The 123,769-nt window shown below is 42.4% G+C and overlaps 2 protein-coding genes across 2 annotated transcripts; both read left to right on the forward strand.

Annotated features, from left to right (window-relative positions):
* Nucleotides 1-3,621: 3,621 nt before the first annotated feature.
* On the forward strand, nt 3,622-94,199 carry CAP2 (cyclase associated actin cytoskeleton regulatory protein 2). Its single transcript, XM_054018990.1, has 13 exons — nt 3,622-3,914; nt 15,910-16,034; nt 19,898-19,998; nt 43,199-43,276; nt 62,964-63,107; nt 63,619-63,704; nt 65,676-65,781; nt 84,422-84,611; nt 85,849-86,024; nt 87,394-87,517; nt 87,746-87,828; nt 90,440-90,580; nt 92,341-94,199. The coding sequence occupies exons 2-13, from the start codon at nt 15,911-15,913 to the stop codon at nt 92,422-92,424; spliced, it is 1,437 nt and encodes a 478-aa protein (XP_053874965.1). The 5' UTR covers nt 3,622-3,914; nt 15,910; the 3' UTR covers nt 92,425-94,199.
* Nucleotides 94,200-103,874: 9,675 nt separating this feature from the next.
* On the forward strand, nt 103,875-118,277 carry FAM8A1 (family with sequence similarity 8 member A1). Its single transcript, XM_054017539.1, has 5 exons — nt 103,875-104,286; nt 107,151-107,271; nt 115,129-115,252; nt 116,304-116,443; nt 116,987-118,277. The coding sequence occupies exons 1-5, from the start codon at nt 103,890-103,892 to the stop codon at nt 117,129-117,131; spliced, it is 927 nt and encodes a 308-aa protein (XP_053873514.1). The 5' UTR covers nt 103,875-103,889; the 3' UTR covers nt 117,132-118,277.
* Nucleotides 118,278-123,769: the final 5,492 nt, after the last annotated feature.

Raw genomic sequence — 123,769 nt, forward strand, 5'->3', positions numbered from 1 at the left:
AATCAACCACAATCACTCTCCCGTCGACTCCTGTACTCCACCTGAATGAGAAGAGTAAGGGGAGTTGATGGGAGAGCATCTCCAGTCGACATCACATAGTGTAGACCCTGCATTAAGTAGATCCAACTACATTGACTTCAGCTACGTTATTCATGTAGCTGAAGTTGCGTAACTTAGATCAATCTCTCCCCGTAGCATAGACAAGGCCTCTCTTAAAGGAAGTGATGGATGCCTATTCTCATTTATTTTGTTTTATTGATAGCTGTAGCTCCTGTTTAAGATGTTCGAAACCAGAATGAACAAAGCACTAGAAAATATATTGTAGGGAACTATATTTATAGAGCACCTATGATCTTGGTACCCAAGTGAACAGTCCCACTCTGCCAGGGGGATTGACCTATTTGGTCTTTTCCATCTCTAATTTCTATGAGTCTATAATACAAATGGGTGATGTTTATAACCATAGTGCTTGGCTAGATGTATTGTATTTTTGCTTATAGAATCATAGAAATGTAGGGCTCGGAGGGACCTCAAGAAGTTATCAAGTCCAGCCTCTAGCACTTGTGGCAGGATCAAGTAAACCTAGACCATCCCTGACAAGTGTTTTTCCAGCTTGTTTTTAAAAGCTTCCAGTGATGGGGACTCCACAATTCCCCGAGGAAGCCTATTCCATAGCTTAACTACCCTTATTGTTAGAAAGTTTCTCCTAATATCTAACCTAAATCTCCCCTGCTGCTGATTAAGCCCATTATTTCTTATCCGATCTTCAGTGAACGTGGAGAACAATTGATCTTCAGCCTCTTTATAACAGCCCTTAACATATTGGAAGACTGTTATCAGGTCGCCCTTCAGTCTTCTTTTCTCAAGACTAAATATGGCCAGTTTTTTCAACCTTTCCTCAAAGGTCAGGTTTTCTAAATATTTTATCATTTTTGTTGCTCTCCTCTGAGCTCTTTCCAATTTATCCACATCCTTCCTAAATTGTGATGCCAAGAATTGGGCACAATACTCCAGCTGGGGCCTCACCAGTGCTGAGTAAAATGGGACAATTACCTCCTTTGTCTTATATACAACACTCCTTTTAATACACCCCAGAATCATGTTAGCTTTTTTTGCAGCTGCATCACATTGATGACTCATATTCAGTTTGTGGTCCACTATAACCCCCAGATCCTTTCCAGCAGTACTGCTACCTCAATAGTTATTCCCCATTTTGTAACTGTGCATTTGATGTTTCCTCCCTAAGTGAAATACTTTGTACTTGTCTTTATTGAATTTCATCTTGTTGAATTCAGACCAATTTGTCAAGGTCATTTTGAATTCTAATGTTCTTCTCCAAAGTGCTAGCAACCCCACCCAGCTTGGTGTCATCTACAGATTTTATAAGCATATTCTTCACTCTATTATCCAAGTCATTAATGAAAATACTGAAGAGTATCGGACCCAGGACTGACCCCTGCAGGGCCCCCCTAGATATGACCTCCCAATTTGACAGCAAACCATTAATAACTACTCTTTGAGTACAGTCTTTCAGCTGGTTGTGCACCCATCTTATAGTAACTTCATCTAGACCACATTTCCCTAGTTTACATCTGAGAATGTCACGCAGAATTGTGTCAAAAGCCTTAGTAAAAGCAAGGTATATCACATCTACTGCTTCCCCCCATCCACTAGGTCAGTAACCCTGTCAAAGGAGGAAATTAAGGTGGTTTAGCATGATTTGTTTTTGACAAATCCATTATGACTATTCCTTATAATCCTATTTTCCTCCAGGTGCTTACAAATGATTGTTTAATAATTTGCTTGTAAATCTCTTTTGATCTTGACAGTATTCCATTGTCTCAAATGAACTTTCCATTATTTGGAAGGAAGAAATCCGTTCACGTTTTATCATCTTGAACCTTCTGTTTATCACATTAACCTATTATCTCCCCAGACTACAAAGGAACATTCAAATGGATCTTTCAGAATGTAATATATTCAGTAAACTTTTGATCTTTCCATTTCTCTCTGTTTCTCCATACTTTCTTTTCTCTGGTCTCCCTCTTTTCATTTAAGTCTTGTTTCTATGTTCTATCTGTGAGTATTTTCAATACCTCAGTTCATATAAATCTGTTTCCCTCCTAAAACCTGTATAGTAAATGGGATTCATTCTACTGATTCAGTAGGAGTTTGATCAAAGCCTATGAGCCAAATAGATATATTTTCATAATTGTGTATATGGTGATGCAGCACCAGTTCCTGTCACTAATGAACTAATTCACTATCCGGCAAGATGACAGTTTGGCTTGCAAGAATTTTTTGTTGATCTTTGCCATCAGCTTTTCTCTATCATATTTTCTTATATCTCACCATATACAAATATATAGCTCTGCTGAATTGGTTGGACAGTACTTCATTAATGTATAGTTTCCTCAATCCCAATTAATACTTATGTAAATCAAAACAAACATTTTATTTTCCATATTTTATAGTGTTAAATTAAATTATAGAAAATCATCTACATTGTTACAGAAGGACTTTTTAAATATATATGTACCTACAACAGGGGAAACTGCCACACATCCCAACTGTGTGGTTGACTATAAAAATAAATATTTTTTATGTCAGGCAATTATTTTCCTTTTAGAGGCAAACTGCCTTTTCTAGACCTCCTGAATTTAAAAACATTCCGCTTTTCCCCCCTCTACATTTAACTGCAGATGTTTAACTTACTGAGACCTAGAGATAGAGCAGATCACAGGATGATGGACATGTGTAATATGAGATCCTCTGAGGACAAATGCTATCTAAGTGCAGAGTAATAGCATTTTGCATTTAGCCTAAAGCACACAACTTCATCCCTAGCACAAGGGCTTATCTACACTAGAAAATGTTGATGCTTTAATTATACCAGTATAGTTAAAGCAGTAACCCCCATCCCAGTGTGGATGCAGTTATCATTATAAAAGTGCTGTTACAGCTTATTCCATTTCAGGAATCAAAATAAGCTATACTGATACAACTGCATCCACACTATGGCTTTTACAGTAAAACAAAACAAAAAACCCCATGGCACTAACCAATATATTTATACCCTTATAACTCTTCTAGCATAGACCACGCCTCATTCCATTGACTTCAGCAGAATTCCACCTGGACTGAATCTGCCCTTATGTTTGAGAGACAATGAAGGGCACTGTCTGGCTGTGTATCTCAGTAAACGTGCAGTGTTGTTACAGACACCCATGCTGATCCCAGGATATGAGAGAGACAAGGTAAGTGAGGTGACAACTTCAGTTGGACAGAGAGAGAGAGAGAAACTCTGGCAATCCAGAGAGCTCTTTTCCTGCCTTGAAGAAGAGCTCCAAAGCTTGCTTCTTGTCTCACCAACAGAAGTTGGTCCAATAAAAGGTGTTATTACCTCACACCCACCTTGTCTCCCTATTAGAGAGGGAAGACCAAGCAGGACTGCCCTGGGTAGCCAGGCAGAGTAGATTTCCTTTTCTCTTGCCCAGGTATTACCCCAGATCCTTGCTTCCCACGCCTGCTCCATTACTCCCCCCACCCCACCTGCTGTCTTTCCCCTTGGCCTCGGTGAGCCCACTTTTCCCAGCCTCCTCCCAGGCTGCCTGCTCCCAAGTGATGTGCTAAGATTTCCATTTCCTCTCCGCCTGTTACACAGGGCGGTTGGTGGAGCTGCTGAGAGGCAGTTCTCGCTCTCTCTCCATTTTCACACAGCCCCTCACCCCCTTTGCTGTCTTTCTCCATCTCTCTCTTGCTGGACTTGGCTTTATTTGGCGCTCCCGGAAGCTGCGGTGCGTGTCTCTCTGCCGGCTTGACTGACACCAGCTCCCACGGAGAGGAGGAGGCGGCGGCAGCGGCCAGGGATTTTCCCCGCAGCAAGGGCGCGAGCAGGGGGCTCCTCCAGCCAGGTAAGTCCAGAGCAGCCCGCGGCGGGCCGGGCGGAGCCCGCTGTGGAGGTGCCGCAGGAGGGCTGGGGTGGGGGCAGCCTTGCGGGGCGATCCGGAGCGGGGCGGTATGTGTGTGTACGCGCGCGAGGCGGAGCGGCGGCTGCAGGGGGCCGTGCAGAGGGGCCTTGCGTTGCCAAGCGGCTGCTGCCTGCAGAGGACATCTTGGGGGAGGGGGGGATGCTGAGGGGTGCGGTAGGGGGTTTATTGTACCATGATCCCCAAGCAGTGCTGCCCTTGCGGGCTTCGGGGGCGGGGCTGCATAGCGACAGAGCTGCCTTTGCCTCCTCTATCTGGGTCAGCTCTGCACACTGGTGCTGCCTCCCCCACATGCTCTGGGCGGTGGCCTGCTGCTGGCCAGGGCCCCGGCCCGCTCTTCAACTTTCGGCTCAGCCCCTGAAAAGCCCCAACATCACCTCTCCCTTCCCCCCAGCCCCCGTCCCCTCTGAAGCCAGGCTGACAGCTGCACGCAGCACCAGAGAAGCGCTTCCAGAGAACCGGGCTTTTATTATTACAGCTGTACCTGCATATTCTGCTTTTCAACCTCGTATTCAACTGATGAGGAGAAGGGAAGGTGTGTGACAGCCCCTGAGAGCAGCACTGCAGGATTTGACTTGTTGAGGGTAGATAGAGCCATAAGATTTGCTGGATTAGACACCCCACACCCGCATCACCCTGTTTTTCTAAGAGATTGTCGGAAACCGTCTGGTTGTTCGTTTAGATCTGAAGGTGTCAAGTGATGCCCTGCTGATTCGGACAGTGCAAGACTAAGATTAGCTAATTTTGTTCAGGAGCCAGGGCTGTTTGACGATGGCTAGGCTTAAATTGTGCCAGGAAACACCTAGAGCCTCAGAAGCAAAATTTTAGGTGACAAGAGATTTAGGTTAGTGATTAGCCTACAGGTATAGCTTCGTGGAAAGCAAAGGGTTAAAGAGCAATTTAGGATATACTCCCTTGCGATAGAACATGTAACAGAGAGACACTACTTATAGGGATGCTACAAAACCAAAGGAGGAAGGTTGGGGGCGGGGGGGGGGTCAAGAGAGAAGAATGAAGAAACTCAAAGCCTACACCTTGCATTTTGAAATAAATTAACATTTTAAAGGAATACTCTCGACAGATTCATTTTGCACAATAGCAGAGTAGAATTAATCATGAGCCCACCTGAAAAACTATAAAATAAATGTATTTTTTTTAAATGACTGGGAATTTAGAGCTATATGTTTGCAATAGACAAACACAGCTGATGGCTTATATCAAATCAAACCAAATTTAATCAAAATCAGTAAAAAAATTTAAATAAAGGACTTTTGAAAAAAATGACTAATGACTAATACAATGATAGAATATATTTAAAGAAAAAAACATTGATCTAGAGGCAGCTATATTAACAGTTGTTTAAAAAAGGGGACTACTGTGTTTTTAAAAAATGCTGCAGGATAAAGACAAAAGTGTTTGGTTCAGTGGGTACCATGCTTCATTGTTCTATGAAATCATTATCTGCAAACCATTCATATTTCAGGGAGTGAGTGGTATTTTTAAATTGCAAGCTGTTAAATACTTTCTCAAATATGTCCTTATTGCATAAGGTATTAATACATTAGCAAAGTGAATATTTTCACATCCTAATTTTTATGCCTCAGACATATTGAAGCAGGTTTTTCTTTTGTTTACAGCTCACAGAATGGTAAAGTTTCCTTTAGCTTTTGTTTAACACTATAAACTTTAAAACAAGAATTTCACAACAAAATTGAAGGTTGGGGGGGAGAAAAGGGGAAGCTTTTAAACAATGTAGTACTATGAACAGTGCTTTTTCTATAGGGAAGCAAGGTGTGTAGAATAATATGACATTTTAGATCTTTGTTGTAATAAAGTGTTACAGGGTCCTTAGAATATTTCTGTGATTCATCAACCTCTTCTCCCTCAAGAAAGTGAGCACTGCTCAGATCTAGACGGTGCATAGGCAGAACTCCAAGTGTAATGAATAAAATATGTTTTCTCTATTAAATAAAAATGAAAAAGGTGTGCATTATTTACTACAGTAGGTCTAACACATTACATGGCTTAGTCATCCATTGTAGACAATAGCAAATACTTCAGTGAAAAAAATGCTTAGTATCCTCAGTCCTATAGCTAATGGTAAGTGATCTTGGTATACTAAGATCCTATATTAACTAAAGTATAAACAGGTAAACCAATATTTCTTTATGTTCATATCAGACTTCCACATTCCAAACCATAACTCGCCTAAATCTCTCTTGCAAGAGCAATACTGACAATCCTGATAGTGGCTCCAAAAGAACACTAAAATTACCATCTATACAGGACTACATTTGATGGGAATCTGGGATTTTACCCTAAATTATCATAGACTGGAGAAAGAATGTGGCCCAGTGGAGTGGGCAGGAGGACTGGAAGTCGGGAGACCCATATTTTGTTCCTGGCTTTACCACTGACTTTTAGTGTGACTTGATGCAAGTTATTTAATTTTGCTGTACTTCAGTTTACAGTCTTTAAGGAATAAGGACATTTACCCACCTTAGTAAAATGCTTTGAGATCCAGAGAGGAAGAATGCTGGCATGCCAAGTACCTTTAATGGAATGTTCATTGTGGTTTTGCGCAGACTTCATTGCCCTAAAAAAAATCACATGCACAAAAAAAAAAAAAAAAAAGAATTTTAGTAGGTGTGTCTTAGTAAGACACTTTTATAGTAAAAATTGGGAAAATTCCTTTACTTCTCACATTTATTAGGCAAACAAAACAGTAAGTTAACCCTGACTTGCACTAAGTTTTCAGGCACGTAGATCTTATAACAAACTAAGGAAGAGACTTTGGCTGCATTCAATTTTTGAAAATTCTTTCTTCTTAATTCTAGATGTTTCTCTTGTATTTGGAATGCAAAAGGAAAGTTATTTTGTATAGCTAACTTAACAGTTATAAATTCCCATGAATGGTAACCAAAGCTGTCTAGTCTATGCCAAGAGTTCCCAAATCGTTTGGAAAACGGATAATAGTTTATCAGACTAAGGGGCCAGTCAGACTCCTATCGATATCAGTGAGAGCTTGTTCAGGCGCTAAGTCTTTGCACGTACCTCTAGTTCATCTATACATATTAATTTAGGCCTGGTCTACACTGGGGAGGGAGGTCAATCTAAGTTACGCAACTTCAGCTAAATGAATAACGTAGCTGAAGTCGACGTACTTAGACCTAGTCACTGCGGTGTCTTCACTGCGGTGAGTCGACTGCTGCCGCTCCCCAATTGACTCACTTGCACCTCTTGCGGCGGTGGAGTTCAGGAGTTGACGGGAGAGCGCTTGTGGATTGATTTATCGCGTCTAGACTCTAGATTCAGCGGGTAGTGTAGACATACCCTTACAGTGGCACTTGGGCTGCTGAAGACTTCAGTCTCATGGTTGCAAGAGGACGTTTCATCGAGTGTTAACACACATACAAGAGAGTGACCCACTCTTATGAAGTGTTGAGACAGTAGTGGCCGGTGGTCTTCAGCATCTCAAGACTTATGCTGGCTGGAACAGTCAAGAGTACTAATTATAAAAGCCTGATGTGCAGGTACTACTGTGCATTGGGAATCACTGGCCCAATGAATAACGTTTGTGGCCTAGTTAAAAGGTAGATAAGTGGCCAACTACATAATTGGCTAAAGTATCTGATTTAGTTCCAAGGCAGTGAGTTCAAATCCTATTACAGCATAGGATTTGTAATATTTCAGTCCAGTTTTTCCATCAATGTAACTACACATTAATGTGCTACTTTTCTGAAGCAACCACTGATTCAACACATTCTGCACCTAACCACCAGTGGTTTAGGGAAAAGAATAATTCAGCCATATGAAGATTTCATGTCAATCAGAGCAGCCATGTTAGAAAAGGTTAACTGTAGAAATGGTCAAGTTAAACAAGACCTAATCAGGATTAACTTGGTCATTCTGGAGTTCATAATTCCAGACACTGAAACTCTGATGTGGGATAAGTTGCGTACAACTCTGTCACCCTGGGATATATGCCGGTTAGTTCTCATAAACGGAATAAGGTTGAGCTTGGTCACTACTAAGAGAGAAGATCTTCGGATAGAAACCAAGGTGCTAGAAGAAATTTTGTTGGTAATTCAGTAGGTGGCACTCTTCATTCTGTGTCAGAAGCGAACACATGCCCCAGCATAGTTCTGGAGACACTGGGGTATTAGAGCCTTTGTCTTTGGAACGAGACATGAAAAAAGGGCCTGATTACTTGTGATCAGTAAAGACCACAGTGCTTTTTGTAAGGGTAATAATGGTATCCACCTTGTCCTAGCCCTATTCCAGACATTCTTCCAACTGCCATTTCTTTTGTAGTTTAAACAGGATATGGCAGTATTCTTCACTTGTTCTAAACTCCTGTGAGTTGTTAGACCAATGTTATACGTCACACCCAAAGTGGCTGCATTCCCATATTGAACGAAGTGCTTCCTCTGCTTATAAAGTTCAGACCTAATGTGGTCCATGAGTGATGGATTTTATAATTATGATTGGCTGAACTGTCCTCATTTTCTGATTGTGAAATTTATTGGATCATGTAGTATATACATGGTAACTGTTTTCCATACTCCTTTCTTAATCCACTAGTACCCGTTAAAAAGTCTACCCTAGTTCTCTTACAGAAATGGACCAATTCTCATTAATTTGTCAGATTTAAATGATGTTATTCTACCTCCTTTTGAAGAAAGGCTCCTTCCCCATCCTTAAGTACTAGGATAGCAGGGGCAGGACAGAGGAGTGCTACATGAATCCATGGTATGTTTCTCTGTGATAGCATGAAAGAGGATTTGGGTGTGGTGGGAAGTGGGCTAAGAGAGTGTGGTCAGTTAATATGCCACAGGCCTCACTTAGAACTCGATATAAATCTCTTAGAAGAGAATTGGAGTCTTTCCACTGACTTTAGTGGGAGTTGAATCAGGCTTTGTGAAGCCACAGCTGATACAGCCCACGGAGTGCAGTATTAATAGCAGCAGAGTAGCTACTTACCCCTCTCTACCTACCTCCTGAACTTGCAGGAGGATTCCTGCCTGGTTTCTCTTAAATCTTGAGTAATACTCACATACTCAGCTTTGAATGGGAGAATGTGATGTGCATTCCTTTATTTAGAAAAGATTACCCATTGACAGCACATTTTGTCTGAATAAAACAAAATTGAATGAGGAATGCAGGATTTGGCAGAGTATGGACATTCTCGAGAGCTAGGGTATACTACAGAGCAGGGGTCGGCAACCTTTCAGAAGTGGTGTGCCGAGTCTTCATTTATTCACTCTAATTTAAGGTTTTGCATGCCAGTAATACATGTTAACGTTTTTAGGTCTGATTCTATCAGTCTATAATATATAACTATTGTTGTATGTAAAGTAAATAAGGTTTTTAAAATGTTTAAGAAGTTTCATTTAAAATTAAATTAAAATGCAGAGCCCCCCGGACTGGTGGCCAGGACCCGGGCAGTGTGAGTGCCATTGAAAATCAGCTCGCATGCCGCCTTCAGCACACGTGCCGCCTTCAACACACGTGCCATAGGTTGCCTACCCCTGCTATAGAGAAACAATCAAGTTTGCCCTAAGTGGTAGTAACAGCAACTTAACGGTTGCCAGTTCTGGAAGTTTTGCCTAGAGACTATTGTCTTCTTTCCTACCATGATTTTTTGTTGGTGGTGGTTACCATAATTCTGGCTGGTCAAAGAAGTGAAACCCGGACAGCTTCTTTGCATTGAGGAGCATACCCTTTTAAATACAGTAACTCCTCTCTTAAAGTCATCCCAGTTAACATTGTTTCATTGCTGATCAATTAGGAAACATGCTTGTTTAAAGTTGTGCAATGCTCCCTTCGAACGTCTTTGGCAGCCGCCTGCTTTGTCCACTCCTTTCAGGAACAGCAGCCCGTTTCAGCTAGTTGATGGGGGCTTGTAACCAGGGTGGACCGGCAGCCCCCCTATCAGCTCCCCCTAAGTTCCCTGTGCTGCAGCCACCCAGCAGGCTATCAATTGCTGGACAGTTCAGCTGTCCCTCCCCCCGCTGCTATGTGCTGCTCCTGCCCTCTGCCTTGGAGCTGCTCCCCGAGACTCCTGCTTGCTGTGCAGGAGGGAAGGGGGGTGCTAATGTCAGAGTGCCCCCTCCCCCCCACTTACCCCTTCTCCATATAGAGTAGGGAGGGGACATGGACGGAGAGAGACAGAGAGCCTGGAGCAGCAGCTGCTGCTGCAACTTCCTGATCCACTTAAAAAGACAATGCACTTAAGAGTGAGTCAGCTTACTTAAAGGGGCAGTGTGCATCTCTCTCTCTCCTGCATGCAAGGTGTGTCTGTCTCTGTCTGCTATGCTGTCTCCCCTCCCTCGTGTTTGTGCTGCCTTGTGTGAGAGGCTACATTAACAACAATGTGTTAACCCTTGAGGGCTCAGCCAAGTGCTAGTTCATCATTTAGCAGCAAGGCATTTCCTGGGAAATATCCCTCCCTCTTCCACCCTCTAACTTCACCACCTCAACCAAGCTTCAAAATCATCATAGCTGTGAACAGTGTTAAATTGTTTGTTTAAAATGTATACTGTGTGTATATCTATAGAATATATAGTTTGTCTGGTGAAAAAAGTGTCCCCTGGAACCTAACCCCCCTATTTACATTAATTCTTATGGGGAAATTGGATTTGCTTAACATAGTTTCACTTAAAGTTGCATTTTTCAGAAACATAACTACAACGTTAAGCGAGGAGTTACTGTAGAACAAAGGCATATTAAAAGCACAAGTTAGATAGAATTCTAATTTAGTTAAGGATTTTACCATTCAATCTTATTGGATGAGGTTGCCATGCTTCACTAGCTCCAACATCTGTGGCCGTATGCAGTATATTCTCCACAGTATATTCTCCAAGTTCAGCAGCGCAGTTTGCCTGCATACAGTAATCGGACTCGTGGCATGTAATTAAGTGGCTTGCAAGCCCTATAGATTTGATTACTTGAAAAGTATTATGCTAATACATGGCAAAGGGGTGCCTAAGAACACAGTATATCTATTGATGGGAAAAAAACTTAAAATCTTACACTTCATTGTCACGAAGATTCATAGATTCTAGGACTAGAAGGGACCTCAAGAGATCATCGAGTCCAGGCCCCTGCCCGCATGGCAGGACCAAATACTGTCTAGACCATCCCTGATAGACATTTATCTAACCTACTCTTAAATATCTCCAGAGATGGAGATTCCATAACCTCCCTAGGCAATTTATTCCAGTGTTTAACCACCCTGACAGTTAGGAACTTTTTCCTAAAGTCCAACCTAGACCTCCTTTGCTGCAGTTTAAACCCATTGCTTCTTGTTCTATCCTTAGAACAGAATGAAGAGAAGCAAGTAAAGCCAGACAAAAAGATAAGGAGAGAACTGGGAACACAGTGACATAAAAGGAAGCATAAGTGATTAGGAGGGTGTACTAAGAAATGGGTTGCCTTGGTTATTTTAACTCCATCAAATTAGCAATCCTTGATTGCTACAGTAGATCATTAAATAATGAACTTTTCTTTGTCACCACCATTGATAAAGCATTAAGAATTATTCAGCTGTGGATGGGAGGTTTTTTTCCCCTCTTTTAAAAAAAAAAAAAAAAAAACACAAACCTAGATGTTCATGTGTAATTAGAGAATAAACTGCTATTTCAAGGCATACTAAATATATATGCACATACTGTATTAAAAAATGTGAATCAGTAAAATATTTCAAAGACCTCAGCACATTCAGTGTGTGCATAGACAGACTCTTGAATAATTATCCTGGCATGTGCTATTGCTTACCTATAGTTATATGAGACTAAATTGGGATGTGATAAGAAACTTAAAATGTGTTTCTAATCTTAGTCTGTTTTGCTGGATGGGATTTTTTTTTTTTTAAATGAAAGCTCTCCTAATATTTTATATATTGTCAAAATATAAAAATGTCACACTGTCCTCTTGGATTTTTTTTTTTTTTTTTTAAACTTTAGTCTGTTGGACAAAACACAGGAAAGAGGAAGAGTGACAGAAAAACCAAACACACAGTAGGTAGGCTCTGCAGTAGTAGGCAATTTGCATACCAACTCTGATGTCAGACAAAGGAAAAAAGCTTGGGGATAAGTAGGAGAAAACAAGGAAAGGTCAGGATTTTCCCTTCTCCAGAGAGGTCTTGTCTGATAAAAAGGCTTTTAAGACTCAACACTGTACCTGAAGAGTGTAACTCACAGAAAAAACCCTTTTGGATGCCATCCTGTATGCCTAGAATATATTATACTAAAAAGACCCAAACAACCTGCAACAGGGCCAAGGACAAAATGAGAAGAAAGCTCACCAAAGGCTCAGGTTTGAGTACAAAGTCAGCCTCTCTCTAGGTAGGGTTTTATTGCAGGGATTCTTGTTTAATCTAAATTGACATTAATTTGGCATGTCTCTAGCTACATTCTTTCCATGGAGTTAACATAAAAACAAAGTACTAACCATACAAGGTAGCACTTCTGTTTCTCTAACATGCCATATGTGAGCTTCTGGCAAACACACTGTTCTTATCACACTGTCTTCTGTGAGAGAAATCCCCATTTTGTCTCCTCCTTCCACTTATGCTTTATAATGATGCAAACTCACCGCTCATACTCTTTTCCTTTTCTTCCTCCTACTCTTCTTCCCTCCCACCCCTTTTAAGGTGATGGAACTAAATAGGTTCTGCTGCACTTAATTAGTCCCATTCTTCCTCTCCCCTCCCCCCTTAGTGTCTCTCTGACTGGGAATTAATCCCTAAAACCATAAGCCATTGGCTGGCACAGTGGGGTCTCATTTTATGAACAACCTGAGTGTGGGGAGCAGCAAAGATTTGGGTTCCTCACCAGGCAATACCAACACACCTGTAACAATGTAAAGGAGGTTACATGTCAATTACAGGGGAAAGTAGCTATTCTTTGCATTTCAGCTTATATTGGCTGTGTTCTATGATTGGATGCTCCTCCAGTTTGAGAAGAATACCAGGAACATGTTGGGATGTTTCTCCTAACTTTATATGCTATACTGCTTTCTTAGCTAGCAGATGAAACAAGCCTTCCTGATATAGATTGCTACATACTACTCTAAACCTGTAATACCTTTGTGGTTGACTTTAAGATGCTCCCTTTTTAGAATACTGGAGGCTTGGTTTTTGTATAGTTTGTAGTGCAGTTCCATCTTATCAGAGAGCAAATGCACGGGCCACTATAATTTGGAGACTATGATAGTGATTTCTCCAAGCAGTGCAAGGGATTTAGTTGCACAACTTCTAAAATGCATCTCATGAGGTTGCACTGGAACAACCGAGAGCAGAATTTGCCCTGCACTATCTGTAGTGTGGTGGAAATATGTGAGAAAGAAAGGACCCAGCTTGACTTTCAGATCCCAGGCTCATTTTGAAGGGGCTGGCAGCTAGGGAAAAAAAAAACATCTTTGTAATTTTAAACTGAGTGAATATGGTAAGGAATCAAAAAGACCCACTAAACAAGGAACCCTATGATACTATTTTTACAGTTACTTTTCAGAGTAAAACTACACTTAAGAAAGGACCACCTTTCTTCTGTTCAAAACTGGAATCTTTGCTCTTCTGATTGTCATCATATTTTTTCACTTTTTTATTTTCTTATGTCACTGTGCTACTTACCCTCATGGACTCATTATAGCTTGTTTCTACTTGAGACAAAGCAATATGGTTTTCTCCCGTCAGCCATAAATAATGATAGCTGGAGCAGGCCCATTTGTGCTGCTCTTTCTTTGTCTGCTAGGTTGGCAAATATTTGAGATGAAGAGTGTCAAGAGAAGTTATTCTGCAGTTTTGTTCTTTCCTAGGTTACAGACATAAGTATATTTGTAGGTAGAGGTCAGATGGGGGTAGTGGAAGGAATGGTGATTCTATTTTAAGGTTTGCCTATAAAATATGCTCTGCCCATGTCTACATAGGCTGTGCTAGGCTCCTTGGGCTTGGAGAAAAAATAAATGGTGACCCCTTGCCAACACCACCCACTCGTGACACCAAAATGAAATATCACAGTAAATTGTGCAGGTCTATGATCCCCCTCTCCTTTCTTACATGCATGAAATAGTTAACGTGTTGGTATTTAATTATCATCATTGGGCATCTGAGTTAATACCCTAGTGAGCACCTTTCAGAGATACTGTTCCAGGCTTTTTCCAGGCTCAGGTAGGCTATGTCTTTACTGGGAAGAAAAAGAAAGCTGTGTTTTTTACATCAGATAGTTGTCTTGACTTAGACTGTAGATGGTCCTTATTTCAAGATAATGAATCAGCCCAACCTCACTTTAGAGTATTTTACAACTTCACTTTTAGACCTTAGCACATGAGATTTATGTAGAATGTGGAAGGAAGAGAGTCTGTAGGTTTTTTTAGGGGTAAACAATACTCATTTTAAGAAAAGGTTCTTATATTTTCACAAAATCTTGCACATTGTGGAATCTCTCCTGGTACCATCTATCTTATTTCATTCAGACAAAATATCCGGTATGTTAAAAAACAAACAATTTTTGGAATGTTTATGTCCAACTCACTCACTGGATATGCAGATTAAATTTTGCAAAAAGAACAATGCACACATCTATTGTAAGCAGGTTGAGTTCCCACCCTGCACCTAGCACAGTACACACGCACAGTGGATCTAGTCCAAGCTTACCCATGTCCAAGGATTTGCCTTTATTGCTAACATAAATAGGAACAAAATATAAACCTCAACCAACACTTTTTTTCTGAAAATGTCTGTTCCTAGGGTTTTCCCCTGTAGAATCCTTGTTCCCCAGTCACTCACAAACCTTATTAAACTACTAGGGTTGAGTTAAAAGGACCCATTAGCCTGACAGCCAAGGTGAATCAGCAGAAGAGCTCTGTATCTCTATGTAGGATCCTAATATCCTGTTACATCTTTTTAAAAAATTAAAAAGATGTAGTAATAATAATGGTAAAAACCCTCGTTGCATATTTGGCTATCTAATAATAGTACTTTAGACACTCTTCCCACAGTATGGGGACTGGTAAGTAGCACAATGGTGTTTGTTCTGGTTGCTAGTGTAGCTTAATAAAATGTAGTTTGTTGGAATCTAGTATTACACATGTGGTATCTCTGAGGGATTAACACTTTTAGCAATTATGTTTATTAGGAAATAACATACGCATACCCTAGATGTCACTTACTTGGATAAAATGTTCACAACCTTAAATGGAACATGTGTGCATGAAACCTGTTAAGTAAATGATGAAGGGGGAGGGGTTCCATGCTTTCTGAAACCTAGCTGTTTATTTGATTTGTTCACATCATGTACTTTTAGAAGGGAAAGAAGACAACATTAACTGATGAGAGGTCAGATCTTAAAGAAGCAAATACAAGACCATCTTGGTTTCTTGAATTGAAGCTGTATAGTCAGTAAAAACAACCAATACAGAATCTTACCACCGTATATACAATGATTGGAAAGATCTAGGAAATCCAAAGAGAGAATGTACATTCACAACCTTTTAGTCCAGACTTAACTGCGTTCCATATTGTATCTGTAAATAGCAGGTACAAATGATTGCAGGCACAACCTTATGCCAACAATTATTTACAACTGTATTTCAGTCACTTGGATATCCAAGTACCTAATTTACAGGTGCTGTCAGGCTGTGCAAGTAACCAAAATTGCACTGACCGTCATTTGTATCTGTCAGTTGGAGATGTAAAAATAGAGACCACTCCCTTAAAATGTAACAGATTTACTGGGGAGGAGATTGTTTTTCTAATGTTGTGATGATGCAAGCTAAGTAGTTTTTATAAGGGACATCAGTAAACCTGTCCTTAGCCTAGAAATTGATGAAAGTTAAAATCACCAAAAACTACAGAAGAATGATAGTGCTGTAAAACCGTGCTCATATGCAAATGTCTAACATTGTTTTTGTCTTTCAGAATGGCGGAGACACAGGTGTTGATGGAGAGGCTGGAAAAAGCTGTAATTCGACTTGAATCATTGTTTTCAGATTCACACAGATCCATTGGAATGGAGTGTGGAGCTGTAAACGGAGTTAATGGAGGTATGAGTGGCTCTTTCAAGAACTGCATGCCTTTTTTTGGAATGCCAGATATATAGCCTGTAAGTGGAGCATGTTTTTTGTTCCAAGAGAGAAAGAACAATCCCAGCCCCTTGAGAGCTGCACATTAGCAGAAAGCAATTTTTTTTCTTTTTTTGTAGACTCAGTTGGAAAATGTCAGGAGGCAACCTTAATCTTAATCTTAATCATACATTAGCATGCCCTAGAAAATTCAAGATTTGAACTAGTCTTAAATATATAGTCCATATTTCAAGCTTTATTGCTCTTTCTGTTTTACTGTTTATATTGTTACAGAGCACTCACCAGTTGAAAATGTCTGCTGGGGCTAATTAGCAGAAGACATGAGTGTTCCTGAAAAGTCAGAACATACATTTTACTGAAGAAATCAGCAATCAGGATTTATTTTCCAGCTCCTGAATTGAATTTCACTGTGCGGAAACACTGCATTGAATAGCTTGATCCCCTTAATCACAGCTGAACTTGTTCATAAGCATTTGCTCACTAATTGCTGCCACCAGCGCAGCATTGGCCTTATTTGACACTCTCTTTCATCCTCTGCCCCCAGAAGTGCATCTCCAAAGCCCTCCAAAGAGAGGAAGGAAGGCTAGGATCCCAATCTACCCACGCTTGTCTGTACCATGTTGCCAAGCCATACTTACTCACACTGTGCAGATCTTAAGTTAGACATTTGGTTGTCTTTGACATTTCCAGGTTAAGCAAAACTGCATGAGCGAATAGTCAAACAAGAACATATGACCCACACAGAAGCTGGGAAAATAAGTAACTATTAAGAACTATGTATTTTCAAAACATAGGCTCCAATCCTGCAATGAGCTCCATGTGGGGAAGACCCCTGCATCCACAGAAAGGTCACTGCAGGATTGGCGCCATTGTTACTAAGGTCCCTGTTCTAATTATTTTAATTGCAAAGCCACATCTACCCATTACATTTGCACAACCCTGTGCCTATGGGGCCAGCTACATCAGATGGAGGATTCACCATTGGGGAAAGTGCTGCTTTTAAATCCTGGCTGGGCTGCGCAGGAACTCAACCAGCAAAGCCTGTCTGTGAGAGGTTGTAAATCAACACATCTCCCAGCTGGTCTGGCCCTGCCTGTTCTGGAGGCTGCATCTGTCAGTCCCAAGTTTCCTGGAGGAGCAGGGACTACAGGATGTTCCCTGTATGGCACTCCTGCCACAGGCAATTACCATAGATGTGAGCCCAGAACCTAGGCTGTGCTGGCAGAGTGCATAGAGCCCACATCATGTGCAGTGTCACACTCAAGCAATCCATGAGTTTGGAGAGATGTATCAGTTCTAGCAATAGTGTTCATTTTAGGCCATTGTTATGTGTGTGGTGCCATGAGCACAGCTATAAGTTATATGCCTGTGGTGGTATGTTTGAGGACAGGTTCTCACATTCCAAATAGTCTCTATGGTTAAACATGATGGCCCAAGTTCCTCATCGGGGATGAATGTGGCTCAGTAACATGACACATAGAGTTCTCCATCTGTATTTATTCACGCCACTTTCCTTAACGGTGTCCCTCAAAGATGGAGGCTCTGGGCATACCATGTTTTAAGCCACGTTATCGCTTAATAGTCAGATCTTTACAGCTGCACCTGTTTTATAGGCTAATTAGCAGAAGACATGAGTGTTCCTGAAAAGTCTTTATTTCCTTTAAAACAGGAACTCAGGTAAAAGAGTATGTGTTCTTTCATAGCAATGACCCAAATAATTTACCATTGCTTACTTCGGAGTATATGTGTGATCAGTTAGGCTTGAATGTATATTGTATTCCATCTTAGTTGGTTAATATTTTTATCATACATGGCACGGGGGAGGAGAGTACATGTTTTGGTCCTGAAGATCATGGTGGCAGGCTTGCAGGAAAAACATGCAGTTTCTGAATTACAGAGAGGTCCACAGCAAACTCTAGGATATGGTCTCAGAAATCAGCAGCTTTGCTTCCTAAAAATAGGTATAGCTGTGTTCTGACTTTCTACAAAAAGAAGAACAGGAGTACTTGTGGCACCTTGGCCTCTCAGAGTTAGTAAGACAACTCCCACCTGTTTATGCTCTCTGTATGTGTGTATATATATCTCCTCATTATATGTTCCATTCTATATGCATCCGAAGAAGTGGGCTGTAGTCCACGAAAGCTTATGCTCTAATAAATTTGTTAGTCTCTAAGGTGCCACAAGTACTCCTGTTCTTCTTTTTGCGGATACAGACTAACACGGCTGTTACTCTGAAACTTGACTTTCTACAGTGTTAGTGCACTTGATGGGCTGCTCTTTGAGTCTCTGTGCTCCAAAATAAAAGCTTAAAATGAGCGTCGTGGAGACTGGCATGGATTTTTACGAAGAATATAAATGGGCTTTGGAAAACATTTTCTTCTCCACCATAAAAAACTTTGTGTGGTAGGTCCCACAAGAAACTTACACATAAACATTTCAAATGGATGAAAGCCCAGAAATTCCTTAGAATTAAAGGTGAGAGGAAAAGTAAGTGACATAAGGAGAACAGGACAGCCTAGGCATTCCATCAAGCAGCTTAAGAACAGAACGCTAAACACAGGCAATTCCAAGTCCTCATTGTCAAAGCTAGTGTTTTCTGTCAAAGGGCCAAAATGCTGTTACTGCAAAAAGAGCTTTCAGGGTTATTAATCAGGGTTCTGCAGTAGTGCAGTGCCAACTGGTTAAGACAGCATTGGGCAAAGCCCGGTGTCCCTTCAGAACAGGCTTTACTTTTTACCAAGTAGAGGGGAAGCTCAGGGAGAGAGGAAGGGGAGAATTTTGACCCTGATTCTGCAAAGCACTTGAGTGGCTTATATTTACACATGTGCTGGATGAGGGCCATGGAGAGGATATATCTCCATAGAGAGGATATATAGACGGCATATCAGGGAGCGAAAAAGGGACTGGAAAATATCCAAGAAAAGATTACTTTCTCTGGCTTAAATGATATAGAAGGCTATTCAGAAAGCCAGTTTGGTGTAAGAAACTGATTCTTACCTGGGTTTCCCAATAGTCAAGACAATCCATGTCCAGTTTAAATAGAATCCATTGTATCAGGATACAGTAGTATACTCTATATGAAAAATCATGCTTGTACTCATCATCTTGGTATGTTAAAAGTCACATAGTCATTGAGATTAATGATTTAGTAAAGTTAGCTTTTTTCCAGTCACTGGAGGAGGTTTTATCATTAATGGAATTTGCAGTTTTGCAAACTCAGACTATGAAACAAGGAGATTCCAATGCTGTGCTGATACTGATCGCTTAGGAACTGGTTTCCCTATATCGTAGAATTGCACTATTGCCATATTGAAGCCCCATCTTCCTAGAAATTGACATTGTTTTTTAATGTCTGCCAAACAATTTATAAAGCTTCAGGAATGGGTGTGTGGAATAAACATACCGGTAGCAGTGGTTCAGTACAGATTTCTTTAGGAGGATGACACTTGTTTTATGTATATTAATAGCACTGTGTCAATAAAAAGGTCTAAATCATGCTTACCTGGCCATTCTGACTTTGCAATATTGAAGAATATTTATTTTAGCACCTGTTATTTTAGCACAAAGGCAGCTAGCCACATACAGTATACAGATTACATTATTTTCACCCGGCTAGCCAGGTTCCGCTGGGAGCAAAATTGTTTGGTTGTTGCTGGAAATAATGGTTATGCATTAATTTTTACTGATTTTACAAGTCAGTGAATATGGCAAAATATTACAATTTTTTCCCATTTCTACAGTATTTTTCTCTCCAGCAGCAAAGGACAGTATCACAAATTACTGACTTTATGAACCGGTTGTAATGAAATGCCTTTCTCCCAAAGGTATAGCACCGTACGTAGAAGCCTTTGACAGACTGTTAAATGGGAGCGTGGCTGAGTTTCTCAGGAATAGCAAGGTCCTTGAAGGTGATGTGAAGATACATGTGAGTATTTTCCCATTTCCCCCCAATATAACTATGGTTGTCTCTAAATACACAAAACCTCCTCTACCAGTCTTGACTGTGGATAGGGCGATGGAATTCTCATTGCTGTTGCTTTAATTATTATTAGTAGTAGTTCCCAGAGATCTCAATCAGATAGAACCACATTGTGCTAGTGGTTGTATGAACACAAAATATGATACAGTCCCTGTCCCAAAGAGTTTACAATCCAAGGCAGTAATGTAGGAAAAAAAAACCCTTACACATATGCCTTAGTATACACAATATGAGTAGTCCCATTGCATACAGTTCAGCAAGAGCATGAATGTTTGCAGGATTGGGGCCTAATTAAAGACAAAGTGCAACAAATGAGTAAAAAACAATATGAAGTAAGGAGGATCCAGCACCACTAAGATCACATGAGTACAGAGGGTATTAATGTGCACAATTCGGTTCCAGATCTTAAGTTTTGGTTTTTTTTTATTTTATTCCTCATCTACTTTCTTTATTTTCAGGACTTTTGCCTATTTTGTTTTAAATTATTAAATTGTTTTTAATCTGCCCAATTTTTTATATCTATGTCTGTTTCTTTTTTCTTTTGCCATAAATTTTGTAACAAGGAATTTTTATAAAGACAAAGTTAGTTCACATTGAATGTGGTCATGTTATGTGCTGAAACCTCCCTTTTGTGATCTGGGTTTTAATTTTTTTTAAACTGTCTTTTCTAAAATTCAGTGACAATATACTCCCATTTATCTGAACCTCCACATTATCTTAATCCCTCCTGGTCCCCCAGCATGAGATACATAACTCTCTGTAGCATATATCTCATGCTGGGGGACAAGGAAGGGATTCAGATAATGAGGAGGTTCTGATAACAGCACAGAGACCCCTGGCCACGACTTCGAGGAGGAGCAGGAGGAGGAGCCCCCCGGTATGCTGCTCACGGGAGTGAGGGGAGCCCTCTGCAGCCCTGCTGTCATGGGAGTGAGTGAGCAGCACTGCAGAGGGCTCCCTGGGCAGCTGCAGGGCCAGTTACACCCGTGCCCTGTAGGCGCAAGGTACAGGGAAGGCTGGGGTCCTGGCAGGGCAGAGCAGAGTCCTGTATGGGGATCTCTGCTGTGCCCCACCAAGACCGCAGCCTCCCTCCCTCACCTTGAACCTGCAGGGATCAAGAGTCACCCCGTCCGTGGCAGTGCAGGGAGCTCCCAGCCCTGGGGGAGACCACCCTGCTGCCGAATGACTGAATGGCTCCTGCCCTCGATTATCTGAACTCCCAATTACTGAGATAAAATCTGTGTCCCCCACACTGTTTGGATAATCAGGAGTATACTGTATTTTCTGTGGCAGAGGGACAAAGGATGGATTCATCTGATCACAGCTTGCAACATCCCGTCTATCCTGGTAATGTCATAAAGCTACATGCAAATGGGGGGCTCATCACTCAAAGTCAGTTAGCTGATCTGAGTTGGGGGTGAAAGTGTGTCAGGGATTTTCCCTCATCTCAATAGAGCTGTGCGTCCATGTCTTTCCCCATATGAATTAATCCTTGCCTAATTCATTGCTGCTGCTACTCTACCCCACAAACCCTGCAGCAAGGAAAACATGCAGCTTCCACTGAGTTTGCAAAGCAAGGGTATCTACTTTACTCTCACCTTACCGGCTGAGAGCATCACCTTCAAAAGACCCTTACACCCAGTCTGCTCGAGGAACAAGAGTTCTGAGGTTGCTCTCTGAACTGGGTCTCTTGTATGGTTGTATACATTATTGTCCAATAGGGTTAGAGTGCCTCGGTCAGGAAGCTCTAGCATATTGGAATGGATCAGGAGATCAGGTGGATCCGGAGTCTGACTGTCTTTAGAAATTGCTGCAAAACTTTGCTCTTCGAAAAAGTCTTCCTACCATAAGAATGACACTCCCAACACTTCTAGTCTGAAACCCCTACCAGCAAAAAATAAAACAAAACAAGAAAAAAAGGGAGGGGACTCCTATGTGCTGTGGGAATACAAATTATAAAATAATAATAAAATATTTTTAAAAACAAAAACCAGGCCCTAAGCAGAGATTTGACCTCAAAAATAGAGAAGTGCCAGAGCCACCATGAACTTCACTATGAACTTCACTATTGCAATTGATGGGCAGCAGTATAAAACCCCATGATAAATAGGAAGACTTAGTATTGCATCCTAACAAACAAACAAAACAATGACATGGGCTAATTTACATATGGAATCCCAAATCTCCTTTATGCTAATGGGTACACTGCAAAGCCAGCCACAGAACTCTGCTAATTGAGTAAATCCACTCTAATCTGGCCACCATTTGACATACACAATTTAGTCCACTTAAAAGAATACTTAAATGAAAAGATTTAATCTTCCTGAATGTGTGGGCAGTTCTGGAATATTGTGGGTGCTACTGGAATACAAATACAATAATAATAAAGAGTGTTTGTTCAGAGCTACGGAAACTATTAGCAAGTTTCCATCATATAAAGAAAATGGGATTCTGTTTGTAACCTATTAAATATTCTGAAATTTTAGTCTCTGAATTTACAACATGAAATGCAAACCATAGTTGCCTTATGTTTCTACTTGCTGCTGCAACAACATCTGTGCTTTACCTTAACAAGCAGAACAAGGAGTGTTTTTCTTCTGGGTGTCTTATAGACCATGTGTCCTAAGCATTATGCTTGCAGCTGCTGTCTCTTTCACATAATGAGCTGAAGGGAAGGTTGTATTTTGTTTCAAAAAACACCTGTTGCCTAGAAAACCTCACATACCTGATTGATCAGGATGGTAATATGAGAGAGCGCTCACAGGGGATGTTATATTATGCTAAAGAAATAAGGGATTTAACGTGATGCATTTCATGTTGATTGCTGTAAGAACGGTGTGGTTTGCCTTTCTGATGAAAGGAAGAGTACAGCTACATCTAATGTCCGCTGCAGTGCCCCACTCCTATGTTTTTCTGAGCATACTGTATGCTAGTCTTTGGAAAGAGAACAAAATAAAAAAGAGGACTGATAACTAGCTTTTGTAAGCCATGCTGAACATAACAGTGCAGTGGATTTCAGAAAGATTAGTTCACTAAAGAAGAGTTTGGCGTAGACCCAAGCCAATTAGTAGTAGAATGGTTTTGAATTCAAACTATAGCATGTCTAGTGATGATTATTTTGGGAGGTCAACTGCATTAAAATAGCTAACCACATTAAAAACCAAAAGCTAGGATTTTTGTATAGCCTATTGAAAACAAGCTATATTAAACGTTTATGGCCAGATCTTTGGCCTTGCTCTGCTCCTGTGGTGATGCATATTGGCCACAAAACTAGTGTAACTGTCTATCTGGGTATTTAATCCATGCCTCTCAGAGCCCCTGACATAGTGAGGCTGCTCTAACTTGAGTCCAAGGATGAAAAGATCCAAGGAATCAGGGGAGTGCAAAGGTGGCCTCCTGGTTTAAATTGCACCTGTGGAGATATTCCAGCAGCCACAGATAGCCGGAGCAGAGTTGCATCAGCTCTATCCCCTTTTGCTTGGCCATATCCCCTCCTCCCAGGACTGTGATGAGGGTGACAAAGAGCCAGCTGTGCCAGATCTATTCTACCTAGTGATTCTGTTACATTGAAGAGACTGGTCAGGCAGTACAAAGGGGCCGAGGACCTGGCTTTGTCAGGTGTTCAGTAGGAGTCAGTTTGTGTTGGTTATGTGGGAGTCTGATATGCCAGGCTACGGGATGCTTTGGCTCAAGCAAGTTAGAATAATGATGTTCAAGATAAGATGTACAATGTAATGATAAGAATAGAACATACAAGTAGAGAAGTCTTCTGAGATAAGGTGTGCATACCATAAGATTGGCATATGACAATATTTCGTAGGACACATGATGGAAAAGAATTACAGTCTCCTTGTCAAACACATTGTATGATACGTGTTACTGTATTCAAAGAATTGGTTATCAGGTTAACTCTAATCATAGTTCCCTTTCCCCACATTCCAACTTATTTAGTCCATAGAGGAAAAGGTTACTGGTCTCTCTTCACTTCCAGGTTCTACTGTTTCTGCCAGAGAAACAGTCTGCAGTCCCTAGTGGCACAAAGTGTATCTGAAAAGTGGTTGCAGTGTCTCAAGACACTTCCTCGTCCCTCCCTCTCTCCCCTCCAGCAGGGGTCCTGGAGCCAACCAGGAAGAGGCATGGAGTATGCCCACAGGCTGTGCTGATTTAGCCAATCCTTTGAGCAGCCTCTGCTTGTAGGGCTCCTATGGAGCCCTGGCTGTCCTTCAAAGCTGCCTTCCCTTGGCAGTACCCCTGGGATGAAGCTGTCCCTGCTGGCTTGCAGGGGAGGGGATGGGGTGATTTTTATACATACATACACGAGCAGAAATTAATCAACCCCCCTGTATATTGTGTGTGACATTTAAATTGGGTTTCTCTGTAGTTTCTTGAGAAGAAAGATCTTGAAGTCATTATGGATAGTCCTCTGAAAACATCCACTTCATGTGCAGTGGCAGCCAAAAAAGCTATCAATGTTAGGAATTGTTAGGAAAGGGATAAATAACAAGACAGAAAATATCATAATGCCTCTATATAAATCCCTGGTACTCCCACATCTTGAATATTGCATGCAGTTCTGGTTGCCTCATCTCAAAAAAGATCTATTAGAATTGGAAAAGGTACAGAGAAGGGCAACAAAAATGATTATGGATATGGAACAGTTTCCGTATGAGGAGAGATTACAAAGACTGGAACTGTTCGGCTTGGAAAAGAGATGATGAAGGGGATACATATCCAAGGTCTATAAAATCATGAATGGCATGGAGAAGATGAATCAGGAAGTGTTATTTACTCCACATCACACAAGAACTAGGGGTCATCCAATGAAATTAATAGACAGAAGGTTTAAAACAAACAAAAGGAAGTACTTCTTCACACAACACAGAGTCAGCCTGTGAAACTTGTTGCCAGGGGGTGTTGTGAAGGCCAAAAGTATAATGGTATTCAAAAAAGAATTAGATAAGTTCATGGAGGATAGGTCCATCAATGGCAGTTAGCCAAGATAGTCAGTGATGCAACCCCATGCCCTAGGTGTCCCTAGCCTTTGACTTCCAGAAGCTAGGAGTGAACGATGGGATGGACCACTTGATGACGGTCTGTTCTGTTCATTCCCTCTGAAGCACCTGGCATTGGCCACCGTCGGAAGACAGGATACTGGGCTAGATTGAACATTGGTCTGATCCCGTATAGCCGTTCTTATGTTCTAGGAAGGTCTTGTAGTTAAGACACTGGCCTGGGACTTAGAAGATCTGGGTGCAGTTCCTAGCTCTTCCACAGATTTTTTGTGTGACCTTGGGTAAGTCACTTAGGCCCAGATTCTCAAAGGTATTTAGGTGCCTAACTCCCAATAAAAATAAATGGGAGTTAGGTGCCTACATACCTTTGAGGATCTGGGCCTTAATCTCTGTTCCTCATCTGTAAAATGGGGATAATAATCCTTCTCCCCCACATACTTTCTCTATTTAGATTTTAGATAGTTCAGGCAGGGACTCTCTCTTGCTGTGCATATACACAGCACTTAGCACAATGGGTCCCCAATCTCAATAGAGGCCGCTAAGCACTACTCCAGGGCTGGAGCACCCATGGAAAAAATCAGTGGGTGCCCAGCACCCACTAGCAGCCAGCTCTCCCTTTACCCCCAGGACCTCCTGTCCGCCGGCAGCCCTGCCAATCAACTCCTCCCCCTCTCTCCCAGCGACTAATGCGAGAAACATAGTTATGTGGGAGACAGACAAGATTGTCCATGATCTTTGCAGGTTGTTGTATCCTTGCTTTGTGCTGTTCGCATTTTTCACAGAAGGTATTAATGCGCCTTGCTTCAAAACAGTTAATGGTGACATGACATATCTGCAGCCATCTTGCTCTGTCGTGGGCTGTGGCTTCCCAGTTGTTGGAATCAACCTGATATACTTTCACGTTTGACTTCAGTGTGTCTTTATATCATTTCTATTGGCCACCACGAGAACAGGTACCTTGCATTAGATGACCATAAAATATGGCCCTAAGTATTCTCAAGTTGACAATAGAACGAGATGCCCAGACTAATGCAGCTGAGCGTTTATGAGCATGCTTTGAATGCCAGACATCTGACAACGATTCAGGATTTTGATATTGGGAATCTTGCCCCACCATTTGCAAATGGACCAAACACAGCACATGTGGAACTGATCAAGTTTCCAAATCATTAATAATAATTAGACTAAGATAAGGTAACTTTATTTTTCTTCATGTTGGTAACTACTATAAACAAAATAAGTAATAATCTACATCTGTTCATGACAAGCATTTTACTGAAAGATATGACACTCCCTGTACTCAAATCATCTATCCTTTACAGGGAGATGTGTAGAAATAGACAATGGACTTTCATGGTCATGATTTTTCAACAGGATCTCCTCTCTATGATGGGCAGAAAACACTGTTACAATTTATATTGCCTAATTTAACCATGCACTATCAAACCTATTATTTGGCTGATTCCTCATTAACAAGGCAATGTGCTTACAGGGCAGCAGAATGCACATGTGTACTCTCATGTTGATCTTGCTGTGCCCACAGGCTGTGTGGTTTCAGGCATTGTGCTAAAAGTTGAGTCAGGACTCAAAGTAGAGAATGATGTCAGTCTGCCCAATGAGAAGCATGCAGCGGGGCTGTCTCTCAGCTGTTGAAAGCAAACACTAGATAGAACCGTTTTTAGGGTAGGGAAACAACAGAGCAAAAGAAAAAATAATGAAGCAAAAATATTTTTAAAATATCCAAAATACACTTTCATAAAATAAAGAGAAAATTAAATAAAAAATAGTCTTAATGTAATGTTGATTGAAAAAAATTAAATATTAAAAAAATCCAGAAATTCTCAAAGTTCCCAATGCAATACCAACATTAACATTTGGAATTTCCTTACTTTTGATTGCTTGGAAACAGCTCCCATGGAAGTCAAACAGAATCTTTCTGTTGATTTTAATAGCAAATTGGATTGGGTTCTTTGTTGGAAGGGTTACCTTAATGTTGCAGTAATGCCAGTTTTAGCTTAAAAAGGAGGAGAAAAAAGTCCAACAGACACTGCTTAAAATCTTGGGAAATGGTGCCCAGCATGCCTAGCTGTGCATTGCTGGCACCAGAAGCATGCACCTGTAAGTTTTAAGGCGGGGGGGGGAATTCTACTGGGAGTGCTCCAGATGGCATTTAAGTCAAGTCAGAACATTAAGAACCCACAAACAAAAATAGTCAATCTATCAACAATTCTATACAACAACCTGCTTCCTTAGGCTTGGATTCTGCATAAATTTACACACATGCTTAAGCATTTACATTGTCCCACTGAAACCACTGGGACTGCTTGAGGGAGGCAGTAAGGTTAAACACATGCGTAAGCGTTTGTAGGATCATGACCTTAGACTGTAAGCCTCTCAGGGCAGGGACAGTGTCTTCTTCTGTGTTTGTACAGCACTGGATATTGTGGGATCCTTATCTCAAAATGGATATTGACAAAATAGGGAAGGTTCAGACAGAGGCAGATTAAGGTTTTGTGGGGCCCTGGCCAGAGCAAGTGGGGGGGGGGGCCCTCCCAATGGTCCCGTCCCCGTTCCGCTTCTTCTGCTTGTGGCCCCGCCCCTGGCCCCACACCATTCTGCCCTGCCCACTGCGGCCCCTGTTTGTTCCTTTCTGCCACCCCCCACTGTGGCCCCAAGACTGGAGAACTCTGTTCCCTTGCCACAGCCCTGGGGCCGCAGTGGGGAGTGAGAACTCCCCCAGCCCTGAGGCTGTGGCAGGGAGTCAGAGCTCCTCCATCCCGGGGCTGCAGCCAGGGTCTGGGTGCTGGGCACTTCTTCTGTCGGGGATTAGGGTCAGGGTGTTGGGGCTTCCCCTGCCCCGTCCGCCCTATGGTATCTGCTGGAGTCTGGGTGCTGGGGCTTCCCCAACCGCCTTGTGCTTCTGCCAGAGAGTGGGATTGGGGCATGGGGGCTTCCCCCACCTTGCCAGGGCTCCGGGCTTCTGCCGCCCCACAGCAGATGTCTGCTGGGGCGGGGTGACCATTTTCCAGGGACCCCCAATTGGCTGGGGCCCCTGGACACGGGCCCTGTCGGCCTGTTGGCTAATCCACCACTGGGTTCAGAAAAGAGTTACAAGAATGATTTGAGATCTGGAAAATCTGCTTTACAATAAGAGATTAAAGAAGCTTCATCTGTGTAGTTTATCCAAGAGAAGGTTAAGAGGTGACTGGAAACTGAAGTAGACAAATTCAGATTAGAAAGAAGGTGCAGGTAACAGTGAGGGTAATTAACCCTGGAAAAATTTAGGAGGGATGTGGTGGATTTTCAGTCACTTGAAGTCTCTAAATCAACATTTGAACTTTCAAATTTCAGCAATTTTTGAGGTATCTCTTATGATAAAAATGAGAATAGAAAATAATGTTGTCAAGTTTTTTTGTAAGTCCCAAAACAGCTGAACATAATCAGCTTCAGTTTAAAACAAACATCTTCTGTGCAGAAACCAAGCATGTAAAATATTAGCCCATAAGAAGAATTTTGGGGGAAGTCACAAGTGAGTAAAAATAGGGGTTGGGTGGGATTATGATGTTCTAACTTGAGCCTTTTCTGCATTCTTAATTCTAGAGGTGGCACCCTCAACCCTGCTCTGTCTCCTTTTTGCTTGGTTAAAGGGCCTGAGTTTCATAAAGGGGTCCTAAAAGCCCCGGTTGCAGCTGGGGGAAGGTTCCTTTGGCACACGCACTGCAGAAGACAGCTGTAGGGTTGCCTTCCAAGGAGTCCATTCTAAGCCCCAGGATAGGGGGCTTGGCAGGGGTGGCACTGCAGCAGGCAGACTTTGGAGGTTCACAGCCATTAGGACAACGGTTCCCAAACCTTTTCCCTGCATGACTCCATTTTCAGATGTATTGTTTCCTATGACCCCAGACAGTCTGAAGGATGCCATTTTAAAACCGTGTCCTTGAACAGCATCACCTTGTAGGTGCAAGATCAGGCTGCATTTTTGTTCTACGCACCAATGGTGTCCACCCTGGAGTGTGATCTCGCATACACCATACATACGAGGTCATGCTGTACGGAGGATTCCATTTTACAATCCTGCGCACTCAGGATTGCTAACGGAGCGACCCCACTAGAGGTCACGGTTCATAGTTTGGGAGCCACTGCAGTAGGGCAGTCCTCCTTAAAGCTCTTCTTTGCTGTGATGCCTGTAAAAAAAAATTGACAATGGTGAGGCTGCTTCATGTTCTGAGACCACTGCATATCATGCTGACCAATACTGTCTCATTGTTTCCTTGCACTCCCCTATCTGTCTGCATGTACCTATTGCTTGTTTCTTGTCTTATACTTAGATTATAAATTCCTTGGGGCACCTTTTTTTCCCTGTGTTCGTAGAGCGCCTAGCGTAGTGGGGTCCTTGTCCATGACTGGGGCTCCTAGGAGCTATGGTAAAATAAATAATAATAAGTCCTGAGAGGCCATACCTTAGACAGCCCCAAGGCTAACTTATGCTGGGGACCTCTTCAGCCCCAGACAGCCTAAGATTGGGAGAGTGCAAAGGTGGGTTAAAGCTGCCATAGCCATCCATCCTTCTAGGATGGGAGTTCTGTGCCTGTCACAGTGCTAGCAGACTCCTATGGAGTCCTCACCAAAATAGAAGCTGCCCTGATCCAGCAGAAAATCTGAGGGAGAATGGCAGAATCAGTATTACCTGCCCTCCCCATCAGGGCGAGCTCCCCGCATCAAGCTATAGTTGACAGCTTCTTGCATTGAATCTGTCCCATGGTTTTAATTTCTCTCACAATGAAGGAGAATGTATTATTATTTTTTCATCTCAGAGCTGTAGTGCTACAGTACTGAGCCCAGTTTTTCAAGTTGAGAATAATATACCCCTCAGTGTCCATTTTTACAGCTTTTCCTCTGATGCTAAACAGTGGTTCCCCTCTCTTATGTTTGATTGAAGTTATTTGTTTACAGGCTGTGAACAAGCTTTTTCATTAATTTTCAATCTCATTTTCTCCAGGAACCACGTGCCCTCACTGCCCTGCATAACTCCTTTCTCCCCTTCCCCCTTCCCCCCCCCCTTTTTTTTTTTTTTTTTTTTTGTAGTTGGTGGCTGCAACTGTTTGAGTCGCATAGAAATGCTGGGTTTGGAAACTGGGGGTTATTCATTGCAGTCAGCAGATATGCAAACAATGAGTTCAGAATCTGGCTCTTCAGTTAGTTTCTAGAAAAAAGGAGTTCAATGAATAATGAGCATTAACAAGGCACAAGAGAAACTGATGTGCAGTTTGAATGTTGTTTTAAATAATCTGGGAGTGATGTTGCAGGAGGGGGGAGCGACTGGTGTTGTAAATGTGCATTTGCCTCTCTTTGTTCAGATTGAAGCATATTATCAGTATGTCCAGTTTCATGAATGCTGGAGAGTTAATTTGGGTGGAACAATCCTGTTGTTGCTAACTTCTGTTATCATATGACATCATAAACTAAACTATGTCACTTCATAATCAATCTGAACTATGCACACATACACACAAAAACACCATTGGGTAATGCCAGAATTTATGTAGTTATTTACAAATTTAATTTCACATTTCTCCCCAACTCCTGGAGGTGCAGTAAAATAGATTGGTGCAGGGTCTTGAAGTCAGTAGTTAAGTCTGAAATCTTTTTATAGCCTCCTATTTAAAGAATGACCTTAGGCCAAATTCTACTCTCAGTTATAGCACTGTGAACCTGGAATAAATCAATTTAATTCAATGGAGTTACTTTGAATTTACACCTGGTATAACTGAGGACAGAATTTAGTCTCATGAGCTTATTCTTATAAAATACCTGTTTAACAGAGACCAAGGGTGGTTGCAAAACTGCATATTTAATACCTTTCTTTGCAATCGATACTAAAAATTAAATCAGAGCCCAAAATATTCAAACATGGTGCCTAAAAGTAGACCCCTACATTCATATTTAATGAATAGGGGCTGGTCTACACTACAAACTTGCATTGGCACAGCTGCATTGATGCAGCTGCACTGCTGTAGCACTTCTGGTGAAGACACTCTACGTCAGGGGTAGGCAACATATGGCACGCATGCCAAAGGCGGCACGCGAGCTCATTTTCAGTGGCACTCACGCTGCTTGGTCCTGGCTAACGGGGCTCTGCATTTTAATTTAATTTTAAATTAAGCTTCTTAAACATTTTAAAAACCTTATTTACTTTACATACAACAATAGTTTAGTTATATATTATAGACTTATAGAAAGATACCTTCTAAAAACGTTAAAATGTATTACTGGCACACGAAACCTTAAATCAGAGTGAATAAATGAAGACTCGGCACACCACTTCTGAAAGGTTGCCGACCCCTGCTCTAAGCTGATGGGAGAGAGCTCTCCCATAGACTTAAAAACTCCACTTCTGTGAGAGGTGGTAGCTATGTCGGGAGAAGCTCTCCCACCAACATAGTGCTATCTACACAGAGGTGTTAAGGTCAATATAACTATGTTGCTCAGGGGTGTAGATTTTTCACACCCCGAGCGATGTAGTTATACCTAAGTAAGTTTGTAGTGTCGACCTGGCCCTAGATAACTGGCCTACTTTAGTGCTTTTCAGAGATCCTGAGCACCCGCAACTCCAAGTCAATGAGAACCCTGGGTACACAGCACCTCTGAAAGTCAGGCCACTCTTTAGCAGAAGGTACCTAAATATAGTTTTAAATGCCTTAACTTTAAACACCTACGTTTGTAAATTTTGGCCTGGGAGTCTTCCAAAACCATATAAATGGAAATCAAATACAAAGGAGCCAGGATTCTGACACCATTACTCACTTTGAATGGTATCACTGATTTCAATAGGACAACTCACAGAGAAAGTTGGGTAAGGGTGTCAGAATCTAGACCTAGGTATATAGAAAATATAACATACACATGACTGAACAACGTAAGAATTCATTTGTCATGGATTTCTTTCTGAAGATAATACAAACGAGAAAAAATGAGCAATTATCTATTCTTTGTACTGAGGCATTTTGACAGATTTGTGATTAAATAGAGAAAACCTCCTCCCCTGTGTGTTGTCTTTCAGTTGGGCCTTTGGAGATCAGGAAGCCCAGTGAAGGTAGCAAAAAGAATATTTATGAAGAGAAACCTCAAAGAATGCCGTAACCTTTCAACTTTACACACATAATAGCTGAAGTTCACAGAACTTCTTTTGACTAAGTCTTCTCACAAAGACATGTTAAACTACAAATACAAGTGTCTGCAAATCATCTAATATTGCATTTCAGAGAAACCAATTGATCTGGGAAGCAGAGAAGGAAGTGCCACTGCTATTGCATATCATTCCCCACCTGCCTCCAAAACTCATTGAAGCCCCTCCACGGGAGTGTTGACTGTTGACCTCATCTTGGAGGGTCTATAGGTTTGGGTGAAATATCTGTTTGCTAAGGATGCTTCTGGAAATAATAATGGAGGTTACTGAAGCTGTAACAGCAAGTAGAAGAACTAAAATATATGTACTAAAAATAGACTTGGCTATAGATTTTAAGCATTTAGTGTTAGAGAATTAGAGTGAAGCCTTGTAGAAGTCGGTATTATGTGCTTTCCAGAAGGTCATGAAATTTAGCAATATGTATTTTGTGATAGGTAGCAATGTATTGTATAGCAAACAGGTAAACTACAAAAGAATATATGATAGCATTTTAGGGGCTTTTTGCAATAAGAGCTAATGGCATTGCTATATCAAAACTATTGGAAAAGGGACTGACACAAATGGTTGGGTTAACTGTCTGAAATGTAATTAAGGTCAACTGGAATACCAAATATGCACAGGGGTCTGAGTCTTAATGAGATATGGTCCTGGATATATGGGGGGGGGCGGAATTGAAAAAGGTGTAGGAAAGGTTGTCAAACTTATCCATAGCTGGGACACCAGGATGATCACATGCGGTAACAGGGTAGGAAGCCTGGCCCAGCACCATCCTCTTGTGGAGAGCTCCAATGATGGTTTCTTCCATCTTTGTTTCTAATGGTCTCCTCCATAAGGTTGTAAGTGTGCACAATGTAAGATTGTAAATATGAACTATGTAGGAAACCACTTTACTGTATTTATTCTTATGTGCATTGATTTTTCTGTTATTTCAATTATATTTGTATATAATAACTAAAGTTCAAAGTTTCCATGTGCACTTCACCAATTTCAGCTTCTTAATTAACTCTAAGTAGCCACCTTAATAAAGAACTTGTTGTTTGTGATAGTTGCACATTGTACCCTAGATTAATCGCAGGCTACAGGGAGTTGGCCAGGGCCTGAATGTGTTGGAAGGGAGCAGGCTGGAAGTGGGAGCACATAGAACAGAGGAATGGCTGCTCTTCACATCAGCATGACCTCTCCTGAGTTTCTCCTCTACGGGTTGGAATCTTCTCTTAGAAAGGTTTCTGTGGCAGTGGCTGGTGAGGGATTACATAGCAACACAGTTCTTGTGGAAGCTAACCTGTCAGGAAATGATGAGAGCCATAGAATCGTAGAACTGGATGGGATCTCAAGAGGCCATCTAGTCCAGTCCCCTGTGCTCATGGCAGAACTAAGTATTATCTAGACCATTCCTGACAGGTGTTTGTCTAACCTGCTCTTAAAAATCTCCAATGATGGAGATTTCACAACCACCATAGGCAATTTATTCCAGTGCTTAACCACCAACAGTTAGGAAGTTTTCCTAATGTCCAACCTAAACCTCCCTTGCTGCAATTTAAGCCCATTGCTTCTTATCCTATCCTCAGAGGTTAAGGAGAATATTTTTTTCTCCCTCCTCCTTGTAACACCTTTTATGTACTTGAAAACTGTTATCATGTCCCCTCTCAGTTTTCTCTTCTCCAGACTAAACAAACCCAATTTTTTCAGTCTTCCCTCCTCACAGGTCATGTTTTCTAGACCTTTAATCATTTTTGTTGCTCTTCTCTGGACTTTCTCCAATTTGTCCACATCTTTCCTGAAATGTGGTGCCCAGAACTAACACAATACTCCAGTTGAGGCCTAATCAGCATGGAGTAGACCGGAAAAATGAACCAGTGCAGAGCACAGGGTCTCTGTGCGAATGACTCTAGACCCTTTGGTTTCTCTGAGATCTCTGTGGATCTCAGGTGATCTGCTAATTTTGGGGTCCATGCCCCTGTTCATTCTGCGGAGGTAAGCCCAGTCCCTGGGAAAGATACCAAATAAACATTATGAGGAAAAGCTCATTGGGTTTTCAGTCCCCTACATGAGTAATTCCCTAATACAGGACAATCAGGCCCTCAAAAGAAAAAATAGAAGTCTGCTCTCAGGTTTCCATGGGGAAGTGAACCTGAGTTAATGATGCTTATTCCTTCTGCTTAAAGTCTTTGAGCTGCTTGGAACTGGGGCTAAATGTTTTTTTTTTTTTTTTAATGACTTGCTTTTAATCTGTCCCCTGCATGCACATGATTTTCATTCACTTCAGCGGGAACTGCATGCTTGCATGTGGGGATGGAATTTGGGTCCCTGTAATGCAAATGACTCTAGACTAAACTATTTGAATATTTGTGGGAAATAAGAAGGCATTGGGTACAGCAGTTTCCATTCCATATTAACCTGTTGGGGTAGTGGTAGTTTTTTTCCTCTCTTTATTCCCCTTTCACTGAACTGGCTGCCATTCTAGCCCACAACATCCAGTCAGAAAGAAGAGAGACATAACCTTTCCAAGATGCTGTCTATGCTGCTCTGTTGATGTATTTGCAGGCTGTGATGCATCTGTCCATCCATCCTTTTCTACCTGCTATCCTCAGGAATGATTCCAAACAAATCACACTGGTGTCATGTTTACTCCCTATAACCTTTGACATGGGGTTCGGAGGTTATTCCTTCAAATTTTGTTAAATGATTTCTGCTTGGAAAATCACATGCTAGTCTTGGTGGTCACTATTTTATAGCATTAGCATTTCACCTCAGGAATCGTGGTCTCAAATCATAGGTGGGTCACGAATGAAATAGCTATTTGCCCTTATCCATATCACAGAACTCATATTATTTGCCATGATAGACAGATTTTCTTTAGTTAAGAAAAACTGAGGACTAGAATGGCAGGATAGTGTATATTAGTAGTGAAGCAATCTCTTGTATTGTGTGGGGAAGCACTGTAAGTGACTCTAGCTGTTGCCATCAGGTTCAGTTTTATGATCATCAGAAATTATACATTGTATAATGTGACTTTCAGAGCACAAACTTCTGCAAGGTTGAGAATTAATTTTGAATATATCAACCAAAATATTACCTCAGTAAATAAGCCTCATGGGTCAGATCCTGAGCTGGTGTAAATTGTCCTACCTTCATTGGCTTAAACTGAACTACAACAGTTTACACGAGGTGAGGATCTGCGCCCTTGTACTCTGCAGCGAGATGAATCTAAATCCTGTAACCAGGCTCCTGCAGCATGCATGGTGCTGAACTTAAAGAGCAAACTTAAATTCTGCAGCATTTTCAAACAAATTGAAAAATAGAGGGTATTTTTTTTAAAACGTACTTAAAAAGTGAACATGAATCTTAATTACGTAAGGATCCCCCGGGCCATTTATTTTCATAATTAAATTTTATTTATTTTGTTTGCTGCTCTAGAGTTGTCATTTATCGATGTATTGCAGATTTTTGTATGGACAACTTAAAATTTCATTGTAGAGGTTGAGGAGACTGGAGGTGGAGAGATCGGCAGATTGCTATTGTGCCAGGGACATTTTGCAGTCAAGAACTGTAAGAGAGGACCTGGGTGTTAGGGGCCCAGGAAAGAGTTGAGATTTTTGGCTCTGGTTTTTTCATTCTCCCTAGTGAACCAAGGCACAGGCCATTTGAATTGTTTTGGGAGGGTTTGGACTCCTTGTTTCTCACCACCACAAGACTTGACAGCAATCAATTGCCCCACTGTTCCCCCAGCCAAATGTTTGCCACTTGTCATTCCTTCCCTATTTGAATGGGCCTTTTAGACAGCCAAAATTTCCTCTCTCTTTTAAACATATATACACACTGCTCCTTTGCTCCCTGTATTTGTATACAGACCTTCCCTTCTAGGGGGCCCCCACGAGTCCCTCTCTTCCTCCCCCTGCAGGGAGCTGCTCCCGCCCCAAGTCCCCTTTTGGCAAAGCTGGGCATTTATCCCATTTGCTCTTGCCAACCGATGATGGACAAATGCCCAGTTTTGCCAAAAAAGTCAGGACGTCCAGGGCAGGGCTTAAAAAGGGGACTGTCCTGGCCAAAATAAGACATATGGTCACCCTAGACTGTAATAAAAGCTGCCCAAGGAGCCTGGGCAGCTGTGGGGAACCTGCCCTGGGCGAGGAGCTGGGGTGCCTGAAAGCAGCCCCCAGCCCATGTCCCAGCCTCCCAGGGTGCGCTGTCCAGGACAGATGGAGGGTCCAGGGCTCCCCACAGCAGACCAGGCTCCCTGGGCAGCTCTTACCACAGCCCGGCTTCTGGCCAGGCCAGGAGGCAGGGCCATGGGGGGAAGGGGAGGAGCAGGGGACAGGGCTCCATGGTGTGGTGTGTGGGCGGGGGGCAATGTTATTTGTGCCCAGGGCCCCAATAAATCTTAATCCACCTCTGTCAAGGCCCCAAATGATGAAGCTGAATAAATAGCGTCCAGACATCCTGGGCCTCAACAAAACTCACATGCAATCAGTGTCTGCCCTCCCTCGCCTGGGCTTAAACTCCTAGTCCTTCCCCAGGACTCTGTCCCTTGTACAGGAGAGCAGGCTCCAGGGTAATTCCCTGATCCTTTTCCCCAGTAGCTCTCTACTGCTTCCCTCACCAGGGGACTCTGGGAAGCTCCATGTAGCTCTCCCAGAGAGCTTCCACCAGTACACATGTACAGCCACACATTCACTGTCCTAACTACTGCAAGGCTCTTTATAGAGGCCAGGTATTCTCTCTGAGGCCCCATTGAAAGGCAGCTAATTAATCACAGGTGAACTGTACCCATTCCCTCTTAACGGGGTCAGTCATCCTATGACAGGATCCTTGCTATCCCTGGCCGGACAGGATATATAAGGAAGAAAAAACTGGGTCATAGGGGAAGAAGACTGTGGCCTCTTTCTCCTTGCCTGGTTGAGGCAGAAAAAGCCTAGGGATGGTGAGCAGCATTTTTCAGCTGAGTTGTTATTTTGTGTTGTTTATCTCCTTTGTTATAAACTATCTACCATGCAGGGACTGGGGCATGGAGTTTGCTTCCCTTTCTTGGCTGCTGGAACAGCCCACCAGCCTACAGCACTCATATTCCCAAACTCAAGGTGCAGGTATGAAATGTATACAAATACAGAATTTATAGTTTGCAAAGATAATAAAGAACAAACATTGCCCCAAAACAAAGTGAATTACCACCACCACCCCTAAAGCCTGAGAGAAGGGATGGACTTACCATTCCCTAGGGCCATGTCTGCACTACAGAACTGAACTGTTCATAACTGAATTGGTTCGAGCACAAATGGCTCAGCGTGACCCTATCAGTTCACATTCTGAACCAATGAAGTTTTGCCCAGTGTCCAAACTAGCACTATTCTAACCAGTTCAATTGCAGTATACTCCCTAGGCATCACTCCCAGAGTTCCTGGCACCACTACTAGAGCAGTGCATTCAGGGAGATGTCCAGTGGTGGACAAACGTAAGAAAGGCCATGCCGGATCAGACCATTGGTCCAGTATTCTGTCTTCTGACAGTGACTGGTGCCAGATTCTTCAGAGTGAATGAACAGAATAGGGCAATTATTGAGTGATCCATCCCCTGTCATCTAGTCCCAGCATCTGGCAGTCAGAGGATTAGGGGCAATGAGTTTCACAGGTTGTCTTTGCATTATGTGAAGAAGTACTTCCTTTTGTTTGTTTTCAACCTGCTGCCTATTAATTTCATCGGGTGACCCTTGGTTCTTGTGTTATGTGAAGGGGTAAATAATACTTCCTTATTCACTTTTTCCACGCCATTCATGATTGTGTAGACTTCTGTCACATCTCCCCTTAGCCATCTCTTTTCAGACAGTCCCAGTCTTCTTAATCTCTCCTCATAGGGAATCTGTTCCAAACCCCTAATAATTTTTGTTGCCTCTCTCTGTACTTTTTCCAATTCTAATACACCGCTACCTCGATATAACGCAACCCGATATAACACGAATTCAGATATAATGCAGTAAAGCAGCGCTCCGGGGGGGGGGGAGCTGCGCACTCCGGTGGATCAAAGCAAGTTCAATATAACACGGTTTCACCTATAACGCGGTAAGATATTTTGGCTCCCGAGGACAGCGTTATATCGAGGTAGAGGTGTATATATATTTTTGAGATGGAGTAACTGCACGCAGAACTGCATGCAGTATTCAAAGTGTGGGTGTACCAGGGATTTATATAGTGGTATTGTGATATTTACTGTCTTATTATCTATCACTTTCCTAATGGTTCCTAACGTTGTTAGTTTTTTTGACTGCTGGTTCACATTGAGTGGATGCTTTCAGATAGGGTGACCAGATAGCAACTGAGAAAAAATGGGACATGGAGTGGGGGATAATAGGCGCCTATATAAGAAAAAGTCCCAAAAATGGGACTGTCCCTATAAAAACGGGACATCTGGTCAACCTACTTTCAGAGAACTATCTATGATGACTCCAAGATCTCTTTCTTGAGTGGTAACAGCTAATTTAGACCCCATCATGAGGGTGCTTTGTGGGAGAGTGGTTTGAACCACTATGATTAGGGCAGTGGTCTCCATCTACACTGGCACTAAAACAATGCAGTAGTTTAGACTGGCTAACAGGAAATTTAATCCAAAATGGAAGTTTAACCATTCGGAACACTTTTGTATGTGGACATGAGATATTTTACAAGTCTGCTAGGGGAACTAAACGTTCTTTGAACAGTAAAATTTTCTAGAGTAGACAAGGCCTTACTTGGCTGGATAAGGGAGAGAAGTGAATTCCTTAATCAAGGACCCTCTGCTGAGAACATGCTGCCACCAGCCATTGTGAAAATACATGTATTCTCCAGATGTTGCAAACATATGTACTGATGACAGCCTTCACTAAAGCCTGAATTTTAGCTAGCATCAGCCCAAATATATACCTATTTGAAATTGTAGAGGTAGCTTCAAAACCGTTTCTCTCTCTCTGTGTGTGTGTGTCACACACACACACACACACACACACACACAATATAGTTTATTTAATCTCTTTAGTCAGCTGACATGCACAGAGCTAAGTGTATGCTGTGGCAGGTAGGATGATACAGATGTGCTGTTTTTCCATCATGCTTTCTCCAGATTAGGGGAAGTTCTGGCCAGAACTAGGCCACAGTGCTTTTTAGATGCATAGTTTACCCTATAGTACTTGTACATTATGGAGCAGATTTTCGAAACTGCTAAGAGCTCAGCAGCTCCCATTGACAGCCGTTAGGACCTGAGTTCTTTTTAAAATCCAGCCTCTTATTTAGGATTTTAAATGAGAGCTATTGGGTGCTGAGCTTTTTTGAACATCTGGTTCTATGTATAATGTTCCTGTACAGCAATCTAACCAGAATTCTGCAGTGACCTTTTGTAGGACAAATGCAGTGTCACTGTCTGTAATATGCCATTGCTCTTCCTTTTTAAACACCTCACAGCCTTTGGGACTGTTTCACACATTTCATTGTTATCTATGTGTTATCTACCTAAACAGACAGCATTCTTTTTACAGGGAGCTGGTCCATGAATAGGATTCTTTATTCAATATGCAGCCAGCAGAGTGAGTGGAGCATAGGGAGGAGGTGTTCACAGTGATCTATGCGTCACTATTGCAAGACCTGGGTATTGATAAATGTTACTGAGAATGTACAGAAGGACTCACTCCTTATCTGATTTATAGTCAATGGAAGCACTATAGACTTCCATAGGAAAGGAATTGGCTTCATTGTTTGTTTGTTTTTAATGCTACTTGTCATTGTAGCAATTTTCATCTTCAGAGCACTGTATAGTCATCAACTAATTAGTCCATACAACACACCCTGAGGTTGGTATGTAATAATATACTGTGTCATCATCCCCATTTTATTCTTGGGGAAACTGAGGCAGAAAAGTTAAGTGCCTTGCCTAAGGACTCACATCAAAGCCAGGATTAGAATATAGGCAGGCTTTGGCATCCTGGCCCATAATCTGTTAATCATGTTGCCTCACCTCTTGCTATGAAGTGTTTTTGAACACCTGTAGGGCAGATTGCTAGGAAGAGAAGTGCTTTGATGAACCTGCTTCCTCTGTAATATACACCTCAACTGAAGGCACCTGCCCACTAATTGTGAAATCTGTGCACCAGCCTTGAACAGACTAAAAGGACTCCCAAAGATTTTGCATGCCCAGAGAGCCATGGCTGCAAAATATGTGCATTGGCACCCGCAGATAGCCAGACATTGTGCCTTGTCCTGTAGGACACAAATCTAGCCATGTTTACCCATGCATTTATGACCTCCAGATTGCATTTCATATCTGGGAAGGAAGCCAAATAAAACTTTAAAAGCTTCAGCTGATACAAAATGCAGCAGCCCATCTGCTCAGCCACAAAAGTCACTGTAAACACATCACCCCTGTGCTCACTGTCACTACACTGGCTGCCTATTGAATAAAGAGTCCAATTCAAGGACCAGCTCTCTGTAAAAATAAATGTATCCGTTTAGGTAAATAACTAGTTTGTTAGAACCAGGTAGGTAGAGGCCTGCATGGATACAAAATGTGAGTCCGCATCCAATCTGCGAGCTGCAAAAATGGTCCGCGGATATAAAGTGGATATCCACGGATTTGCAGGGCTCATCAGGTAGGTGACAATGAAATGTGTAAAATAGAGTTCCAAGCCTGTGAGGTGATTAAAAAAGGAAGTGCAGTGGTAGATTACAGCCAGTGACACTGCATTCTCAATGTGAAGAAGCATTTGTGTTACTTCGCAGGGACATGGTGGAATGAAATCAACACATCTCCAGAAACATTGATTTGCAGTAGAACTCAAGTAGGATCATCTTTAAATATTATTGCCAGGAGAAGGAAGGAAACAGAGAGAATAAAAGGCCTTATAAAAGTATACTATATTAATTGCAAAGGCTATGTTAACGCAACCTTTTGGTCAAGATTTAAATACTCATGCCAGGAACATGAGCATTCTGGTACCTGCAGCAGCCTGTAGTATCTAAAGACAGATTAATTCCTGAAATACAGGAAATCAGCAACATTACACCACAGACATGAATTCGCTCACAAAGTATTTGAGGTTACTAGGTATGATATTAAAGGTAACATTCATGTGTGCAAATGTGTCTGATTTACTGTTGCTATAACTTTGAATTTCCTGACTCATATTTAAAATCTCAATCAAAAGTTATATTCCCATGGACTTTTTTAATTTCCTTGTTTTATTTTTAGATGGGGGAGGGGGGAAGATAAATAGAGGAAAGACAATGGGGAAAAACAAAAGGACCAATATGTACATTCCCATTTGAAACTACAGTTATTAGGTTAATTTAACCTAGTCATCCTGTTTTTCATTTATTGATATTATTACTCAGTTGTAGTATCATAGTGCCCAAGAACTGAATTCAGAAACCAAGACCCCCTTGTGCTAGGTGCCATAAGATGGTCCCTACCCCACAGAGAACTTACAGAGACAACGGCTGTATGCAGACAGACCAACAGGGGAGTACAAGGAAACGATGAGACAAGTATTAGTCAGCATTATACACAATGGTTTCAGCACACCACCAGCCTAGCTGTTGTCAAGCTTTTTGTAGGCTTGATGGTAAAGGAGAGTTTTAAGGAGGGTTTTGAAGGTGGATAATGAGATAGCTTTGTGGATGTTTATGGGAGCTCCTCCCAAGCATGAGAGACAGCGTATGACGGGGGATGAGGAGGGGGAGACAAACTACGGCCCGCGGGCCATGTCCAGCCTGTCAGACCTTTTAAACCACCCTTCAAGTTCCCACCGGGGAGTGGGGTCAGGGGCTTGCCCCACTCCGCGTGTGCCGTGACTCCGCGTGGCTTCTGGAAGCAGCGCCACGTCCCCCCGCTGGCTCCTATACGTAGGGGCAGCCAGGGGGCTCTCCAGTTCTCATTGGCCGGGAACCGCGGCCAATGGGAACTGCAGGGGCGGCTCCTGCAGACAGGGCAGCGCGCAGAGCTGCCTGACCATGTATCTGCGTAAGAGCCAGAAGGGGGACATGCCGCTGCTTCCAGGAGCTGCTTAAGGTAAGCGCCGCCCAAAGCCTGCACCCCTGGCCTCCTCCTGTGCCTTGACCACCTGCCTCAGCCCTGATCCCCCTCCTGCCCTCCGAACCCCTTGGTCCCAGCCTCCTACGCCTCAAACCCCTCAGCCCCAGCCCAGAGCCCGCACCCTCAGCTGGAGCCCTCACCCCACCCCACGAGTCCCAGCCCAGACTCCTCAGCCCCAGTCCAAACCCCCTCCGCATTACAGACCCCACCTCCTGCACAGCCCCAGTGCATTCCAGACCCCTCAGCCCCAGCCCAGAGCCCCCTCCTGCACCCTGAACTCCTCATTTCTGGACCCACCCCAGAACCCGCACCCCCTGCCAGAGCCCTCAACCCTCCTGCACCCCAACCCCCAATTTTGTGAGCCATTCATGGCCCGCCATACCATTTCCATACCCAGATGTGGCCCTCAGGACAAAACGTTTGCCCACCCTGGCTAGGAGAAAGCACAGATATGCTCGTTTGAAAATGTAGCTATATGTATTTATGAACTGTTTGTTATCTTCTATGCCTGTATTGGATTCTCCTGATCTGCAGTTGAATGAGGATTAGATGGTACATTCTAGCCCATGTCAAGTTTTGTACTTGTTTGTGCATGTTCAAAAACACAGAGGACCCATTGCTAGCAGTAGCTGAGCACCTCCTGTAAGGTGCTGGACTCCCCGACCACCACTGTCTTGTGGCCAGTCTATAATGCTGCAGGGAGTTAGACTAGAAGCAGAAAGAGAATTAAGTCATAACACTTGACTTGGAGGTACCAACTAGAAGAATGAAGGCTATAGGGGGGAACTAGGGCATAAAGAAGGAACAGAATAATTGTTAATGCTAAAAAGATGAGGTTAATGTTACTATTAACAATTATTTTCCTTCCAAGATTAAAATTTAATTTGTTTTCCTCTTCTTATAGGCAGAAATGGTACGTGCTGCTTTCCAAGCACAGAGAGCCTTCCTGTTGTTAGTGTCTCAATATCAAGAACCTCAAGAGGTAAGAAAATCAGTATAACATTTTGGGAGGCAACCTGCTAGAATGTCTGTGCATGTATAAATGGCAGCACTCAACCTCTGGTGCATTCACTGCTCTGTATTTAGAACCAATATGTGAAGGTGTGGTATAAACGCTGTACTGACATGAGTTTGGGATGGGAGCAGTACCAGTGGCAAAGCTAGAAGTGGGTGATGCGGCTACTCTTAAATGAGTGCTGATATAACCACACTATTATTTATGCTGTTTGTCACATATATGACAGAACATTTAAAAAATATTTTAGAGGGTTTTAGAACTTTTTTCCTAGGACTAGTTTTTGCAGCCCTCCACCTGTAAAGCAAGGTACCTTAGTAGCTAGAAATTCCATTGCACAGGGATCAGAGTAAGCCATAAAATCCCCCAAATGCCCTAAAACAGTTTTTCCATGCCTAAAAGTGTCACAATACTAACGGGATCTTTGGACCTTCTGGGACTGGAAGTGAGTGCTGTGTATCTCATTGGGAAGCTGGAAATCTCCTGTTTCCCATGGAATAAAACTCCCATTTCTAGCCCTGCAGGGACATTAGGTAACAGACTTGAAAGTCACAACATTTTTTATGTATAGAAACATTATTATTGGCCCAGGGCTGACTCATGCTCTGCCTAAGGCCCAGATTACACTAATTTTGGGAGGAAAATACTACAAGGAGGTGGTATCATGAGGAGAAGGAGGAAACATTTCTCTGTCAGGATGATTATTTTTTTAAAGGGGAGTTATTTGAATCCTTCTTCACAATTTGAAGCTAGGGCTTGGAGCAGCCATGCACTTGCTGTGGAGCCTCTATTGCAGATTCTGTAATACACTAGGCTTTGATCTGTCTGTATCAAATATCCCAGTCTCTCCACGGGCCCACCCTCAAATCCTCCTTCATGGAGAATGCAGGGAACGAAGAGTCCCTGTGCACAGTCTGTCCGTGGCCTGCAATCTCAACCCCCTTGTTTTGGCTCCTTGCTCGATAAATTGCACAATCCAGTAATTCCTCAGCAGCGTTTCTAGTCACTAATCTGAATTAGGAAGGTTCTGCTGTCACTGACATTCCTACAGATACAAATAAAATGATATTTGAATCAGTACTTTTAATGGTGTGGGCACTCCAGGAGGAAAACAGGGCCAAACCTTGACACATGCAAATTCCAGGCCAGACCTTTGATTTACACAGCCCAGAGCAAGAAGGTATCAGGCTGTGAATTGTATCCTCATCTGGCCCTGCGCTCAGAGGGTAGAAGTGGGTCATGATTCCCATTAGGGCATGGCCTCAAGCAATCATTTGTCCTGCTTGCAAGGCCAGCCCTGTACGAAGCTATAGAAACTCACAGGTAGATCAACCCTTTACAATAGACAGGTTCCAATTCATTATTGTTATATAGGCATCTCTGACAGGAGTAAAAAGTTGATTATTTGGGATTGCTATTGTTTGCCTTTTTAGATGTTGGGGTATCAGAATTATTTTCTCTGTGCTTTGCTAGTGAGAACTGTAGTGGTCTTTCCCTACATTGAGCCATAACAACTTTCAGGCCGTGCTCTATAGTGCTCCATAGTGCTCTACCATCCTGAAGGGCCCTAGAGATTAAACCTGCCTGTGGCCTGCATTAACTCTATTTCAGTTTTAAAAGTTTTTTACTGAAGTCAGAGCCATACAGTTTATACAAATCAGCCTGACACACACTGAGTGCATAAACTTTAGACTTCTATTTTTTCTTACCTTGTGCTCTTGTGAATAAGGGGACAGGTATGCAATGGATTTGAGACTAATTTCCAGCAGCTCCCATTGGCCCGGAGCCGCGATCTGTGGCCAGTGGGAGCCGCGATCAGCCGGACCTGCGGACAGGGCAGGTAAACAAACCGGCCCGGCCCTCCAGGGGCTTTCCCTACTGAAGCGGCGACCCCTGTTTGAGAAACACAGTTATATAACAACCAAGGTAGGTATGACCCTTTCCAGGTTACCCTGGGTTGTGAGGCACCTCATTAGCATCTGCACTTTGCGTGAGGAATCCTTGTCTGTGCCTGCCAGGGGTCAGCTCCCTGAAACCACCAGCCATAGGTAGCGCACATCCTCCCCTCTCAGCCCACGCAGGCTGCACTGTCTCCTCTGCGGGTTAGCGATAGATAGGCACACGCCAACCCCTGAGTCCTCTGAGCATCTCCATGCAGTATTCAGGCCCCAATACACTGGGCACTCACAGAAATCCTAAATCCTCTGCTCCCAAGGGAACAGTACACCCAAGCGTATCCATTACACATTAGGTCACAACTTATTACTCTCCAAAACCACCTCTCCTGACACCTCAATCTGGGACAGTTCCTCAGATTTGTCACCTAAAAATAATGGCTCATGTGTGGGAATCTCCCTCACATTGTCTGCAGTTAAGACCAAAGAATTCATTTAGCTTCTTGGCAAAAGTCTTGTCTTCCTTGACTGCTTCTCTAGCACCATGGATTGTTTAGCAGGCTTCCTGCTTCTGATGTACTTTAAAAAATTGTGCTGTCTATTTATACTTTTCCACTTGGCTTGCCAGAGTTTATGCTCCCTTCTATTTGACTTCTTGTCCTTTTGTCTCTAACTGCCTCTTTTACTCTCTTGTTTAGCTATTTTTTGGTCCTTTTACTGTTTGAGGTATACATATAGCATGATGTTCTAAAAAATTTCCTTGCAGGCATTTCACTCTGCTGTCTGTTCCTTTTAATTTCCATTTACGTAGCTTCCTCATTTTTGTGTAGTTCTCCTTTTGAAGTTAAATGCTACTGTGGTGGGTTTCTTTAGAATTTCCTCCCCTACAAGAATTAGGGTGACCAGATAGCAAGTGTGAAAAATCGGGATAGGGATGGGGGGTAATAGGCACCTATATAAGAAAAAGTCCCAAATAACGGGACTGTCCCTATAAAATTGGGATATCTGGTCACCCTAACAAGGTTGTTAAATTTAATTACATTATGGTTGCTATTCCTGAGTGGTTCAGCTATATTTACCTCTTGGACCAGATCCTGTGTGCCGCTTAGTACGAAATCAAGAATTGCCTCTCCCCTTGTGGGTTCCAAGACTAGCTGCTCCAAGGAGCAGTCATTAATGGTGTCCATTAACGACTAACTTCCATTGTAAGACACCCAATACACAATGGTCAGCCAGGGAGATAAGTGTCTCCTATCCCTTGTCTGAACAGAAACTGTTTATCACCTTCTGGTGATCTGTCTTACATACCTTAAGAATGCAGTTTTCAGTATATATACACACATGATCTCTTCCATATTATCTGTAATATATTTTGCAGTGATTGTGATGAACAGTGTGAGACAGGCTTTCAGTAGAGATCTTACATGACATTCTTTGGCACATTATTATCCATATAACTGATTCAGGGGATCCCTGTAAAATTCTATGAACCCTATTTGCCCTCTGCCAATTGGTTGATTGCCAATCAAGAGGTTCCTGGGTCACAATAGGTTAAGCACTAGGCATGCTAACCTGAAAAATGATGAGTCAGGCCCACCCAAAAGTTTATGATTGGCTTTAAAAAAATAATGGATTTTGGGGTTCTTTTTGTCTTCTTGTTTCTGAACTTTTAGCATAATTGAGTCACATTTTCAGGCTTTTTTCTAGCCCTCGTGGTTGCTGAGAATTTCAATTAAAAAACAAACAAATAAAAAACCCCTAAGATTCTCATGTAAATCACCGCTTTCCAGGAGCTGGGACTTTAAGGAACACATCACATATTGCAGAACTTGCAATACAATTACAAGATTTGGCAACTTGATGTATAATTTTATTTGCACTTTGGCTGGCATGACACAGTTTTGTTTACCTTGTTGAAACCTACACTAGGACTTACATGGTCAAGGCTGGAATGTTATAGCTATAGACGGAGGTCCACATAGTAGGCGAACACCATTGGAAAGTTAAAAATGTCATAAGTATTGAAAAATCAGTAAGGGTTTTTTTCTGATCACTTTTGAGGGAGACCAAGCCCAGTGCATTTGTTGGTTTTAATATCAAGAGCATTAGACAGCATTGCTGATATACACATTTATTTTGGTGTGCCTTCATAAAAAGGATATTGCTGTTCATTCTGATTTTTTTTCAGACCCAGTTCTTTGCATAGCTTTACACTCAGCTATCCTGTGGGCAGACCTGAACACTGCTGATTGCTGCTTATTCTGTGCAAAATGTAGTTTGCATGGCAGCAGCTTGAATAGTATTTTCCATTGCAGTCCATGCAATTCCAGACACTACTCTGTCTTTTCATATCTACATGTCAGTGGTAGAAAAAAAAAAGTGTTACTAATTCTACACAGATTAATGGGTTTGCAGATTGTTTTCTGCACCACATATGAAAACTGGTGAGCATAGAATAGCCCAAGAGAGGGAAGGAAGGGGAGACCCCCCCAGGACTATATCAATGTGATGTCATCTGGGTCTGCTTGTATTTATAGCCTAAAGCTACAAAGTCAGTGTGGAATCCAAACAGGAAAGCTAATCATTAGTGTATCGGAATGCACAGGGCAGAGAAAAGCAAATGAAGATAACAGGGTATCTGTAAATGCAAGAGAAAAGCGAGTAATTCTGTCATTCAGCTGTCTAGACTGTTTGCTTTAGTAATGTAAAGCTGTGAAAGAGCCAGTGAGTTGCAATTATGGCATAGTAGCTTTGTAGATATTCAGAGACAGCGGTGTGGAGACTGAGAGGATTTACTGAGTTCCTGTGGTGTTGGGATGTCGCACATGGTGACTTTTTAAGAAAAAAAAATAAAGAGAAAAAACCCTGAAAAAACAAATTAGCTCAGCTGTTTTTGCTAAAGAAACTAATGAATTAGGCAATCAGCATTAAAAAGATGCCTGTTGTGGTGATAATATTATAACTTTGAGGGTCAGAAAATAGAAATACATAATGTGTAGAAGCTGGGATTTTTTTCTCTTCTCCTTTTATTCAAATGCTGAGGTCACTAATTAATTTAGTTCTTTAATATCTGTAATCAGTGTGTTACTATCAAATGCTCTTCTAATAGTTAAACTCATTTAGCTTGGTTTTGTTCAGAATTGTTTCTTAATATTAGCTTCTACATTTTTTCATCTCTGAGCTTGTTGTGGTGCACAGCCTTTATCATCTGTATATGTGAAAATAGCTGTTCCAGATGGCATACCAATCCTGCATCAACTGCAATAAATTACTTAGCAGAGTGCATGTTCTCCTTACTTTTTATGGTCATGTTCTATATTTGGAGGTGCAGTGGAAAAGATCACATGACAAAACTATCATTTTATATTAATGTTTGTCTCCCAACTAGTGGCTGCTGGATACAAACTAATTCTAACATTCATCCACTTATTGGAAGTAATTTTCTGATGCTACATTTTAAAATGTTATAAAATGTAAACCTGTCTACCATAAATTAATTATATATGGGAATGGAAGGGGGTGAAGAGAGAGCTAAAGAGGTGTAAGTGTGTTGTGTTCTGTGAAAAATTATTTTAAAGGCATTTTGAGTACTTCGATTTATGTGTTTTTTGAGCTGTTCAAAAAATTAAGATAACAAAACATTGTGAAACAGTTTTGAACTGAATTTCCTATTCCACATATTCTACTCCAAATCTAATTCTGAATCAAACAGCATATTATTTTGTGGCATATTTAAAGTTATTTGTTTCCTTGAGTAACTATCTTTTTAACAACATAATTTTTTACTTGTGATCTTCAAGAAATGCATTCTTGTTCCAGAATGGTACCATTCAAAGTCATAGCAGTAAATATTCTATGAATGATAAATTTTATGCCACTGCTTCTTCAGTAACTGTTTCTTTTCACTTCAAGAGTTTAAATATCTTAAGAAACTGCTTTGTCAGTTTGGTCTTCTATTTTTACCACTGTTCCCACAAAGGGGATCATTAATATGATAAATTTGCCCATGAATTATTATAAGTATAAGCAGTATCAGCTTTAGATCTGTGTCAAACGCATTGCTGCAGATAGTACTGGACTGAGATGTTGTAGCCCATTTTATCAGGAACCTCTCATATTAAAGTTTATTCCTCAGATATATTGTGGGAAACAGAGGCTGCTTTTTTCATGATGTAATGACTGGACTTGCCATTAAGTCCATTCATTTAAAATTATACCACAGCACTTCTGAGGTAAAGCCCTTTAAATTCAAAATTTAGTGTCCATACAAACAGGCGCAGCTAGAAATGTAAGAAACTGTTCATAAGAGATTATCACAACTAGATTCAGATGACAGATGCAGTTCAGACTATAAATGGTGCTAGAATATAATTCCTTACACACACACATACACAAAAAGTGCTGATTGAATTCATATGTCTGCCAGTCCCCAGCTGGTCTGATATTAACATTCTGTAGACAAACATTCCGCTCAAATACCTGCCTTTAATGTGCAGATACTATAACCCAGTAGTTCTCAAACTTTTTTTTTCGTAGACCACTTGAAAATTGCTGAGGGTCTCGATGGACCACTTAATGATCTTTCCAAATGTTGGTTGTACCGTTAGCTAACTATTGTAAAGCACTTTGGATAAAAGCGCTATATATAAAAATAACTTAATTATTAACTTTTTTTATTCTACAAATAAAAGCACACAACTCATATTTTAATATCAGTAGTCTAATGTGATGGATGTGCCCTCTCTCCCCCGCCACGGCAGCCCCTGAGCTGGGGCTGGGAAGGAGGGAGGTCTCCAGGCACCTAATTAGTGGAGCCAGGCCTGCGTGGCTCCACTAATTAGGTGGGTGTCCCTACATTCTCACATGTGCGGCCACCCAGGCATGTACCTTAGAGGGAACTATCCACAGACCACCTGAATGGAGCTCGTGGACCACTAGTGGTTCGCGGACCACAGTTTGAGAACCTCTGCTATAACCAATTTGGGGGTGGGGAATGGGAAGGGCTCACCTAGAAAAAAATAAATCACAGTAACCTGTACTCAAAACCCCACAAAAACTAGGGAAGTTAGAGTAGAATCGTAGGAGCAAAATTTGAGGTTTTAAAGGGCCCTTTACTCCAGGCAAATTCCCACTGACTTTAATGGAAGTCATGCCAGAGTAGAGACTGAATAAATGCATCAAAATTTAGTCTATAGAAATTAGAGATGAATGTTTCCAGCCAGCTAGTTCCTGCAAGTGCAGGATTGTTCGCAGCATCATATTCTTACGTTTTTCTCCAGTCTATTTTGTTCAGATTGAAAAGAAGTTGAACACCATTCAGATGAAGCTAGCATCTCAGAAACGTTCGAAAACATCAAATGGTATGAATTCAAGTCAATTGAAGAAACCCGTCTTCCAACTAAACAGGTCCCACTCTCTTGGACGGTCACCCAACATTCTCTAAGGTGGTATGGTCATTTGCTTCTAATGTCCACCAGCTTCCCCTGAGAGAATTATTTTCTATTTTATCCAATGAAAGCAGGATAGAAAAGACCCCTCGGAAGACCTAAAACACAATGGCTGGATAGTATCAACAGAAACCTGTTGCTCATAGGCATCTAATCCAGTAACCCGCCAGATTTGGCTCAAGACAAAACATTATGGAGGCATATAACTTGTTCGGTGGCCTCTATGCTCTCCAAGCAGTAGCATGGGAACTAACTTATTTTAAAATGACCCCAGTGATAGGATGGCCACTATGTCCCATGGGAGACTACTGCCTCACGTAGGAGATTTTTCCTATTACTTATGTAGAATTTCTCTTTGTTGATTGTCATTCCATTACTGATTGCTCCTAGATATACTACCCATGGACCACCTATTTTCTAAATACATCCCTCCCTCTTCAGTTATTGCTCAGCCAAACTAAATATTTTAGGTCAAGATCTGCTGTCGTTTTACTCATTTGGTTGACTTCAGCAAGGCTGCACCTTTGTAACTAGAAGTAGAATTTGGTCCAATTATTTTTTCTTCTTTCTTAAATCTTTCTAGACCCTGAGGGCACAATCTTATAAAAAGTGTGGAGGTTGAAGTGAATGAGAGTTGAGAGTGCTGAGCACCTAATAGGAGGCACTCAGTACCTTGTATCATTAGACCCTTATTTCTGCCCCTACCCACTCCCCCACACACACACACGCACACCCTCTCCCGGTTCTCTGAATTCCTTCCTGATTGTCAGCATGTTTCAGGTATGAATAAGCCTAGCAGTGCGTGATACGTGTGGTCTCATTAATGCCATATAAAGAGGGTCCACAGGTAGCATACAGTTCCCAGCTCCTTCACATGATGCCTTTTTATATGCAGCCCAAAACTGCATGGGCTCTTTTTTTGATCAGCATTGCAGACTTACATCCAGTTATCCACCACCATCCTTGGTTGTTTTTTGGTAAGTATTATTGTTTTCCAAGTAGTTATCCACCACTGATTGCATATTTCTCACTTTTTTTCTCCAGATGCACTTTACCAGCTTCAGACTCATTTTATTTCCTGCCCACATAGCTAACCTCTCTAGATCCCCTTGTATGGTTTCTCTTTCCTCATTGGTGTCTGCACAACCTTCCAAATTAATGTCTTCTGCAACTCGATGATTTGAGGTGTTTGAGATACAGCCCTGCATTGCAGGCAGGGCACGTAGCCTCGGGAAGGCATAATGCCACCTGGAGCTCCAGGGAGTACAGAAAGACTGTGATTGTTGTGCTGCCATTGAGGAAGTCCATTCTCTGTACCCTACCAGCTCTTCTGGCCAGTGCAGAAGGGGGTGTGGAGCTACAGTCCTGCTTCTTCACACCACTTTGAGGGACAGACACCACCACCAGCACTAGCCTCTCACAGACCTTGCACTTCTCAGTGTGAGCACTGTCAGCATGTATGCATGCAGGGGACAGACACAAGTAAGAGGGAGGCTTCTTCCGTCTTTGACCCAATAGCACATCCATGTAGCAGCTGAGCACCATCTTACCATTTTAACGGATATGCTATTCATTGCCTCTCGAGGATCATGAGTGAAATAGTAAATGCCTCTGGACACAACACTAATAATCCCTGTAGCACCTTACTGGATACCTGCCTGAAACATTTCCTTTTAGGATTTATCCTTTCTCCATAGTCCTTCAGCCAGTTTTCAATCCCTGCAGCTATGTTCACACTCAAGCCCTTGAGCCAGATAAGCTTACATGAAACCATTTTGATGTAAGCATTCTGGTAAGAATCCCTAATCCACTAGGGACCATGTTCTTCATTTTTTGCACACCCAAAACTGAGGTAGTTCACTCCCTTGGCCAGCATGTGCACCAACTTCCCAGCACTTTTGGGCTGCACTTACCCCCACTACATCTTCTGGCAGGAGAGACAACGTGGCGATTGGGCACTGCTGCAATCTCCACCTCTGGCAAATTTGCTACCACTAGTGACCTGGGATTGGGGTTTTTGCCATCATAAACACAGGATGAATCCGGTTAGCGGATTTTAACAGTGGCAGTGTTTAGAGAAGAATGATTGTCCTTCTTAAAGCCAGGGCTGGCTCCAGGCACCAGCCAACCAAGCACGTGCTTGGGGCGGCACCTGGTAAGGGGCGGCCAATCTTAGGGTGGCGGGGAGCAGCTCGGCGGGTGGGGGGGTTCCGGCGGTGCAGCGCTTGGCGGGGTGTTCGGCGGCGCGGCGCTCCATGGGGAGGGGTTCGGTAGCTCAGCGGGGAGGGGTTTGGCGGCGCTCCGCGCGGGGGGAATTTTCAGCAGCGCGGCGCTCAGCGGGGATGTTTGGTGGTGCGGCGCTCCGCGGGGGTGTTCAGCAGCACGGCGCTCCACAGGGGTTTCGGCAGCGCTCCGCGCCGGGGGGTGGGAGGGGTGGTGTTCAGCAGCAGTTTCAGTGGCACGGCGCTCCGCGGGGGGCGGGGGGTTCGGTGGCATGACGCTCCGCGGGGGGTGATTGGCTGCGCTCTGCGCAAGGGGTTCAGCAGCACGGCGCTTGGCGGGGGTGGAGGGTGTTCGGCAGCGCAGCGGGGGCTGTTCGGTGGCGCGGCACTCGGCGGGGGAGGTTCGGCAGCGCGGCACTTGGTGTGGGGGTGTTTCGGCAGGGCAGGGCAGCAATGGGGGGGGTGTTACAGCGGGGCAGCACTTTTTTTTGCTGCTTGGGGCGGCAAAAAAGTTAGAGCCGGCCATGCTTAAAGCTGGAGTGTCCATGAATGCCCATGTTGGAGTGGTACTACTGCATGTGATTGCTTTTTAAAACCTGAGAAGCTTATATAGCTAGTCAGCTCAGTCTTCCTGCGCGCTTGTGTTTTCAGTTAGTCCACGTGCTCTCCTACAGCCATTCTCTGTCCTGAAATTTGCTTCAGTATATTGTTAGAACATACAACGTAAGGCATACCGTGTAACAAACAGAACCCAGGATTATCTCGAGCAGCAAAAATTAGGAGCACATCAAAAGCTTGATAACTGCTCTTGCCTGAGTATCAGCCCACAGTTAGGAGTGGAATCTGTTCAGTTTGCCTGGAGTAGCAAAACACCTAGATGGGTCTTCACAGTTTGTAGGAGTGTCTCTTTGTTGGTTATACAGTGCGCTGCCTAGCCAGAATGGCCGCAGAGGGTAACGCGGTATGCAGTAGCATGCAATTCTAATTATAAAAATTGTCAGACTGACTCCAGGCTCCCAAGATAAATATATTGGGCCTGATTCTCTGTTGGTGTATCTTGGCACAGCTCCACTGAAATATACACCAACCCCAGGTTTCTTCACTGATTAGGAAGCTATTTATCTTTCATGTTCCTGGCTGTTTGCTTTCCTAACATTTTATGCATAAAAATAAAAACCACAAGTGACTAAAATAGTAATTTGTCAGTTTTGACAGAACACCTAGTAGTTATTAGGTTGGGATTGCTGTGGTTTTTAAGAGAAATACATCAATTGCCATTTAAGTCACTGCTGAATCACATGCTTCTATCAATAGACAACTGACTCGGTAAGGCCAGGAATTTTCCCCCACACTTTTGTCGCACCTTGTTAAGGCCCTCGTCCTGCACTATTAGTCAATCGGAGCTTTGCCATGGACTTCTGTGAATGCAGGAACAAGCCCTAAATGTACAATTGTGTTGGAGACACATTTAATTTAAGAAAATCAGAAAATTCACTTATGTATGGAGGGTCTGCACAAGGCCCACTGCATGGAAATATTGCTCTAGCCCTCCCTGAGTGGATTGGTCACACAGGGTGATCTCTGAAGACAGATCTGTACTGATCCCGAATAAGCTGGTGTGGTGAGGGCCTGTAGGCCCAGGGTGGGGGAAGTTCTACTGATGCTGCAGCTGCACATATTTAGCAGTAACCTACTTGCTCCCCACTGCACAGGGGCAGAGGATGCTATTCTGGCCCATAGGCTGAAGTAGCAGATGCAGAGGGGCTGAAATTTCTTCCCACTCAAACCTCGCACAAGACAAAGCCCATTTGTGCAAGGAGGGGTGAATCATCTTGTTCCATGGAGGAGGAGGAGTGTGCAAAAGGAACAGTCCATCAGCTGCCTTTGAAAGCTGGATACATTTTTGCTAGGAAATAAACAAACAGAAAATTGTAACCATTCAAGGGATCCAGCTATTTCTCAAGCAGCAAGCCCTGGAGTTTCAAGGCTGTTTAGCAGCTTGTTTGGGTTTTGTTTAGATTCAGCTCTGAAAATCATTGGCCAGCCTAACACAGGCACCACCTCAGTTGAGTTCAAATTGTTAATAAAATAGAAAAATTATTCCATCACAGTGCCGACATTCTTGAATGTCAAAAACAAAACAACCTTTCATGTCTTCCTTATGCATAATAAAAGAAGGGTCCAAGTCCAATTAAAAAAAATGCTCTTTACAGATTGCCTTTAAAAGAAACACAAACATTTGAAAGTATGGAAAAGCACAGTTAATGCACCCAAACTCTGCAACTGTAGTTAGGCTAGAAACTCTTAGATGATTTTATCCATCCATAACAGAGTTTTATCTCATCAGCGATAACAGAAACTACAATGCCTTATTCTTCAATACACGGTGATATCACTAACTCTGGCCTACCTTATGGCTATACACAATTCACAGTAAAAGAAATACTGTACTGCTTGGTGGAGGTGCAGGAAATTATTCTAACTTGGAATCCAAGATGGGAAGGATCTAGGATGACCAGATAGCTGTGAGGATGCAGCATCTCAGGTTACAACTCATCAGATGCTAATCCAATCACTCTGTGTAGCTCCAGCATTGTTTCGCAATGACCACTCTGCTCTCACTCGAAGTCAGGTAACCTGGATGCTGTAACTGGAATGTACTAACTCAAGCTAACTGTTGCAGTGTGGACAAGGTTGGAGAGAACTCAGGGTATGTCTACACAGCAGCTGGAGGGTGCTTCCAAACACAGGTATATAGACACATACTAGCTCTGCTGGAGCTAGTGTGCTAAAAAAATAACCGTGTCCCTTAGCAGCACGGGCAGTGGCTCAGACTCCCGCCTGAATACAATCACACCCAACCCCACAGGTATGTAGTTGGGTGGCTAGCCTGAGCCGCTCCTGTGCTACCCCTGGCTACGTGGTTATTTTTAGTGTGCTAGCTCAAGCAGAGCTAGCACATGTCTGTTGATCCATGCTGGGGAACACCCAGGGCCGGCTCTAGGTTTTTTGCCACCCCAAGCAAAAAAAATTTTGGCCGCCCCCGCACTCCCCTGCCGCCCCAGCCCTGGGCTCCCCCGCACCAGTGCTGACTCCGCCCACTCCCCCCTTGCCTCCAGCCGGTCCAGCGCTGGCAGGGTCGGGATAAGCAGTGGGGCTCCCGGGCCGCGCCTCAGCCCAGGGTCCCTCCAGCCAAGGTTCCTGCCTCCAGGGAGGGCAGAGCTGGGGGACCACCCTGGCAGGGGGCTGAGGAGCCGGGGCAGGGTAGCCCCAGAGGGAGCGGAGCCCCAGAGAGCAGGACGTGAGCCCGCACAGCAGCACCCCGCCCTCTATGGCCCTGCTGCTGCATCTGGCCGCCCTGCCGCAGTCTCTGGGCGGCTCGGGCCGCTTCGCCCAGCCCCAGCTGCAGTGCTAGAGCCGACCTTGGGAACACCCTCCCAGTTGCTGGGTAGATATACCCTAAGTATTGTCAAACCCAAACATTTTATTTTTTAAATGAGTCAAGCCCCAAAACACTATGACATTGGCTTAAAGTCATGAAACTAAAAATAATACATTGGCTTCTTTTTATTTGCTTTGTGGTTTAGGATTCACATTTTCAAGCTTTGTTCCACAACTTCTGTGGGGGTAGGGGCAGGGAGGTAGAAACTTACTTTTGTTTTTAAATTAAAACTGAAATTTTCAAATAATCACCTTGATTCAGAGGCTGGAGCTTTACAAAACCACCAAATATTGCGAGACTTGTGCTAAAGTCACCAGAGTTGGCAACACTGATATATGTAGGTCCCATTCCTGCAAGCCAATGCAGCTATGGGACTTCTCACGTGAATAAAGTGAAATGTTTCCAGGTCTGCTGAAATAAACAGTGCATCATGGATGTGCACTGCAATTTTGTAGGACTTGGGCGGAGTATGTTAAAATAAACCCCTGAAGCCAGTGTTTTGCGTTCAGTGACTTCTTTGGAGTGTTTTCAGCTACACTAACCACTTCAGTAGCCTTATCACTCTGATTTCGTTTTTTAATGCAGAATTATATGGAATGGATTAGTTTGGTTTAGGTTAGATTTACTAATAACGGTAAGAGATTCTTGTCTGGCATTACTAATTATTATAAAGGCTGAAGGGTAAGAGAGAAGCTAAGAATTATATTTGGTATTTTTCAGTTGTACTATTCTGCATCTTTAAAATTTCAGTAAAATGATGTTGTAATAGAAATGTATCTAGTGTTTATGTACCAAGAGTCCTAAATTACCTCAAGTAACTGTGCCATCTTACATGACAAGAAATTTAATGTAGCACATGCCGAAGACATGTTGAAAATTTTTTCCAACTAAATTGGTCAGATTAATCTCTTTGAATTGATTTTTTGTTACAGATACAGTATAGAGATTCACTTTATTGCAATGAATATTAAATCAGCTGGTTCTTTTAGAATCCTGAGCAGATCCATATTGCTCCTATTGTAGAGCCCAATCAAGAGCTATTACTGCCAGAAGTAAGAGTCTTTTATTAATTAATTCCCCCTCACCATAAAGTCAAATGCACTATATATCATTCGTCTAATAGTACATTTAATTCATTTTAAGACATTTGGATGCTTAGGGCTGGATTGTGACAGACCCTTGCCCAGGTGCATGAGTAACAAGAAGCGCGCCCCCCCTCCTCCTTCCCCTCCCCACACACACACTTCCTTAAGAGCTGCATCATTCCTTACGAGCAACACAAAAGTGATGGAACAGGGCTGAGGATCTAGCCTACTGTGGCTGCTCTGTTTCCATAGCCACTACGCTATCAGTAACTCATTATTTTGTAGACTGCTCTGAGACACTTTGAGGATGAATATAGCTGCTGTATGAATCCAAATTCTGCTCCTTTCAGTTTCTCTAGCACTTAATATTTCATCTTTAAAAGCCCTACCATGGGCTTAAATAACTTAATAGAAAAATGTAAAATGGACTACATTTTTAGAAATATTTAATATGTAGTGAAGTAAAAGAAAATATATATCCCCCTACATTCAAAGCAACAGAAATACTATAACACACGTAAAATGAATGGACATAATCTTTTACTGAAGTCATGGGAGCTTTTCTGTTGACCTTAGTGAAAGCAGGACTGAGTCCCCTGCCCCCAGTAATAATAATATTTATCTCTTATTTAGGGCTTTTTATCCTTGGGTCTCAAAGCATTTTACAAATGAAGGTAAGTATCATTAGCCCCATTTTACATATAGGGAACTGAGGCACAGAGAACTGAAGTGACTTTCCAAAAGTCACACAATAAGTCAATGGCAGAGCCTGGAAGAGAACTGAGGTTTCCTATCTACGAGTCCTGTGCCCTATCCTCATGACCATGCTGCCTCGATATGCAAGGCCTTTCGGGAGCTACATGTTCTACTCCTGACATTCTCTTGGGTTGTTTGGATCTGGGCCATGAAGGTTCATGATGAGCTACAGACTGTAAACATTCCTTAGACTCTAGGAGCAAATTGGCACAACGCAAAAGCAGGGCAAATACTTTATTTTTTTAATTTCATTTTTGCTAACCACTGTTATACTCAGATTCCTGAGTGTTGTATGAAAAAATAAAAATTGTAAACAAACAAACAAACAAGAACTTTCCCAAACTTAATATTATGGTCACACAACCAATTTTTAAGTGATTGCAGGGTCTTTTTAGACTTAATGACTTGTGTTGGGGAGCCAGAGATATTAACTTTCTGATCCAGTTAATATTGTAAATATATTTTTTCCCTTTGTGGAGGCAGGCCAGATATCACTAACTTTACAGATGCACTGGTCTTTCTCAATGTGACAATAATGTTCGAGACTGACTCCTTTAAAATTTTTGAAACCCTGATTTTTCCAATGTTGCTGGGAAAGCCTTTTGACCACGTGTTGACTTATGGTAACTTTGACGCATTTATTTTAAGTAGGGGGAATATTTTAAGAAGCTTAGGTCATGCGGAATGGCTTGAAACACATGTTAAAAGGGAGGGAAATAAACAAGCAAAGCTTACTGCTGTGTGTTATTTTTTACAGCCATCAGAAGTCATGAGATATTGTTACCCAATCAGAAGTCATGAGATATTTTAATGGCAAGGGAGGAAGAAGGTCATCCTGTAAAGGTTTTCCTCGGCTGATCTGGGGAACATTTGAACTTCTCTATGTCACAACTCTCCCCCAACACAGAAAAGAAAAACATGTAGCTCTCAAGAGGCCATTTAGGAGCTTTCACCTTTTCCACTAATCCCACTTTTGGATACATCTTTTGCAAATGAAGCCACTTACAATCAATCAATCTTTTTTTGCTGACTGGAAAGTCTTTCTGCTAATTAATCTCTGTTACACTTCCTACCTATTTTAGGAATTGTATAGCATCCATCACTGTAGTACTTAAGCACTCTGATATACCAATTTTTTACTACAGAATGGACCTGCACCTTGACTGGGCAGGTAATTGTACAATAATGTGGCATGGTAATGCTAGTCCTCAAAGTATTCTGAAAAATGAATTTTCTCCAATAAACAGTTAAGTCAGTCAAACAGTTACACTCTTAGGAAAAGTGAAAAGAAATATCTGTCTCAGACAACTTTGTCTGTAAATACTAGTGGCCAACTTCTCCCCTCGGTTATATTTGAGGAAAGAGTGTGGGCACTGAGGAATGGTGCTCTCTCAAGTCAGTCACATGTCAGTGTGTGGCATGTGTTAGGTGACTGAACTTTCAAAATCAAAAACTGAGCCACTTTTGTGGCAACATATTTTAGGGTCGCAAGATAGTTTATATTACAGACAAGAAGATGCGGATAAATTCTCACTCTGCAGCAACATGTGTATATTTCTGAATGTGGTAAATTTTCCAGCAACTTAATGTTCTGAATGAGTTTACCTGATACACTGGACAAGTATGATTAATATTCATGCTGAATAAACTAATAGCTTAAATGATGTCTGTGCTCTTCCAGCTTTTCTCTTCATTGTAAACGCTGTTCATCGCACTGAGTACTCATTCTATTGGACTGTTTGATGCTGGTAAACACAGAGCAAATTCTACTTGGTATAGCAATACATCAAAACAAATATTTTGTACTTCTAAAAAACAAAATCAGACATAAAATACATTTTGATAGATAAAATGAAAACCCAGGGCATTCCAAATGTCCTAAAGAAGTTTCTGGAATATCATATGAAAAACTGTCACAGTAACTCCAAGATGTAGAGTCATTTTAGGAGTGGGGTCCTGTGACCCAAGAATCACTTAATGCCAGCTGATAAGGTTATGGGCATATCCTGATTCTAGTATGTACATTTTGATTCACCAAAGAATGTCACGTGAGGTCTCAAGTTAAAGTCAGTGTCACACTGGTCATTACTATCATAGTGAAATGTATGAAGAAGTTATGTATATATGCACTGAAAATATGTTTAAGTCTGTATCAAGATATTTGTCACCAGCAAAGGTGAAAAACAGGTTTTCTTCCGAACGGGAGGTAAGAAATAGGTCTCTCTCTCTCTCTCTCTCTCTCTCTGTCGGGATGTAAATTAAGCATTGTAAACTAACACAATGGCTGCCCATTTACATATGAAGTCAAATATTAATGGAGAGATGTGAAGCAAACAGGGAAGGAGCACACAGGAAAAAAGACAATCTGTGGAAGGTTACCCTGTCTGTGAATAGAGACCATGAACTTCAGGGTATATCTAGAAGACAAAGAAGATACCCCTGTGACGGGTTCAGCCACAGAGACCCCTTGGGACTGTCACCTGATGTGCTGAAATTACCTCTGGAGCCCATTTTCCCTGCCAGCTTGAGACTCCAGAACCCTGCCTTGTTGAGCCTGACACGCTAGCCTGTTGCAACACAGACTCAGGTTCTGGGCCATGCCCCCAAAGCTGCAGACTTTAACCAAAACCAGCTCAGCAGGTTACCTCTCCAGCACCCAGACACCCAATTCCCAATGGGATCCAAACCCCAAATAAATCAGTTTTACTCTGAACAAAGCTTATACAGGGTAAACTCATAAATTGTCTGCCCTCTATTACACTGATAGAGAGATATGCACAGATGTTTGCTCCCCCAGGTATTAATCACTTACTCTGGGTTTATTAATAAACCAAAGTGATTTTATTAAGTATAAAAAGTAGGATTTAAGTGGTTTCAAGTAATAACAGACAGAACAAAGTAAGTCACCAAGCAAAATAAAGCAAAACACGCAAGTCTAAGCCTAATACATTAAGAAACTGATTACAGGTAATATCTCACCCGCAGAGATGTTCCAATAAGCTTCTTTCACAGACTAGACTCCTTCTTAGTCTGGACCCAATCCTTGCCCCTGGTACAGTCCTTGTTAGTTCCAGCACACATCTCAGGTGGTAAGCAGGGGCTCTCTCATGACTGGCAGCCCCCTTTGCCTTGCTCCACCCTCTTCTATAGGTTTTATATTGGCACAAGGCGGGGATTTTTTGTCTGTGCTTGGCCCCCACCCCTCCTTCTAAATGGAAAAGTACAAGATTTAAGATGGATTTCAGTATCAGGTGACATGGTCTCATGTCCCTGTGAGACCTCATTCTTCATTACCCATGGGCTGGTCCACACATACACAGGAAGGCTTGCAGGTAAATAAACCCATTCACAGTTAATTGATTCTGAAGCACCCTTAATGGCTTCCACTTAATATGTTTACATCAGTAATACAACTTTATATCTTATTCTCTTAACTCCAGACATAGAAATAATACATGCAAACAAATAGGATGAACACACTCAGTAGATTACAAGCTTTCTAATGATACCATACAAGAGACCTTTTGCATAAAGCATATTCCAGTTGCATCATATTCAGATTCATAAGCATATTTCCATAAAACACATGGAGTGCAACATCACAACCTCTTCATCTTGTACCTGGGAAGTAAATGAATGTGTTTATATTTATGAAAATGGGATCTCAGCCAGCCTTGGTTGAAAATTCTGAAAATCTTTAGACAGGAGGTTAATCTGTCTCTAGAAAGTGTGTTATGATATTGTTTCATATGTAACCATGTCTCCAGTATCCTTACTCACTATCTCCTGAATATCTGCTATTTGATAATAAACTTATTCTTGTTTTCACTATAAATATATCTCAGTGCGCTGGGCCTGAGCTGAATCTTACAAGCTGGTGTATGTTTGTTTTCTTGGTGTGTGTTTTCTGAGTGTGAGTGTTCACTAAACACTCAGAGAAATATCAGGACACAGATGATATGGGGCTGGACAAAACAGAAAATGTTCAGAGAGAGCTTGGCCGTTAGTGTGTGCCAACCTGCTCAGAGGGAGTGAAGCCTACAGAGGCCTGGAAGGCAGTGCTTGTACTGCCAGAGGCCATTGGTTTCAGGGAGCTGATCCACAGTGTGAAGGAGTCTTGTCTGTGTCTGCTAAGGGCAGGTAGTGGTGACGTGCCTCACAACCCTGGGTACCCTTGGGGAGCATCACAGGTCTCAGGAAGCACAGGTCCCTGTTTAACTATATAGCAGGGTGGCCAAACTTACTGGCCCTCTGAGCCACATACAAAAATCTTCAAAAGTTCGAGAGCTGGAGCACACTTGGCAGGAGCCGGGGCTCGGGGTGTCAGCCCCACTCTTGCTGAAGCCCTGATCCCCGGCAAGTGCGCCCTACAGGGCTGAAGCCCCAAGACACTCCCCCTGCTGGACAGAAGCCCCTACCCCACCACCCCACTGCAAGGCAGAGGTCCTGAACTCCCCCCCCTCCAGTCTGGTAGGCAGAGAATGGGGGAGGATGTGGGGGGCTTGCGAGCCGCACTTTAACGGCTTGCAAGCCACAGTTTGGCCAGCCCTGCTATGTAGGTTGCACATATCACAGACATTGCCGGTGCTGACTGTAATTTACATTGCAATGCACATCAGTATTTAATGGGTGGATGTTTTGCTGTTGTAACTGGAGTGGGGCAAATGAAGTTGTGTGGTGAGCTTACAAGTGATACAAGACATTGACCTTTATTCCTTCCCTAAATCGATGGCACTACGCAGAGAAATACTGAGCACAGAGTCTTCCAGTCTGCCAGTGCTAACAATAGTTTCATGTTTTCCTGCAGAGTGAGATGGCCGTGCTGCTCAAACCAATATCTGACAAGATCCAGGAAATCCAGACCTTCAGAGAGAGAAACCGAGGAAGTAAAATGTTCAACCACCTCTCAGCTGTCAGCGAAAGCATTCCTGCACTTGGGTGGATAACAGTGGTGAGTTACACACAGACTAGGGCATTTTAAAACACATTTCTTAATGGTACTCCATAAACAAATAATCAAATCAGAGCAGTCCCTAATATTATTTAACTCTGCATTCCCATCTCCTTATCTCTACACTCAGGCCTTGTCTACACTAGGGGAGTAAGTCGACCTAAGTTATGCTATTCCAGCTACGTGAATAATGTAGCTTAGGTTGACTTACCCCAGTGTGTTCACTGCATTGTGTCGATGGGAGATGCTCTCCGGTCGACTTCCCTTACTTTTCTTGGAGAGCTGGGGTACCGGAGTCGACTGAAGAGCGCTCTGTCGTCAATTTAGGGGGTCTTCACTAGACCCGCTAAATCGATCTCCCGCTGCATCGCTCGCAGCCCCATTGATCTCCCCTGTAGTGAAGACAAGCTCTTAGTCTAAAATACTGGTGGGGGGTTTTGACTAATGTTTTAAATCTTCTCTTCTTTTATTTTTTTCTTGCTATACTTGGGTGATGGTGCTGTTCTCTTAGTCTCCTAAACCAGGCCCTTATGTCAAGGAGATGAATGATGCTGCTACCTTTTATACTAACAGGGTGTTAAAGGACTACAAAAACAGGTATGTTGCCTGGTGTTAATGTCCACACTTTCTCTATGGATAGTTTAGAACTAGCTTTACTGAGGTGCTAGCGAGTACTGTATTATTTGCAAAAACATCACAAGAAAGTGTTTTGAAAATTAAAAAGCATTCAACACATGAACTCCCCCCCCACACACACAGGCAACTACAGCACTACCCTGTCTGACTGATACACTGCTGCAGAGATGAAATTCCCTGACTGCCCATCTTGCTTTTCTGCTTGAAAAATTGCACTTTGGCTCTATTACCTGGAGTCCAGCTCCATGCAGTTGAGACTTTACTGCCCCTTGATGCAGTTTTCCAAAGGGCTCTCTTTGCGCCAATGCATGGCGATCTTAAGGGTGTGGGCACAGGGAGGCATGTAGTTGCAGTAGCAGATACGGTGCAGTGCTACTGGTGTTCTGTGGCCTGAGATGGAGAGAGGATGACTCCTTTTCTGAGCCCCTTTGGAGAACTCTTGCACAAATCCCATTCGCTTGGCCTTTGCAGAGGGGTCAGTTTTTAGCCGTTAGTACCATATTGTTACTAAAATACAATACCTGCAAATTTGTTTTTTTTTTTCCCCTTAGCCATCATCTTCCATGACAAATTAGGCTGATTCAAAACCCATTTTTGTTCTTTTATAGAACATACCTGATTTAAGTCCTTAGATCAGGTCTGTTGCTACACATTTCCATCCACTCTGGTCAGCCGAGGTAAAGCAGCTCACAATTTAATCTTTTGCCCAAGTAAAAATTAATCTGCAGATCTGAATTTTTGTGAAAGTTCTTTTAATTATAGTTATGAATTGCCTGCTGGAGCCCCAAATTATCTACTCTGGGTAATTCTTTGCTCCATTTCAGAATGTACTTTTTGAAGGGGCATAAGCACCTGTGGGGAAAGTGCACCTTTTTAAAAGGACTAAACTACGTGCATGATTTTTAGGGATGATGTTTGTTTAGTATTTCACACCAAGATATTTCTGAGTATTGGAGCTGGAAAAGTTATATAAAAATAAACAAGCAAGACACAGGATTTAAGAGTGGAGATTTTCCTCTGAGGCTTCATTTACTTTAAGACCTGATCCCACTGCCAAGCAATGGAAGTCTTTCCATTGACTCCAGCAGGCCGTGGATCAGGCTTTTAGTGATCACTGTTATGATCTTTAACTAGATTTTCACCATTAAGGGCTCCATCCTACAAACAGTTACTCCTGTGCATATTCTTACTTCCACTCATTGTCCCATAGCAGTCAATGATAGCCATCCAGGTGCTTGGAGTTTAGGAAAATTAGGCCACTTATTTAGGTGCCTAAATAATAATTTGGGAACCTAACTTATTTTTGAAAATCTTGGCTTATAAATATGAGTCTAACAGAAATTATAATGTGACACCATATTATCTAGCCTAAAGATACACAATCTTTGCTTCCTGACCACCCTTCATTTATGACAACTCCTCCTTTTCTTTTGAGATTAATATTTTAGTTGCGTTTAAGAGTTTATAAGGTGCTGGTTAAAATGTTCCAAGGGGAAAGGGTAGCAGAGCACATGCTGGGTTGAGAGGCATAAAGGAGAGTGACAAGCTACCTTTGGACTCAGAAGCCAGGACACTTTACAGAATACGCTGATCTTTAATTTTCTAAAAATCAAAACACTGAGGGGAACCAGGTTTGAATTCCTGGCACAGGGCCCCATCTTGCTTTATTACTGCCCTGGTTCACTTTGAGCCTGGGCAGGAAGCATTCTGTCCCGGAGCCCTCTTGTTCCCTTATCTCTCCTCCGCAAGGATCTCAGTCTGCTAGGCCTCACCGTTTGCTGGGCTGCTTGTCTGTCAGCAGTCTTGTAACTTAATTGTCTGTGGCCAGTGACAGATGCAGTATCTAGTCCGCTTTAAATACAGGGTAGCAAGTATCTATATTTAAACACTAAATCATACATAGAAATATTTCCTTTTTTTTCCCCCTTACAGTGACTTACGTCATGTTGATTGGGTGAAATCATACTTGAACATCTGGACTGAGCTTCAAGCTTACATCAAAGAGCATCATACCACAGGCCTCACCTGGAGTAAAACCGTGAGTGCTCCTCCCCTTTCACTGTCAGAACAGGAAAACAACACTAGCTGATAGCTGATTCTGCTTTTACCAGATTCTGGCATTACTGCAGTGAGCCCAAACATTATCTCTGGGAGAGGAAAGGACTAAAAAAAAAAAAAAAGACATTTCTGTATTTAAAATTTTTAAAATATTTTAAGAAGGGGATAAGACAAATGTGACACAGGAAGAAGATTAAAAAAAAAGCTGACAGTGCAAAGCAGTGAACGTTGTAGTAAGCCTAAAAAGCTACCCATGTCTACACTACAGACCTTACAGCGACACAGCTGTACCACTGCACTGTAAGGTCTCTTGTGTAGCTGCTCTAAGCCAGCAGGAGAGAGCTCTACTGCTGGCATAATTAAACCACCACCAATGAGCAGTGGTAGCTATGTCATCAGGAGAGCCTCTCCCGCCGACATAGCCCTATCTACATTGGCACTTTTGTCGGCGGAACTGATGTTGGTCAGGGGTGTGTTTTTTCACACCCCTGACTGACAAGTTTTGCTGACAAAAGCTGGTGTAGACAAAGCCTTAGTCTCCTAGTATGAAAGATCTAAAGTGGTTTGGGTGCATTGATAAAATAAAATGGAGACCTGAGCGGGCAGAGGTGGACATCGTAATCAAATAGTCATCAGACATGAACAAACCAGGCTCAATGCACGCTGGCTGCAGGACTTTTCTTTCTTTAATCTGCATTTGTGGGTAGTGCCATCTCTATCCTCATCTTTCCTTTCACTTTGCCAAAGCATCACAACTGATGGGCCCCAGGGAGGTGAAACCTCCCCAGAAATATCTTACAGAAATCAGAGACAAAATAGTGCTGGCTGTATTGCTGCACAACTGTGCTTCCCAGGGCAGAGCAGGCAACAGTCACAGCTCACTGTTCTTAGCCAGTAGCAGAAGTGACATTCTTTTTGCTCTCTGCCGAGAACAGCTGAAACATGTGCGAAAGATGGATGGAACGATGCTTCAGGACAATTGTGGCCTAGACATTTGGGGAGGGGGAGAAATTCTTTAGGCTCCTAGTTCTCAGCAGCAATGAGGGAGGAGTAGGAAAATTAGATTCCCCAGGTCCAGTGTGCCATTGCTGGGGGGATAGAGAGAAGAAAGATTAAGAAGGGGATAAAAATTAAGGAGAGAGAGTGAAAGGTGGAAGAATGGGAGGGAAAGACAGAGAAGAGGGAGGTTTAATAATGAGAAAAAGAAATACAAGGGACACGTACCACGTTATTATAGTATAGATAATTTTATTTTACTATGTTATACGAATATAAATAATTATTGAGCTCCATGCTGTGTGTATATATTGTGTGTACATATATACAATATAAGTACATTTTCATTGTGTTACAGCTATGATGTGTAACCGCATGAGAGGATCATCTGGCAATCTGTTGTCTATTCTTCTCTTAAATAGGGTTAAAAACTTTAAGAATAAAGAATTTGCTGTGTTTGACACACATGCAAGGATTTTGATCCCCTGTCAATATAAAAATGTAAGAGTCTAAGATTCTTCTTGGGATTCTAAAGAATGTACTCACATACTTATTATCTAGTTAGAGGAATTCTTGATGTGAGTCAAAATGTCTTAGGCCCTGAAATGTCATTAACAGTTTTTTGGTTTTGGAGTGTCCTTTTTTTTTTTTTTTTAAAGCACACACATACAATATTGTTCACAGTTTCTTTTGTGTACGCAAATAAAGACAGTTTTAAAATTTGTAATTAAGTGGGATGGGACAAGTCACCAGAATGTCACCGTTTCAGGCCAAAACAGTTTTCCAATCCAAAGAGGAGCTAAAATAATGTTTTATAATAGAGGCTAGCTTGAACTTCAACTATGAAGAGGATACCTCTCTCCCCCGCCCCCAGTATATATGACATATCTGTAGAGGTGAGATCCATGTGATAAACTGCATCTATTTCTAACCTTTGATGCTTGTGTCCTAACCACTAAGCCACCTGTTCTGAGACTTATTCTAATATTACAAACCCATGGTTGCCAAATCACTACAGCCTAATAGTAGGAGTCAGGATAAAGGCCCTGATGCAACTTTTATTGTAGTCAATGGGAGTCTTTCCACTGACTTTAATAGGAGTTATGTTGGCCCAGAGAAAGAAACACGTATTAGGATGCCAAGGATCACACTTGACATGTCTCTTTAGACACATACATTCACTGCACATGCTTTGCACTCAAGGGGTTTGAAACTTACTTCTGTTCAGGGAAAACAACTGTGCCTAGTACATCATGTTACTTGTGCCTAGGGATAGCCTTTGCTCAGATTTGGACTGGACTACAACTTTGCACGCTTTCCTGAGCACCATGCAAGACCATGCAGCATAGCAAGTGCAAGTTCAAGTTCAAACAAAGAAGAAACTAGCATTTGCTGAAATGTGTGTACTTTTTGGTCTGAACCAAAGTAAAATATTAAACTTTTTTGAGGTGTCTGAGAAATTAGCTGCTTTTTTGTGGGGTTCTTTATTTAGCAAAGGTTTCAAATATTAAACTTCACTTTCTTTCTCAGTGTTTGGTATAAAATTACACCCTTGCTGCATCCTATTCTATTTTAATCCAGTCAGTGGGTGTGAGAAGAATTATCCATTTTGAAATGATTATAAGACAGGGCTAAGGAACTCTATTACCCGGTTAGCAAAATGAGCATTAGAATAAGGGCCAATTTTATATCTGCTAATATATAAAAGAAATAATTTTATTTTACATAATGGAATTTTACAGGTATGGAACTAATATTATAAGACAAAGCTATCTCATTTGCATTTTGTCAAATAGGAGTCATTTTTAGCTTTGTGTGCACCTGCAAGCTTTCCCAGAATAGTAGCTATTGCAGGATACATTTGACTGGTTGTAAGACAGCGTCTCAACCTCCCACCCAGGGTCTCTCTGTTTCCTTTGGTTTAATTGTCAGAGTGCTGTATGCAAACAGAGCGAGACCCACTATTTGTTCATATCAAATATAATTTCTCCACAGACAGTACTCAATCCATCACAGTTCATTAAAGACTATTTACTTCATCCATAGTATTATTTGTTTCACTCACTTGAAGTACGTCCTCATATCTGAAGTAGGTTATCCTGAAAGTATGGTTCCATTAAATCTCAGGTGACCTGGGACTCAAATGTCAAATTCTAAACATATTTTCTTATTGATGTGATATGTAATTCTTTTGACATACCATCAAGTGAACCTTACAAAGTCAGAAGTTTAATAAATTAGCATGTATCTTCTCTGTTTAGATATTTTCCACCAGACACCTGTAACAAATCCATGAGTTATTAAAATGGTAATATGGTTTTTCTTTTACTTTTTAAAGTCAGAATTAAACAGTCACATATCAATGTTTTTGGATAGTTTTCAGTGAATCCCTGAGTATATACTCAGGCTTTCAAAAGTGATACACCTAAGAGTGTCGGCCAGGCATAAAGTGACTGTATCATAAAGATACTGCATTTAAAAAGGGAACTTTTGACCAATTTAGCACAGGTTTTACTCCCAGTGAAATCAGTGGAACTATTCACAAGGCCTGATCCTGCACTATTGAAGTCAATGGGATCTTTGCCATGGACTTCAACAGGTCAGGACCAGTCCCACAGTGCATAAAGTTGGGCACATGCCCAGGTGTTTGCAGGATCAGGGTCTTAGATAGGTATTGTGGGACTATTACAAACAAAATTCTTAATCCTTGCAAGGAATAGGATCCACTTATGTGCATAAAAGGAAAAACTGGTAGGTTGGCTAGGCATTGAGAAAGAGGAATGTTTATGGAAAGAAAATGTTGGTACAGAATTGCTATTGTGTATAGAAAAAAAACTTTTGAACAACTTGAATGCATATTTATAAGTACTATGTCATACAAATAATTTGCCTTTGGTATTTATAAAACTGGACAAGGAATGCTAGAAATCACACATACACACAAATAAAATAAATCAATCAGTGTGTTTGGGTTTTTTAAAGAGAGAAAAAAAGTGTCTTGGAAAATGATTAGCAAATTACTAATTTTTTCCAAGCAGTTTGCAAATATCTTGGGAAAATGTACAAAAATCAAGAAGATAGGAGTTACCAAATTAGATCAGACCATTAGGGCATCTAGAACTGTATCTCTGTCTCTGGCACTGGCCAGTTCTGGATGCTTTAAGAGGAAGGGTCCAGATAGGTCTTAATGGAGTACAGTATAGAGGCACTAGTACAGGGCACATAAGGGTGAAAGCACACACAAGCAATCAGCCCTCATAATATAATCACAGGAACTGTAACAGCTTTTATTATTGTGCTTACACTGATAAATATAGATCTGTACAGACTGAAAGATTTTGATAATGTGCCCTGTTCTGTCACCCTTATTCACTTTGGTCTTGATTCTGCAACCCTGTTGAGTAATACCTTATTCCTTAAGCAGTCCCACTGAAATGTGTGTAATTATTTGAAGAGTAAGTTACTTCTCAACGTGCATACAGGTGGCAGAACTGAGCCACCTGTATTTGCAAATTTTTTAACAAATAATAAATAGGGTTAGTGCATTTCTGGGCACTTTGCTCATGGAAAAACTATTCACAAGACTGGCTGCCATTGGAAGAACCTGAGGGACTAGAACCTAGGACTACGGCACGTTTCCTCTGGAGGACTTTGTGAAGATAGACATTGGAGGAAGTACCTCTCAGCAGAGCCTGAGTAGCCACCCCTCACAGCCCACTGATCGGCTCATGCTGGTATTTAAACCAGGAAGCCATCATGGCGAGCTGTCTGAGCAATGACACAGACTGCCTGCTTGCTTCTGCCCCAGACCTTACCTTGCTCTGGACCCTAGACTCCGACTTCTGACGCTGGTTTGTCCCAGTCTCCATTATTTATCTGCTGTCTGTAACTTGGTCCCTGATTCCTTGATATCCCAACCCAGCTTGACTCTGACCCTGCTACTTGCCTGGTGCCTGACCCTGACGTCTTGGTATCCTGACATGGCTTGACCCCAACTCTGCTACTCTTCTCCTGCCTGCAATTTGGTAACTGACCATGCACACAGGCTACCCACAGCCCAGCCCTGACAATTTACTCAGGCCACCTTAATCCCCTAAACCCATCCAACCCCTCCCCAGATGATGGAAGGGGCAGGCTGCCCTCCAACCAGTAGCTCCCCGAGGGCCTGGGACCTGCAAGACCAAGTCACCAACCTGCAGGCGGAGAACCTCATACTACAGACCTGAGCAACGCAGCTCACTGCCAAAGCACAACCCTACACGAACAGCTGGCATGCTTACAGGAGAAGCAGCTACAGTATGTGCCCAACAGACCACCCATCGCCTGAACCAATGCCTGAGGTGCCACTGCCCACTTTGTCAGGGATTGTTGGAAATTTCAGGGGTTCCTGAACCAAGGCAGGCTGCTCTTCCTGCTGTGCTCCCAATGTACCCCACAGACCAGACAAAGGTGGAGCTAATAGTCAGCCTGATTGCCTGTGAAGCATTTGTTTGGGCTTCCCTCCTGTTGGAGCAGAGCAGACCTGTGGTCTCTGACTGCGACTCCTTCTTGCAAGCCTTCTCAACCATCTTTGATGATGCACATTGTGGCTGCTCTGCAGAGGCTGCCCTCTGGAAGCTTCGCCAGGAGCAAGGGCCAGCCACTTATGTTGGCATTTCCAACAGCATGCAGCGGACGTCCAATGAATGATGCTGCCCAACTACATCAATTCCGGTGGCGCTCAGTGAGTATGTAAAAGATGAGCGACCCTGCCCCACCTGCCTATAGGCCTCTACTGAACTCACATCAACTCTCAGCTGTGTGAGTAGCAGGAGGAAATGAGGGGTGGCTGGATGCCCCCATGTCCACCCTCTACACCAAAGCCTGTAGGACCCAGTCCTGAATCCATATAGGTCAACGCGGGTCACCAACACCTGACCTCAGGAGAAAACAGACAGCAGTGAAGCTCTGTTTTTACTGTGTGGTGCCAGAACACACCCTTGCCTCCTCTCCAGCTCAGAAGAGCTCAGGAAATGAACCAGACCAGGCCCAGTAGGGCGGTACAGCCTGGGCACCACCAGACCTCATGCTCTGGAACCACCCCCAACCCTCAAGTAGAACCCAAGCCAGAACTGGTGGGTGGGGACTAGAACCTGGACCATGAGAATTCTGGGCTGCTAACAATTCAACATCGTCATTGGGAGCTTAAGCTAGGTGTTCACTGGAGTGCCCTGTGAAGCTAGGCACTGCAGGAAATACTGCCCAACAGGGTCTGAGTGGCAGCCCCTCACAGCCCACTGATTATCTCATGCTGGTATATAAACCAGGAAGCCAGCATGGGGAATTGTCTGAGAAATGACAGACTGCCTGCTTGCTTCTTCTCCAGACCTTGCCTTGCTGTGGAACCTAGACTCTGGCTTCTGACACTGGTTTGTCCCAGACTGTGCTCTTTGCCTGCTGTCTGTAACTTGGTGCCTGACCCTGACTCCCTGGTGTCCTTACCCAGTTTGACACCGACTCATCTCCTGACTGCAACTTGGTAATTGACCAGTGCATACAGGCCACCCACCGCTCAGCCCCGCTGACACCCATGGAATAAAATATAGAATTATCTTTTCATCATGATAGGCAAGCATAACTTCAATGAATGTTAACTCAAAGAGGCTGTTCTTGCCAGTATGATCCAAAATAATTCAAAATAAGGTTTTTGGGAGTCATTGAATTGATTGGAATGTGTGAAGATTCAGAAATCACGTGAAAGGGTGGGAGTTACGATACCTGGTTCTACTACACATTTCCTATGTGACCTTAGGTAAGTCACGAAGTGTTGTGCCTCAATTTACCCATCTGTATAATGGGGATAATAATATTTACTTACCTAATAGAGCTTTGTAAAATTTAATTAATTAATGTTTGGACATTTTCAGATGTCAGAAAGACTGTTGAAGTGCAAAGCCATTATTATAATAAACTGTTGAAAATGATCAGCATAGCATTTCCCCCACACAACAACTGCTCTGTTTTGTGACAGTTGCAACCATGTTTCCTTGTTACCACTTTTTGAACTCTAGACGAAATCTACAGCTGTAGTAATAAACTGTTCCTTCTTTCAGTTGTCACTGGTGAAATGCAAGAGACTACTGAACTACCTTTCTCTCCCTCCCCCCACCCCACTTTTCCCCCCTCTTTTTTGAGAAAAAGACTGAACAGCTGTAGTATAAGCTATCAGGAATGTCTCATAAAAGTTTTAGTTTGCTGGAAGGGTTGAGTGTGTTGGGAGGGACCAGGGAAACAATGCAGGTTTACTTTATGACCTGAAAACAACTGGCAATAAGGAGAGTTTGCTGTAGCTAACTGTACCTCAAATCAGTGCTAACAAACAAATACTGCTTGAGGATTATTTTCCAAAACATTAATCTCAAGTTACTTGTATAGAGCTGGGATAAATTGTTTTTTGTAGATCATGGTCATTTGGGACAAAATTTACCAGTTTTCGATTTGATGAAATAGTCTCAAAATAGTAGTGAATATAGTGATAATGTTCTCTTTAACACAATCTCAAGGAAACACTAAACATTTTCCCCATTTATAAATCAAACACAGATACCTAGGAGAAAATCTTCAATTTACCAACAGTTTCAAAATTGAGATTTATTTACAGTGGCCCCACTGAAGCCAATGAGAGTTTTATCTGTGTCTGCAAGTCTTACCTCCTAACACATATTTTTCTAAAATATTAATAATGGAATACATAATATTTTTAAATGTTCTTTAAAAAACTGAAATGTTGATTAAAACTTCCATAAGCATCTTCAGCGAGAACCAGAGATAGATCAAACAGTGGTAAGTTCTGCAGCCCATAAATTAGCATGCCAGTCTGCCCGTATATTAGTCCCAATACAATCATTTGGCATTTCATTCCCAGCTATATAAGCCTCCTCTAGACATTCTCTCATGGAATCTCCACCATTTCCTTTAACACCGCAATATTTTCCCATAAAACTTTGTCTCGTCCCTACCATCTGCCTGCTCAGATGAGGAGGCTGCAAAGGCAGATTTTTGCAACCAGCAACCTCATGCTATCTTTATAGTATATCCGTCATGCTAGGTTTAGTTTGACCCATTTATCGAGAAGCCACATAGCCACGTCCAGGGGGAATTATAAGTCTTGCATTCTTACGTGGAGTACAGTTCATATTTCTTTTCTGACCACCCTCTCAAAAGAAGAGATATTGGGAAGGTATAAACACACGCCTGATGCAATTCCATGTTTCCAACAAGAACTTCAGAAAATAAACGATGCACCCACAATTGCCAGCGACACTCATCTTTCATAAAACAAGGGGTTAACATGATCAGGCTAAATTCTACCCCGAGTTATAGCCGTGCAGCTCCACTCACCTCAGTGGAACTGCACAAATATAAGTAAGGGCAGAGTCTGGACATAGTGTTTTAATTCTCTAGGTCTTGGTAAGAGAACATGGCTTGCCCCGCCCTTCCCCCCTGCAAAAAAAAAAAAAAAAAAAATCTTTTCTGGGACATCCTTCTGCCCCATGTTGTATTTCCCTCTCACTCATTTTTGCTGACCAGCTTGTATCACTTTAATGTTAGCCACTTCCATTTCACAGAACATGCTGTGCTCCGAGACTTGCTGGTGCAATGCCAAGCTGGAGATTGCCTGGCAGAGGTTCCTGAAGAAAGCTTCAGCCGTCACCTTTCCCTTGTAAGACAGAGTCTCACCACCGAGACACTAACATTATAGAAACTGCCACGCAGGACATTCAGTGTAAACATGGCAGAACACCACCCAGTGCTGAAATCAGTTTCCCCACTGGTGTAAATAGGGTTGGTTATATCCAACACACCTACTAAGAAAGTGTCCTTGCTCACTCTTTCTAGCAGGGGTTGGCAAAACTATATACTAATTTGACCCTATCTACACCAGTGGCTGAACATTATTCAGCCCCGGTTAAGGGGAAGCCTGAGGAGACTTGTTTGACACCAGCCATCAAGTGCAGCTTGAGCTGTAGTATAAACACAGCCATAGTTTCCGGAAGCAGGGGGATGGAATGGGAGGACTGAACATACATAGAAGGAAAAGGAGAGAAAGATGTCTATAATCAATTTCCACATTTTTTTTTAACTTTTAAAGCAGCTTAAATAGGCCCATTATTTTACTTAATGATAGTACATCATCATTCAGCTCCGGGGTGATTTAGAGAACCCAGACTTTGTAAAGCATCTCTGATTGCATGATTGAATGGTACCATTGCTCCGTGGCGACATAGGCCCTATGTTAAATCCCGAACAGGTGATAAATGGCACAAATGCATAAAAGCGGCTTCAGAGCTGGAGAGCCAGACAGATAAATAATCCTGCCGAGCACCAGAAAAAGAGGATTTTTTTTTAATTCACAAAGACTGCAGCCCCTGCACATCAGCTGTTTCATCTTATAACTTCCATATCATTGGGCAGCATGAATGCTTGCAGACAGGTGGCCTAACATGTTGTAGTTAATAGGGCCATAACATTAAGCCACTTTTATGGAAGAAACACCTTAACAAAAGATCTGTGTCTCTGTGTCATAGTCCACCTGTTCTCAGAGGCGGTTACATGATATTTTGAGCTCTACGATCCTCATCTTTGTGCCTGCATGTGTATGAGGAGAACAACACAGAGCAGTAATCATTTCAGGCATGTATCTAGGATTATAAAAAGGGAGGTGGGGTATCCTTTTATGAGGAGAAAGTGAACCTCCCCATTGGGAGTCCTATTCATCTGTTGCCTTGAAAAGGAAAGTGTTCAATGAATTTCAGGGGGTTATGCCCCCCAAAACCACTTGTCTCATCCTCAGTTAGATACCTGTATCCTGGAATAGATATACAGGGATACATTTTATTTCTAACTTATGTCAGTTATATACAATATAATTGTATGTATTATTTAGAAATGTCTAATTATACCCAATGTCTTTCCTTACTAAAAGCAATCAGTAGACTACAAAATGAGATGTGTTCCCATTTAAATGTTCCGCAGCAATCTCACACGACCCTCATCCTCCCATCTTCCTTGTTATTACACATAAAACCCTGCAGTAGATCACTAAAAGCTTGAACAAAAAGAGAGGCGTGCCCATGTCTTTATGTGTGTTTGTACAGCACCTAGCACAATAAGGCCTCACTTCTCATTGTAGCATCCAGATGCCACCATAAGGACAGATACCTTTCTGTGGCTCACTCAATTTGAACTCAATGAGTGACAGAAGTGAGATCCTTTCTGCTTTGAGCCCTACAGAAACTTCCTTGGGAACTAGCAGCAAGAGTGCCTGGGTAGGTTGTTGTAACGCCTGCGTTGGGACATAAAAATAAAAAAGATGAGACATGATTTAGATCTAAAGAGGTCATAACTAACACCTGGAATTGCCTGTAGCAGCAAACAGGTAGTGCCAGGGCAGCACGTGGAGCACTGATGGTATGTGCATACAGCATTTAACGTGACTCAAGAGATGGGCTGTTGCTTTGTGTTCTAGATGAAGCCATAGGTGCTTTCCCCCCAAGTAGAGAAAGTTCTGGTAAGCAAGACCCAGACTCCTACAGGCATTGGGCCAAATTCATCTTTCGTGTCATTTCACTGAATCAAAGGAGTTGCCACAGGAATAAATTTGGCCCTCTGTGCCTGATGCCATTGTACTTGGAATGGCCAGGTTATCTCAGGCACATTACCTGGCTTAAATTATGCTCCAAAAGCTACCATATAGAAGCTACTCAGAATAAAGAGCTTTGGGTCCAAACATCCCTTCCCACTGATCTGCACATTTGATCTCACCCCTCCAGCATGGTGTGGGGGTATCAGCTTCTTCCATGCAACATTCTACTCCTTCACCTTCCTGGCCCATCCAGTGGGGGAAAAGAGGTAGGTCAGAAGGAACATGTCATAGCTCTGTGGAGCTAAGGGTGGAGAAATAATACAGCCACAGTCTCTATTACATTCCTGCACCCCTTCCACAGCAGCATCCCCCTTTTACAGAGGCTCCTGGGGCATGCACAAGCTGCTGGAGCTTTATAAGCATGACTCCACCGGAACTGTGTCACTGAGGTACAGGGGGCTGCTGGGGAGCCAGAGGCAGTATGGAGACAGGGCCTCTCTGCAGAGGATTCTGACCTACACAGGGTCAAACCCTGACCCCAATGGAAGGCTGCAGAGGAAACACCATGAAGATAATCCCATGGAGGTTACTGTCCCCTACATAGCTATTTCCACATAGAGCTAGGTTCTAGCCTTTCCAAAGTTCATAGGATCTTACTTCAGACAGCTACAAAGAATTCTTTGTCCAATTATATAAATCTTCACTAAAGCAAGCTTTTAAACCACATTGAGATTGCTAGTACTGTATGATGAAATGTATATGGGTTTAAAGTTATGGATACAGTCCCTTCTTCTCAGATGTCTTCCTGTATTTGTATAAAATTGTCATTTTAACTAGCTAGTGCTGAAGTCAGTCACTTCCCTAATACTTCTTACAAGGGGCACATTTGCAAGTGATGACACCATTTCAACAAAAAGGTCTTAATTACAAATGGAAAATGACCACCCAAAGATGCAAGTGGGAACAAACATCCCAGAGCATAATTTGAGTGGATGTATGTAAACCAGGGCACTGAGGAGAGCAGCTGTTACCAAGGAGAACAGCTGAAATGAAAATAGATGACAGGGGCTTGCAGATAACAGCCCTCACTAGTCAAATGGCTCTTAAATACTCTTTGTGTAAAGATACATTGTTGTGGACATCTGCTCAAAGTTAATGTAAAGAGTTGTTTGCAAATAGCAAGCCTTTTAAGCACCTGCTATATTAGAAAAGATGAACTTTTGTGAGCGTATAATGTGCTGTTTTTCCTATTCCCAGGGGCTCACACATACACATAACATGCAATACAAAGCACAAATAAATGGGCTTTGTGAAGGGAACTCAGTGGAAATTGGACAGGAATGGAATTCACCCCAATTCAGGGACAGGTCACCCAACCGTAAAATACCCCTTACATAGCTACTACTCCAGCTTGTATGGTGATTCCTGCCCGACTGTCATCCCTATGCAGCCATTCCTAGGTACTAGAGCAATTTATGGATCCAGTGGACCCCTAACCCAACCACTCCAAAACTGCCCTCCAGACCAGCGTATTTGGAAGCAGCACAAAACCCATTGCCCTGGTAGGCTAGGGGTGCAGAGACTTTCCTGCGCATCCAGTCTGCTTGCCTGCTCCCTGCCCCCTTGCCAAGATGTGGAATCCCTGAGATACCACAGCATGAGGGCCTTTCATGGTGTGATGGTTCTCGGGGTACCCAGGACTGTGAGTCATTTCTCTTACCCCTGCCTCCAGCAAGAAGGAGTTTTCCTTCTGGTAACTAGGCTGGTGGTGTCAGGGAGGTGACACCTGTCAGCCATTCAAGCACTCTCCTCTGGACTATGCCAGCCCTGTCTTCACCCTGCAGGGTAACAATAGGTGCACCCCAAGCCTTGAGTCCCTTTGAATCATTCCCTTGTGACATCCAGCCCCAGACACTGGCTACTCACAGAAATTCCAGATTCTCGGCACCCAGAGGTGCAGTGTACCCCAGTTTAACCTTAAACCGCCACTCCTGTAAACCACATAGCACTTGTGAACACTTACAATAAAACAAAAGTAGGTTTATTTAAGAAAGAATAAAGATTTAACTAGAAGTTAACTAGAGAGAAAGGGATGGAAACAACTGGTTATAAACAAAAAACAATCGTAAAACACAAACCTGGGTCTATGCTTACCAATAGTTACCTTTCCTATACAATAAAGTAGGCTTCCCCCCAAAGTTCAGCTTGTTGCAGAGCTGGCTGGTTTCCCAAGAACTGGGAGCCAAACGTTCATGAAAGCCCCCTTATTAAAGGGTTTCCTCAGTGAATGGGTCCAGAGCGCCTTTCACTACACTTTGTTATACTGAAACAGTGTTTTGTTTTTATTCATACCCAGGGCAATCTCCTGCCTGCTAAAATGTTCTTTTCCACCACCTCTTTTTCACCTTCCACCTTGATTGTTGGCATTTGTCTTTGATGGTTTCCCATTGACTGTTCTGCAATGTGGCAAGGGTAGGCAATAGAATCTTGCATTACCTCACCAGCTGACTAGGGAGGAGTGACAACTCCTGCTTGAATATGTGATCACCAAGACTACCCTGGTGACTAATTTTTGCTCCAAGTTGATAAAGCCTAATTTCAATATAAATACATTATTCCTTAAATATTAGCCATATATATCTTGCAAAGATTAAGCACAGTTGCTAACTTTCATGTGGTAAATAAGCACCCTGATTTTCACAATAAGACAAAAATCAAGCTAATCCCATTTCAAAACAAGGCCAAAACAAGCCAATCCTTAAGAACCCCAACACTCTCTGTGACTAGATCCCCCCGGCGTGCAGTCTGGGACTGTGGTGGCCCTGCTGCGCACCCCTGACTCTCTCGCCCTCTTGCCGGGAGCCGATCAAAAAAGAAGCAACAAGCTACATGCCAAAACACTAGCCAACAAGCAACTCGCAAGCCAATTAAGCCAAAAACAACCCCAATTTCTGCGTTTTTCCCCAGGGTTTGGCATGTCTGGTTATAAGCTTACTGTAGATACCTTACATGTGGCTCTTTATGGCTAAATATCCTGGAAGACACGTGCTTGGTGTAGTGAGATTGTCAGGTTTGAGGGGAGATTGGTTTTAAAAGAACAGGAGACTCTTGGCCAAGGAGCCTCTGTGCTACACATGGGTCCTCCTCCATGGAATGAACTTCATGCAGCATGAATATTTACTTGATCTCAATTGGTCAACTCAGTATTGCACAGGTTAAAAGAGAGACAGACACACACAGTACACACAGAGACAGTTGACAGCAGCACCAGTGTTTGCAGTATGTTTCTGTATGCCTCCTAATTATTTAAATTTGTCTGTCTTTTTTCTTGACATTCTATCCCAGGTGTGTTCACTGGGTGTGTTTGGGAACCTTGGCTGAGTCCCTCATGCCTTGAGATGTGTACGTACACTGGAGCAAACTCAGCCCTGAGTTATACCCCAGCAATCTCATTACTTTAGATTTGTTTTTAGATGTCTCGATGGCCTAAATTATGACTGAAACTCACGACAGGTTAAAAAGTGGGACTAATTTTTGAGAATCTCTTCCTATGCATAAATAAGGGGACAAATTCTGCTCTCACATACACCCATGTTATTCTGTTGATTTTTATAAGATTACTTGGCTGTAACTCTTCTTTTTTCTAGACCAGTGATTTTCACCTGGGGTCCACAGACTGTCTAAGATTTTCAAAAGGATCTGCACCTCCATTCTAAATTTTTTAGGAGTCCACAAATGAGAAAAGGTTGAAAACCACTGTTCTAGACACTTCCCTATTCGGTGTCAGCAACTTTTATAGCCTTCTTCCAAAACCCATGATTGTACTCCAGGCTGTTGTGCCGATTGATTTCTCTGTGGTCTGCTGATATTCTGTCTATGTTGCTTGGCTGTAATTGAGAAGAGAATTTGGCACACAGAAAAAAAAAATTTGCAACAGAAGTTCAACTTAACTCTTCAACTTCCTTGATTTCTGTTACAAAGTGGATTGTGATTTTCTCTTCTCCCCTTCCCAAGCCACCTAAATGTGCATAAAAGTAAGAAACAAGAGAAAAATGCAGCTTATTTACCATTCAATCTTTGATGGCTCAGTGAGAGCTGCTATGAATTCTAGGAGAATAGTGGAAGTATAATGATTTTTGTAACCTCTATTGTTTACTTAGCCCACGGAGCAGGAGGAATACAAAACACTGGTGGTTTTACTGTGTTTAGAGTTCTGATCTTTTACTCACTACATGAGTCATAACTTGTATGCAACGATCTTACTCCAGACTGAAACGGTGGGAAAGTACATTACAGAGGTAATGTTGGTTGAATATATTATTAGGGTTAGGTTAGGGTTTTTACTTCCGACACAATTGCCAGAATGCTTCCTTATTGTTATAGGGCCTGATCCAAGGCCTGCTGAACTCAAAACAAAAGACTCTCATTGACTGCAATGGGCTTTAGACCAGGCCCATAATAGGATGTGAGGCAGTTGGGCAGCATGGGGGGGGAGGGGAGGAAATGATCCCAAAACCACACAAAAAGTTATCTTTTCTCTAATGGAGAAATTTACCCATCCCACATAAGGCTCAAGTATCTGTGCTCTATGGGAGTGAAGTGGCTGTGGAGGTAAAAATCCACCTTACCATCTCAGGTTTTGTGCAGCCCAGCCTAGCCTTCACCCTCTTGACTGCTATTCTAGTCTATGGGCTGGAATAATTCAGGGACTCTGCTCACATGTGAACCTATGGCCTTTCCAGCAGCCTCATCCCATTGTAGTCTTCCCCATTGGATTGTGCTGGACCCACACAGATGCAAGGTACTCTTATGAATCCATTCTCCTAGCAACCCACCTGTGCAGCCTCCATGCAGGATATAATTGGTACAGAGGGCCTCATGCTACTTCCATATAACCAGCCTGGGCTGCTGCTTCTAGGTGGTAGTTATGCCTGAAACAATGAGGTTTTCAGGTATAGATTCCAAACGTCTGATCTTCCATAATGGATCTATAAAATATAGTCTTTGTCCTCCTCCGCAGAGGTGCTGTCCAGATGAGGGATTCTTGGAATCAGAGTGACACTCAGTGAGTGGTCAGACAGAAAAAAGGAATCCCAATTCCTTTGATCCTTCCTGACTTTCCTGTGAGTCAGGCAAATTAGAAATCTAAGATATGAATCTGATTTTTTTTACTAATAAAGCCATTCTGTTTCTTTTCATAGTGCACTGGCATAGACATAATTCAGACAGACCAATACAGTGTACTGCTGATTATACAAACCAATTGCTAGAAAGAGTAGTTTATTCAAACTATATCCATGTCCCTCATTACAGTATGTGTCTATAACTTACATAAGAACGGCCGTACTGGGTCAGACCAAAGGTCCATCTAGCCCAGTATCCTGTCTCCCGACAGTGGCCAATCCCAGGTGCCGCAGAGGGAGTGAACCTAACAAGTAATGATCAAGTGATCTCTCTCCTGCCATCCATCTCCACCCTCTGACAAACAGAGTCTAGGGACACCATTCCTGACCCATCGTGGCTAATAGCCATTAATGGACTTAACCTCCATGAATTTATTCAGTTCTCTTTTAAACGCTGTAATAGTCCTAGCCTTCACAACATCCTCAGGTAAGAAGTTCCACAAGTTGACTGCGCTGTGTGAAGAAGAACTTCCTTTTATTTGTTTTAAACCTGCTGCCCATTAATTTCATTTGGTGGCCCCTAGTTCTTGTATTATGGGAATAAGTAAATAACTTTTCCTTATCTACTTTCTCCACATCACTCAATTTTATATACCTCTATCATATCCCCTCTTAGTCTCCTCTTTTCCAAGCTGAAAAGTCCTAGACTCTAATCTCTCCTCATATGGGATCCTCTCCAAACCCCTAATCATTTTAGTTGCCCTTCTCTGAACCTTTTCTAGTGCCAGTATATCTTTTTTTGAGATGAGGAGACCACATCTGTACGCAGTATTCAAGATGTGGGTGTACCATGGATTTATATAAGAGCAATAATATATTCTCCGTCTTATTCTCTATCCCCTTTTTAATGATTCCTAACATCCTGTTTGCTTTTTTTGACCGCCTCTGCACACTGCGTGGACATCTTCAGCAGGGCCGGCTCTGGCTTTTTTGCCGCCCTAGGCAAAAAAGCACCCGCCGCCCCCCTCCCCCCCCCCCCCCCCGCCAGCGCGGCAGGGGAGGGCGCCGAGCAATCCCCCACCGGCCGGAGCGCTGGGGGGAGGGCGGCGAGCCCAGCCGAGGCTCTCCGCTCTCCCCAGCGGCCAGAGCGCTGGGGGAGGGCGGCGAGCCCGCCGTGGCTCTCCACTCTCCCCGGCGGCCAGAGCGCCGGGAGGAGGGCGGAGAGCCCGCCGTGGCTCTCCACTCTCCCCGGCGGCCAGAGCGCCGGGAGGAGGGCGGAGAGCCCCCGGCGGCCAGAGCGCCGGGAGGAGGGCGGAGAGCCCCCGGCGGCCAGAGCGCCGGGAGGAGGGCGGAGAGCCCAGCTGGGGCTCTCCACTCTCCCCGGCGGCCAGAGCGCCGGGAGGAGGGCAGAGAGCCTTCAGCGGCAGGAGCGCCGCGGGGAGGGCGGCGAGCCCAGTCGCGGCCCCGCTCTCGGGCCAGAGCGCCCCGCCGCACCGTCCCCCCTCCAGGCGCCGCCCCAAGCACATGCTTGGTGGGCTGGTGCCTGGAGCCAGCCCTGATCTTCAGAGAAGTATCCATTATGACTCCAAGATCTTTTTCCTGATTTGTTGTAGCTAAATTAGCCCCCCCATCATATTGTTTGTATAGTTGGGGTTATTTTTTCCAATGTGCATTACTTTACAATTATTCACATTAAATTTCATTTGCCATTTTGTTGCCCAATCACTTAGTTTTGTGCGATCTTTTTGAAGTTCTTCACAGTCTGCGTTGGTCTTAACTATCTTGAGCAGTTTAGTATCATCTGCAAACTTTGCCACCTCACTTTTCACCCCTTTCTCCCGAACATTTATGAATAAGTTGAATTGGATTGGTCCTAGGACTGACCCTTGGGGAACACCACTAGTTACCCCTCTCCATTCTGAGAATTTACCATTAATTCCTATCCTTTTTCCCTGTCTTTTAACCAGTTCTCAATCCATGAAAGGACCTTCCCTTTTATCCCATGCCAACTTAATTTACGTAAGAGCCTTTGGTGAGGGACCTTGTCAAAGGCTTTCTGGAAATCTAAGTACACTATGTCCACTGGATCCCCCTTGTTCACATGTTTGTTGACCCCTTCGAAGAACTCTAATAGATTAGTAAGACACGATTTCCCTTTAGAGAAACCATGTTAACTTTTGCCCAACAATTTATGTTCTTCTATGTGTCTGGCAATTTTATTCTTTACTATTGTTTTCACTAATTTGCCCGGTACCAACGTTAGACTTACCGGTCTGTAATTGCCAGGATCACCTCTAGAGCCCTTTTTAAATATTGGCATTATATTAGCTATCTTTCAGTCATTATGTATTATGAATGCACCTGGAGCTATTGTGTTAGAAATGTATAGAAATTAAAAAAAAATAAAAAGCAGTCAAGTCAGAATTGTGAAATATAGTGTTGAATTTAACAGCCTGAGTCACCACAGCCTTACACCATGTTGCAAAGTATATGCAAAATCCGAATGGTAGCATTTTATACCCACTTTGCATATGTATAACTGGCTGGCCAAGTTCCACCCTGTTATTCATTGTGTTATCATCACTGGAAATTAAAGTGAAATGCTTTTTTATTTGTCTGGCCTATATTGAATGTGCATCATTCTGGGTTTTATTTTATCTGGGTATTTGGGGAAAGAAGAAACCTTCTTCCTTACACTATGAATCTCTCTTAATATGCAAGTTCATTCATTGGTGCCCTCAATTTTTCCCAAGTCCACTGGTGGCTGAAGTCCAACTCCCAGCGGCATTCAAGGATGAAAAGTAGTAAGAGATTCCATAATAGAGGGTTTTCTGAAAAACTGTATTAAACATATTTTCCATCTCTCTCACACATAGGGTCCAACTGCATCAACAGCATCTGTATTGTCCACTCTAACAAGTGGGCAGTGCCTCCCACCACCCCCACCTCCACCGCTGCCCCCAGGACCTCCTCCTGTCTTCGATACAGACAGTGGAAAGGATGAAGCAACCACGTCTCGCTCAGCCTTGTTTGCCCAGCTTAACCAGGGAGAGGCAATTACCAAAGGTTAGAGGGAAATAGTTCAACTGGTCACTCTTCAGCCAACTGATACTAGCTACTGCTAAACATCCTTAGCCAAATTCTCCCTTCAGTCACATCCATACAGCCAAAAGCCAGTATATTTTTAAGCTTGGAAGCCTGAATTTAGGCATCTAAATTCATACTGAGCCACCCAAATAAATAGCCGGATTTTCAGAGATATTGAGCACTGGCAACTCCCATTGAATAATTAGGATCTCATAGGTGCTCACCACCTTTGAAATTCAGCAAAAAGAAGAACAGGAATACTTGTGGCACCTTAGAGACTAACAAATTTATTAGAGCATAAGCTTTCGTGGACTACAGCCCACTTCTTCGGATGCATATAGACTATGCATCCGAAGAAGTGGGCTGTAGTCCACGAAAGCTTATGCTCTAATAAATTTGTTAGTCTCTAAGGTGCCACAAGTACTCCTGGTCTTCTTTTTGCGGATACAGACTAACACGGCTGCTACTTTGAAATTCAGGCCACTTATTTAGATCTCTCAGTGTGAATTTGGGCACCTTATTATAAGCACCCAAGTTTGACACTTCGGGTCCTGTTGACTTCAGTGGCAGTGCCCAGGTGTCACTGAGACCAGAATTTGTCCACTCTGCATTTTCACACCCAGTACACTGATTTGTATGGAGACATTGGTTTAGATAAGCAGGTACCGATTGCTATATCGCTGTATAATGTTGTTGTAAGAACACCTAGATAAAGCTATTAAGCTTTTCTCAAGAAGACTGGACAGTCTTAATTAGTGTGCACAGCTTTGAGTTGAAATATACGCAGTACAGTAAAGTTCAGTTTTCGGTCCTAGGTATTCTGAGGATGGGTGCATTACAATCAGATTAGATAGAGAATCTAATTTTCACAGATGAATCTATAAAATGAATGGAGTGGCAGCAGGCACAGATCACTACAGATATAGTGAACCGTTAGATCTATACAGAGAGATGCCAATAGACATTGCTAAGCTTATCTGTGAAGACATAACACCAGCCCATTCACAGTAAAAAAACTTTTATTTAAAAGTATGAGGCCAGAGAGTTCCTTTTTGGCAGCATAAAAGCATGTTGGACATTTTAATACAATTGTAATCAAACTAACTATGGTATTCTCTTCCCTGTTTTAATATTAACCTCCCTAGGGGCCTAATGCTGTGAGAGAGACTCTTAGGCATATTAGCACCTCTTTGTTTATTTTTGTTTGTTTTTTTAGGGCTACGACATGTCTCAGATGACCAGAAGACCCATAAGAATCCCAATCTACGTGCTCAGGGTCCGCCAGTTCGTTCTCCTACAAAAAGCCATACTCCAAGCCCCACTTCTCCCAAAAATTCTCCTCAGCAGATCCATTCTCCTTTGTTAGAACTAGAGGGGAAAAAATGGAGAGTGGTAAGTTCAGCTCACATCTCATATACACATGTACTTGTGCCTGGAATATTCCTAGAGGGATTGTACCTACCTGAGGCACAATCTCTCCAGTGCTCCTCTGGGGGCACAGTGGCTCTGCACTTAGCCACAGCTTAGTCCTTAATATTCTTATAGGATTTAAAGTTTGTTCATTTGTTGGTGAGAATAGTATAATAATTTACCTGAACTGGAAAATACTGTTACAAGGTTCAGAACCAATACTTTAGTTCTTAACTCAGTCAAAAAGTCCCTCAGCAGGAAACCCAGAGGGAGCTCCAATTGAGTAAGGTCCCATCGTGCAAGCCATTCTTACGTACGAGAGATATAGTTGTTGTGACGCAATGGAAGTTCTCCTCATTTATTAGCCAGTGGAAGCACCGCTGTCTAGGTACAGTACTCATATCATCACAATATCATAGTATTTACAAATAGAGAGAACGATTGTTCATCTTCTTTCCCAGATTAAACTAATCAAAGGGTTTTTTTGGGGGGGGGAGGGGTTGCATGTGCATGCAAAGAACTTATTAAATGGAAAATTACGTTGTTTATAAGAGGGGGGAAGACAAGACATGATTTAGTCAGTTAGTAGCTTACATAGGCCCTTGTTTGCATGGGTCACAGTGTGCATGAGGGACAGCCATTGTTTACATGGGTTGTGCTATGCTAGTGTTCGAATATTCCAGGTACTCTCACTGAGACAGGAAAGTGCAGTAAAGGCAAAACATGGGAGAGCCCCTGTGTACATGCTAAGTAGACCAGCATTTTGCTATGAATTCTGTTTTACCATGCTGGGACAGGCAGTGCGTAGCTTACGTACCTCAAGTCTCCCATTGAAATCAATTAGAAGTCTTGAGCACAAAATGGGCCCTCAGTGTCTTACAAATAGAAGGGATGGTCTTCATGCACTACTCCTTGTTGGATACTGCTTTGCTCACACCTAATCCTAATGAATTATATAACAGTATGGCACCAACAACTTGTTCTATTCCTGAAGGAGCCTACTTGTTCTAAAACTGGGTGGTAACCAAGCAACAACTTCACTGGAATAGTTTTAAATAGTTGAGTGTATAAGAACCTAGTACCAAAATAAACATTTTTTTGCCTTGGTCAGTGTTAAGATCTTCACAACACAGACACTTCAGCTCTAAGTCATGCACACACAGCACTGAATATGTGCCCTCATAAACCCAATCAGTTAGACTCATCACAGGCGGAGATAAGTGAGAATCTTTTTTCCCCCCCTTCTCTTTCTATGTGAAGATGCAATGACTGGAATAAGTTGTGCTTAAAGTCTACCTTATTGCTGCCTTATTAAAGATAGTGAAACCAGTATATGTGTTTTTTAAAACAGGAATACCAAGAGGATAAGAACGACCTTGTTATTACTGATACTGAACTCAAGCAAGTGGCTTACATTTTTAAATGCAACAAATCTACACTACAAATGAAAGGAAAAATAAATTCCATTACAATTGGTGAGTGAACAGTCTCACATATGAGCTTTGGGGCAGTAAGTCCTGGAAAGATTTGCACATGCAGTTAACTTTATGGACATGAATAGTCCTGTGTAAAGTTACTCACACATGTAAGTCATTGCAGGGTGGAAGCATTTTAGTTTCTAATGTGGTCATGTAATTTTTTTTTTTTTTTAAAAGACATCTTTTTATTATGCCTTCATTTGTTTGGGGTTTGTTTGTTTGTAGACAACTGCAGAAAGTTTGGCCTTGTGTTTGACAACGTCGTGGGTATCGTGGAAGTGATCAATTCCAGGGATATTCAGATTCAGGTAAACATCCAATTAGAAAAGAAGAAAAGAACCAACAACTTCAAAGTGATATTCGGCTACTCGAGATGATTTCAGCTTCCCTGGAGTATACAAAAAAATTCTATATTTCCAAAAGTTACCTTTTAGATGCAGTAAATTCTTCTAACTTGTCTAGAAAAAGGTTGAGAGGTACTATTGTTTTTGCTTTTGAGTTTTCAAGTGCCACTGATCAAGGTTCCCTTTCGAGAACACCTTTCCTTAATGTTCTGGTGCCATAGTTGAGATCAGCAGAGGTATTTTCTGAGAGTCTGGGAACTGTTACTTCTGGAGAGTGCTGGTCAGGTTCTCTCAATGAACAGTCCCTAGCATCCTGGTCCATCAGTGCCAGAGTTTGGCAAAGCTTCATGGCATAGTGCCACTCATTTTTGCCTAATTGGTGCTAAAGTCAAGAAGGTGGTTGTGAGGCTCAGCTAATTTTCTCCATTTGCCCACTGAGGATATTGGGGTAGATTTTCAAATGGCACCTAACTCTCAATTACTTTAATTGAGAGCTAGGTGCTGTGCCCTTGAAAGTCTACCCTGTTAGCAACAGAATGGAATTGAAATGGCTTCTCCGGCTTTGCTGGGAGAAGGGCAAACAATGGCTTTTCTTTAAAATATCAATAAAAAATAAAACCCTTGAAACATTCATCAGCTCATATCCTGCCATCGGTTTCGAGGCTCACATTCCTCACTGAAATCAGTCTTCTACTTACATGTAGATGGGCTGATACAGCAGAGTGAGTGACATTAATAAAGAAGAATACTGTACCATGCTTCAGAAAGGTGGCTCAAAGCCACCACAGGGAGAGGAACAGCAAGATATTTTGTATCTTTTAAATGTTAAACAAGTGGATGCCATTACTACTAGCTACGTTGTCTACTTCTGAACATTAACCAATAATTTTATTGGTAATTACTACATTTCCTTTTGTGGGAAAGAGGCAGTTGGGAGAGAAAAAAGGGCATGATTATTTAGGAAACAGTGATCTTTTTTCAATAAATAGAGGATTTTCATTGTTAGCACTAGAACTATTCACCAAAGCTGAAAAATCTATACATAATGAATAGGAATGCCACATCTTGTTAAAATTCAAATAAGGGGGAAATATATTTGCTAAAATCAAAATGCTTTTGATGATTCAGGCTTCATGAATGTTGCATAAGATTTCAGTGCCTTATAGCATGGTTGGTCTTGCACTTAAAGAAAAGTATGAGTCAGGCTGAACAACTGCTGCTTGAAGCAGGCTGCGGTCTTCTTTCTAAGGGTTTGATCCTGAGCACCTGAACTCTGTCAGCACTTCGCAGGTTTGGTCATATGAATGATATGTTAATGTAACAGATCACTGGAATTCACAAGCAGATCTTGCCATAAATAGCAATAATAGTGCAATGCTCTTGGGTCTTGACCCCCACCAGTATAACGATTTACTGATTTTTTTTTCTGCTGGGTTAATATTTAATCAAATAAAATATCCCCAGTCATACATATGATCCATATAGGAGCATGCTTTCACCTCAATGGAGCTCCATTAAAATCAATCTAGACACAGTGCTCCACTTGCACAGACTAGCCATAGAATCAAAGCCACGGTCATTAACACTCTGTGTTTATCAGCATGTTGTTCAGGAACTGAATCTGAAATGTATTAATGTGAATGATGTGAGCAAACACTCCTTTTTATTTACATGTGAATATATATCCCTTGCTGCTGCTGCTGTCTTCTGACCCTAACTAACCTCTGTCCTTTTGATACCTTGGCGAGCATATACCATGGGGCTCTAGTTACTGCTTTTGGGGGGGGGGGGGGAGTGGGGCAGGGCAGAGAAGGGGATTCTTACTGACAAACAGTGACTCAATCACTTTGTCCTCTGGAGTTGTTTACAACCCCACAGATGCAAAGAGGAGTTGGCTTGTTTCCTCTTCTCGCCTCAAGTAAATCTTGCACTTGCTTTCAAACTGACTTAAATAAACGTCTGTTTAATTTAAATTGTAATCAATTTCAATACACTTTTAGAGCTGTACCATAGCTGGCACGGGAAGAAAAAAAAAATCCTTTCTTACTATGTGCTGCAATACCTCAGAGATCCTTCAGGCTGCAGAATGTTTTATGCAGAAACTTATAGAGCATCTCTTTAGTGAAGGAGTATTTGCAGTCAGTCACTCTGTATGTGTGTGGGGGAACTGTTTCCCCATAAGTCCCACTGACGTACATGCAAGCTATGCACTAGTACGGGTGGGTGGGTGGGTGTGTGTCCCATGAACTTATCCCCTTTGGTAAAGAGTACCAAGGGGTGGAGACTCTGTGTGTGAGTGTGAGTGAGGAGTAGAGGCTTGTAGTTTAAAAGTTGATGTTTTAGAACTTCAGGGCTAAAGAATAACATTTAATACAGTTAAACAGTAGCAGCCTTCCCACCATCTATTAATTGGTCAATGCCAGTCTGTTTAAATCCCCAAATGTAAATGCAGCTGCCATACATCAGAGGTTGGTGGCCAAAGCCAGGATCAGAAGGTGGATGGGGGTTTTGTTATCAACTGTTACTTTCACTGACACGGTGACATTTGGTATTAGGTGCATTTATTGTTCTTCAGGTAATGGGGAAAGTGCCAACCATTTCAATTAACAAGACAGAAGGCTGCCACATATACCTCAGTGAAGATTCATTAGACTGTGAGATTGTGAGTGCCAAGTCATCTGAAATGAACATTCTCATCCCCCTAAATGGAGATTATGTAAGTGGAATATTTTTAAAAGACTCAATTTTTCTCCCTCTTTTAATCTGTGTAGTGATTAGCCTTTCATATTACTAGGCAAGTAGGAGTTATAAAGTGCCACAATTTTCCCCCCAGCAAGGTGTGATTCAAACCATAGAAATAAACCCTCTTTCATACACCAATAGTCTCAGCTACAATCCATCGAAGAACACCTTTTCCTGGGGTGCAAGGTAATTCTGTACATTAAAAGAGCCTTTATCTCCTTCCATTGTGATGGAAAATAATTCAGTGTCTCCTATGTCAATTTAGTCTCTAGACTGTGTGAAACAGATTTCTAACTATAATTTCCTGCCACACATTATAAGAACATTAACTCAAAGGTCAGGAAATGCCAGTGTTAAGTCAACATAATCCCATATTAATTCTCAAATAATACAATGTATTTTTAAATACTATACACTTACAAAAAGCTTGTATCTTGTAGTACTTTCTGCGCATGCCAGACAGAGTCCAGGAAAGCCATTCATACATAAGGTGCACGTTTCAGAGCCTTGCTTCAGGTCTCTTCTACGGAGGTTCTCATACTATACCTAGGACTGCTGTATCTCAGCACCTCCTGTGGAGCCATGCCTCATTCACTGCAGGCAATACAGTAGCAGGTTATCATATAGTAAGACTGTGTTGTAATATAGACACACAAAGGGGCAGGGTTAAAGTTGTGTATGCAACTTTACTGAGGGCTTAACCAGGCTATCTTAATGTTCTCTTAATATTTTTGTGCTCCAATTCCATTGGGGAGTTTTTTGTTAATTTAAAAAAAACAAAACAAAAAAAAACAACCCACACATACTAGACACTATACCCTAAATGTTCAGAAGTTGGGTGCCCAACTTCAGACACCTTAAAAGGGCCTCATTTTCAGAGGATGGTTGCTAAGCACTTTCTGTAAATCAGGCCCCTTTAAACGTGTCTTGAGCTGGGTACCCAAAATCACTAGTCATTTAAGAAAATGTAAGTCTACTGATTGCCCTTGCAGGGTCTGAAGAAAGGAGCCCTCTCTTCCACATCTTAGGAGTATCACACAATTTTTACCATACAGGGTGTGCATAACCTGAGGCCAGGGCTCCAACAGAGTCCCTGGCCACCTTCACAGGTGCCCACTGAATGAGCTAAGGACTCCCGTGAAGTCCTGCATCATTGACTGTACATATTGTGTCTTTTGGAATGCTTCACTGTTAAAGTGGTAATGTGACAGTGTTTTTGTTACATGCACCTTTGTTCATCCACCTAAGACTGGTGAACAATTATCTTGAGGTCTGAGATTAAATCTGCCACCAAATTCTGGGGATTGACCATGGGTTTTGCTCTGTAGGACATCACTTTTCTCTTTAAAATTCCTGTTAGTCTTGTCATTACCTTACCAGGTTTAAGTCCTTCTTTTCTACATTCCCATCCAGTTAGCGTGGCTGCCTGCTAATGGAGTCCATAGTCTTTTTTGAAACAAGGTATATTGACGTAGTTTGCCCAAATAATGAGGAAAGGGGACTGTTACAAACTAGCACATGAACAAAGCTATATGAATTATGGTAGTAATGAGCTTATTTTCTGTGTGGCATTGAAACAGTTTCCTGCCTGCAATGAAGAAGGCCTCTTTGTAATCCAGGCATGTCTGAGTTATAAATGCCTTGTCAATCACGCAGCACTAATAGTACTCCATCAGTTTTTATAAGATATCCATTGTTTATCTAACAATTGTTGTTGCTCTTTCCATTTACCAGAAAGAATTTCCTGTTCCTGAACAGTTCAAGACAGCATGGGATGGATCTAAGTTGGTCACTGAACCTGCAGAGATTGTAGGTTAACTTCCTAATGCCATACAGGACCTGCTGACCACGATCTCAGACCAAGGTCAGCCTAAATAAAACAGCAACATAAAGAACTAGAAGTAACAGTAGCTCATACTGCTGCAGTAGGTCTTCAAACAGCAGCTCTGTACATTAGAAACAATGACATGTCTGGCACGCTTTTATTAGGCATTCTGTTATTTCTAAAGTTTCCACACAGTTTGCCTTCATTTACGGTTTTGATTCTACATGATGTCATGTGAACATAAGGGATTTAAAAAAAAAAAATACTCCATTTGCATTATTGGCTATTACACTGCACACAATAAGCCAAAAATATTGCATGATATACTTTGTTACAATCATGTTTCAGTGCATTCCTTTTTACGTTTCTGCTAATCAAAAATAATCTTAAAACAGTTAAGATGTTTATTTTACCTTTTAGACAATTCATGTATGATGTGGTGAACATGTACCCCTAGGAAGTGTGTGATTCTTGTAGATCTGTTCTAATCATCATGGGGGGGGTTTAAGATGCAAAAGTACAATTTTTCAGCAATACATATTGCCAGTGGACTATAAAAACAGGATATTTTAATCAAACATTTTTCTAATATGTATATGTAGAGTATCCCTCAGCTTTCAGTTTACACAGACCTGTTGTATCCCTTTTGGTTGTAAATTATTAATCCTAATATATTCTAGAAAACATTACTTAATGTTCAGCATATCATCTGAAGGTTTTTCACTTCTCTGATTTCTCTTGGGTTCCTTTATTTTGGGCTGGGGCAGGGCGGGAATTGGGTTTTTTTATTTTTCTTCACGCAGTACCTCACAGCCTGCTCTGAAAACTGAGGGCAGGTCTACACTACAGCCAGGATCAATGCTCTGAGATCAATCCACTGATGGTTGATTTAGTGGGTCTAATGAAGACCCACCAAAATCAACAGCAGATCACTCTCCAGTCGATCCCTGTACTCTACCCCCAACGAGAAGAGTAAGGTAAGTCAATGGGAGAGTTTCTTCCATCGACACCCCGCGATGTAGACCCCGCAGTAACTCGACCTAAGGTACATCGACTTCAACTACATGTAGCTGGAGTTGTGTAATGTAGGTCGACTTTCCATGGTAGTGTAGACATAGCTTGAGATAGGGTTGTTTCATGATTTGGGGCACATGCTAAGTGTCAGGTGCCCTATACCTGGTTTCCTTGCTGATTTTGTTTCTCTAAAGTATTCTAGTGTATAAGCCGTCTGTTGGGGATGTAGTCCCAGGGTTTGGTTGTTTTTTAAGCCACTTGCAAGATTTGCATACTAATCTTCAAATATGTCCATAAATAAAAGCCATAGATGTATTCCATCTGAATTCTGAACCCAAATTAAAGGGACTATTTCTTGTTTAAGACCCTTGATTCTATGTTACGGTTCTTATTTACATGTTTTTTTAACACTAAGGTGGAGTGTGCTATACATTTTACGATTTCAGCGTGTAGTAGTCAAAATTCAGCATACATTTTTGATCACTTGTAATACTTTGTAAGAGTGAAATCATGGTTATACGGTTGCAAAGCTAGTTACAGGATATACATTGTGCCTACTGCACCTTTTCGGAGTACATAAATTCCTTCAGTTTTAAAGTATCTGATTGTACTACAACCAATAGTGCTCATACAATAAGGTTTTATTATCTGATGTTTTATCTGTATGTATAATGTTGTGGCTTTAGTACATACCATTTTTGAACAGTAAACCTATTCTGAAATAAAAAAGGCGTCTGTACTTGGTTTAAATACAGCGAGTTCAAAGTGCCATTTCAAAAGGTTTGAATGACGAGAGGCAGCTCTGACTCCCTGCTGACCGAGTGTCTCTTGTACATCATATCCAACCCTCCCCTCTCCCAGAGAATAGCTTGGATAGAATGTATTAGTGATAATGGGCAGACTTATATTTTCAAAATTAAAGCCTTAGTGGCAACCACAGAACTTCAGAGGCCCTCACTTTAAATAATTGCATTGTATAACATCACTCTCTCTTTTTGGTGCACCTGTATGTGCCATAGGTTATGTCCTGGAAATGACCAAGTTCAAGTTGGAGTCACAGAAACTTTGTTTCTAGTCTCAGCTCTGCCACTAACTCATTGTGGGCCCATGGGCATGTCCCTTTTGGGCTGATTGTCAGAGATGCACAGCATAGCATCATCCACTAGTTGTGCAATATATTGCACCTGGATGTAGAGCACATGCCTAAAGAAACAGGCGGCCGGTGTAGGTCATGACAGAACAGTTTATTAACATTAAGAACACTAATAATTTCTGCCGTAAAACAATCACACATAGGAACATTCTAAACCTGAGCCACTGACTTCTCTTCTAATCTTGCATCTGATATTGATACTATGTATGTCATCACTCAGTAATATGATGCCAACCAACCCTTTGGACTGCTGAAGCAAAACAAGTGTTGAATACTCAAAAACAACAGGAAGCAGATATACATCTCTGACTTATAGGAGGCAGGCAAATAATTTCAAAATATCCCCGTGAGGGACCAGGGATACTGATTCTCCCCTGAAATAAGTGGCTGTTTGAGGGGCTGTATACTTGTATGACTTTTCTCCTAAATATCTGCAGGGAAAACACCACTGTGGTACAGCTTTCTCCGTATGGATTATGTTCCTGCAAATGTTTTACAAATATTGCAGAAAAGGCATTTCTAAGAAATTATCCTATTAACTGTTGATATCAGATACATGTGCCCTTGCTACACTTTTTTTAAAGTGCAGTTTAGTTTCCTTGCCATGCATTCTCATGTAGGATGGGCTGCACCCTGCCCTACAGTGGAAACCCATCTTTAACGTATCTATGGGACGTGAAGGAAGAGGATTTTTTTTTTAAATCCCAGCTTCTGACTCCACCTAATACACATATATGTACAGATGCCTCTAAAGAATAATCCTCTACTGAAAATCATATATAAAATCATGTTGGTAAAGAAATGTACATGCCTCCATCCTTCCGGCATTCTGCATAATGACAATCTGATGAGCTGTGCCAACTTTAATCGATTGTCTGCAGCTCTGAGCTACACTTAATGCCTTCCCCAGTTCTGTTGCTACAACCAATATATCATGACTTTAGGTGAGGAATAAGCAGGAATGAGCAGCCCTAATGTGCAAAGATTGTTTTGCATTATCTTGTGCCGATTCCAGCTATCTGTGTCCAAGTCACACCCCCATTGTGCTTTTCTGTACCAAAATTGTGGTTATTCTTGATATCAACTGTTGCACCAATTTAAATTGTACAGCACCACACTAGCTAGAACCCACTTGGGTGCATACAGTGATCTTGAGAGAACAATTATTTAAACATGTGTGCTATCTATGGGGATAATTGTGGCATGCAGGACAGTTATCGCCTTTTTGATGAAGAATTACACAATCAATGTAGTGTGATTTTCATGAAGTTTTGCACCCATGTAAATATTGGAAATAATGCAGAGAACAGGCCCTTTTGAACTTTAAAGCCTTTATTCTCAATGTTGTCATTCTCTGTATATTTTTGTTTGTTAATGGAAAGAGATGGGAGTTATGAGGTGGCCAAAACAGCAGCTTCTAGTTTCAGTGACTGAAGAGTTGTAGCTTTAGGAGTGAAGAGTCAGCCTTGTATCCAAGGTAATAAATGCAGGACACAAGGTTGTATCTTCTAAACACATCTCAACTTCTTTTCATCAGTGTAACTATAGATAAATGTGATTGTTATCATTTTACTCCTAGAGACAATATCTAGACTTTGGAACCACAGGTTAAAATCCTTCTGGCATCAATTCCGCCCTTTATCCTTCCAAGGTGTATAAACTGAGAACCATAAGTTGTTTACTGTGTACGTCCTTTTTTATTATTATCATACCTTCCCTGAGGGCCTGTCTGCTTTGCATGGATGTTAGAGATCCTATGACACTTTCCACAAAGTAGGGGGTTGCTTCATTGTTTTTAGCCAAAAGTGTCCCTTCTCCCAGGGCTGTCCCTAGCTATTCTGGGGCCCTATGCACCCCCCCCACCCAACGAGGGGTGGGGCCCCAGGCCTCCATGGGTTGTGTGGGGCTGGGCTCAGGCCTCCGTGGGGGTGTGGGGGTTGGCTTGGGGGGAACCACCCCCCAGCACTCACCAGCGGCGCGGCTGCGGCCGGGTCCCTGCACTTCCTGCCGCTGGTGAGTGCAGGCCCGACCCTGCTGCACTCCTCAGGGGCGGGAAGAGGCAAGGGAGGGAGCAGAGCAGGGGCAGGGACTTTGGGGAAGGGGTGAAGTGGGGGCAGAGGTGGGGCGGGGGCTAGAGCAGCACGCAGCTGTGCAGTGCACCAGGAAATTTGGTACCTCAAGTTTCCTGGTGCCCTACGCAGCTGAGTATTTTGTGTATGGGTAAGGACGGACCTGCCTTCTCCACACTTTTGTGCCATTTGTTGGCTGGCTGGCCGGCCACTGCCATCCACTCCAGAGGTGACTGCATTTCAGTGATACTGTAAGTATGTGGCCAAAAGGACAAATGCAAGGTGTGTTGCCAAATAATGAAAATAATTACTGCATAATACAAAGTTTGCATGTAATGGTGTTAGAATGATCAAGTTTGTAGAAAGCCCCAAAATAATAAAGGTTTCATTGCTTGATACTGTGGGGCAACATCCCATATGAAGTTCATCACCCTTTGTTGACACTTAGCCTTTGTCTCTACTGCCTTGCACTTTGTGTAGTATTTGGGCCTAGAGAACCTGCTCTTGCCAAATTAAAAACATAAGTTTTGCCATGGATTTTAATGGGATCAGGATCAGACCTTAAGTACTTTAAGGAATATGCAATTTTAGAAATAATCCCAACATTATATAATAGAATCTGTGCCAATTTTTGATACAGACTGATGACAGGATATATCCCTGAAAGCAGAAACTCAGGTAGTAAATACAATAATTCCCCAACCGTTATCAAGAAATGGTGAATTGGCCCTTTGTTTCTTATTATCTTAAAAAGGAAACTCTGTAAAAATCCTGATTTAATTAATCATACTTGTCATTAAAAATATAGGAAAACATAAGAGATTGTAAGTATTGAGGTACTGACCCTATATATCCACCAGGTGGCAGAAAACTATTATGGTGCAAGCAATTCCAAGCTTTGTTGGTAATCAGACAATGTAGGAACTATACTATTTATATAGAATACAAGTATTAATTCAGAATTGCAGCTAATCCAGGAATTAGGAAAGTTTACACTCCAAAAACAAGGCAAAATTAACATTGTTAAAAACAAGGAAAGATTATTTGATTCTGAAAATGATCATTTGAGTAAATCCAGAGTTATAAAAGGATTTTTTTTTTTTTTAAGAAAGTGCCGGGGGGAGGAGGAAGAGAGAGAACATCCAGTTCTAGGTATCAGTGAATACAGGTCATCCATTTTCAGCTAACCTTCTATCATAACCATTTTAAAAATACATGCAACAGGAAATACCTAGTTGGCTTAGAACACTGAAGTCTAGTGAGCAGGGTTATTAAAGAAGGTGACAGGGGAAATAATTTCCAGTCTGCCTTTGAAATACAGAAATCTTTCCAGTGTGTTCAACCAAAGCATTCATGTTATTATTAAGTGTGCGTAGGGTGCTCGGCTTTGTACAAGTCACATGCCCTGTAGACCTTGCATCCAGTATTTAATTTAGTGCCATTGTAATATATACATATCCCAGAAATACCTACACCTGAAACCCCAAATTCTACTCCCAAACATCAGCCCATATCATGTAGTCAATGGAGATCTCCAGCCTAAGAGCTAAATAGCCTACATAGGTGAAATGCTGGTACCATTGACTTCAATGGGGACAGGATTTCTCCCCATATCCCTTGCACCTGCAGAGGGTGGGGATGAATGGAAGATCCACATGGTGGTAGAAAGACTGACTATTACTCCAGCCTCTAATGCCCTCTGATTACTTAGCAGGGTGAGGGGAGACGGCATAGAGGATCCAGAGGGCAAGGGGTTCTCTGGCCTGGCCCAGGCTATCACCAAACAGCTACTATGCATAGCCACTCAGCTCAATCCAGGGTCCTCTGCACCCACATAATAAAGGAGAGATATTGGAGGAGATAGTAGCATTTGTTATTTGGTCTATATAGTAATGATTAATAAGCGGATGTCTGTGAAGTATTTTAAACATATAAAACATTATAGCAGTCACAGATACCATTATTAATAGCAGAGGCATAACTAGCACTATGTACTCAGCCCTCTTTCTACACAGACACTACCACTCCTTTCTACATTGGAGTTCTTCTGCCAACTAAAAAAATTAGTCTGGCATAAAAGGAAATTAAAGCATTTTAAAAGTTTTTCTTACCTTGTCCTTAACTGCATTCAAGTGGTATTTTATGTGCCTCAAGTTCCATTCCAGATGAGTTACTACAGACCTCCAGGGAAAGAGTCCATTCCTTGTAAAGGAGGGAAAGCAAGAGCTCTCAATGCCTCAGCTCCCCTGTCTGTACAATGGGGATAATTATACTGCCCAGCCTCACAGGGGTGTTGTGAGGAGAAATATATTAAAGAGGTGCTCAGATACTATAGTAATGAGGCTCATATAAGTATTTAAGATAGGTAGAACCTAGTGTGAGAGACTTCCACTCCTTAGCTATTGCTACCCTGAGGAAGACAGAGACGGAGAGCTTTCCTCTAGGTCTCAGCTCTAGAGATGAAAATAATAAGCTGTTAAAGGCCATCCCCTCCTATTTCTCGTCAAATGGCAGGTTGGGCTACCAGAGGCCACTTCCCCCTTTTGATTTTCCTTCACAAGAGAGTATAGCTAACCCTTAGACAACGGAAGTACTCTGTTATTTATGGATAAGGGGTTGGGTCCCAATCCTGCATGTGCATATGTGTTTAACTTGAGTATCATGAGTAGTGATTTCAATTAGTATTCACAGTACTAAAGTTAAGTGCCCGAGTTTGCAGGGTTGGTGCCTGAGAATCCAAAGACCAAGCTGAGCATTACAAAAGTGTTCCAGGGGAATAAAATTACTTCATATTAATAACTCACAACACTCAGAGTGCACCTGATTGTGAGCACCCCACACTGCAGGTGAATTACATGTTTTCACCAAGTTCCATTAACTTTGCAAGAGATTAGTGCAGTACTATTCTGAAAAGTGACTATGTAAAAATAGCACCTTCTTATGCAACAGATCTGTTCTCTGTGTGTATTCACAATCCTGTTTGCTCACTTACATAAGAGGATGTTTGTAGTTGCTTTTTCAAAAATTTTTGTCAGCCCCAGAGTCAACACAGCCGTGGGAAAGTGAGCTGGATTCTGTTTCATGTTGTGCCTCAGGAGCAGAATTACATACTAAATTCCAACCAGTTACACCTGTGTAAAACCCCTGAGGGCAATGGGATTGCACAGGTGTCACTGAGGGCATACCTGAAGCCTGGGAGGTTGCACAGATGTATAAAGAGTTCTAAAGGCCAAATTAGACCTCCAGTTACAAGTGGTAATGCCCAGGAAGAAAAGAACTAAGTTGGACTTCGGGAGGCTAGTTGAATTTGCAGGGCTGGAAGTTAGAAAACCTATTTAAAGCAAAATTTAAAAGTAGTTAATATAAAAATCAGTGAAAAGTAATGAACAAGGGGCCCTATGGTACCAATTTTACAGTCCCTTTCCAGAATAGATCTCCATTTAAGGATTAATAATCCACTTCAGGATCTCTTAAAAAAATCCCTGGGCTTGCTATAGTCATTCAGCAGCAGAGTAGCTCTCTACTGTAAGAGTTCCTGATCTCACGGTCTTCCATCCAAAAGGTTACCTTACATGAATCACACTGTGCAGTTCTTGTCTTCTTTATCTCCTTTCTTATCTTTTCTCCTTTCCCTCTCTCCGCGATTAAAGTGCACTGGGTTAGAGGCCCAGAAATAAAATTTCTACAACTCAAGCAGGGTGACGTTTCAGCCCTGCCTGCGGCCGGGGGAGTGGGGAATATGCCCTGCTTTCCTCTCTTGCCCAGCTCCTGGGGCCACTCAATCAGAGCTGCTGCAGGAAACAAGTCATGCTTTCTCCCCTTCCTTTCAGGAGCCAAAGTCCTTCTCACTAGCGGGAGCACAAAAAACACAGGATAGCTCCACTCCCTCTTCCACTCCTGTGAACCACCCTACCCCCCAACAAATGGGTTTCGAATGCAAAGTGTATGGGAGTGAAGAGCACCTGGAGCTGCTTCCTCCAAGGAGCTTGGAGAGGGGACCCCAGTGCAGCCCCTGAGCCTGGGAGAGATGGGCAAAGAACCCCAAGAGTAGGGTGACCAGATGTCCCAATTTTATAGGGACAATCCTGATATTTGGGGCTTTGTCTTATGTAGGTGCCTATTACCCTTCACCTCCTGTCCCAATTTTTCACACTTGCTGTCTGGTCACCCTATGCGAGAGCTGCAGGACCAGAGATGAGGCAAGGCGGGGGGAGACCTGATGTGAAGGGTTGGAAGGTCAGAATTGATGGGCTGCAGAGAGACAGGCAGATGTGATACCGCTTTCAGTTCTATAGAAAATAGACCCACACAAACACTTTTTTCATAACACTTTTTTCATACCCTCATCTCCTCTCATCTTTCCCCATTATGCCAAACTTTGCAGTATAAGAAGGTCTCTTCATCTGCCTAATCCAATCTCTACTTTTCATCTGGGCTATATTAGAAAACATGCACTAGTGTGGATCTTCTTACTACAGATGTGCTTAAACTGATTTAGCTAATGTGTCTATCCCTCTCAGTTAAATCAGTTTAAGCATGATTTAAATGCGTTTCAATCCATCTGTATTAGGGACTTGCAACAAAGTAACTAGATTGACTTTAAAATCAATATGGTTTAATCCCTGTGAGGTTTGTTTTGGCTTTCTTATATAGACAGCTACTTCTCCAATATTGCTGAGTACTGTAACTTGAGCAGCAGGAAGACGTGGTTTTTCTTTGATGTACTGCCGCCAGCCCTGTTGAAGGTGGCTCTTCAGAGGAAAGCCATCACTTCCTACTGAAGAGTGGCTGTCATGCTCAGCAGCATCTGGAAACCAACCAAGTAGTTTAAAAATGTAAAGTTAATTTTAGACAGCTGAGTTGGAAGCTGCTGTAAGGCTCCCAATTTAGTTTCTTACACTTCAAAATTGTGCAAAGAGAGAAGAAGAGGGAGACAGAAGAGATGAGAGGCCGAGGACTCAAGGGAAAAGATACTGTCTGACTTAGATACCAAGGTGGCAAGTGCCTTAGAAACAACTAGGATATATAGAAAAATGGCAACGTTTAGCTACCTCCCATCCTCCTGAGCCTTGATGCCCCTAGCTAATTCTGTGGCCTCTAGCTAATTTCAGTTTAGAAAATACAACTGCAAAGCTAATTCAGTTTTCAGAATAGAAAGTGATTTGAAAGTAGCCAGAGGCCACAAGCTGAAAGCAGATGGGCAATGGCAAGAACAGAGAAAATTCAATTTATCCAGCTACATCTGCTCAGAAATGTAGAGGTAGGGTGAGAGCACATTTTAATCATGTCAGTAGCTTTATTGGCATGACAAGGTAGCTGTTGGTAAGACTGATTCATCAGTGATGTCGACCAAATTCAGAGGTAAGTTTATGGAAAGCTGAAGTGGTAACTTATGCCCTGCTCCCTTAGCACATCTGTTATACCAGCTTAAACTCAGTTCTGAATTCAGAATGGAATTTCAACATGGTAATGGGATTTGTACAAAAGATCCACTCTATCTTTTACACCCCATGTAACACCATTGACTTCAGTAGAATTGCATGGGTGTGAGGGAGGACAGCACTGGGATGAAAATACCTTAAATTATAGGAACAATGAAATGAAGTCATGCTTGCTGATCAACAGAGCAGCCCCAAATGTCTCACTCATTGACTAAAGAAACTTGTTAACTAAGGAATACAGCTGAAGGCCTTTGGGAAAGAAGGGTCTATCTACATGTGTTTCAGCTAGAGATTAACATTTCACATTTAAAAAAAAAAAAACGTTGTGCACATGGTCTCTGTGGCTTGCAATGCAGGCAGCCCCGAGACTAGGAGGTCATTTGAGAAGATATTAAAGGAGCTTAGAGTGTGAAGTTGTCTCCCTCAGAAACTCTGAATACTAAGACATTTGATAAAGAAATCAGTACTCAACTACACAGATTTCTATTGAGAAATCTTTCAGCAATGCTCTCACCATCACATTTGCTGCACTCTGGGCTCTCACCAGCATTAGTGGCATTATTTTATCTTAAATGATTTACAGTGGAAATTCCTGTGGTCATTTCCCCGTACCTTTAGCTGCGGAGTACTGATCCCTACATAGACCTATCAGACAAAAAGACTACCTCACACTGCAGTGAAATGTGTTAAGACTCACACGAACTCTAACCAGTGACCATAACCTAGAGGCAGAAAACAGGAGGCACAAGCTGTCTAAACCTAGTGGGGACCAGAGAAACACTTTTTACTCAAGGAGGATAGGTCCATCAATGGCGATGAGCCAAGATGGTCAGGGACAGAACCCTATGCTCCGAGCATCCCTAGCCTCTGATTGCCAGAAGCTGGGAGTGGACAGGATCAATCACTGGATTATTGCCTTTTCTGTTCATTGCCTCTAAAGCACCTGACACTGGCCACTGTCAGAAGAGAGGATACTGGGCTAGATAGACCATTGATCTGACCCACTATGGCCGTTCTTATGTACTCACTAGGAGGAAGCAAAAGAAGGGTATTTTTCTCAAATCAGCAGACACCATTAAAGACTTCTCCTCAAAAAGCAATGAGGCCAAACTGGAAAAAGGAGAGAGAAAGCTGAGGTGGCCACGTGCACCTGCGTCGGGACCACAAAGGGCCAGCAATGACAGGACACAGGTGACAAGTCACAAAACCCACTGCCAAGCAGGTCCGACCTCCTGAGAGCAGTGGCGGGGGACGTTAGAGGCGGTAGGAGGTGCGGGGTATCTCTCTTCTTTGTCACCAGGTGGGCAGGGCAGGGCAGGGCAGTCTCCTGGGGGCTCTCCATGAATTGGGTAACACGTTTTGGGAGGTGATTTCCCTAGACCCGCCCATCCCTGGTGATCCTGAAACGCTCAGAATTAGGGTCCATCCTCCCAGCCCCGGCCGGGTCATCTGATTTAGGTGCGGCCCCATTGCACTGAACCTGGGCGGATGGAAAGGGATGTCGCTACAGCGCTCGGCCCCCACAGCAATTCCATTCCCGGGACTCCGAGCTCCCGCGCTCCGCCCCCCAACCCCAGGAGCTCCTGCTCTATCCGCTCAACCCTGGACGATACCATCTCCCCGCAGTTGGGGGGGGGAGGGGAGAGCTTTTCAGTTTCTCTCATGCCTCCCCCGTCCTGGCGGGTGGATTGGCTGGAGCGGCACCCCGCGCCTGCGCAGTCAGGGAGGGAGGTCAGGGAGCGTGTGTGCGTCACAGGGAAGGTAGAGGAGGGGACGGGGCTATGGCGGAGGTCGCGGCAGCCCCGGGCGAGCCCGAGCCCGAGCCGGCGGCGGAGGCGGGCGAGGGCTCCGAGGCCAAGGCGCTGAGCGCGGGGGAGTACGCGCGGCGCGTGCACCAGTGGCTCTGGGACTCGTACTGCGGCTACTGGAGCTGGCAGAGCAGCCTCCCCGCGCTCCTCGCCGCCGCCGCCGCCGCCCCCTACGGCAGCCCGGGCCCGCCCGCCGCCCCCGGCTGCCCCCCGCCGCCCGCCTACTACGCCCCCTGCTACCTCCTCGCCGCCCCCGCCGCGCCGGGACCCCGCGCGCCGCCCGCCTGGCCCGGAGCCGCGCGCCTGGCCGCGGTGCCCAGGCCCGGCCCCGCCGCCAGCAGCGCCCCGAGGGAGAGCGGCCGGCCGGCAGGTGAGAGATGCGGGTGGGGGCAGACCCCGGCCGAGGTGGAGGCTCAGGGGCAGCTGGGGAAGGAGCCTCCTAACGAGTGGTTCTGGCTCGAGCGGGTGGCCCCGGCGGGATCTCTGCACTGACTGGCCGGGGTGTCCTGGGAGTTGTGTCGCCCCAGTGCTGTGAAGGTGCCAAGCGCTGCCCTGGCCACCTGTCCCACGCCTGGTCTCCAGGCAGAGTTTGGACCAGGCTTGTCAGTGATGGGGCTTTGCTGTTCGGGATTAGGTGGGATTATTGGACTGGCTGCTGTTGGGGGAGAGACAAGTTACACAGAGCCCGTCTTCGGCTCTAATATTTAGCATTTTATTTTCGAAGCGGAGCGTTGTGGTTGGCCTGGGAATGGGAGCTTCTGTATTTCATTCCAGGCCCTGCCACTGTTTATTATGTGTAGGCAAACTTAATCTCTGTGCTTCATTTTACTATAGGGATCTATGACTAACGAGGTTTAGATGTTAAGGTTGCAACGCTTCTCAAAATCCTCAAAGAGCTTTGTAGAAGTACAGATATTATTGGGATTGTTTAGTGCCTCTGAACTTGGGTGCATGACAACCCCTTTAGCTGCCTAATGAAAGAAATGGTGATGATCCCAGGGACGGCTCTATGTATTTTGCTACCCCAAGCACGGCAGTGAGGCAGCCGCCTTCGGCAGCATGCCTGCGGGAGGTCCACCGGTCCTGCACCTTCGGTGTGCCAGCCGCTGAAGCTAGGGGACCGGTGGACCTCCCGCAGGCATGCCGCTGAAGGCTGCCTCACTGCCGCCCCCACAGCAACCGGCAGGCCGCCCCCCGCGGCTTGCCCCCCCAGGCACACGCTTGGTGCCTGGAGCTGCCCCTGGGTGATCCAAATACTAAATAAAATCAACATTTTATTCTTGAATCAACAATTTTATCCTCGTCTTCAGAAGTTAGTACACTAATCTGCTATGCCAGGGGACAATGTGTGGAATGACGGATACTTGGTACTTTGTGTTCTGCTGGCATCTGAAAGTGATTTTGAATATCAAGGATAGTTGTGACCACAGACAGAATTTCATGGAAGCAATAAAATAATTCTTCTTAATGCACCATAGACGGTTATCCTCAAAGAATAGCATATGCAGTATTATATTAGTAGCACCATTCATGTTAATAGATTTAAGAATTCTAAGACACTTTAACAAGTGTGTCATATTTAAGTCCTGACTTTCACAGTCTTAACACTTACCTTTCATCTTAACCAGTTGTTGCTGCATTTAATATATTAGTGTGGCTATAGTCAGAAGAATAAAATGAAGAGGTTCCATATCACTAACTTTCATATTAAACATGCTCATTTTAGAAAGTTCATTTGATTTGGACCTTCTGGTACTGCATGCTCAACTTGGCATGAGGAAGTCAAGCTGTGTTCTTCCCATTCTTGCGTCATCTTTGGTTAAAGATTGTACAATTAGAATTTATTTAACTATGCCAATGCAAGAATGGGAATTGAATCTGTTTTGCTGTTCTTTAGCATTAATGAGTAACTTTGTCAGTGAGGTAAGCAGATATAAAAGGAAGATGCGCAGAAGCAAATATTAAGAAGGTGCCCTTCTTACCTAATCACTCTTCTAACTGTATTTGCCATTTAAAAACAAGAACACAGAGGCTGAGAGCTTTGTGCTGCTCTCAAGCAACTTGTTGAGGCTAGTATTCAGAGTGCCATTTGTGCAGCTTCTGTGGATGCCTTGTGAAGATGGCTTTTTTGGTAGGAGAGGTTATTGTGGTGAAGTTTTTTGTGGGGGAAGAAGTGGAATAGTAAAGGGTTCCTTCTTCCTTCCAAAATATACTTGTGTGAATTTTAACAAATATGGTTATATTAAGTCAGGTGGATGAATATTTTAAATTGCAATTGTTAGAATATAAGTTTCATTCAGGCGCCCCTGTAAGTGCTGCTGAGGAAATACAATGTGGAGAATCAGCCTAGCTACAATTCTTTTATATGACACTTGTCCTTTTGGTTAAAAAAAAAAAAAAAAAAAAAAAATCTGGTGCCAAGAGTGGTTAGGCATTTAGGATACCTGATCTTCAGGAACCTGTCTTGAGAGATCTAAAAGGACCCTGCCTGATTTTCACAGGGCTGATGCTCAGCTCTTTCTGAAATCTTCCTCTAAGGTAGAATGAGTGAGTGGTGGGAAGGAGGCAGTTTTAATCCCAGATAAAAAAATAAATTGCAGGAAAACATTCTATATCAAGTTCCTTCTAAATATCATAATAGAATGCAAAAATGGTACACTACAAAAAGTAAGCTCTTCAAGGATGGGACCATGTCTAGTTACTTAGGTGTAATATGTGACTCAAACAGAGCAGGGATGGGATGAGGAAGAGCAACAGCAAAGATATGTTGCTTGGTTTAGGTACATCTTAGGTAACTTGTCATCCAATTCCCATTGTATCAAAGTACAGTACTGGGGGGAGGGATAGCTCAGTGATTTGAGCATTGGCCTGCTAAACCCAGGGTTGTGAGCTCAGTCCTTGAGGGGGCCACTTAGGGATCTGGTCCTGCTAGTGAAGGCAGGGGGCTGGACTTGATGACCTTTCAAGGTCCCTTCCAGGTCTAGGAGATGGGAGAGCTCCATTAATTTATTTTATTTTTATTTACATTTTAAGGAGGTAATTGAATAAAAGGAATATGGGCTTTCATGGGTCAGAATAAGGATTTTTAAAATGTTCCCTGCAGTGGGACAATGTGGAATACCATTTTAATATTGCCTCTTATTCTATATAGTGCAAACTAATGTACGTTCAGGTTTAAGTTATAAATTGCTTTAGCACAGTAAAATTTTGGGTAATTAAATGTTTTTGTTACAGGTCGGGAATACATTATCCCATCCTTGGCACACAGGTTTATAGCAGAGATGGTGGATTTCTTTATTCTTTTCTTTATAAAGGCAACCATTGTCTTAAGTATTATGCATCTCAGTGGAATAAAGTAAGTTAAACCATTTAAGGCATTATTATATAAAGCTTTTCACTCTTGTGATTAAAGAATACATATATATATATATAATGTGCATTTTGGAGTAGCTAGGGTTGCACAGAGGAGAAGCACATGATGGAACCTTTTATTGATAAGAGGCTTCTTTCAAATATATTTTGTCTTTTAAAAATAGATCTTTATTAAAGTGATACACACACCTGTATAATGTATTATAAAAAGTTACTGTTCATGCCTAGAAATGCTCTCAAATGTTTGCTTTTTTTTTGTTAAGCTTAGTAGTTGGCACTCACAATTTGTTTAAAAATGAAATTTCTGAGTATGAGCAGTTGGGAAAACATTTTAAACTAGCTTGTACTTTTAAAAGACACTATCAGGGTTTTTCAAAAATCTCACGTGCCCTGTTTAGAAAAACTTTGAAAGCTGATGAATTGGAGGGTTCCTCCATCAGTTGTTCTACACAAATTCCACGGTCTTTGGTGTGGAATTTTTATTTATTTATTTTAAAGAAAAGGGCTAAGTAGCATTTACTAAACAAAACACTTGTTTGCAATTCTTTAGTATGGGTAGGGGGTAAGATAAGTCAGATGTGGAACCTGTCAACCTTGACTGTTTTCTTTACTCCTTGTATAAAATGTAATTTTAAATGCTACTTGAGAACATGTTGCATGAGAACATTTGTAGATTATAAAGTCAGAAGAGACCACTGGGATCATCTAGCATGACCTCCTGAATTAATTTGTGTTTGAACTAGAAAAATGTAGGAAAAAACATCAAATCTTGATTTAAAAATTGTCAGTGATGGAGAATCCACTGCAGCCCTTGGTAAGTTCCAATGGTTATTACCTTTGCTGTTTAAAAACTTGTCCCTTGTACTTTCTAGTCTGAATTGTCTAGCGTCAGATCTTCTTATACCTTTGCTAGATTGAAGAGCCCTCTATTGAATTTGTTTCCCATGTAGGTAGTTTTAGACTGATCAAGTCACCCCTTAACCTTCTCTTGGTTAAGCTAAAAGATTGAGCTCCTTGAGCCTTTCACTATCAGGCAGGTTTTCCAATCATTTAATCATTCTCATGGCTCTTCTCTGAACCCCTCCAATTTATCAACATCCTTCCTGAATTGTGGGTATCAGAACTGAAAATAGTATTCCAGTGGGTGTTGCACCAGTGCCAAATAGAGATAATGCAGTCTCCCTAATTCTACTAGATATTCCTATGTCTATACATCTAAGGATTGCATTAGCCCTTTTGGCCACAGCATCTCACCTGGACCCCATGTTCAGCTGATCATCCATCAAGATCCCCAAATACTGGTTCATAATAAAAAAGGAGGAAAGGGATAACTCTGCCCCTCTTGTGGAAAGGTCTGCTTTCTTTTCCCTGATGGGCATCTGCATGGACTTGCAGTATCACTACAAAGGTACTGGCACTGGAAGATAGGTCCAAAGTTGGTGCCAAATGAGGAGTAGGTGCCGAGATGAGTTTTTCCTGCATCGTCGCCAAGACTTTTAGAGCCTCAGTAGACCGTGATGGTTTGGTCTTCCGTGCCACTTCTGATTTAACTGCTGCTAACAATGCTGGGTAAGGGATTTGCTCCTGGTATAAGGCTGAAGACATTCCAGTTTTGGACCTGTGAGAGACAGCAACACTAAGGCCAGAATGGCAATATCTGTCTTGGGTCCTGTGTCAGAGTACCTTGGCACAGAGGCTAGTCTCAGTTCCCTCAATGGCTCCATCTGAATATCAGGCTGTAGCCATGGAAAAACCAGATGAATCTTGAGCCTCAAGTGTCTCCCCCTTCTAGTGCGGGTGGGAGGGAGTGAGGGTGTGGCAAGCTGTGCGAGACCCACTTGATAACCCAGACGTAGAAGGTACTGGATGTGTAAGGCATGATCAGTCAGGAGGTGCACGTCTTGAAGAGCTAGGGGCTCAACTTGGTTACAGCGGAGAGTCAATTGTTCCCCAGGACAAGGGCAGTGTGTGTACTCTAAACTATCCTATATTGTGCACTGACTCATTATATGGAAATAATATAGAGTAAGGGAAGATCTAGCCTTAGGACAGGAAGGCAAGTACCATTTGCTGTCTGTAGCAGCAGAGAAGGAACTGAGGTAGTTGAAGCTCCCCTCCCTTATACAGAGTTGGGTGATGAAGCTTTCTTCCTGTAAAATCTCTTGTGCGCCCCTCAAAGGATATTGCTTTCAAGACAGCCCCTCAGCTCAACACCCGGGGCACCAGATTCTGCAAGTGGGTATACAGAGGAAGGATCTACTTTAATAAAACTAAGAGGCAATCTAGAATAATGAAGGAGGCATAATGAACCTGATGCAGTAGCCCAGAAGTGGCCTGTTAAGAGGTCAAAATGGTTCTGTTCCTTGGTTGAAAAGAAGGAATGGAGGGAATCTGCTACAGATGACTGCTTTTTCTCAACTTCAAAGCCCTTTCTAACTCAGTTTGTTCCCCTATCGTCTGCACAAATGATGCAGATTTTTAAGGCTGATTTATCTGCTTTTGCAAACATCTCCATTCTTTCTATGCATGCCCTTATGCTTGGAACGCTGAATTAATCCATAAGACTACTGCTCTCTACAGACTCATTTCTGCTGTGATACTTGAGAGCCAACCAATGATGTCTGTGTGTGTAGAGCAGTTATGGGAAAGGTGAGTTAATTTGAAATGGAATAATTGGAATCACAAGGCTGCAACATAGCTAATCTATGTAACAACATGATCCAGTTTTTTACTCTTGTCCGCTTCTCCTTGACTCTTTTTGAAATTTTTCTCCAAGTAAAGTAAACTGTTCAGGGCAGGGCTTGTAGCTACATATTTGCACAGCATGTAGCACAATGGGGTTTGATCTTGATTAGGAGCTATAGGGACTACTGCTATCCTAGTATAATGGAAAAACTTTTTTCTACTCTGCCCTCAATCTGCATGGGAAGTTGGGATCAGTGTTGTTTGAACCACCTACTCTCGATGACCTAATTTAAGCAGTCTTTGGGGGAGAGATGCTTTAAATTATTAGACTTTACAACACAACTGTATATTGGATACATGTGACTGAAGTATGCAAGTTTGACATTTAGGCATGTATGACTATTTCATTTAGGGGTGTGGCTTCTTTTAAATGGTTAAACCAGTATAAATGTGCCCTATACTGGTATAGCTTAGGGCTACACTTGCAGATGTACAGTGCTTTGAGTTAAACCAGCCTTTGTAGAGCGCAGTAGGGAAAGTGCTGCAGTCTGTCCACACTGACAGCTTCAAGCGCACTGGCGTGGCCACGTTTGCGGCACTTGCAGTGGCATTGGGAGCAGTGCATTATGGGCAGCTATCCCAGCATGCAAGTGACTGCAACATGCTTTTCAAATGGGGGGGGTGGAGTGTGACGTGGAGTGTGTTGTGTGTATGTGGGGGGAGAGTGAGTTTTTGGGGGGCTGAGAGCATGTCAGCATGCTGTCTTGTAAGTTCAGACAGCAGCAGACCTCCTCCTCCCCCCGCCGCGCTCTCTCTCTCTCACTCTCTCACAGCATTCCACACTATGGTTGCTTTGTCTCAGGGCAGGTAAGCAGCCGACTGTCAGAAACTTAGCTTTCAAAGGGCATATCCACATTCCTGCTGCGATTCAAAACAATGACAAGAGTGGCCACTTGACTTAAGTGGATTATGGGACGTTTCTGGAGGCCGATCAGAGCACAGTAATGCAACACCCCATTCACACTGATGCTGGGGCACTCCAGCTGGGGCGCAGCAAACGTTATTCCACTTGCCGAGGTGGAGTACCAGGAGCGCTCTAGCCGCAAGTCAGAGCGCTCTACGTGGGCAGGTAGTGAGCTAGTGCACCCAGGGCTCCTTTATTGCGCTGTAACTCGCAAGTGTAGCCAAGCCCTTATTCTCCTTCCTGTATGGGAATAGCTATATCAGTGTAAAGCACCTTTACATTGCTGTAACTATGTCCACAGGAGTTGTACTGCTTAACTATATGGTACAGTAACTCTTCCTTTAATGTCGTCCAGGTTAATGTTGTTTCGTTGTTACGTCGCTGATGTATTAGAGAACGTGCTCATTTAAAGTTGCGCAATGCTCCTTCATAATGTTGTTTGGCAGCCGCCTGCTTTGTCCATTGCTTGCAGGAAGAGCAGCCTGTTGGAGCTAGCTGGTGGAGGCTTGGAACCAGAATGGACCGGCAGCCTCCATATCAGCTCCCCTAACTTCCTTGTGTGGCAGCTGGCCAGCAGGCTGTCAATTGCCGGGCATTTTAGGTGTCCCTCCCCCCACTGCTGCGTGCTGCTCCTGCCCTCTGCCTTGGAGCTGCTCCCAGGAGCCTCCTGCTTGCTGGGCAGGGGGGAAGAAGGGTGCTGATGTCAGGATGTCCCCCTCCACCTGCTCCTGTACCCCATCTCCACTGAGCAGGGGGTGGACACGACAGGGCTTAGGACGGAGGGAGCTTGCTGGCAGCAGCTTCTGTCTCGACTTGCTGATCTACTTAAAAAGGCATTGTACTTAGAATGGGGTCAGCATACTTAAAGGGGCAATGCGTGTCTCTCTCATCTCTCACGCACGCACGGCAGTTTGGAAAGTGGGGGAAGTGGTGCACTCCAGTGGGATAGCATGGGTTCATCATCATGTTCAGTTTCCGCAGGGAATGTTTGCAGCCACTGCCATGCATCTATTGTCTTCTCCCTCCATTCCTACTGCTTTGTAGAGTGTGAGGCTACATTAACAACAATATGTTAACCCTTGAGGGCTCAGCCGAGTGCTAGTTCATCATTTAGCAGCAAGGCATTCCCTGGGAAATATCCCACCCTCTGACTGCACCACCTCAACCAAGCTTCACAATCGTCATTGCTGTGTATAGTATTAAATTGTTTAAAACTTATAGTGTGTGTGTGTGTGTGTGTGTGTGTGTGTGTGTGTATATATATATATATATATATATATATATATATATATATATATATATATATATATATATATATATATATAGTAGTTTGTCTGGAGAAAAAATGTCCCTGGAATCTACCCCCTTTACATTAATTCATACATTACAATCAATACATGAAATTGGATTCACGTAACATCGTTTTGCTTAAAGTAGCATTTTTCAGGAACATAACTACAGTGTTAAGCGAGGAGTCACTGTAGTACCTATTTTTAAGGAAGAATAAAAATGATCCGGGAAACTACAGGCCTGTTAGTATGACCTCAGTTGTATGCAAGGTTTCGAAACAGATTTTGAAAGAGAAAGTAGTTAAGGACAGAGGTAAAAGGTAATTGAGATAAAATGCAACATGGTTTTACAAAAGGTAGATCGTGCCAGACCAACCTGATCTTTCTTTGAAAAGATAACTGATCTTTTTAAGTATCAGAGGGGTAGCCGTGTTAGTCTGAATCTGTAAAAAGCAACAGAGGGTCGTGTGGCACCTTTAAGACTAACAGAAGTATTGGAGCATAAGCTTTCGTGGGTGAATGGCGTCTGATGAAGTGGGCATTCACCCACGAAAGCTTATGCTCCAATACTTGTTAGTCTTAAAGGTGCCACAGGACCCTCTGATCTTTTCAGACACAGGAAATGAAATAGATCTAATCTACCTAGTTTCAGCAAGGCATTTGATACATTTCCAGGTGAGGGAAATTATTAAATTGGAGATGATGTGAATTACTGAGAATTGAAAGATGGATAAGGAACTAGTTAAAGGGAAGACTACAGTGGGTCATATTGAATAGTGAACTGTCAGACTGGAGGGAGGTTATTAGTGAAATTCCTGAGAGATCCGTCTTGGAACCAATCTAATTTAACATTTATATTAATGACGGTGACACAAAAAGTAGGAGTGTGCTAATAAAATTTGCGGATGACAAAAAGATGAGAGCTATTCTGGTCCTCCTCAATATTGGGAATATCATACAAGAATCATAGAATATCAGGGTTGGAAGGGACCTCAGGAGATCATCTAGTCCAATCCCCAGATAGATTTTTACCCCAGTTCCCTAAATGGCCCCCTCAAGGATTGAACTCTCAACCCTGGATTTAGCAGGCCAATGCTCAAATCACTGAGCTAGATCTGGATGACCTTGAAAACTGGAGTAATAGAAATGGGATGAAATTCAGTAGTGCAAGGTCATGCAGGTAGACAAAAGAATTTTTGCTATAAGCTGGGGACTTATCAGTTTGAAGTGACAGAGGAGGAGAAAGACCTGGGCGCACTGGTTGATTACAGGATGACTATGAATCGCCAATGTGAGGCAGCTGTGAGTAAGGCTAATGCAGGATGCATTAGTTGAGGTATTTAGAGTAGAGAGAGGGAGGTGTTAGTACCATTATACAAGGCACTGGTGAGACCTCATCTGGAATACTGTGTGCAGTTCTGGTCTCCCAGATTTAAGAAAGATGAATTCAAACTGGAACAGATGCAGAGAAGGGCTGCTAGGATGATGAGAGGAATGGAAAACCTTGCTTATGCAAGGGAGACTCAGAGCTTGGCTTGTTTAGCCTAACCAAACAAAGACTGAGGGGAGATATGATCGCTCTCTATAAATACATAAGAGGGATAAATACCAGGGAGGAGAGAGAAGTTATTTAAGTTAGGTGCCAATGTTGACACAAGAACAAATGGCTATGAACTGGCCATCAACAAGTTTAGGCTTAAAATTAGACAAAGGTTTTTAACCATCAGAGGAGTGAATTTCTGGAACAGCTTCCCAAGGGGAGCAATGAAAACCTAACTGGCTTCAAGACTGAGCTTGATACGTTTATGGAGGGGCTGGTATGATGAGACTGTTTACAATGGCATGTAGCCAAGCTGGGACTGCTAGTAGCAAATATCCCCAACAAAGCTGGTGATGAGACACTAGACGTGGAGGGCTCTGAGTTACTACAAGGAATTCTTATCAAGGTGTCTGAATGTTGGGTCTTGCTGATATGCTGAGGGTCCAATTGACCACCATATTTGGGGTTGGGAAGGAATTTTCCCTTAGGTCAAATTGGTAGAGACCCTGGGGTTTTTTCACCTTCCTCTGCAGCATGGGGCATTGGTCACTTGCAGCTTTAAACAAGAGTAAATGGTGGATTGTCTGTAACTTGAAGTCTTTAAATCATGATTTGAGGACTTCAGTAATTCAGCCAGAGGTCAGGGGCCTATTACAGGAGAGGGTGGGTGAGGTTCTGTGGCCTGCAACGTGCAGGAGGTCATACTAGATGATCATGATGGTCCCTTCTGGCCTTAAAGCCTGTGGCCTGGTCTAGCCTACAGTTAGGTCATGTGCAGCCTTGCGTTGACCTAGCTGTGGAAGTGTCTTCACTTAAATTTGGTTCCTGCCAATGTGCTTCTCTGTGCCGCTTTCCCCAAGCGGCATTGTCACGGTCAATGTAATTAGGTCGATGCAGTGTCAGTGTAGACACTGCGTTGCTTATGTTGACTGTTGCTGGTCTCCAGAAGCTGCCCCGCAATGTCCCACCCTGACAATATAGTCCATACACCAAGCACTCCTGGTAAGAATGTGCACTGCTGACACAAGGAGCCAAATGTGTGCACACAAGCTATTTAATAATTGTGCTGGCTGTATGTCCACGTAAGTTAGGTTGACATAATTTGTAGTGTAGAATTGGGCTATGTGGCTGAGTCAGCAAGCTGCATCTGCACTAGGAATTATGCTGGCAAAGCTACATCTGTCAAGGGATTGGTTTTTTCACATCTCTGATGGACATAGCTATGCCAATATAACCTTTCAGTGTAGACCAGGCCTAGGTTCCAAAGGGGTGGCTGCAGGTATGGCAATACCATAATGAAGGTCAAATGCAATAGCCTTGTGGAATGGCTCACTTGTTAAAGTGAAGTCTTCTTTTGTACAGGGACATTTCCAAGTTTGCTATGCATTATATAATAGAAGAAATAGATGAAGACACATCCATGGAAGACTTGCAGAAAATGATGATAGTGGCCCTTATCTACAGGTTGTTAGTCTGCTTCTATGAGGTAACAAGTCATGAATATTAAATCCTAACTTATCAACTGGATGTCCAGGTCAAATATTGTTCCATGACTATCAGAAGTATTTGAAAACTGATTAGTTAACTGGTTAAGAAATCTAACACTAGTACACCAACTGGTGTCTGATCCATGAAGTTGTTGGAATTACTAATATAGGATACTACTAGAAATTCATTGAACCATAAATTCCTTTATTAAATCCAAAGGCCAAATTATACAATTGCTCTAAAAACCTAAATAACAATAGCAATCAACACATATATACAATAGCAAACATAAGTTGATCAGTACACTTTCAAAAGGCCCATCCTAGGGACATCTCTCTCTCATTCTGACGGGCATCAGCTTGATCAGATAGGAATGACAGCTACCCTTAGCAAACATGTTTTTTTGTTATACAGTATAACAAACAAGTGATGTCATTGCCAATTGCTTACTTCAGCAAAGAACCAATTTTCGGCTGTCTGGCGCTGCTCTGTTTTTGGCTTTCCATTGACCTTGGCTAAGACCGGATTGGGCAGTGTGGGCCTTTTTCTTTGAATGTATCTGTGTCAAAGCTGGTCTTTTATCTCTTTACAAGGGCCCATATTTTAAGATATCAAATATAAATTCATCACAACCATTTTGTCTGTAAGAACCAAGTTTTTGTTAATGAGAGGGTTCTCTTACCAATATTTCAAGAATAGCCTCCTCCCAAAACTTGTCTTGTTAGACGTTGCATTTTTTTTAGCATTTGAACCAATTATTTTTCAAGGTTTGGTTACATTTGCTTAGCTCTTTACCCAATTTACTGCACACGCATGTAATTCTTACCCAAGCTAAACTAACTTTAAACCTTTTATTTTAAAACTATAAATGTAAATTTACTACATGAGAATAAATGTAAATTAAATACTCAATGTATTATGATTAAGACTTATACTTCTGTGCCATTTGGATTGCTCTTATTTATAGATCAGACTTATTAAAATTATATACCTTTTGGGCAACTAACAGTGATGGATTGCAGAAATAAAATAGCTAATTTCTCTTGCAGATTATCTGTATTTGGGGAGCTGGTGGGGCAACCCCAGGGAAGTTTCTGCTTGGACTTCGAGTTGTGACATGTGATACATCTGTACTTATTGCACCAAATCGTGTGTTAGTGATTCCATCCTCTAATGTTAGCATAACAACGTAAGTATTTTTCACTTAATTGTATCACTCGTAAATTAATAGGGTTGAAAGTACATGATTTTGAAATAAGATCACTTTGCCAGCATTTTGCTAATTTTTCTTATTAAAACCGTCATGTACAATGAGATCTCTCAGTACGTACTTTGTAGCGAGGGGGTCTGCCTTTTAAAACTAAAGAATTGAGGGGCTCTATTTCTACTGAAATATGGGTCTATTATAGGAGTGGGTGGGCAAGGTTCTGTAGTCTGCAAAGTGCAGGAAGTCAGACTAAAGGATCATGATGGTCCTTCCTGGCTTTAAAGTTTGAGTCTCTTTGGCACTGAGTCTTATCAGACAGAATCCTGCAGTGACCCAAGAATCCTGTCCTGACTGTTTAATCACCTAAACAGAAAGGCATATTTTAGCTTTGCATGTTAAAATACTTGATTTCTAAATCCATATGTTTCACTTTGTGCTGCATACATTTGAGGTACTGGATCAGTGGCAAAACTTCTCTGGGCAGGGACTGAAAATTAAAACAAACTGATTTCCTTCTCATTCTAGGTCTACAATACGAGCCTTGATCAAGAATTTTTCTATTGCTTCCTTTTTTCCTGCATTCATTACGCTGCTATTTTTTCAGCATAACAGAACAGCCTATGACATTGTAGCAGGAACTATTGTGGTAAGAAGAAATGGAGTAAGATGATACTAAAAGAAGCCCAGATTACCAAACTTTTTTGAACTCCTAAAAAACAAAGTAAAGAAGACCATCAGTATTGGTTGCCCAAATTAACTGGAGACAGATTCAGACGTTAAACAATGAGTCATTCCAGTATGGTGCCAGTGATTATCTTGAAAGTATTGATTTTTCTTAAATGCCAAAGACATTTCAGAGAAATAGTACCTATTCAATTTGGAAGTATTAACATTAGATTGACAGGAAGGAAACTGGTTATATTTATCCATAAAGACAGTTTCTGTCCATCTCCAGAAAGGAGATGCCTGGAAATATTGCCATCCTAAAAAGTACTGGTTCTACAACTTGATTATTTTATGGCAAAAATAAGTTGGAGAATGTAGTTGTGGTCTATATTGGTGTTTACAAAACACATTACAGAAACTATCCCTTAGAAGGGATTGCAGTGTTTCTTGGCGGGATGGAGGCAAAAATATAGCTAATAATGTGTTGCCATTAAACCGATACATTGTGCGGTGGTTGGGTATTATCAGCCCCTAAAAGGCTTAGTGAACTCCTTCACTTCAAGCATTGTATTCACCACTTTTCAAATGTGTTCTTTAAACATGTATTGTGGCAGGTTTTTTGCATGATTGTGTTAAGCATTAAGTCACTATTTATGTCTATCCTAATGAAGAGGTAAATTAGGTTACCACTTCTTTGTGGGAAGAATAAATTACTGTGGTGTTTGTGTAAATAACTTCAGAGCTATAAAATTAACAGTATAGATCATGGAAACAAAAGGTGAATATGGTTGCTTTCGTTAGTTGGGGAAGGAGGTTTTACTTCCCTCAAATTGTTGCATATAGACTATGTAAACTGATAGATGGAGTTTATATGCAGCATGTAGTAAATATCAACCAGAACACAAATTATGGCTAACTTTATAGACAAGTTCAAAAATTGGTTTTCACTTTATATTTTAAAATTCTGCCTAATCACTGCTATATGCAGAATAACTTGGATACCTACGGATGAATAAAGAAGCCTAATATTTTGCATGATTACATAGCTTTGATAACTTATGTTTATTCTTCATGTAATGCTGACTGGGAAAGAGCTTCTGAAGAACAGTGCCAACTTTTTGTTAAAACTTGATTAAATATGTCAAGTGGTTTTTTTGTTTTTGTTTTTTTATGAATTGGAATTCCACATTACTGTCTGTAGTTGGCCTAGGACTAAATATTGACAAGTGGTTGCAGCAGCTACTCTTGACTGTCATCTACTTTGTGTAAGGGGGTGTTGGGGGAGGGTATTTTAAAATGTGCAATTTAATATAGAACAAGCATTTCTACTGTTAGTGGCACTCACCTTCCTAAATTATTTCACTATCAACTTTCACAATAGTTTAGCATTTTAATGAATGGTGTATCATTAGGGCTAAGTATTGAAGTGTTCCTGAGGGAGTATTCTGATCTAAGGAAGCATGAAGCTAAACTAATTTTCACTACAATGGTGTTTAATCTGCTTTTTGGTTACTACTTGCAAAAGGTTGAATGTCTGTTTTAGAGAGATGTACCCTTTGCATGATTAGATCTCCACACACACACACCCCTTCCCCCCCTCTCCCCCCCCCCCCCCCCCCCAGCAGGAGTGAGCTCATTGCTTCTTGTAAACTTGGTTTCCACTTACACATGAGAGCCCTGTGGCACCTTTAAGACTAACAGATGTATTGGAGCATAAGCTTTTGTGGGTGAATACTCACTTCGTCGGATGCAGCGAAAGCTTATGCTCCAATACATCTGTTAGTCTTAAAGGTGCCACAGGACTCTGTTGCTTTTTACAGATCCAGACTAACATGGCAATTTTAAAGTATTGCCTACTAACTGCAGATCAGATTAGAAGCTGCCAATTTCTTAAACTGCAGAGCCACTGTTTAAAGTTTGAACCTCAGCTAATCCTCATTCCTAGAGCTAATGAAGTGGATAAACACTGAGTTCAGCCACAGTACAAATACAGCCGTATTCTACTTTCCTTTCTGGTTTCACTGTGCGGTAGGGCAGCAGGTTTCACCAACACTGTGTGTGGGGTGCCCCCCTCCTCTTCCCTTAATAAGCGGTTCCTGTTCTGCACATGCTGTAAGCACAACCATTGGGATACAATACTAGCATGAATAGGTTAGACAACAGAAAGCTGGGAGGTGAGCCTACACCACAAACTCAAATAGCTGAGTTAGTCATACTAATATAATTAAATGGTTTTGGGAGAATGACAGGTTTGCACACAGTAACAGTGAATATGAACTACTGCTAGATAGAAATGACAGGCTAACTCTGCTTAGGCCATTGCTTTTCAGTACAGATATGGTGGGGGCAAAGTATGGCCCACGGGCAGGATCCGGCACGTCAGGGCTTTCAGTCTGGCCCGCGGGATTGCCAGCCCTGTGGTGCAGTGGGGCTAATGCAGCCTCCTTGCCTGCTCTGGCCCTGTGCGGCTCCCAGAAGCAGCTGACACCAGGTCCCTGTGGGGCAGAAGGCTCTGTGCACTGCAGGTACTGCCCCCCACAGCTCCCATTGGCTGGGAACAGGGAACCACAGCCAATAGGAGCTTCAGGGGAGGTACCCACAGGTCTGAGCCCTCTCTGCACCCCAAATCCTTGCCCTGAGGCCTTTCCTGCCCCAGCCCTACGTTCATGGCCCTCAGGCCAAAAAGTTTGCACATCCCTGAGATATGGGGTGGCTATTTAACTTGATGGGCAGCCTTCTGCCTGTATCTAAAATCAGGACACTGACCTAACCTTTCTCAGCTGGACACCCAGATTCCAAACCTACACCCATCAAAAGAGCACCTCTCTGCCTTCCCCCCAAATTATGATGGCACTGTACAAACAGTCCAATGATTCCTGACAAAGAAATTACAATCGAAGACGACAAGATTAAAAAAGTAGTGGGTTTATCTTACACTATAGTCATTGCAAACAAATGGAGATAGGCTTGCTATTTTAGGGGGGGAAATCATTAGCATTAAAAGGAGATGTATTTTGCACATGCTTTTCCTTCAAAAATGTAAAGTTGATAATTGTACAGTTTTAATAAATTTAATAGTAAATAGTGTAGTTAAGGTAAAATCATTCCACCGGCTAGACAGAATAACTTCCCATTTAATCTTTAGTCACAAAGGCTGTGATGTCTAACACTCCAAACTCTTGGGGGAATGTCTGATAGGTGTGGCTCAAGCTTAATTGTACCAGCATAAAATTGTTCTAATGATGTATGGGTCTTCTCCCTGAAGATATGCATTTTTGAACTCTTAAGTTTAGTCATAACCTTTAAAACTAACACCCAGATCAAAGATTTCTGAAAGGCTAACAGCATTCTAAACAAGAATCTAGTTTCTTCTATATAAATGAATTCATTCTATGTATCACAAAAGGCTGCATGTTACCTTATCAGTTGCCTATAGATGATATGGTGCAACAGACTGCAAAGTAGAGACTGTGCTAGAGCAAAACTTCAAAACAGAGATTATAGAATCAAGAAAAAGAAACTTGACATCTCATGTTAAGGTTCTGCTCTTAAGTGCTCAAGATGTCAATCATATGACCAGATTTATGGTGGATTGCTGCAGTTAACTGTGTTCTTTCTCTTGTTTATACATTTAATCTTATCTCAAATAGAAGTTTGTTTTTACACAGTACTTGAATTCAGCTGTCACTGCCTCTAGCTTCACTCTGTTTCTCACACTCAAAGGGGTGCTTGCAGTTGGCACTTTGTTTGGAAGTGGTCAGGGTATTCAGTTGTCTGATACGTCAAAGACAATTTATACCATTCAGTTCCTCAATAAAAATCTAAGCCCCAATGTGTCCTTTTATTTGAAGAGTGACGTTACCACAAACTTTTGAGTTTTGAAATTAATTCCTTGGTCATAGCTGCAGTTTGTTAGCTAGTACATGTTTAGCTTCCCTGCTCTGTCTTTCATAAAGTTAATTCACAGCTGTTTGCCTATTTAGAATATAAGCTTTAAGAAGTCACTTCTAAATTGACTTTAGCCTATCAATTTAAATGTGACCAACTTATGCTCTAGTTATTCAGCTGGGCGGAGCTAGTTATCACAGAACTGGATAGCTCAGCTGTGCTTGTGGAAAATGAATGGCAAATTGCACAGTTTACAAGCCAATCAGTGACTGTAAGCTGGTCTGTATAAAATACAAGTACCCTTTTGTATTCCTACTTCAGCATTAGGTATGAAAGATGCAAGGGGAAAAGGACAAGCTAATCATGGACTGAAGTGTGTCTCCACTTTTGGAGAAGTGTTTTACTGTGTTGAGTGGGGAGCTGCACTTGAATACTGGGGAGTGATTAAGATCAACCTAGATATTACGATTCAGAGTTCTGTGAACAAGACTACCTGAAGGTGGTAGGTTGAAAAGTTCTCTTTGCAATAAGTATGTCCTGCTTCAGTCTTTAGGCATATTTCAGAAGATAAATATGCATCAGCAGGTAAATAAACTGGCCCGGCCCGCTAGGGTGCTTACCCTGGCGAGCCGCGTGCCAAATGTTGCTGACCCCTCCTGTAGAGCGTCAGTAGCTCTTCACTGCAAGTATGGCTTGGCTAAGATAAAAAGGATGTTTATTTTAAAGGTTTAGCTAACACTTCAAACATACTCTAGGAACTCCTACAATTTCCTTTGTTCCTGTATAAAGGCCATTTTCTGCCCACAGTGGGGGAGAGTGAAAATAATTCCTTGGTATTACACTAGTTAACTTTGAGGGCTTATCTTTACTGATGTGTTAACTCAACATACAACTTGTATTGCCTTAATCCAACTCCTGTCCATACACCTATCTCTTAGTTTGAATTAGGTGCTTTAAACCTGAGTGAGTTAGCCCATCATCTGCTGTGAACTGTAGCTCAAAAAAGCCCCTCAAACAGATGCACTTATACCAGCAAAACAGTGCTTTTGCTAGTGTAATCTGTTTCTCTCATGGGAGGCCAGGGATGTGGGAAACGCCAGTAAAAGTGCACTTTCGCTGGCAAACTGTCCACACTAGGAGTGCTTTGCCAATGTGGGATGCTGATAGCTATTCCAGCAAAGCCTTCCAAATATAGAGCTGGCTTTAATAAAGTAGTAGTAGTGCTGTATCCTCAGTGTTATTTTGTAGTTTGGCCAGTCACTTGAGGTTAGCTCAAGTGTAGACAGTGTAAACTAACTGCACTGAAGGCAGTTGAACCCTTGAAATAGGTAATTAGTGCTTTCAAAGGTGATCAGTACAGTAGTAGTGAAGTAGGTGAGCTGCCCCTCCCAAGTTTCCAACTGTTCCCATCACCTGTACAGCTCCACCAAGGGGAGCCCTACTGGAAACAGACCAGCATAATTTTTATTAAGTCTTCTGATGTTGCTTAGAGCAATGGAGCTAGGTGAGACTACTACAGACTTACAGCTTGTCCCCACTAGGCTTTTATAGCAAGATAAGATAGATGTCTCTGTCAACCCCCCCACCACCACCCATTTTGGAAGTGAAGAGAAACTTGAGGTTCCAGCAGTCAAACTTCTGAAATGAAGCAGCTAAGAGTACAACTAAGAGCCCTGTTTTCAGAGATGACTAGCACATTTAACGACAAAGCTGTTTTCCGTTTTAAAAATATAATTTGATAAGTGATTAAGGCCACAGATATCTTAGCTATCAAAACACCTAATTTTTAACATTTTTAGTACTAGCTTGTGCTTTAGTAATTCTAATATGCTAGAACATTATGTAAAATGTTCCATGCTTTGAAGAAAGTTAAGTGAGGAGTCTTCCTTAGAGTAGGCTTCTACACCAGAGAAGTTTGAAGTGTTAACCACATGTAGCTCCTCTGCCCATGTAACATAACTTAGATTATGAACACAGTAGAATGGATACCTGGGTTCTAGCAAATTCATGTTTCTGAACGTCCAGTTGGATAAACTTCTAAATGGATGTGTGGCAGATGCTGCTGCATACCATGCAACCTCTAAACCACCCTCATCCCAACAGACCAGTAACAAGCTGAGGAAGCTTGTTTTCTCAGGGAAATGGATGCTCTTGTCAAGGTACACATAAGTAAGGAGGCATTCCTGGAACTATGTAATGCAACCACTGGTGGTTAGCCCACCAGTCTGTTTCTGGACCATAAACAATTAGCACTCCATGGGGTGAACAATCTCGGCAGCAGAGGTGGGTGTCTGACCCTTCCCCAGTGAGCTCTGAGATCAGCTTGTCTTACACCAGCTCACTGCAGGTACTGCTAGAACACTTACTGCTGCCTCAGAAGTTTTAATCAATACAGTGGAAGCCACCCAAACAGATGACCTGGTGGTAGGGATTTTAGAATTTCCATAAAATTATTCTAGGTTTAGAGGCTTTCTAACATCTTCGCTAGAGTCTCACAGACCACCATCCCTTCTATTTGCAATCACTTAAGAGCCCCATGACAATTACACATGCTTACATGGAATACTAGGAAAATATTTTCCAGCTGGGAACAATGACAAGGAGCCAGGCTTACGTAACCAATCAGAGGTCACCCGCAAGTGCTTTGCAGTTTGATACACTCTAGGCCTCAGTCCCATGTGCTACAGCTCTTTTGTTGGTTTTCAGTGCTGTTGAACTCCAAGCAGCAGCACTTTTAATTAAATCAAGTAAAAT

This window comes from Malaclemys terrapin, chromosome 2 (assembly GCF_027887155.1).
Source record: "Malaclemys terrapin pileata isolate rMalTer1 chromosome 2, rMalTer1.hap1, whole genome shotgun sequence".
NCBI classification, from domain to species: Eukaryota; Metazoa; Chordata; order Testudines; family Emydidae; genus Malaclemys; species Malaclemys terrapin.

Bases quoted from the DNA above. Each gene is read 5' to 3' on its own strand.
- CAP2 (XM_054018990.1), top strand. From the start codon at position 15,911: ATGGCGGAGACACAGGTGTTGATGGAGAGGCTGGAAAAAGCTGTAATT. The intron at 19,999-43,198 runs GTGAGTATTTTC...CTCTTCTTATAG, and splicing joins AAGGTGATGTGAAGATACAT to GCAGAAATGGTACGTGCTGC. The intron at 63,705-65,675 runs GTATGTTGCCTG...TCCCCCTTACAG, and splicing joins TTAAAGGACTACAAAAACAG to TGACTTACGTCATGTTGATT.
- FAM8A1 (XM_054017539.1), top strand. From the start codon at position 103,890: ATGGCGGAGGTCGCGGCAGCCCCGGGCGAGCCCGAGCCCGAGCCGGCG. The intron at 104,287-107,150 runs GTGAGAGATGCG...TTTTTGTTACAG, and splicing joins GGAGAGCGGCCGGCCGGCAG to GTCGGGAATACATTATCCCA. The intron at 115,253-116,303 runs GTAACAAGTCAT...TTTCTCTTGCAG, and splicing joins TGTTAGTCTGCTTCTATGAG to ATTATCTGTATTTGGGGAGC.